The 143,563-nt window shown below is 45.8% G+C and overlaps 2 protein-coding genes across 6 annotated transcripts; both read left to right on the top strand.

The window, feature by feature from the left end:
* Nucleotides 1-15,596: 15,596 nt before the first annotated feature.
* Nucleotides 15,597-47,162, top strand: SLCO4A1 (solute carrier organic anion transporter family member 4A1). Of its 5 annotated transcripts, none has more exons than XM_074888313.1 (13): nucleotides 15,597-15,847; nucleotides 24,131-24,179; nucleotides 31,776-32,739; nucleotides 33,824-33,914; nucleotides 34,744-34,865; nucleotides 35,187-35,298; nucleotides 40,220-40,374; nucleotides 41,079-41,274; nucleotides 41,874-42,039; nucleotides 42,651-42,823; nucleotides 43,208-43,272; nucleotides 43,805-43,953; nucleotides 44,759-47,162. In XM_074888313.1, exons 3-13 carry the CDS (start codon nucleotides 31,914-31,916, stop codon nucleotides 44,906-44,908), a joined length of 2,205 nt encoding a protein of 734 aa, XP_074744414.1. In that variant the 5' UTR covers nucleotides 15,597-15,847; nucleotides 24,131-24,179; nucleotides 31,776-31,913; the 3' UTR covers nucleotides 44,909-47,162. The 5 variants fall into 5 exon arrangements, with proteins under 5 accessions (XP_074744414.1, XP_074744415.1, XP_074744413.1 ...); XM_074888315.1 differs by lacking the exon at nucleotides 15,597-15,847 and adding an exon at nucleotides 23,892-23,958; XM_074888314.1 differs by lacking the exon at nucleotides 24,131-24,179 and having other exon boundaries at nucleotides 15,618-15,847.
* Nucleotides 47,163-76,817: 29,655 nt separating this feature from the next.
* NTSR1 (neurotensin receptor 1) lies at nucleotides 76,818-136,523 on the top strand. The gene is made up of 4 exons (XM_074888335.1): nucleotides 76,818-77,550; nucleotides 121,976-122,177; nucleotides 133,788-133,878; nucleotides 136,274-136,523. Exons 1-4 carry the CDS (start codon nucleotides 76,882-76,884, stop codon nucleotides 136,521-136,523), a joined length of 1,212 nt encoding a protein of 403 aa, XP_074744436.1. The 5' UTR covers nucleotides 76,818-76,881.
* Nucleotides 136,524-143,563: the final 7,040 nt, after the last annotated feature.

Genomic DNA, 143,563 nt, shown 5'->3' with positions numbered 1-143,563 from the left:
AGCTCACCAGGACTCGTTAACCACGTAGAGTTTGCCTTTGCAGTACCGCTTTGTCGTAGGGGCTTTTGGAGACGGCAGAATATTTATTACATACAATTTTTCAGCAAGGCTACTTACGTCAAGAGGCTATAAATACATTACTCTTCCTAGTTTACTTAAGGGATAAAAAGTGAGTAGCTAAGTTTACAGATCAGGCTCAAGCTCTATTAATGTGTGGTCTGTTCATTTTCGTATCTATCTCAATTGTTTGAAATTATTTTCCAAATTAATCCCATGAGTGATTCTTGACTCACTGATCATTTCTGAGCGCTGCTGGTCGAGTTGTGCGGCAGTCCTGTTCAGGTTATTGCATGTATTATGCAAGAAAGATTAATTTAAAGTCGTGATGCTTTTGGTAATAAAGCTGTGAATATCTATGTTGGTCATAGTTTTCAACTGAGAGCTGTGAGCCAAGAGCTTCTTATACCAAGGTTCAACCATTTAAATGTGTGCTAACTGGGGGTGCAAAAATCCCAGCAACTCACTTCTGACAACACTGGCAGGTGGCTGAGAGACTTAGTGGTCAGCAGAAAGTCAGCAAACTCCTCCAGATTATTTTTTTCCCTTAAGTTCATCAGTGTTTACGTCAGTCTGGATGCACAAGGTGCCTGGATAATTCACAGGCCATGGTGCCACGTAGCTGTTAGTACATAACCAAAGCTGTGCATGGCGGTGAATGCTGAGTGCGGTGCAAGTTTCTGCAGAGTCAGGGAAGAAAAGAGACCTAGATCCATCGTGGCAAGATGAGAAAAAGCATTGACTCGGGAGGGATCCAGTTTTGGGTTCAGCCAGGCCTTTTTGCAGGTGCGCTACAGAGATGAGGCTGCAAACCAGAGCCAAGCCAGGCAGGAATTTCATGTGAATTATTTTCGCACTCCCGTTCAACGTCCCATTCTGGTCTTCACGGGTGACATTTAGGCAGTGCCTTTCCCCATATTTTCAAGTCAATAAACACAGTAAAATGTTAATATATAGCGTTTATTGCCAGCAGGATTCTCAAAGAGGACATTCTGCAGTCCCCCTCTCCTCTCAAACCCAGGGAAAGCCAGGCAGCGTAGGAGAGGCTGCTGTAATTACAGGCCCCCTTGTGCAAGGCTGCTTTGAAATTCCCAATATTTCTCCAAACCACCAGCAAGTTGGTTTTCAGAGCTGGCTGACAGAGGATTTATTTATTAGGGTTTTGGCTGTTTGCAGCAGCGGCTGGGCAGCAGCAGTTCCGCAGAGTTATCAAAAATCTATTTCCTCAGAGTCACAAGTAAAATACCAAACCCCCTCTGAAAAGCCGAGTGCAACATTTACATTTTAATCTCACAAAACACTTTAGTTTCTGACAAACTGGGTTTTTTGGTCTGTGTATTACAGAGACGAAAGGCAGCAGGGTTACAGGAGAAAGCTTTATAGCCCTGGGAGTGAGCGCAGGCCGTTTCGTATACGCGACACGGCCAGAGTGGCACCGTGACCTCCCCATCCGCAGAGACAGCAAAGATTGTCACCCTCCAGCACTGATGGAGCCAGGTGAAAAAGAAAAGCAACCTGGCCCCAAAAGCTAACGGTGCATGGGCATCTAGCACCGGGTTTGGTTAGCAATGGCATTTGCATGTGTAAACAGGTCGGGGTTGGAGGAATAAGCAGCCCTGTACTGCTGGCTGCTGTGCATAGTCACTCCTGGCTACAAACAGAGCCAAGAGAGGGGTTTGGAGGTGGGCTCGTGGGGGGTTTGCAGTGCCATCTTCAGCCTCGGCTGCCAGCCACCCAAGAGCAAAGGTCCGCCCGGATGCACAGCTCTGAGCCACGCAGAGGTTTTTGTTGCACCCCTCAGCAGGCTGTACACGCGCTGGCAGCTCGTCCTTCCCCAAACCCAGCCGCAGCACTTATTTCACTGTCTATTCGCATCTTTGCCTAGAGGGCAATTGGAATAAAGTGGAGGTGCTGGCTGGACCCACGCTCTACAGTTTGCTGTCTGGCGACAAAAAGCATCTCTCTTCCTCGCTATCACCGGTGCTGAGGTCCTGTACTGCCTCCGTAGAATCGCTGCGGCAAGATATGAATTATGGATGAAATGAAAAATCCCAGCCCGGTGCACAGAGGGAATATGCAAAGTGCAGAGCAATCACCTCCGTGCGTGAGCCTTGCTGTGTGCTGCCTTCAGGTGCACGATGCCCGAAAAACTCTGCTCAGCCTCAGCCTGCGACTCCCTCACCCCCCAAATCTCAGGATTCCCTCCTCCCAAGGGCTTTAGGTTTTGAAATGATGACATTCATTAATCTGAAAATCATCCCCTTATGCTTTGTGGGATCTTCATGTTGAGGTATGAAGGGTGCTGTAGGGATAAATGTTCTTTTGAATTTACACACAGAGCATCTCCAGCAGTGCAGGCACCAGGCAGGATGGGTGTCCGCTCCCAGCGTGGGAAGGGCTTGCCCTGGGGCAGTCTGGCATGGTGCAGATCCCCCCACTCCAGATTTGCTCCTGAACACATGAATGCATGTTTGCAAATGAGGTGATGCAGGGAGCGGTGGGCAGGAGCCCCCAGCCGAGGCTGCTCTGCAGGGGGGAGCCCGGCACAGCCTCCCCGGGAGCAGAGGGGCTCCCGTGGGGATCTGCAGAGACGATGGCCGGCTCCTGCCAGAGCTCCCTTCTGCGGAAACGGAGGAGCGAAGGGTTGGAAAAGTGCTTCAAGGTAGTCACAGACTCTGGCTTTAAGGGTCTGTGATTTGGGGAAGCTCAGTCTCTACTCATAACTCCTCTATCAGAGAATAAAATGCCTTTCAGAAGGCATCTTTAAATGTCTTTTAATTTTTAAATGCTTTAATTTCTCCCTTGCAAGCACAGCTTTTTGCTTTCGTTCACCATCTAATAGCACACTGCAAATGTGTTTTCACGCAGCCATTTCTGAGTGTGCAATATCAACATCTGTGCTAAAACCAAGCAGAAATTTTTCCCCGAAGCAATATTTTGCTCGGTATTATTGTTACTTTTTCTTTTTAATAGTTTGCTTGTCACGGGGGCTCTTCAGCCTCTTACTTTCAGGAAGTGAAGGCTCCCTGCTTGTCCCTCCTTTTCAAAGCCAGCCCCAGCAGGCAAGAGCAATGTCACCCTTGTACCTTCTACTAAAAATGTTTTACTTAGCACTCACTAAAATTATGCTGCACCGAAGCACCTTGTTGAACTGGGGCTTGGTCACCCTCTTCATCATCACACAGAGCCCAGGAGAAGGACCACGCACTGCAGCCAGACCAGACATCCTTCTTCAGAGCTCAGCTTTGCAGCAGACAAAGACTCCTGGTTGGAGATTGAAGAGATGCAAAATAACTAAGTAGATTGCTGCTATAAAAAAAAACTCCACAGGAGCCAATGCTTACCTTCCTGCAGTAGCTGAGATGCTGCAGCTGCTGCTCAAGGTCTGGTTTAGTTAATCCCCATGCAGTGCCGTTATCCTGTCCTCACCATGAGCAAGCAGGACAGTCAAAGCTTGTCCTGTTCCAAAAACCAGCACTGGATAACTGTGGGTAAAGAGGGACTCGCTGAAGGTATCAGCAGCACCTGTGCTGAAGGTGCTGATGAAGGTCACAAACAGCTGAGCAAAGTGCTGATTTCTGCCTGGGGAACAGCATTTAAGTGCTGTTATTTTACCAGGGTTCCCTTGTAGAAGCTTCAGTAGTCTTCTGTGTTTGCTCTGGCTTGTTACCTCCACCCTTTCCCTTGGGAACTGTTTTTTCCAGGCCAGTTCATTGTCCCTGGTGCCACAGCCCTCCCCATGCCCCCCAGAACACCCTCCTCCAGCAAAGACCATGATTTGCACAGGCTGTAGGATGCTGTGCAGGTGAAGTTCACTTTCCTGAGAAAGGGCTAATGTGCGGGATTGGCCTGGGATGGGGAAAAGGAGGGAGAATCGCTGGTTATGTGCATCTGTAGGATCTCCAGTGGGAAAGGGCATGATCAATTTTCAGCTCTCAGAAGCTGCACTAGGCCTGATGTATGAGAGTCCACTTTTGGTTTCTTTCTCATTTGTGTTCCTGTTGCCTTGCAAAGGGTTTGGGAGGATTTTTTTGTGATGGTGGTGGTGCAGGCAACAATGTCTTACAGGGACTTCCAGAGTGGCTGCAGTTGAGGGAAAAGGGAAGCTCTGGGATCGCACTTGGAAGTGGAAGCAAAGCGAAGAGCTCATGTCTGGGCAGGGCTCAAGTGGACGGGCAGCGCTGCCTGCAAGTGGTGACTCCAGCTTGGCCTTCTCTGCTGGCAGTTTGCAGGTCTCTGGGCAATTGTTTCCTCACCCATCACCCTTCCCCTGCCCGATAAACAGCTGGCTGGAAGGATTACCTGACCTGTGTTTGAATTTCTCCTGTTAAGTAGGTGTTAAATATTATTATTAATATTATTATTATTATGGTTTTTCCATCATAACTGCGGTGGCAAACATTCCCCTGTGCATGTATTTAAGCTATCCAATGTGGGACACTTTGTTCTTAATTTTGATTATTTTAAGAAGTCCTTTAGCACATCAAATAGTCTCTGTGGATGAGGATTTATAGGAAGGTCTTGAGAGCTGTCAGAGTAATGTTTTTCCAGCAGCAAAAACTTAACCTCCTCTTAGATCTTTATTTCTGCTTTGTCCCGAGTTTGACGAAGAGATGGTGTAGCTGTGACAAGTGCTCAGTAATGGCTATCAGGATGAAGGAGATGGGTTGTCAGTTGTCTTATTTTTGATCCCATTTGAATGTGTCAGTCAACTGCCTCGAATCAAAGAAAGTGAGAAGGAGCCTTTAATAGTTGTGATTTAGAAACTGCAAACTTACTTTTTTTTTTTTTTTTTTTAGAGAGACTAAGTAAATGGTTGGCGGGCTCTTGTAAATCATAACATTTCTAAATATATCAGAGAGGCTCTCTGCCAAGCTGCTGGCGAAGATGGTGTCTATTTCTATTGACTTCTTTTCCCCCTTCAGATTACTTTTGCGTTGAATAATTCCAAATCATAATGCAAAAAATCAGGGACTCTTAATGAGACTAGCTAATGCTGTGATTAATGAAAGTGTAATGCGAGCTACTGTACAGCCATTAGAAACCAGTTAGCTAATTAGTGTAATCACAGAGGTGGAACTAATTAAAAGACCATAAAATAGAGGTAGCCCAATAACAACATTTTCTTTCGACCCAGAACTGGTGAGAAGAGGATTGGTTTGCTGGGTTAGGAACAGAGAGGAGCAGAGACTGAAGGGTCTGGGAGTAATCACAGTCAATGAGGTCTCGGGGCTGGATCAGACAAGTGGAAATAGAGCAGAATTTACAGCAACATAATCCAGATTGCAGCAGAGTCCTCTGGCAATGGCACTTCACGTTATGGCACCCATCTTTATCCATTGCCACAAGTTTAGTGGCAAACTAATCAAGACAGGCACTTGTGGTGAGGCAGCATCCAGCTGACTCCCTTTCTTTCTTATTTTTTTGTTCCCTTTCTTCTTTCCCAGGTTATCAGCCTGAGCCTTCCAGGTTTGGTTTCAGGAAAGGGAGAAATCGGTGTCTTAAGGTGCTTAAGAAGAAAATCCTGTTAGAGGATTCCCTATATTTATATAGCTTATAGTGTATTTAAGTATGTTATTCACTGTAAGTTTCACAGGACTCTAACAGCTAGTTGAAAAATCTCTTGCTAAGAGGGAAAAGGCTTTCTGGGCAGAGGAGGGAGGTGCAGTGACTGGTGAGGGTGGCAGTGGTTGCCAGAGCCACGCCCAGGACCTGGGTGCCAAGCAGAGCTGCCACCCTGTTCAATCCTCCCCCTCAGCCTTTGTACCCAGGTTGGTGCAGACAGCCCCAAGTTCCTTTGGGCAATGCCAGCATGTTAGTGGGGTGGTAAATCCTAAACAACCCCCAAAATGCATGCCCAGTGCTTCTCTGAGGGGTGTCCCGGGAAGGAGTGCTCAGATTTATCTCTTGTTAACGAGACATGGGATGGTGTGATGAGCTGGATCTCACCTTGGTGATTAGAAGTGACCTACCTCTTGTTGCTAGATGAAATAGCTCCATATAACAGGCTATAAAAAAATCCTAACAGGTAGTTTTCCAGTTGGGATGGGTCACCACTCTGGCCATCTCCATCGTCTCTTATCATTTCTGCCACGGTTTTGTGTGTGTTTCATTTGACCTGGGTATAATGAGCAAAGAAGAATGAAGTAGCTGCAGACACACAATCAACGATCATCTGCTGAAGCTGATGAATATGCCAAGCCTGCTAAGTGGGTCTTCATTAGCTATTCACATGCTAAGAGCCGTCCTTATTTATTCTTCTTTCCTAGGTGAATCTATTTTTGAATATCTTTTGTATTGATCTTGTCTGGGGGGTGGGAGGTTGGATGGAGGGTACCACCACTGCCAGGTAACTGGATTATTTTCATGAAAAAATAGAGCGTGACACCAAGTTGGCAACAAGCTGAAAAGAAGAAACAATGTGATGCCATTTACAGAAGGAAGGAATAATTTTCCCTGGTGACACCTCTAGTGGGAGGCAGAACTTTATCTCCTCTTCGCAGCTCAAATGAAGCATCACAGCAGTAGCATTAACTGTGCTTCTACGCTTCCAGCATGTCTTTTCATTAACCTTTTTTATTGCTGTAGCAGTGAACACACTTTCCAGGGAGGGTTTGCGGGGCCATTGCTGGAGATGCAAGCCCGGGATGTCCCACTTGGGTCCCCAGGCTGTGGCACGTGTGAGGCCATAGTGGCCAAACAGATGAGCCTGGGGGTCTGTGCTGCATGTAGATGAGCTTGCAGTGAAGAAGGGAAACCTGATGTAAAACTACAAGTTTGATGAAGAGGGGCTCTTCAAGCAGCAGGTCACGGCCAGCCTTGCTCCAGGGGCCTTTTCACCCTGCCAGCTCGGCCATGTGAATCTCACCTCAGGACATCCTTGAGGATGCAGACGGGAAAGTGCTTAACCCCTGGCAACAACAGTGTCTTCATGAGAGAAAGGTGCCTTTTTCACCTGCACAACCCCCTTTTCCACACTGGGCATTACTTAAAGTTTCTCCTTTCAGCTTTTCTTAAAAGCCACAGCTCCTGCTGTGCTGGGATGGGTGGTTGCAGATGCCTCTCGCCCTCCTGGCCACATCCATCTGCGGCAAAGGCTGCCCTCTCCCGACACGCTGAGTGTCAGAGGGATGTGGTGGCTGAGCTGCACCCCAGCAATGTGGGGGGCCCAGCACCCTTAGCCAGCACCCACCCTGGTCCCAGCTGCACCCTGCACAGCCCAACAACATCCCATCCCAGCAAGTACAGACCAACATGGCCCCATGCATCCCCTGAGGTGGTCCAGCCTCATCACCAGCTCCTGTCCATGCTGGGTCCAACCTGCATCCCCTGTCCTTCAGTGTGTGGGTGCTGCTTGAGAAACCACTCAGAGCACTGCATTCCTTCTGGCAGAAGTTTGCCATCTCACCTGACCGACTCCTGCCCTCCCAAACCTGCCCAGAACTTTTTGTTTTTATAATCGAACAGTGTGGGAGTGAGTACCATACTCTTAAGTTATCTTTTTCTAGCTGAGGCTGTTCACGCTGCAGACTATGTGGGTGACACCCTGGGAAAGCAAGTTTAGCAGTGTGATGCTCCAGGAAAGCATTTTTGTATGAACAGCAATGCGAGCCAAGCACTTGCACCTCTGGGGTTTGTAAACAGCTGATCTATGAGAGATTACTGAGCTGATCTATGAGAGATTCTTTTTTTTCCCCTTGTGCTTTTGACCTTATTTGCTGAAAATGAAACATCATCTATCCTTCTAGGAAATACCACAATCCTTCGATCTGACAAGAGAACATAAATCTTCTGTAACAGTGCATCCATTCTGCATCTCTGCTGGAACAGAGTTCTGGATGCCAGAGTTGGAATTGCAGCATCCTGAATGTGGGACAGCAAGATCTGAGCCCTGCACCTCTCCAGCCCGGGGAGTGACATCCCCATGGGGCTAGTCACTGACTGAGCTGGTTCTGCACTGGTTCCTCATGGAACAACTGGGATTTCTTGGGCCTGAATCACCTTGAGCAACTTAAAGTTTTGTGGGAGAAATGAAACCTTTCCCATCCAGCTCTGGCTGAAATAAAACACAGCTTTACAGCTCAGAGTAACCCACCTTGCCCTGCTTCAGCCTCCCTTGGCTGTTGCATTGCTGAAGTGTGGGCCCTGCACGCTGTGAGCACAGCCCCGAGCTCGTGTTTCTGACAGCGCGTTTCCTGAGCACGGTGCCTGCGGGTACCTAATCTTGTCCGTACGATCAGCCTTTGTGGGTTATGCCTCTCCCTGCTATTTCAGGGGACCACAGAGGCCTTTCCGGGAAGGCGGTGGGGGGCTGGGGGCAGCTGCAAAGCTGTGTCCATGTCGGGGTGTGAGCAGCAGACAGGGTTATTTGAAGGTAAGACGTTATTTGTGGGAAGCCGCAGCTCTCTCGCTGCTCTACAGCTTTTTGCCTCCCACCCATCATGAGCAGTTTAGAAGACATTATTTTGCTCAAGAAGTGCACGTTTTTAGATCCAGACTGTTTTATCCGGGGTGTATTCATCAGTGCACAGACCTCTCTCCTTTGTGGCTTATTCCTGGAGCAGGGGCCCCCCAAACCCCGCCGGACTCGGGGAAGGGCTCAGAAGCACCTTTGCATTTTGCTGTTTCCCTCTGTGTCAGGTTGGTGACCTTCCCAATCCCCAGCGTGCTGGGGAAGATGGGTTTAACTGAACCCACAATGATACCCCCTCCAAAAGCCCCAGAAAGATAAAATTTCTTTCTTTCTGCCTGGACCACCTTTCCTTGTTTTACCACTAGATGGGAGAGTGAGACTGGGCTAACTCCACTATTCCCGGCCTCATCCCAGTAGGAAACCCGAGGGGAGATGAGGACTGAGAAATGCCCGCGGGTCATCCCGCAAATCCTCCCACCTCGGGAAGGTCGTGGGTAACCCCCAAAATGCCTCGTTTCTGCCTGACCCCACAAGTGCATGGCTGGGGGGGCTCATGCTTGCCTGGTGCTTTCCCTTGATACCAGTATCCCAGCAGTAGCTTCTCTGCCCTCATGCAAGGGGAATTCATTTACACAAAGACTAGGTATATTCTCGGGGTGAAATACTTCTTTTTTTTTTTTTTTTTCATATCCACCTGTCCTTGAGCAGAGGGAGGTGGGGAAAGCACTTGCAATTTACTCCTCTCATCCACACCCCAAATCCTGCTTCCCAGGGAGCTGGGTGACTCCAATAATTGCTTTGGGCAGTGAAGAATAAAGCAGCATTTTCTCCTCCTTTCCTTCCACACCTTTCTCCTATAGGATTCTTGTGTAGCAATACTCCCAGCAATACCATTTTCCTGCAAAGAGTAAAAATAGGCTGGTGCAATGATCGCATGTGCAGGAGGAGAATTCGTGCCCTGGTCTGATGCCGCTCGCCTCAGGAGCTGCCGTGGGCGAGGAAGGGGAGGGCACCCGGTTCATTAATGTCTTATTAAATTTACTTTTACTGCAGCACTTCCCATCTCCTGAGACGCTTCCCAAGGTTTTGCTGGCACTGGGTATGTTTGGGAATTGCATAGTTGCAGAAGCACTTTCTCAACAAAATCAAATTGCCCAGTTTGACTATTTTTATTCTCATAAGGTTTGGGGCTTTTAAAAACAAACATCTCTTCTTCCTTCCTGAGATTTCACAGGTTCTGGAAGACATCTCATAGTAGCCAAATTCTCTGACTGCCTGTATGAATAGCCTGTAACTTGTAAAGTATCTTTTGGGGGGTTTTTGGTGTCTGCCCAACCTTCCTAATTTGCAAGCTTTTTAGAGAAGTGACTCAACTGATTTGTTTAATGCCTGGCACAGCTGGGCAATGAGATGAAATAATTCTAATAACCTCCCTAACTGCAGTGCCCTTGTTGCCTCTGTTGCGGGCTCATGGCTTTGCCTTCACAGAAAATATCTGTCATTATCCCATTAGAGAGAAATAACAGCTTATTTAGAAGAGGAAGTCTATGTTTTTTTACTGGACGTAACTAGTCCTATTTTCCATAAGCAACAGCCACTCCACTCTGTGTGTGCAATGAGGTCACTGAATCACCAGCACAAAGCACCAACTGGCTCGTGCATCTCACTGAGGGGGACCCAAAATCCCTGAAGAAGAAGCGAGGAGACATCTTTCTTCAGTTGATAATTACAGATGAAAAAATGTAGCCTGGAAGCAATAAAAAAAAAAAAAATAGACATTCCAGACCTGTCAGGTCCAGGGCACGTTTGTTTGTGCAAACGCAGCTTCTAGCTGCTGGGGAGAGCCTGGGGTGACAGCAGCAAAGAGGACGGCGAGGGTGGGAGCATCCCCTGCTGCAGTGGGGGCCAGGGCTGGGGTTCACCCCACTCTGTCTGTGGGTGGATTTGGGGCATGCAGAGATGAAGGTCAGAGCAGCCACAGGGTGTCTCTAATAGGTGGTTAATCATATATTTGCTTCTGGCCATGGACACTCGTGGGAGAAGTTACTGCCCTCGGCCAACTGCTGCTGCTCCCTGTCCTCCTCAGATGTCAAATGCTGGGTAAGCAGCGTAAGTGGAAAAAAAAAAAATCTCAAATACTCATGACCACTCCAGTAACCCTGATCTGCTATGCTATGCTCCCAGTTTTCATACCCGTCTCCTCCCTTATCTGCCCCTCACCGTCCTAGAAGAGAATTAAAAACCAGAAAAAGCACTAACTAGGGAGAGGAGCTACCACAAGACCGGTGGCACAGTGCACCCGTATGATGACACAGGACCAGAGGGATGAGGACGCCACCGAGAGTGACTTCTGGCCTCTGCCAACAGCAGGAGATGTTGCGGCTTGTTGCTGTCTAACGGCTTTCAGCACGCCAAATGCAAAGGCAGGCCTACTTCAGCAAGGAGTGGAGCTGATTAAGTTTCTCTTTAATTATAACAAGGAAATGGCACGTGCAAGTGTCACTTCAGATGAGAAACACGTGGCAGTCACCAAGTTAAAGCGGTAACCTATAAACCTTTCCAGTATGTGAGGCTGAGCCTTGAATTCCTGCTGCAGCAGAGCCAGGGGGAGGAGAAGAAAAAGGATTTGAGCACAGCCCAAGCTGTGGTCCATGGGACTTGTTTCAGGAGAGCTCAGGTATGCATGAAGCGTGAGCCCTGACGAATGGTTGGGGCAGAGTCTGGTGCAACGCGTGTGCATGCATGGCATTTACTGCACTAGTAGGCAGCTCCAGCAGTAATATAAGGAGTGTAACATTTAAATGCATAAAGCATCAATGCAGAGACCAGGATGGAGCAGCAGAGTGGCAAAACACATCCTTGCTGGGAAATGTTGTGTTGCTGCAGGTTGCAGCCAGAGCCCTTTGGTAGCTGGTTCGTAGCACCCGTGCGGAACCCTCGTGATGGTGATTAAAAGCAGCTCCATAAATTTAGAAAGGGGAAAGTGGAGTTTACTTCCTCCTCAGCAGCATTTTGAGCTCCCAGCTGAGCACAGAGGGGTGCATGTGCTGGTGATGTGCGTGGGATGTGCTCCATGAGGCTGTGACCTCTTTGGAGGGGCAAGAGGCAGTTGCATGATGGTAAGCACAGAGCACAAATTAAGCAAAAACTATTACAAGGGTGAACATCAGCCCCAGGACACCAGGGCATTCCCGGACAGAGGGCTCTGCACTGTGGGGGATGGCTGATGCTTGCTCTGATCCTGGCCCGTGTGGGCAGCTCCCGGCTGGGACACAATCCAGCCTTGCAGATGCAGACTCCGCTCTCTCCTGTACACCTTGATCCTGCAAGAGGAACTATAGGGCTGGATTTTCAAAATCAGCCAGAACTAGTGGGATCCAGGCCTTATCTGAGATGGCAACAGATTCAGCCATGTGATTTCTTTTCCATGTTTACAGGGGCAATATGTTTCCAAAGTTCAAAGTCTTTCTCTGCAGGAAGCATGTGACATGCTTTGCAGTCACACCATGGGTTTGGTGCTATGGACAATTAAAAAAATCAATTTCTGGAGCAATATTTTCTATGTTTGTAATCTCAGAACTAATTACAGGACTGGAAAATCAATAGCTATCTGGAAATCTTTCCAATACGGCTAACTAAGCATGATACATATCATGCTGGAATATATTCTTCACAAACACATGATGCTCATGACCATCTCGCAGATCATACAGGCAGATGATATCACCATCAATAAGAGTCTGTACGTCATTACACTGCAATGGCAACATTTACCAAAATCTGCAAGGGGGATTGGGCAGAGCAAACAGCACAATATGTGAGATCTGGAGCAACATTCCTGCCAGCATTTTAAGCCAACAACAAAAAGAGTTGAAAGACTCGCTTAGTTCAACAGGACTCTTCAAAAAGATTATGAAATAAAGCCATTAAAAGTTCATGCCTCAGTTACAATGCTGCTTTTTCATCGGGCTTTATTAAAAAAAACCCACCTAAAACCTTAGGTCACTGAAAATTACCTCTTTCTCTAGTCTCCTAGCAAGAGAGAAGCAGTGTTAAATAGGTAGTTCAATGGTGATTACACTTCAAAAAGACACATAAAGAGGAAGGGTGTTGCTCTGATGAACATGATCTCCTCTTGCTGTACAAACATGCTGTGTTGACCATGGCAACTGGATTGGAACCAAGGCCCAAACCCTTGTGCTGATGCTCGGCACCACTTCCCGTGCACCCCAGGCGTTGCTGGGATCTTACTGGAGATGCTGCCGCCTCACTCGTGCCCTGCGAGAGCTCAGCAGTGCTCTTCCTTCCTACAGTGGAGTTTGTGCTGCTGCTAAATGAAGAGTAAATATTCCCATCAGACACGGTGCCAAAAGCACCGCAAGTGGATAAGAAGCAAAAACCACAGTACAGGTGATTTTCCCCATGCTCCCATTTGCACCACTGCGTAATACAACAGAGCGATGAATTCTGAGCTGTCACAACACTGCAAAATATTTGCTCTCATTTGATATGTTTTTCTCTGATTATTCTTCATAGTTTTTTTCCCCCCAGTGAATCGAGCAGAGGAAAAGTGGGATTGGGGTACATCTCTGTCCTCGCTCCCTCTCAAAGCAGGGGGATTCCCGCAGCTGCACCCACACCCGCAGCTCTCCGAGGTGGTGATCCTCATCCCTGAGCGGAGCTTCGGGTCTAGCAACCCACGAAGGTAAGGTGCAGAGTGTGCCTTGTTCCAGCCCTCAGCTCAGGAGACAGCCCACGAATTATTCTCCCTCCTAAATGAGAACTTAGCAGGTTAGTTATGCGCAAAGAATTCAAATTTTGGAGCTGGGCATGACCCGTGTAATGATCTGGATTTTAATTATTGTTATTATTAATTAGTTTGCATTTCTGTAGGACTCCCAGGTCCAGCTCAGGAGCTCCTGTGCACAGTACAGCACATGGGCACAGAGAAAGGAGCCCCTCAAGCTGCTGCCAGCCGGACCCGAGCGCGAGCAGGGATATTTACGGTAACAGGACTGTCCCGCCTGTACCCAGAGGACACACTCCCACAGTGTGGTTTAGCTAATCTGGGCTGCTTTCTGCCAAAAAGCAACAGTTACAAAAATATTGTGCTTATCATCATCCCAGTCAAAATTTCCCTTTTAATTCCTAAGGCTGAAACGACCTTGATGCTGAAATGACCTTGATGCTAACTCAGAGCTGCCAGGTGCCACGTACTGTTCAGACTCTGGGAACATACCTACGGCTGCTGCGCTCTGCTTCAGCTTGTCTTCTCTTTGGATGATGCCGTCTTTGGACTTTTCCATGATTCTTCCCAGTGTAATGTCATTTTTCATTCAAATAAAAGCTGATTGGAGTGCAAGAAATCACTTCTATTTCTATCTTAGGAAAGAGAGGCTGCGGTGTCTGTGCATCACCTAATGGAAGAGAGCTGAGGAAAAAGCTCAGACCCTCCAGAAATCTTTCAAAGAGAAGATACAACTCTCCCTGATCTCTTTTAAAATTAACACATCGCACTTTGTACATGCTCAGCAGCAAAGTTCCTAATATTGTTTCCCGATAACCCAGAGGTACAGTATTGCAGTGCTGTTGCTGGCCAGGTAAAGGTGGCGAGAGCAGGACAAGCAGCGAAGGATCGCTGCCTCCTGCGATGCTTCCCTGGCCGCCGACAATCAGCACCTCGGGGACATCCCAAACTAGAGGTTTGCACGGAAATTACTGGGTTTAACAGCCGCCAGAGCATGTCACCCACGAATTTGTCTAATCCTTCCTCCAACACAGTTACACTTTCAGCTCTGCAATGCCCTCCAGCAAGGGTTGCCACTGTTTAATCAGGAGCTGTGCAACAGTTTGCTTTAAGGCTCATACCTCATCCTTTCATTTACAGGATCCTTTGCTCTCATAATAATAAATGCAGCTCGCAGTGCTGAGCAGGATGGATTCTGATGCTCCAGTTTGCAAAACCAACAGGGTCTTACAGAGGTAGGATAACACAAAGTCTGGTAAAAATCCCAGGAGGGCTTTTCAGAAGTGCATTATCCACTGCAAGCCAGCAGTAGCCACCACTCTTGAAAAATACTATCTTTATTCCTCATTTATTATATGTTTCCTATGAATGAATTTCTGCCTCAAATTAGAGTTATAATGAAACTCTAAAGAAAAAAATCTTCTTTAGGAAAAAAATCCAGTTCTGTACTTCCTTCCCAGAGGTTTGGTACTTGTTCTGCAACAGGAGAGGTGAAGCATGGAAGCATTTATAACAGTGATATTAGGAAATGATCATTCAGGCACCAGAAATCTGTGTTAAATAAATTGTTTATCACTTTGTTAACCTAATCTTGTAAATACATGCACACTTAACTATATTAAAAATGTAAATGTTCCCACAACTGGACTTTACATGATGAATATACAACAACTCCCTTTCTTTCCTAGTCAGCTCTGTGAATATTGGAAAAATGAGGAGAGTTTCATTTGATGGGCATTAATAAGGTTTATGTCTGCACAGATTTAGCCCAAAGATTGTCATGATCATCTCAGGTCCCACGTGGCTTACAGGACTGAACTTGAAGAAACATCTTTCAACAGCCGCCGGTGACGGAGCAATTCCAGCTCTGGGACCGCCTCCAGCCAACTGAATTCCCTTCTGTGGCACTAAATTTGCATTCATTAAAACCAGAGTTTTAATGATTTATGGAGATTTATAAAAAACGGCAGCCCAGAGCTCCTGACACTCCCAAAGCTTCTGACAGAGGTACAACACATCATAAATCCACGCTGGTGTGAAATATTGAATGAAAATCATTGCAGGTATATCTGCAAGTGTTAACATGACCCATAAAAATCAGGGTTTCAGTCAAACTAAAATGATCAGAGCCTCCCAAACCCGAGGAGATAGTAACCCATAGAATAACAATCATATAATGATTATAACGTTAGTAGTAATACTACTAATACGATTAACAGTCTCCTTGTCATTGTTCATTACCGTCACTGCCCTGATAATTCTCAGCTCTAATGACGAACGGGGGCAGAGATGGCCCCTTCCTTTCAGAAACAACCTTTGTGCCCACCACCAAGCCCCAGTCAAGCAAAAACCTTCTCCCCTTCAAATTTAAAAGACAAGCCACCAGCAGCGTCAGCCACTAGCAGAGCTCGGTAGCCAGTCTGGCTGAGCTTGACAGGCGAGGGAGCAAAAGGAGATGGTCCTGAGATGAGACACTAGCAGAGGTGAGGAAGATTTAGGCCAGATGCTGTCAAGCAAAGCTGACGCACGTCCCCGACAGCACAGGGACAGGTCTGCGCCTCCCCATCACCCTTCCCACCTCCCTTGGTGGAGGTGTCTGTGGCTCGCAGCAGGACAAGGACTACACTCTGGTGAGTACTTTCCAAATTCTTCTGCAATTCATCTTTCCTCTTGCTCCCGTGGCATCCTTCCCCTTCACAGGTTTGCAGAGCCAGGAGAGAAACTGAGTGAGGCATGACCTGAGTTCATGCCAAGCCCTCAGAACCCTTGTGCTCGGGTCCCTGCCACCCTGCCTGTGCTCCTCTGTGCTCATCTGGCTCTGCCCAAACCTTGTCCATCCTTTCCACCCCTTGCCTGCCCCAGCTTTTGTTGCATCACACCCACTTCATGCCTTTCTATAGCTTTGGTAAATTAATTCCAGCTTCTCCCATCCCCCAAACCAGCTACAGAGATCTTTTTGGATGAGGACAGTCCTGGGAAGACACTGGGCTTTGGAGGATCCTTTTGCTACTCACTCAGCAATGTGTGCACTGGCTCACCCTGAACCCTGCAGGCTTTAAATGGAGTTTAAAACAAACTTGCCCCTGGGACAGACTCCTTTTCATTTACAAGTGAATCAGCAGAGGTAGCAAGACTGATTTGCCACACCACTGCCCAGGATCTTTTAAAGATTTTTGTAGGAGACATTTCTTCCAGACCTCTGTCCTTCTTTGCCACACCTTCTCCCTTGGACACGTTGTTGTAGTTACTATTAGCTCATGTAAATCCATAGGACAAGCCCCATATCTTTACATCTCCCTCACCCAAGAGGTAACACATTTTGAGATGTTGTATGAAAAATCACCAGAAATTAAGTAAAATAATTATTCTGCACCTCTGAGGACAACCTCACCAAAGGCAGGATGGACCAACACATACATGGAGAAGTGAGCAGAGCTGAGGAGCAGGGACGCATCACCCTGAAGCTGGAGCCAGTGACGAATGCTGTGGTTGAACAGGAAACGTGGGGGGGGTTCCCCAGGTTGGATGCTTTTGACGCACTGCTTCACCTTTGACACCTGTTGTCCTTTCCACCCTGTTTATTTAAAATATAAACAGTTTGAAACAGGTCCTTACTCATCAGTGATTGTACAGTACCAGCCAAAACTAACTTCAGTGCACAGGAAACAATTCATATATAATAAACCAACATGAGTGTGTGTCCATGGAGCAAAAGCTTCCTGGCTTTCCTGACCACAGCATGTCACAAACAGCAGGCTCTCCCACATTTAATTTTGCTTTAAAAGTTTATTCGACAGCTCCCAATCTAGCCCAATTAGTGAAAGCAAAACCTACAAGAAGCTCATCCACCTCCAACTCCATGGGGCTGCGCAGGGATGGGACAAAGAGGCAACACTTTCCAGCTCCATCCTGGAGCCACTGCTTCAGAGGATGAGGAGGATGAGGAGGAGGAAGCGATGCAAACGGCGCATGGCCGCAGCCTGGGATAAGCCTTGGCAAGCTGTAGGCTCTGCTTCTGCCTTGGCTCCTGCCCTGGCTCCCAGTTACCTGTGGGTCCCCGAGCTCCAGCAGCAGCCGTGGAAAGGTCCAGCACAGTTGCCTCTGCACGGGTGCCGCAGGGCTCAGCGTGGCGGCTGGACGTCAGACCTCTTTGCCCTCCTCACCGCCTTGTGCAGCATTAGCTGGGGTTTTCCATTACCCAGGTTATCCCGCGCATGCTGGATAATGGAGGACTGATTGCACTTTAAAGAGCTAAACATACAGTGCCTGAATTATTTATCTCTGAACATGCAGAAACAGGCCAAATTCCCAAGTGATGTGAAACAGCTCTTGTAAGAAATGCAAAGGGGGCTGCAAAAGCAGCACTGGCAAGCATGCAAGAGCTGCATGGTTAGACCCTCACACATGCACATGTCACATCTGCCCAGATTCAACCTGCCCAGGTGATTTATGTCCTGGAGGGTGTGGAGTGCTCAGGTGCAGGTGCTGAGCCAGGGACTCATCTGTGTAACCGCACAAGGGCCCCCTCTGTGCCTATAAACCAACCACCATGACAGCAAGTCCCCAAGCAGCGGGGCAAAAAGGCCCAGACAAATGAATTAATGCAAATCAAAAGGGTTCGGTGCGTTCCCACAGCTTTTCTGCACAGCTCCTTCAGCTCTGGAGACGAGTTGTGTGGCCTCTGCAATCATTAACCCAGCCGTGCCCAGCCAGATAGTGCCCGGCGCTATATTGCACCCATAAAGATAACGCTGCGATAGCTGTGTTTATGCCCCAGATAAAATAATACCCATGGATCTGCTCTTGTACTTTTTCTTCCTTTTACGCGGGGTCAGCTCGTTGCAATAGCTGGAAGGAAAGATTAAATTCCGGCCGTTGCTGTCTCTGCCACCACAGCCATGGATGCGGCTCCTTCCAGCACCCTTTCCCCTCCGTCTGGTGCACGGATGTATCCCCTGAGCAGCCCGGGGGTGCGGGGTGGCTGGTGTACCCCGGGCAGGGTGGGGGGCAGGCCGAACCCTGCCTGGGAGGCTGCGAGGCCCCAGGTGCGCAGCGGGATGGGAAATTGGGCGTTTTTCATAAGCTGCACCTGCCCCCCTCCTGCCCTCTCCTTACCCCGTTTCTCCCTTCTCCCCCCATCCCTCTCCCCATCCTCTTTCCCCCCTTCCCTGTCCCCATCCTCTTTCCCCCCATCCCTCTCCCCATCCTCTTTCCCTCCCCATCCTCTTTCCCCCCCATCCCTCTCCCCATCCTCTTTCCCCCCCATCCCTCTCCCCATCCTCTTTCCCCCCCATCCCTCTCCCCATCCTCTTTCCCCCCTTCCCTCTCCCCATCCTCTTTCCCCCCTTCCCTCTCCCCATCCTCTTTCCCTCCCCATCCTCTTTCCCTCCCCATCCCTCTTCCCCCCCCATCCCTCTTCCCCCCCATCCGTCTCCCCATCCCTCTTCCCCCCCATCCCTCTCCCCATCCCTTTCCCCCCCACTTTCGCTTTAGCCTCAGTTTCCCCGCCATTGGCCGGGTCGCCGCCGGTAGCCGTCACCGATTGGAGGAAGCGCCCGTCCGTCAGGACAGGGTGCCCGCCCCCGCGGTGGGGGCCCGGGAGCGCGGGGGCGGCGGCGAGAGGGCAGCGGCGGCAGCGCCCGGCGGCAGGTACCGGGGATGGAGGGGGGATGGAGGGGTGCAGGGAGGGGGCTGCCCGGGCGAGCACCCCCACACAGGGTGGGACCTACCGCACGTGTCTGCGGGAGCGGCGCGGGGGAGCCCCGAGGAGGCGGGGATGGGCGCGGAGCGGAGCATCCGCCGCTCCCCGCGGCGGGGGTGAAAAGCCCCGAAAGGGGGCTGGTGGTGGTCCCTGGGGGGGGTGTGGGGGGAGCTCGGGGTGAGCGGTTGGGTGGCAGCCCCGGCTGTGCGGGGTTTTGTGGGGGATCGGTGGTTTGATGGCAAGAGCTCATGGTCCGCGTCGGGAAAAGCCCGTTTTATGTGAAGGGAGGGGAAAAAGTCACCAAAATAGCCCAACTCATTGAGATTTTTCCATTTGCAAGCGATCTCCGGTGATGCTTCAAACCCGGTATTACTACCTTGTAAATGAAATTCGTTAGAACTGATTCATTGTGGTTTCTTTTATCAAAACCTTGCCTTTCCTCCGGAAATTAAAAAGATGCAGAGAAAAGGCGGAAAATAAGAAAAGCTAATAAAGTGGCACGGCAAAATGATCCTTACAACAATTAAGAAGTATGTTAATGATAAAATGATCCCTGTTTCAAGAGGGTAGTAACTGAAGTTAGAGAAGGAAGTAGCAGGCAGCACGCTGAGGAGAAATCGGAGCACTTTCAGCACCTGACCTATATTACTTTTACTAACCTATTTGTTCAGATGATACAAATCAAAAGCATTGTTATAATAAAAACATGCTTTCCAATTCTGAGACCTCAAAAGGCACAAGTGGGCATTAATCACATCAGTTTGTTCCGTTAACATTTTATTACCATTTTATAGACTGTTTGGTTTTACCAGGCAACGTGCTACAGACATGAAGTTATCCCGGTCTGGCACCTCCTTTTTTTGATTTCTGGGCTCCTACTTTCTGTAGTGCCACTTGGTTGTAAACACATGTGTTAAAACAGCATTTAAGGGGGATTGAACACAAAAGAGATCTTTAGAGACGTATGTTTTGAGCTGTTGTAAATGTGAGAAAAAAGATGAAATGTGGGGAGAGAGGGTTAGTCAAATAATGAAAAGGGAAAAAAAAAATTAGCTATTTATATGCAAAGAGGTCTAGCCTGCAGGCTACCAAAAATGATCTGAAACTGAAGCAGCAACCCTCTGGGCTACGAGGGACAGACCACAGCCACCTGCCCTGCCCTGCCACGACTCGGCCGAAACCGTGCCTGCGTGCGACGAGCGTGTCCAGGCGTGACAGGGTCATCTGAAGCCCTGTGAAATAGCCACTCCACTGATACTGCCTTAATTTGCCCCTCACGTGGGGCAAACCCACAAAGTGACAGTGGCAAAAACATTAAGCGTGACCCTGGGATGATGACAAATGAGATGGGAAGCAGCAATTCCTGCGAGGGTTGGATACTCTTGGCCAGCTGAACCAGGAACTACCTGAGCAAGTGCTTAATAGAACTCTACACAGATTAGAGGTTTGCAGGCAAGGGGGAAGATGGGATCAGCCACTAACAAAAGAAATATCCACTGGCTTAGGGAGATCAGCATCCAGCTGCTCAGTGCCTCATGATTTCCGACTGCAAACTCCTCGAGGCAGCTTTAATCTTTTTTTTGTGTGTGTCTTTACAGCATGGAGCATGCTGGGGAGGATTGGGCGCTCCAATTTGAGGCTTTACGCCCTGCAGTAGCACAAAAAGTGAATCATGGCTCTACTTATTTTGTTCAGTCCACCCCAAAAAGCATCACTGAGCGCTTGTTTTTGCTTTCCTATATTTTAATTGAGCATACCAAGCTCAGAAACCTGCCTTTGCCTATGGGCTTGGTCACAACTCACAACTTTCTTGTCTTCCTCACCCGATTCCTTGAGCTGCTGTCCCTAAGTTAATTATTCAGAGCTGGGGGTATTTGCACCTTGCAGAATCCCATTAATGCAATGGTGAATGATGGAAAAGCTTTGCAAGACTCTGCACCCACTCAGCACAGCTGATGTCTTGTTGCTAGTGGGTTAGTGAGAAGAGAATGATGATTAGAAGGGAAAGGCTCCTCCTTTGGATTTTTATGATTAATAAACTGAGGTCACTGTGTTAAAGCAGTGTGTGGGAGTTGTTAGCCACGCGCAGGCTGTTTCGGGGGCTGCCCTGAAATGCATTGATGTTCTAGTCTTGATTTCAATGGCCACCCTAAAGCGTGTTGTGTTTCCCTAGTACATTTAAAAAATGCCTTATCTTGGCCCAGTAAGGGGTTGATCCTTGTGCAGAGAAGCAGAATTTGGGAGCAGTAATAGCCCAGGCCGCACCATGGGCAGGGTCAGGGGCTTTGCCCACAGGGTTGATGGCATCACAGCTCTCCCTGTGCTGTGTTTCAGCGGGTTCCCCAGCTATCCCAGCCCTATCTAGCTGTGGGATCTCTAGATGTAAGAGCTGCTCCTATCCTGGAGCCACTCTACTTTCCCTTTTCAAAACTGATTTATTGCTAGACTTCCCTATGATATAATTAGTGTTGTTGCATCTTGGCTTGAGTGACCTCCCAGTGTACGAGTGGTGATGCTGAACTGGAGGATTTGAGAACAAAGAGTTTCTGCAAACACTTTCTGGGAAAAATGCTCTGAGAGGGGTCAAGGACTTCATCTGGTTTATGAATCCCAGACAAAAGCATCCATCCTACTTCAGTAGCTGTGATGAGTGATTGTAGACAAGTACTCAGAGAGGGCCACTAACTTTAATAGATTTTGCATCAGGCCTCTTGTTAGTACAGTGGAGAGCATGACACGAGGCAGTGAAGTGTTTAATATTAACAGAACAATGTTATTCTAACCTTAAATCTCTCTTCAAGCAAAAGTACCCCTAAATCTGGGGTACTAGTATGTTGCTGCTGTCAAAAATAATGTCATTCCACTTCTAAATTGTAAATGAGCTTGAGCAATGGGATATGTTAGTGGTGGGAAGCAGTCTGTTTATTCTTGTTCACCTCATTCAGCAAAGTGCTGAGCCTTTCCAGCAGTTTTTGCAATTCCTGGAGCAGTGAAGACACTAGTCTCCTTTCTTCACTTGTGCTATTCCACTGACATACATATAGTTACACTAAAACTGAATTTGATTGCTTTTGTTAATGGATAAAGTATATTGCTGTATGGTATCAATAATCTTCAGTCATCTGAATTCTCAGAGCTTGGCTTGGTTGCTTCAAGAAAAAAACTGAAATGCTGACAAGCTTAATCATCGTCCGTTTTGAAGGAGTTAGGGAGTCATTTTCATGTTGAGAAAGCAAGGCCAAATACTTTTTTTCCCCCAAGATACTTTGACTTTGCAATATTCTGGCTGAAGAGGCCAGGTTAGACGGGGCTTTAAGCAACCTGATCTAGTGGAAGGTGTCCCTGACCATGGCAGGGGGGTTGGAACTAGGTGATCTTTAAGGTCTCTTCCAACCCAAACCTATGATTCTATGAAAAAAAGAGCCAAGAAAAAGTATTTTTTGGCATTTTGATAGCTATGGCTTCATATTTGTGAATTCCAGTGCTTTGGGTATGCTATGAAATAGAAGTTTATTTTTCTATATGGCATTAAAAGATAAAAAAAATACGTTTAGATTCTAGAGTTCTGATAAATGATACCATCCCATGACACAGAAGTAAAAAGTCCTTAAAACATCTGAAGAACATAAGATCTTTTAGATTTTCTGTTTCCTTGTAACCTCCCCTTGGAAAACTGCATCAATCTTTTTAGCTTACCACACTCCAAATAAATCAGATTTGAAAATTTAGTTCAAGATTTCTTTTGCTTTAAAAGCCCTATAGAAAACAGAAGTTAAACCCTTGTCCCGGCAGCAAGTCAGAGCAGCAGCAAGGCTGCTCTAGCTTGCCTTAGCTGGAGGGGCTTGCTAACGCCGTCACTCAATGGCTGATCTGATCCTGCACCACTTCAGCATAATTGAGGACAGGGCAGATGCCATGGAGCTTTATGTTAGCATAAGAATTCCCCCCAAAAAAGGGATTTCCTCTCAGTGCTTTCAAAGCAACTTTACGGTCGTCTTTGTGTTGCTGGAACAGACTTGGTCTCATGGAGGATTTAGATCCTTTGAGCGAGATGTGGGTCTTGGTTACAACACAATCAGCCTTTTCTGGAGGCCCCCTATAACCTCAATCAACCTGTGATCCCTTTAGTGTTGTGTATTTTCCTCTTATTTGGTGGAAAACCTTGAAAAGAGTATTTTAAGATGCTGAAGAAGATGATTAAAAGGAGTGAAAAGTAGATATCCAGCCTGTGGTACACTGATTATCTGTCTCCAATATTCGTGTTTTAAAATAATTTAAAATTTTAAATATTGCCTTTTTTCCAGAGGCAATAAAAAAACCTTCCTTGCCTACCACCACAAAGCTGCCAATTTTTATTCCCTTGAACTACCTCTTACTTTCTGTGAGTGACCTCAGGGACCCTGCTTGAATGCCTTGTTTGAACAAACCCTGTTCATGGGTAAGTGGCAATGGCAGGATCAGGCCCATCATTTCTTAGGGAACACTGATCAAAAATCCGCCCTCAGTTCAAGCTGATAACCAAGAACAAGATATTCCTGCTGTGTCTGTTTCTCGTAGCACCTTGGTGGGGGCTGTAGGATGCGAGCAGGTCCTTACTAAGGAAAATTAAAAAGTTCCTGAGCCAGAAATGGAAACCCCACAACGCTGCTGTGTGGAAGCAGGAATCCCTCGAAGGTGGTTTTCAGATTTCCGAGTAAATCTATCCTCCAACAGCTGCTGTCTAACGCGGCGATTCCTCATGTGTGAGAAAAGGGAGGGTGCAAAGTAGAAGCTGACTCCACATTGTGCATGGACAGCAAACCCCTCTGAATTCCAGCAGATGTTCTGGGTTGACAATGGGAACATTATAAGCCTGTTTATTCCTTTATCTCAGGAAGAAACACCATTTGGCAGCAGTTTGCTCCCTGGCAGTAAGAATGAATTACTGACCTGATGGTCAGATGAAAGACGTGCCAGCCTGCAAGAGGGGCAGCTTGTAAACCGCCTGGTGCCTGCGGAGAGCGTGCGCTCACCTGTGTACACACCTTTCTCTATGCATTAGTATGTATATTGACTTATGTGTGTATGGGATTGCTGTTTCCTATCGAGCTGGGTTTCTTAGAGAGGCCTGTTAATGGAGAATGGTATTGCTCAGCTTTTTTCCCCCAGCATCTCTCAGAGGAATCAGCGGAGTCTCGCCTCTTCCGATCAGCAGTGGTTTTTATTTATTTAGATGCAGCCAGCCGTGGAAGAAGCAGACAGCCGAGGACAGCACAGCCAAGGTATACCTGCCCGTTTGCGACCTGTTGTTGTGATTTGTGGCTATCCTTCAGATTTTCAGTGCTTTCTACATTAGACATTTGCTGGAGCCACTGTAAGAACCTGCAGCACAAGGACTCACCGTTGAGATGGAACTGAGGTTTCTCAGGAAGGTGTCAGTTCAGGTTGGCTTCTTCTGCCCACCCTTGGTGGCAGTGGTCAGCAGCTCTGCATGCTGCCAGTGTTCTGATCTCGTGGTCTGTCCCATTCCCCTTTGGGTCATCTTGTGGTTGTAGCTGTAGTTTGCGGTTATGGTACTCGTTTGGGATTTTGAGCCGGAGAATGAAGAGAAGTCATTTGAAAGTGGTCATCATTTCCTCTCAGTTACACAATAGGGATGTGGCCTCTTCAAAGAAATCCTAAAATAGACCACAGTGTGTCATGATCTAGGGTGTTGCATGATCAAATGCAAATTAACTGCAAGCTGACATTATGTTTATTCTAAGTGGATGAAATATGATGCTTTCATTTAGCTCCTCTTTGGAGGGCGGGTAGGGAGTACTTGGTGTCAGGAAACTTAGAGGCTGCAAACACCAAGTCAGAAGTCCTACAGCTACCTGAGCCTGTGCACTGAACTCATCCAAGCGCCCTTGTGCCACGTCAGGTTTGTGCTGAAAGGGTTAATTTTGCACCATCTGGCTTTGTGCTAGATCAAATATTGTTTGTGTTGAGGTAGCCAACATGAGGCCAGAATAAGCTCGGGGTAATATGCTTGGCTAATCCAACAGAAATATGATTATGTGCCTGTTCCTGCTCCAGATCATATCTGCAGTAATGAGTGATTTAGTAACACAAAACAGTGATTGTGGAGACATGGCTTGAGGCATGTAGGTAACCTGGATGTGATGATCTCCTTGCAGTGGGCGACAGAGAGACAATAGGGATGTCTAACTCAAATTATATACGTTAAATAAGTAATGAAGAGAGAGAAATCCCAGTCTTAATGCAGAATGACTTCCTAGGGAGTCACCTGAGAAATCGGGGCTATTTAACTTTGCATTTTGCATGCCGTAGTGACTTCCTAGGTGCTAATCTGAGGTTAACCAAAAATGAACAGCTGGAGTTCTACCATATTTTGCAAAAAGGCCCATTTCGAGCAGTGAGTTCATTTAAGTGCTGTCTGGGAGGCTGTGCTGTTCCCGTGCTTGGCAGGAATCTCAAGACTAATACCTAAGAGGATTAGAGAGCATCACTGAATGTTAAACAAGATCCAGGCTAAGCGGTGTGCACCAGTGAGTTTGTGCTCCAGGGGCTGTTTGGGGAAGCTATTACTTGCTGATCTGGAAAAAAAAGTGGGCTTGTGTGGGAAATACTCTTCCTTCAGCTGAATCCTTCCTGTAGTTTCTGTCTCTCTCCTGCTCCCACTTGATGTAGTGTTTCCACCCTCTGCCCATCTCATGGCCTCATGTGCTCTTGTGCTCGCTGAGGATGGTGACTGTTGCAGTGGATGCTGGTGATCAGCAAGTTTCTTTCTGTGATGCATTTCTCTCTTCTAATGTGCTCCATCTAGCTCTGTGTGGTCTGGTTTGAGAGAGGAATGGGTGGACATCCAGCCCACCAACATGGGGTTCAGCTGGAGAACTTGTCATAGAAAGTTCAAGCTAAAGATCTCGTGGTGCATGATTTTCCCTAGAAAGTCCCCCTACTGTGGAGAAGAGGGATTGGAAGACAATCTTGTCTCGGGAGAAGGTGAAGTACTAGGTAATTTGGATGTTGACCTCCAACCCTCTTTGTTCACAGCATGTAAAAGAGACAGCATGGAGGCTGTGCCTTTACAGCACTGTGGAATGCCTCAGGATTTCACATAGATTTCTTCCCACGCTGCAGCAGAAATCAGGGATTTAAGATTTGTATTTCAGCTTCAAATTTTGAACTATTTTATCCATTTGAAAGGAAAAAGGCATTAAGACCTCATGAAGGAATGGTTCTTCAACAGCGAGGGCGTGTGTGAAACCCACTTCTAACAGCTCCTCACTCCCAGTCAGCACTAGCACAGGCATGGCAGGTGTTCTAAGAGAAAAAACAGTTGTGGAAATATGCAAATTTCTCTAGGTTTTTTGAATGGTTGACAGCAGAAAGGAGGGTAGTGGTCCAGGTTAGGGTATAAATAGTTCTGGCTCCAAGCACGATTGTGTTTCTGCTGCTACTCTTAACGATCAAGCCAAAAATAGATTCCCGATACCCTGGAAGAGCAGTGCAGCTTGGTATAATACATGAATTGGTCATTCAATGAAAAGAAAAAAAAAAAAAGCCAGATGAAGGAGATATCTCAATGAAAAGGCTGTTACCCAGCTGCAATGTAAGAGAAAAGCCTGTGGAAAGGCTCTGCTACTCCAGCAATGACTGTTTCCTTCTGTTTATGAGGCTGCAGTAATTCTGTATAATACTAACACACCACCTACAACAGAAGTGCCTCATATTATTTGTGCCAAATCCATCTTTCTGTGATACGGCTTTCACAAAGTTTCGTGGTATCATTTCCTCTGGTTTTCCCTTTTTGTTTTTACCCTCACACTGATCGAACCAGGATGATGAAAAAGAGTAAGTTCCTGTAAGCCATGGTAGATGTCAGCATTATTGCATTATATTTATCCTGTACTCAGCATCCTTGCATAACACAGGATGTTGCATTTTTTGGGGTTTTATTGGTTCTCTCTTTAGAAGCAGCAAAGAATCATGTCTCGCATTCTTCATTTGGGTTTTGCTCATTTTGTTTCATTTCTTATATCATAAAGGATTTGCCTGAATGTGCATCTTCTGCGTGGAAACCAAGGAGGGATAGCTATAGGAACTAACTGGTAATCATTGGGAAAAGCTGACTTACAGCTCATGCAGAAACATTATCCTGAATGTTGAACATCCTTAAATGGGTTGTAAGAATCCAAATGATGGGAAATAATGCCATGCTGTGGGCAGGGCTGGATATTGGGAAAATGCTGGTGGTGTAGCTGCGTTGGAAGAGCCACGGAGACACTGCGCTCCATGGACCGTAACGGGGGCTGGAGAGCACAGTACTGTGCCAGCATGAAAACCTTCTCACCATTGATGAAACTTATGGGTAGGAAAAAGATATTAAAGCAAGAGTGACATTAGGGAGCAGGAGTTAGGTATTATAGCATAAAAGAACCTTTTGTCTGGCTAATCTTTGCTATGGCAGAATGTAGTGGCCTGGTTAAATCTGCTTTGTGCATTGGCACTGTAAGTTTTTTAAGATGGTCTAAGGCAGCTGCAGCCAATTGTATTTGCACAGATAAGCTGGAACAAATAAGTAAGCTCAGAAAATCTGGCTAGATTTATCTTCAAAGCATTTTCAAGCAGCTAATTGAAAATTACCCAAGTCACCTTCCTGATTTCTTGCATATTATTGCATTAATTTGCCAGCGAATGGAAAGTGCTTGGAAAACATATAAAGGATTTGTGAGTGCTAAGCTTTACTATTTGGAATTTATTTAATTATAAATGTGTCCTTGCTCATGTGATAATTTAAAGCCAGTTTCTACTGCTCTCTTGCATGCTTCAGGCTCTGCTGGGACTAATCAGGTGAAAACATGTCTCTGACATGAAGGGTGGGCCAGGGTATTCCTATCACCCTCTGCTTCTAGATGCCTCCTGCCCTGCCCTTCAGCTGTCCCTGCAGCACTGATGGTGAGCACAGCATTGGATAAATGGTCAGCTGGCTGCTCTTTAGGTTTCTCATTCCTGAAACGTTTCCGTCTGTGCAGGACCATGCTGTTCCTGTAGGAATTGATTATGAAAGGCTCCAGGCTGGTCCTGGTGCTGCTCCCAGCAATAGCAGCATCCTCTGTATTGCTGAACCAAAGGGATGCTTTTTAAAAGCGTGCTAAAAAATGCAAGGTTCACACTTTATGTGAGCTGGGTAAAGTTCCGCAGCTGCCAGGAAAACGTTGCATGTTGCAATGTTGCATGTGAACAACCCAATCACCCCGTGCTTTCTTTATCTCTCTTTAAATGAACCAGCGCCCTGAGGACAAGCCCAGTTCACAGGACTGGGATGTGGATTTATTTCACTTCTGGGAGGCTTCCCCGTTCCTAAACCAGCGAGTGGATCACGCTTGATCCATATGGTGTTTATCAGCCATGACAGAAGTAATGCTGATGATCCTCTGAAGCCAAACTACCGGAGAAAAATTCAGTATGTGTTACCAAGAGAAATTAAATGTACAAACCCCTGTGCATTTGTCCCTTTCTGGAGTAACATGAGCTCGGTACTTGGGTGTGGACTTTCCCAAATGCAAAGTATCTGTTTAGTAAGGTCAGGTTCACTCACACCTCAGGGAGAATAACTGAGACCACCCAGGGCAGCCACCAAGCATCACCTGGGGCTGTGTCTCCCTGGTTTACAATACATTTTCTGATCATTTTTAATCCCCCATTCCTGTTCCTTAGCAAATATCTGCATGTATATCATAGAATTGAAAAAATGATTAAGCCTGCTCATAAACCTTAAACTGTGCTCAGCTATGGAAAGCAGAGGTTATGAATAGATGTTATTTGCCACAATAATACCCTATAAAAGTCAAAAACCATAGAGTGAAAGGGAAGATTAACTATTATTGGGCATGCTTCAGCAAATGGGATTATTTTGCATGTCAGTTATGAGTTAATTTGTAACATTAATCTAATCGCAGTCCTCGGCAGAGACACAAAATGTTTTTAATTGGTCCTGTGACTTTTTAAATGATCACCTGATGAAAAAGCTTGTAAGTTTTACTGTTGATTTAATGCTAAATATTAGGGGAGGGAGTCTTTACAGATTTCATCATGAAATACAAATCATATGCTTTCATCGCCTTGCTACTTTTGTTGTGTTGACTTGGTAATGTTGGCAGTCTGGAACCAGCTGTACAGCTGAAAAAAATTGAGTTAAAATCTTGCAGCAAAATGAGTAAATCTATAGCTGTGAGATAATAGCATTGGGACTGATTCAATGTAAGCAAGAAATCACCAGCTGAGTCATTAAAAAGAGAGATGAATGGGAAGCAATAAATGGATGGCTTAGATGAATAAGAATGATTAGGAAGTGCATGAAGTTGGGTTTTTTTCCCCTAAAGATTATATTTTGTCCTCTAAAGTGGCATATGGCTCCTATGAAAGCTAATATTCCCAGTGAATGTGTCACTGCCAGTTTATAAATACTTCAAGAGATAAAGAGCAGCTCGGTGGACAGCAGGAGCAGGAACAGGCTTCCTGACTGCAGCACCTGGGTACAAGTCGTTAGCCCAGGTCTGTCGGGAGAGGGCCAGGACATGGGCTTTGGGGGCAGAGAAGGCTTCTGTGTCTAGGGAAGCATCTGCTTCTTGGAGGAAAGACTGGTTGGTGGCTTTCTTGGAAATGTTTCACCTGCTGTTTATGTAAGTAGGACTAAGGGTAACCAGAGTTGAAGGGGAGGATGATGTGGTCACCTGGGTCTGGTGGCCCAGACTCCTGCTACTTCAGGGAAAGGAAAACATTAATGAAAAGCTGTAATATCTTTCCTGACCCATGAAATATCAAAATATCAATATATATTCATGAAGTATCAAAGGAGATATCCCAGTATATATCAAAGGAGGTATCCCAGTAAAGAGACAGTAGGAGTGTTTCCTCCAGGGTGAAGGTGTGCCAGTTTGGGAGGTCTTGGCTCCTGGTCGCATCAGCTAACAGAGATGGGCTTTTTCCATCTACTGAAATCAATGATAGCAAAATCGGTCCCCAGCCAAGCAACCTTCTTTACAAGTGCAGTGAAATGTAACATCAGACTTACATTTGATATGGGAAGCATGCAGCTGAAGTCAGGCGGCTGCTGTGCAGGAGGCATGTTTGATTTACAGCAGGGTAACATGAACAGTTCTGCCCCTTAGAGCCTCATCCAGCACCTAATAATCACTTCTGACTTCAATAAAATTAGAGTGCTAAAGCACTCTTATTTATTGTTTCCAATATTACATCCAAAGATGAGAAAACAGATTTAGAGCTGTAAGAGTCATAAGAACATTGGAGGGATGAAAAAGTGAAAAAATAGAGCCTCGCATCCAAGGCATTATCTTTTTGTGCCAGCACATTACAACAGTTTCTCTCTGCAGCAAAATTTCAATGCCTGCAGTTAGTTTTTGCATTTACATGTTACACATCAAAGTTACCCTGCACTGTACTCAGCCAACTAAAGTAGAAATTACCCAGAGGAGTCTAGTGTGGATGTGAAAACTGGTGCCCTTCTGGCTGCCAAGCTCTCCCTGCCCTGCACTATCATCAAATTCCTGCCAAAATCTGATCCTGAAATATTCTATGCGCTCTGCTCCCCAGACAAGGTAATTAAGATGGAATTATTTGCCAACGAAAGGTAGAGCTCATTTGTTTAACTTACCTTAAGGACCAGACCTGTTGTAGCACTACTGACCTGGATATTTAAAATTTGTTTGCATATGTGGCCTATGCTCTGCCCTTCTGGGGTGGGAGCAGGACCTTGGTGCTGCTCTAAGCATCACGTTCTGCCAAGTCCTCCTGCCCCAGGGCCTGCAAGAACTGCTGGTACGGGGAAGCACGTTGGTGCTCGTGCACGCCATTATCTACCAAGCAAATGTCGATAAGTTTTTCTAGCAACACAGAGATGAGTATTAATTTCTTCACCAAAGGCTTCAAGATTCCCAGGTTGCAGCAATCTGACCATGGTTCGTTTTACTGGGGAAACAAATGCCCTTTTTTCTCCCCATTCCTTGCTGATGAGGCTGATTGCCATCTCAAGAGGAACATTTTTAAAGGAACCTCTCAAACAGATATTGGCAAAAAATATTGGGAAATACAGGATGCTTTGAAGATACTCTCTAATAAAGCAGTTCTCGCCTAGCATTTATTGCATATTTAAGACCAGTATTCAAGGGAGAACCTTATTGTTTTCATCACTCGTAGTTCAGCCAAGGCATTTAAGAAAAAATACTCTTGGTTGCTGGCATGATCAGGTGCTGCGATGCACAGGAATGGGTTGAAAGAAGGCAGTCTGCATCAGTAATCAGGTTAGAGTCAGCTGCCTCTGCCCTCCAGCTCGCTCTGAAATGGCATGTAGTCTAATTAGTTATAGAAAGGATTTTACTGAATGGTTGTAAACAGATCTGAGGGCTTGAAATAAAATCGGTCTGACTGTGGAAACTTTTCAGGATAATTATAAACTGTTATTGGCAGAGTGTGAAAGAGAGACCAAAGGACTTTTAACAGTGGGAAACCTGTAGCTGTGCACACCGTTCTCTGCCAGGGGAAAGAGGTTGTGAGGGTCCGGTGTCTAATCAGGGTCTTTTTCAGAGAAGGGATAAGGGGCTTCAGCTGGAAGGAAGACTGCCTTTAGAGGTGATTTTTTTAATGCTCTTGAATGTTTTGTTCTTTTCTGTAATGTTAATGGTGCCCCGATAACTGAGGTACCAACACACCCGCGGTGGAGGGCACACATCCAACTGAACTGCGCAGTGAAATGCTAATAGTTATTTAAAAAAAAAAAAAAAAGGAATAATATTTGAGGGTTTTGAGCGTGGTTTTATATAAAGGCATGCATAAAACTTCTCTCTTTGCAGATCGGGTCTTGGCTCAGACCTTCACCATCTCCTTACTGATGTAAACGCTGAAAATTGCATCTCCTGGATAGGCTGGTCCCCGCTGCCCCGCGAAGCCACCCCGGCCACCAGCCCCACCTCGACCCTACATTCCTGTTCATGGCAATGCCCCAGAATTCGACTGGAGAAAATGGCTTTTGTTTTGCTCAGACCCTTGACCTCTCCCGCCCGTCTCCTCCTCCCGGTGAGCCCGGCCAGACCTTCCACGTCCTGAGCGGTCAGGAGGCCTGTGGCACCCCGCTGAGCAATGGTACGGTGTCCTCCGGTGCGCCCAGTCCCTCCGACTCGTGTGCTGAGCGCCTCTGCTCCACCACCCCGGGAGAGGAGGAGACCCGGTTCGGCAAAGGGATTAAATACGTGTCGGCTGAAGGGGAGGACCTGGCCTGTGGCTGGGGGGGGTTCACCCCGGGGTGCTTACAGCCCTTTAACACATCCAAGGGCGTCTTGTTCTTCCTCTGTGTCGCCTCCTTCCTGCAAGGCATGACGGTGAATGGCTTCATCAACACGGTCATCACCTCCATTGAGCGGCGCTTTGACCTCCGCAGCTACCAGAGCGGGCTGATCGCCAGCTCCTACGACATCGCGGCGTGCATCTGCTTGACCGCTGTCAGCTATTTTGGGGGGAACGGCCACAAACCGCGATGGCTGGGTTGGGGCGTGCTGGTCATGGGCTTGGGCTCCCTGGTCTTCGCCTTGCCCCACTTCACCACGGGACGGTACGAGGCGCGTTCGGCAGCAGAGGTGGGTGTCTGCGGAGGGAATCAGAGCCTGCCCTGCACCCAGGCTGCCTCCAGCCTCTCTGGCTACAGATTCATCTTCATGCTGGGGCAGTTCCTGCATGGGATGGGAGCCACGCCGCTCTACACGCTCGGCGTCACCTACTTAGATGAAAACGTCAAGACTAACTACTCTCCCGTGTACATTGGTGAGTCGAGCCAGAGGGGCAGCTGGAACCCGTGAGCTGGGCGGTGGGAGGGAGAGCCGGTCCATCTGCCTTGGCACCAAACAGGCCACACTGAGGAGTTTCATGAGAGGTGCTCCCAGTCTTCTGTTCCCGCTAATGGGTGAGGTGGCAATCAGAGGGAAGTGGCAGCTGTTGGGGAGGTTTTGATTCTTTATGGGCAGGAAAGTGGAAGTGCAGCTGGGTATTTTCACTCCTGCAGCGCACGTCCAGCAGATCAGGAGGTGCCTCCTGCTCCCAGTGTGGAGCCAGCTGGTGAGAGCCCTCCAGCATGTGCATGGCATTAGGATCTCTGGCAAACAACCATGAGGCCATACCCTGTCCATGCAAGGGTACATCACCCCTTTAGTGTTATAGCACAGCAGGGATGGTCGCTGGGCTGCTCAGATACTGCTGGTGCAAAGCACAGCCAAGAGAAGAGGCTCAGCTCGCTCCTCTGTTCTGTATCGCTGATCACTTAGCAATTGCCAGATACTTATAGTCCTATTTGATGAATTGCTAAAAGGGGTGACCTCTCAGCAGTTTCAAAATTTAGCAGTCTGCCCATACTGTTGTATCAGAAGGCTGTGCAAGGAGAGAAGATCACAAGGAGATCATCAGTAAGTGGATGGTCTTTCCAGGGCAGCAAACCAAAATAAGTGCCAGTGGTGCCGTCTTCAGCGTATACATTGCATATTGTCAGTGGGGAAGCAACGCTGCTGCTCATCACACCGGCAGTCGGGATGTGGCAGCAGGGTCAGCTACATCCCTTCTAAATAGGGTTTTCCCCTGAACAAATTTTGCCTGCTCTGTGCTATAAAAATTCCCAGGTTGGATGCAAAAGTTTCCCTGGGACACAAGTGAGATGAAAACTTGTTAGAACTGTCTGGCTTCATTTCACAGTGGCTTAGGGAGAGGGGTGCAAGGTGGCAGGAGGCTGAGCATCCCAGATCCAGGAGGGAGTTGGGCCACTGCAGTGGGGCAGGGGATGCTGGACACCGGCAGCGCTCCACAGCATCCCTGGCTGAAATGCTGCTGTTTCTCTAACACGGCTTGTTTTCCCTTTCAGCTGTTTTCTACACTGCTGCAATCCTTGGGCCTGCAGCGGGTTATCTGGTAGGAGGAATGTTTCTAAATATTTATACTGAAATTGGCAGAGAGTAAGTCACTAAAAAATAATCTTGTTCCTTTTCCTTTATGCTATATGTTTCCTTTGGGGTAAAAAAATAACAGTAATAATCTGGAGAAATGACCTGGTGGCTGGGTGGAAACGTGCCCATGGTGTTCAGCAGGGTTTCTGGGGGGGGGGGGGGGCGAGGCTGGAAGGGTGGTTTGCATTAGTGCTGTTGCTGGAAGAAAATTGCTGACAAACCTGTCAGCTTAAATCCTTCCTCATGCTGCACTGCCTGTGCTAATGAGGCTACGAGCAGCAGGTGAGTTTTTTGAATGAGTTCCCTGATGAGGCAACACTACCAGCAAGTGCTGCTCGTCCTCCCGGTCATCCAGCCGGGATGCTTAGTCCCTTCTTCCTAGTGTTTGTAATTTATTCTTATCTCCTTACAGGCTCTTTGGCAGATTAATAGGTTAAAAAGGCGGAGTGGGTTTCCAGGGGACAGAATGGGTTATTTCCACCAGTTTTCTTGTGAAGGGCCTCTCGGGGGTGGAACAAGGATCATAGCAACCTCCGAAGCGCAAATGAAATGGGGAGAGGTGAATGTGCAAGCCAGAGATTAAAAGAGAATTAAATGATGTCGTTTCTGGGGCTTGTTAAATGCTGTGCTCTCTGGTAAGGCAGTGCTCTGGCGTGGCAGGACAGATGGTGAACACGGCATCCCCAGCAGATCGCCATGGGAGAGGCCAGAGCTCAGTTTCCTTTGATGTCCCCACCGTGTCCCTCCCCGGTCCCTGCCAGCTTCAACGACGGGCACGGAGCTGTCCTGCTCCGTTTCAAACCTCTCCCTTGTGTCCTTTTGGCTTCGTTTCTTACAGGATTGACATCACCCCAGAGAACACGCTGTGGGTGGGGGCGTGGTGGATCGGCTTCCTCGGGGCTGGAGCAGCCTCCCTCCTCATCTCCATCCCCATCCTGGGGTACCCCCAGCGCCTCCCAGGTACGCAGCTCCACCACGGCTCGAGGGAACTGGGGCTGGGACTGCATGGCACTCATGCTTGCCTTGGGGCTTGCATCCTTATGCACGCACATAGCTGGGGACACGGGGATAGAGGAAGAGCTTCCAGTGTTTAAATTGTAATTTCTGCCTGGATTTCACCCCCATGGCTTTGCAGCTGCTTGTTTCCCTGCTCCTCCCTTGTAGCCATTGGTGGAGGGAGGACGTCACGTTGCATTTTCCCCCCTGAAAATCCACCACTTTGGTAGCATCCGCATCCTGTGTCTCACATGCTGCTTGTTCCCTTTTGCCTCGTGTTTTCAGGATCCCAGCGGTATATCGTTATGAGGGTGTCAGAGGCTCATCAGCTAAAGGATGGGAGCCACAAAAAAGCATCGGATCCAGACTTTGGGAAAACAGTAAAAGATCTGCCTCGGTGAGAAAACCACCCAACGCGTGAGGTTCGGAGATCCCTCCCCAGGAGTGAGGGCGATGGGCCCAAACTGAGCTTGCTTTCTACAATGCTGGCTGAAAGGGTTTGCCCATCTTCAAGCACAGCGGTGACTCTTTCTCACAGAGGAGGTTGCAAAGCGCCTGGTCCCGTCAGCAGCCGGGGGCTCTCGGCAAATGGGCTGAACTAGAAATTGTGCTGGGGGTTGCGTGGCAGAGCAGGGACAAGGTGCTGGTCCTGTCTGTGGTTTTCAGAAGCTCACGTCCACGAGTGAAGATCCACCTGCAGTCAAATGCAGCAGGCTGAGCTTCACCGAGAGTGGCTTGGTGCCAGCCTTTAGGTGATGGGAGATGCACAGGCGTTGCCATCTCGTTCCCTCTCCCCAGCGGCATTATTTCTTCCTGTCTGCTTGTGTCTGGCCTCACCTGGCCCAACTGGGTGTTGCCCAACGTCTCCTCTTCTCCATTCCCTCGGGGCTTTTCTTCTTTTCCTCTGTTTTAGCTTGTGTTAGATCCCTGTTTTGTCCTTCTAATGAGAAGAAAGGAAACAAAACCCCCAACTCCTACGTCTCCATTCCAAATCCAGGGAACAAGATATCCTGCACTGTAGCTTTCAGTTCCCTTTCTTTTTTTATTCTTAGTTTCCTTTTTTTTTTTTTTCCTTTTGCCTTTGCATCTTCCAGACACCTTTTATGTGTTACTACTTCTTATCTCTCCTGCAAAGCAGTGACACAGCAGCATGCTTAATCACAGGGCTGCTGCTGGAGGAGGTTTGGTAGGAGATGGTTTAAAGGGATACTGGGTGGGAACAAGTGAGTGCCCAAAGTAAAACGTGGTCTTTTCATCTGGAAACATTTGCTATGGATCTTTGAAATCTTTTATGATTGCCCCCCACCCCGTGTTGAGCTGTATTTAAATGGAGGGCAGGGGGAGAGGTGCTGCTCTATTCACAGCTTGGATTTAGCTGGTGTGCAAGCTCTGCGTGTTGCAGAGATATCTGGGTATCAATTCCTTTTGGAGCTTGCAGTCAATAAGGGGATTTTTCCTTTTCCTATTTCTCCCAGGACTGTTCTTGGGGAGGAGTTTGCATCCATGTGTGACGGCTGCCCCGTACAAAAGCAAACATTCAATGTTGCCAAACCTCGTGCCACTGCAAGCAATTACTTCAGAACTTTAGTTGTGGTATTTGCCTTTGTGCTGGCAGAGGAGGATTGAAGCAGGTGCTCAGTATGGAAACTTTCAACAGCAGTTGATCTGTCTTGTGTCAACGCAACTACTCACATAGGTCTGAAATTCTTGGAGACTTCATAGGAAGTTTACCAGGGGTTAAGGCAGTTTTGTGAAGAATATTACATTGAACAGATTTCAATACTGTTATTAAATGGCATTCTTGACTGGGTGCCATTTTCCGAGGTCATGGCTTATTCTCCGCACGGAAATTAAATTCAAAACCTGCATTTAAATAATGATAAGGTTATGACTAAAACCAACACAAACAGGGTAGCAGAGAGGGAGAAATTCAGCGGTTGATGCTTTTCTTGCTTATCTGGAACAAAGCTCCCGCTGTTTCTTGGTGAAGGCTGTCTGACAGCGGGTACGGAGGCAGCCCTCCTCCGGGAGCATCTTCTTTCACCCCTCGTTCCTGAAGAACAAATACCCATGGGTGGGCAGCTCATATCAAACAATGCAGATCAGTCTAGGTCTCAGTGTGGCTTTCGTTTGAAAGCAAAAACCCAACAGACTTTTGTGTTCCCTGCTTTTGATTAATAAAAGGGAAGTGCCTTAAAGGCTTGCTATTCTGGAAACTTGCATTAAAGAGGAGATCACATCTGTGCGTGCAGCTCTTGGACACGTGGACCAGGCTGGAGAGTGAGGCCGAAGGACACTGTTGCTTTTGTTTTAGTAAGGGATTGGATGCTACATATTTTCTCACAGTACGGACAGTAAGTGTCTCACAAAGATAAGCAGAAATACTGATGAAATAAAATACTATTCCATGCCATCGTGTCCTTTCTACGCAAGCTTAATGAATTGCTGTATTCACAGTGCTGCCGAAGAGCAGGAGCTTACAGGAATGCAGCCCATACAGCTTAATCCTCTGCCCTGAAGAGACTTCTGTCTTAATTCTTGGGTTGAAAAGGCCTGATAAAATGGCATTTTCCTTCCTCTGGTTCCATATGATTGCTCTCATGAAATAACTCATGCTGTCAGTGCAGAGGGATTTAAACAGGAGACATGTAGAGCCGTGCCAGGAGAGGAGGCTTTGTGCTAGCGAGCTACAGGAAGGAGTTTGTGAGGATGATTCACTGGTCTGCCAAGGGCTGATCTTCAACACGAGAAGCTACGGTCAATGTTTTGCTCATACCTCTTGGATGAGGTGGCAGGGTGGGGCTTCAGTTTGTCTCAGGGCTTTGCTACAGCTTCCATGCATTGTAAAGGGAGATAGTTTATATTCCCGTGGAACATATGTGCTGCCCTCTGTTCCCTTGGTGGTGATGACAGTAGGTGTCATTTTGTGCTGGAAAAGTCCCCATTCACATGCTCTTAAGATTGCATAAATGCTTGTCTATTGTTAATGACTCATTAACTTGTAGCTGTACTCTGGTACGGTCTGGGGTGTCCTGGGCATGCAGGTGTTCCTCAGAGTAGCAGGCTCTGATTGTACAGGTGGTCCCAACCTACTCAGCAGGACCTTTCATGAGGAAAGAGTACCTATATGTGCCCATATCAGTAAAGACTTGCAGGATCAGGCTTTTATAGATGGTGGGATTCGTTTCTTGGCGGTGCTGAGCTTCCTGAAATCCCTTTGGCTGCCAGAGCTGAGGACATTCAAGGCTACTGAAGAATTAGGTGGTTTCTGTGTGTGATTAAAATCCTACTGATAGCAATGAAAAGGTCTGTGTTGACTTTGATAAGGTTTTATGTGCCATAGCTCCTCAGAACTACATCTTCTGTCTACAAATGGATTAAATAAGTAAATCCTTACTCTTAGCGCTGGAAGGAGTTCCTCTGCATTTTCTACCTGCAAGTCTAACCTGTAACCTTTGGCCGACAGGCACAAAGTCACACTAGTGACAGAGAACAACTCCTCTCTTTTCTCTTGAACTGTAAAAGGTAAAGGCATTGTACAATTTCTACATCAGCCACAAGGTCCACAAGAAGTGTTTTCTCGCTGAGTGATTAGGCTTTGTGCTTCCAAATAAAGCACAATCGAAAAGATCATTCCTGGAAAATAGTAAATTAAACTAATCCCAACAGCTAGACAATGGTTGGTATAAAGGCCCCTGTAATCCAGGTGTAGGAAAGTGTGGTATTTGTCTTTCTGCTTCTTTGTTCTCTTGGTATAATGAAATTCTCCTTTTATGTGCATGAAGTTGCACAAATCTGATGCTGAACCTCGGCACATCTCTCAGTTGCACTACAGTAGGTTTCCTCTGATTTCACGTTTTCTCCAAAGCAGTAGGTGGTAAGTGACTGCCTTTTAATTTAGCGAGGATCCCTCGGCATCCCCATCGCTGCAGAATGACAGGGTTGTGCCTGTCTTGGAAATGAGATGGTCTGTGGTACTGGTCCGGGCTAGGCTTGGGGGAAGTCACGTGGCAGAATTTCAAGTGTGTTACAAAACGCTCTCTGCAAAGCAGTGTCAACCCTTAGTCCAATATCCGAGATAGTGAGAGATAATTGAGACCATCCCATGTGCCTGAGGGTATTTCTGTGTCTCTGAGATGGAATCGTTGCTGGATCATCTTTCTGCATATAAATGACACATGGCAATTTTTCAGGCATATCTGTGGCTCTCTACTAAATCCCAGTGGGTCGAAAAGAAAATGTATTTGCTCAACTTACACATTAAGCTTAAAGTAAAACTGTGCTTAGACTGTGGGAGAAAGATCGCTTTCTGTTTTCCAGTGGGATATAAGGTGTCTTGGAGGTTCTTCCTCCATATAGAAAGGCTTGCTTGGTATTTCCCCTGAGTTTCAAAACATCTATGGTTATCAGAGACTGTTATTCTCATGAGGAAGTGGGTGCACATGAGTAGCATGTGCGTTTGTGAGGATATAACACAACTTTGCTCCCTGTCTTAGTTGTTTGAGTTGGGAGTCCCAAGATAACTGCCGTCAGGGACTAATCAAACCTTGAAATGATTGAGATTTGGTGAGGAGTGGTGTCCTTTCAGTATTGCCCCATTTAGAAGTGGAAGATACTCAGCCTGGCCCTAAATGTTGGAAAATTACCACTGAAATGATCCATATACAAGTTGTGGGCACCTGGAGTGTGAATTACATCACACACACACTGCTGGTATCCAGTCCCCATTTTGAACCTGCTCATGAGATAAATAGACCCATCTGGTGCCCTCATGAGGTCCACAGGGGAGAGTCCCAGATTATTGGCTCCTATTTTAGGTGTTTGGTTGACATTCCTCAGATTTCCTGGGCGGTTGGCTATAGCCAACGGGGCTATAAAAGGTGGCCAGGGTAAGCACATCTGTTAGGTGCCTGAAGATAGTCAGGACAATGCTCAACAGGAACAAGAGCCAGAGCAAGTTAGTGCATGAGAGATGTTATATAGAAAGGCGGATTTTAAGGACAAACTGTTGATCCTCACCTTCATTGAAGACTGTCTCCCCCAGAGCACCAACATCTACTCTGTGCAGGTACACAGGGAGAAGTGAGGGTCTCCTCAGCATCCTTCCTTGGCTGGTAGGGGTCAATAAGCATAAGCGGGGAAACTCTCTGCTCTTTCAAATTCCAATTAGCTCCCTTTTGTTTTTTTCTTTCAAGAGTTGCAGCATGGTGGGATGCTGCCTCGTCTTACATGTGGTGCTTCTGACTTGAAGATAGGGGACAGACCTGAGATCAAAATGTGACACAGTGATTCAATTCCAGTATATTTGTCCTTCCCAGATCAGTACTGCTGCTTCTGAAGAACCCCACTTTCATCTTCCTCTGCTTAGCAGGAGCAACCGAAGCCACCCTCATTGCTGGGATGTCCACGTTTGGACCCAAGTTCTTGGAGTCTCAGTTTAGTTTAAGTGCCTCTGAAGCTGCTACCTTTTTTGGTAAGAAAACAAGGTTTTTGCAATGTTTTCCCATTTTGCTTACAAATATAAGGGCACTGTAGCTCACTTAGAATGGAGACAAACGCTTTTCGCAGTTCATTTACAGAGCGGGTATTGTCTTCAGCTATTAGATAGGATCGTTTCCCGTCAGCACATCTGTACCAAGTGCATTTTCAGAGCTGTATCTACTGACATCAGGAAGAAACGTGTCCTTCTGTAGCCATCTGTTACCCTCTAGAGGAAGGCAAAATAACTGTAGTCTGTTCCTACTAGTGCATTACCAGAAAATATTAACTAAATGTTTCCTCTAACGAGGCACGTCTGAACTGGAGGACTTACTTTTGTCAGCATCCTGAAACTTGGAAGATTCTCACTTAGCTGCCATATCACAGATTGAGGAAGTAATGTCCAACAAGCATCAGTACTTATGATGTGCTCCTTGGAGAGTCTGTTTTATGATCTCTGGATAGGAAAAGCTGCCTTACCAGGCTCGTGCCACATTACCTGAGCTGCTACAGAGGACCACCTACTGTAGCAAAGTCCACTGAACTCCCACCAAGAAGCCACACAGCCACCAAGGAGTTATTCTCAAGCAGACACACTAGTTAATATATTCAAACATGAAAATTCCTTGCTGACATTTATAAACTTGCCTCTGTGTTTTGTTTTGGTGGTTTTTTTATTTTTTATTTTTTTTTTTTCAGGTTATCTGGTTGTGCCAGCTGGAGGGGGAGGCACATTCCTGGGAGGATTCCTTGTGAATAAATTCAAACTCCGCTGTTCAGGAATCATCAAATTGTGTTTACTTTGCACAGTGTCGAGTCTGCTGTCTATATTCATTTTTTTTATTCACTGCCCTAACATGCCGATGGCAGGAGTAACCCAGATGTACGAGGGAAGGTAATAACAATCACCCCATCTGTCTTGTGCTGCATCGCCCTGGTCAGAATAGAAGGATAATGCCAAATATGTGGTGCTGGTGGTAGTCATGTATGGATGTGTTGGTGATGGAAGATGATGTCCAGTCAGTCTTACAGGCAGATACTGAGGGTGAGACCCAGAATATAGATGTCCTAATTTTTGCTTCTAGTTGGAGCTTGTGGAAGAGGCTCCCTCTTTAGTGAGGGAGGAGAGATCAGCAGTGCCAGAGTGTAAAATACTCAACTCTTCAGTTGCCTTCACAGCAACTGAAACAGTCCCCCATCTCTATCCAGTGGGATAAACTGGACTAAAAATGCGAATCTCCTCTTCAAATGGAGGTGTCTCCCTGTGAGCTGGTCACTTAAACTCCCGTGGTAGCTGTGGGAAAGAGACAGCTCCAGGGCACGATTCCTCTTCATGGTTAAAATTGGGTGAGATGAAAGCCTTCCCAAGCCTGGCTTATGCTACTTGGGGATCTACCACGTCTTCTACCGTCCCTCCTTCTCTTGCTCTACCAATTTCCTCCTGGAAAATGCTGTTCAATGTCTCCCCGCTGACTGCTTCTGTGTTTCCTTTAGTGCTTTGCCTGGTGGCCACCTAAACCTGACAGCATCCTGCAACGCTGAGTGTGGCTGTCTACGGGAGACCTACAGCCCTGTCTGTGGGAGCGATGATGTTATGTATTACTCTCCCTGCCATGCTGGGTGCAGAAAAGTGTCTGAAAACCTCAGGAATGGCAAGAAGGTATGTTCAAAACCACTGTGTGTTAACAAGGTGGTGGCACATTTTCTTTGGAGTGTTTTGGCTGGGTCTGCAAAAGTCTCCATAGCTTGGAGCTTTGCTGAAAATCAGTGTAAAAGCCCAGTGCAGGGTGGATGCTCTCAGGCACCACCTAGGGTGAAAGCAGAAGGTACCCTGAGGTCACCCTGCTTTGCTTCTCTCAATCTGTCTAACCGGTTTTGACTCCCTCTGGGTCAAACTGATATCCGTGGTAAATCACGCAGGCAGGGAGCTTGGTAGGCACCTAATTTCTGCCCTAGTGCTTATTTTGGATCTTCAGTGAACATGATGCATCTCCTCATCCTTCCAGCATGTCACTCACAGAGACAGGCAAAGGCTTAAGAACGGTAGTGATGACATTCAGCATTCAAGGGCTGTCTGGCAAGGTTAATTTCTTTTATTTAATAACCTGTTTTGAAAGAGAGGTGTGTTGAGAATGCAACTTGATTTCTGCTTCGCTCTGCCCTGGGAGCAAAACTGGCTGGTTTCTACCATCCGTGACTTTCTTCCTTTTCAAAGCTTTGACTACCTCCATGCTCTCCCTGGCAAACCACCCACTGACCTTTCTTTCCCAGGTCTATTACGAGTGTAGTTGCATTGAGAAAACCCTCCTGCCCGGCCCCGGTGACGCAGAGGCAGGGAAATGCACCTCCTCTTGTGAGAAAAGGCCCTTGCTCCTGTTCTTCATGTTCGTGGTGATCCTCTTCACCTTCCTGAGCAGTATTCCTGCCCTGACTGCCACTCTGCGGTAAGCACGGGATCACCCCACCCTCTGCCAGCACTGCAAGAGGCCCCGATATCCACCTCTCCACTTTATCCTGCTGGCTCAAGCCGTGGGGAACATGTGATGGGAACCACCTTGTTACTGGCAGCCTGGAGACATCAGGACTCCCTTCCCTGTCTAGCTGGAAAAGCAAATCTTAGCACTGGCAGCTCTATCCTCATGACATGGGACACCCGCATGTGTGTCCCAGTTCACAGCAGTGGTGGGGGACATTGCACTGGGGTGAACCTTGATCTCCAGAGGGGATGGAGCTCCCAAGCGTGCTCAACCCAAGTGCATGGCGTTGCAGGGCGGGGAGGTGTCATGCAGCCTGGCAGCATTTTTAAACAATCCCCTTTTTTTCCCCAGGTGTGTCTCCGACAGACAAAGGTCATTCGCACTCGGGATCCAGTGGATTGTAGTACGAACACTAGGTATGGAACAGCATGAATTTGGGCACCAGTGTGGTCTCTTGGCTTTGTGGAGGACGTGCCAAGCTGTTAACCTAAAAAGAAAACGTGTTGGGCTGGAGAAGAAGGGGGTAGGACATGTGCTGTTGAAAGGAGGATGCTTTCTCTTGTTTGCTGTCATTCAGAAAAACCTAATTGCCTTTGCATATGATTTGGGAACTGAATGAAGGATTTTGTAACTCGTCACAGGTGGGGTAGAGGAGCAATGTCCTGGCAACGTGTCCTTATTTTAAGAAAAAAGGAGCAGAGGTGTTGAACCTCCTGTATGTCTTTTGGCTCTTGTGCAACATGTAGGTCAGGATGGTCTAAAGACCTGCTGCACTCTGATGTCTTGAAATTCAGTGTATTTTGGATAACTCGGGGCTCTAGATGGCAGGATGAGTTTGCTTAATCATGGTAGCAGCAAAGCCTGATGCTTTTCTGCAAGCACCTTGTGTCTTGTAAGGCTGGTGTGTAGGTGCTGCCTAAACTGAAGGTCCCCGCTCTCTTCCCACAGGAGGCATCCCTGGCCCCATCGCCTTTGGGTCCATGATTGATAAATCCTGCCTGCTCTGGCAGGACCAGTGCGGCGAGCAGGGTTCTTGCTACGTATACCAGAACTTAGCCATGAGCCGATACACCCTCATCGCTGGACTGGTCTACAAGGTGATGCTGCCTGTTAACTTCCCTGTCTGATAAAGTGAGCAGGTCGTTAGGAGATAGCGTTTTGCTCTGGGAGAGAATTTTACGAAATTGGCTTGTCCTGATCTGCCCTCCCCCAACCCAGATTATACCTTCACACAAGAAATGTTCTCAGGGAAGGCAAAAGATCCATTTGCTTCTCGCCAGGTAATAGTGCTCCAGGCACCATCATTCTCTTAAATTCCCATTACTTTCTAGGCTTACAGCTTCTGTTGCACCATATGAAATATCTCCTCCCAACAGTTACCGAAGTGATTTTTTTGATAGAAACGGAGTAAAATATATAACTGCAGTGTGTTAGTGAGAGTGAAGGATGGCATTGTGGGCAGGCTGTAAATAACCATTCTCGATCACTGCTAGAAAATAAAGAGAGCTTAGCTCTGTATTTCTTATTTATTAGCTGAAAACCATCACTTTAACTGCTCCCAAACAAGCTCTTGCCCTAGGTAGTAGTGTTTAGCGGTTGCTGTGACAAAGAGCCTTTCAAAAACCTTCCAGCAAATGGCTCAGGTGGTGTCAGTCCTTACAGCACTGTTCTCTGGGTGCCCGTGTGGGGCTGAACAGCTTTCCAAATTCTCACTGTCCCATTGCCAGGGGGCTGGCTAAATTCAGACTTTTGCCCTTTCCAGCTCTGTGCATTGGTCTGCTGCCCAGGCTGGCCTTCAGCATCATCTCCTCCCCAAAGCTTGGTCATTAAATCTCATCCCAGATGAGGGCTAGGCACCTGGTTTTGGGGGGAGCAGAGTAACGGATGTCTTTGTGGTTGCAGGTGCTTGGGACAACCTTCTTTATAGTTGCCTGTTTACTCTACAAACCCCCATCACCAGAGTCAGCTCCGGGCAGCTCGGATACATCTGAAAACGGCAACTGTGACCTCCAGGAACACAAACCTTCACTGCCGGCAGAAGGGGATATATAGCGTTGTAAACGTGCAAGTGACTTTCTCAGTCTCAAAAATACAATGAGAAGACGTTAGGCAGTCTCTAGGGGCTTTTTTAATTACTAGTAATATTATCACTTTTTTTAGTCCAAGATAAATAATTTAATTAACCACTGGTGTGCTTGCTATTTTCTTAACAGCGCACATTTAACATTGTGAGCTGATGCCATATGTAGTTACTTAATTCTCTTTAAAGAAAGGGCTACCGTAGCTTTATTCTATGTCTGTGACAAGCAAGGACCACATTCTCCACTTGTGGAAATAAGCACTGGTAACTCCAATGGAGCATGTGGGGTTTAAACCACCAGAGGATCTGGGCCCTGATATCTCAGTTGTAAAGCCAACTGTAGCAAAACTTCTGTTGAGACTTCCTAAGGCTGAAAAGAGCCCTGCTGTCCTGCAGTCTGCATTGCAAGGAGGACGACTGGCCATTAAACTACTGTATGCCAAGCAGACGCCCCGGCAGCGTCCTCCTCCTTCCTGTGACACACAGCATCGCTCCTTTTGTTCAGGAGCGGGTTATCTAATTATGCAAATTCATATTACTGTGCGATGGGAGATAGGTTTGAGAGGAGATTTGTCTAACAAATTCATCAGTACACTACAGGCAGCCATCCCTGAGAGCTGCCGAGCGCTGTATGTTCACTGCCTCGTTTCATTGCAGGGTTTACACCGTGGTGGACACTTCATTATTTTTCTTGCGTTGTTTAAAGGCGATGCCTTTTGTAATGTACTGCACAAAACTTGAACTTACTTCTTGCTGTTTGTTGGGTGCGGGAAGACGTGAGATACAGATCTATGCAATGCTTCTCTTTGGTTGCTCTGTAGACATAGATAAGAAAAGTCAGAATTAATTTAATTTGTCTCTTAGACCGCTAGCTTAAGGGATAGCTTGCCCTAAGGACAGACTGCCTTGTGGAAAGGGGGTGCTGACTTGTAACTGGGTGCTTGCAAGTAGAGAGGGCAGCATTCCCAATATGACGTTTGAATGTGCACTTGCAATATTGTCCAGGACCTGTCTGAGGGGGGAAAAAGTGGTATTTAGGCAGGCGTATGTCTGGCTTCCCTCTCAACCCAGATCAGGCGAGGTTAGTGCTTAGTCTGCCTGTATTTGCACAGCCACACAATCCAGGTACAGCTCCAGGGGAGGGCTGTGGCCAACCCCTGGAGTCCTACACTGTATAAACCACGTTCACGGGGACAGGACCCACATTACTGAGCTGCAAAACTGGCACTTCTTTTGTGCCAGCTGCTACTTAGAATTACTTTGTAGATGTTTTTGTATATTTTGTGTATTTATGCTTTCATAAATGGACACAGGATGGGCATTTGTTTCCTTCGTTAGCAAAGGACTGACTCTCAGAGCAGAGGCAAAGCCGTTCCCGTTGCAGACAGGGATGGTGGCGCTGGGAGCGTGGTCAATCTTCAGGTCAAGGGCAGTCAAGAAAGCAGCTTCTTCCATTCACAGATCCCCTTCCACCAAAGCCAGGCAGTGACCTTCCTGCTTCCAAAGCCCTTGTTTCCCAGCCTCTGTCAAGTGCTAGGAGAGACTTGAGCATCTCCAGTAACTGCTGGGAAATCTAGAAGTCCTAAGGGTGAGATGGAGGGTGACTTTTGGCTGCTTGAACACGGGCAGCTGGTGCAGCTTTGCTGGAGCACAGAGTGCAGGAGAGCCCTGTTTTTCCAGAGAGGCAGGATTAGACTCACTGATGCAGGAGTTAACCCCAGCACCACCCAAACACCAAAGGCTTCTTCACAACCTGCACCTGAGTTGGGAGCCACCTGCAAACACGAGCCTGGCTCTAGGCATTGCCCAGCAATTGCCCTTCCCAGCTTACAGACACTTTGGGTACAAGCAGGGATCTTCAATGGGGAAAATGCATGAATGTATTTTGGGAACATTTTATGTATGATGTATTTATGAAAGGTAGAAGTTTTTCTTAATATATATATGTGTATTGCAATGCAATTCTAGTGTTTATAAAATGAGCTTTATCTGAGTGTGGTGTTTCCAGAGCAAAAGAAAAGCTCGTGGGATTCTGGGCATTTATTATGTTGCTGTGGGACTGGTAAGTCATGGATTTAAGTAAGCAGCAACAAGGCATTCCTGTTCCATAAACAGGTTATGTAGGTGTACAGGTAACTTAAAATATTTGAAAATATGTTTCTCAGTCTCATATGAAGTATTATATTGCTATAAAAGCATAGAAATATAATCAGTATTTCACAGGTACTTGTGTGCGTGTTTTTCATCAGTTGTCACCCTTTCCCAGCTGCTGTTCTCGGCAGGGGTGGGCTGGATCCTGCTGCCTGGGAACCCCGAGCCACAGAGCCTCCTGCAAATGGGGACAGGGACACCCCATAGGGGTCCAGGCTTCACTGAAGGTCATCGTGATGTCTCCAAGGAGAGTTTGGATTTAGGTTTGTGATTAAATTGTAGTGTTAATAAAGCCCCTCGTGGATACAGGAGCTGCAGGCAGCATCATCTGACTGGTGGGACAGCAGGTGACATTGCAACCCTGTGGGTTGGGGTCTCCTACTGATTTACCCTCTCCCAAGACAGGATAATTGCTTTTGAAGGCAAAATGAGGTTTTTTCGTTGCTGGAGAAGAAGAATGAAGAGGGCAGGGCAATACTCTGCCCTCCTTCATCCACAGACCAACCCCGTTAAAGCCGTGGAGTTTCTCCCAGACCTACGCTACGTCAATGAGGTTAAAGTCCTGTGTCACCTGTGGTTTGCTTAAGGGGTGATTCATGCTGTTAAACGCAGGCAAACAGTGGTTGGTATTGAGGAAAAGCCACAGGGAACTAAAACAAATGAGCACCCAGAAGGGAGTCCAAGCAGGAAGAACTGAATGTTATTTATTGTAGACACAGACCCAGGCGGTCAATGAGCCGTTTTTCTCTAGGGAGGAGTTTGTTTGGAAGCTTCCTGGAGTTCCTAAAATGACAGCAAATAAAAGCTTTGAATGTGATACACGGATGGTTTTACAGAGCTGCCTCCCCGTTTCCTGCTAACGTGGCCTCTCCTCTTCACCTGTGTGTGCAGAAGAGCCTTAAATGCCTCTGCACCCCCCTCGCTTTCCTGGGCTCCCTTGTTCTACAAAGCCCTGGCTTAGTTCTTGCCATAGATGGGAATGGGAGTAAATACTGATAATTCATTTTTTATACTTGGATATATATCTAATTCAGGAAGGGAAAAAAAACCCCAAAACCCAACAGATTGGTATATTTTGATTGCATCAAAAGAAAGACACCCCCTTTTTTTTTTTTTCAGGGAGGCCCAGACCCTTTTCCCGGCCGCTGGGTGCGGGTTTTGCGCGGGGCGCGGGTGGGGACCGCGGCCGCGGTGCCACTAGATGGAGACGGTGGCTCGTCCCGGCGGCTCCGGGCGCTGCCGGGGGGGCGAGTTCTTGTTGCTTTATAGAAGGAAACGGGGCAGACCGGTGCACTGGATTCTAGATTTGCACCAGCAAAACCGCAAATGTGTTTTTATAAGCTCCAGATAAGGTCCAAGGTAAAACTTTTAGCATCTCCAAACAGATCTTTCCGGGAAAAATAGATATCATTTGTCATCAGAAAGTTATGCAGCAGGTGAGGGTCTGAACAGATCAGCTGTGTTATTTTTACAGAAGTTGATAAATTCTTATTTGAAGCCTCCCCAAGAAGGGACGCAGAGCTCAGCTCTCAATCAAAAGGCAGTTTCTCTCTTTATATTTTCCCTTCTTGATTTTCTTCTTCCCCCAAATGTGATCACTGAGATTGCTATCAGCCTGAGCCTTTCACCTCCCTCTGAGGTGAAGATAAAACCCCCAACTCCACTTCCCAAAACAGCACCGTCCCTTCTCTGCAGTGCCATCCAGACTCACCTTTCCTTTAACCTCTGTTTGGTGGGTAACCCGTGCTGATCCCCCTTTACCTTCGTGCATGTTGTTGCTGTATTGTCACTAAGCTGGAAATCAAAAGCAAGCATAGTTTTGGGGGTGCAGGGCTAGCTATGGGGATGCCACACTGGCGTATGCCCTGGGTCAGAGGCTGGAGCTGTGCAACTCCTTCCCCTTCACTGGTGAAGCTCTGAGCAGCGGAGCTGCTGGGCTTTTTGGAAAATACACCTTGCAGAGAGCTAATAACTGACCATGATTTGGAGTAAAGGCTGTGACAGTGAAGCTGTCTCTGCCTTGCCACAAGCTGGCAGAGGGGTGTGTGGCAGCACCAGAGCAATCTGGGCAATGTAAAGAGGGATCCACAGGTAATTTCCTAGCTGCTTCGCCCCATAGCAAATTTTTTCCTTGTCTAGCCAAGACCACATGCTGTTACTCTGCCCGTGCAGTATCAGACTTCTCAGGTCTGACTCCTCTTGCTTAAGACAGAAATTGATTTGTCTGAAGTCAACTAAGCGACACAGAGTGAGGAACGGAAGTGGAAAAATAATTAAACTACAGGAGGATGAAATCTTTACATCCCTGCGGGAGAGCCTTGTTTGGTTTTGTTGTGCACAAAAGCCTACCTGCATTTTCCTGCAGTTATGAAGGATGCTTGTTTTGGAGCACAGCGATAACCCCTGGTGCTCTGGTCCAGCAGAACTCAGTGGTAAACCTTTTACTAAGCCCAGTGAGTTCTGAATCAGGCTCATAATTAATAACTTCTCTGGCTTGCTTTAAAACCAAACAGCAATAAAGAAGAGTGGCAGATTAAAGGAAACGTGTGTTTAACCAGCACGGGCAGACCCAACCCAGCAAACATGGTGGTGGCCAGGAGGTGTGTGGGGTGGCTGTGGCTCTGCTGTGGGAACGGCACTGGATTTCTGTCGAACTGTTGAGGGCATTTGAGGGAGCAGAATGTGCTGGCATTTTCTGTGACCAAAATAATTTCCTCTGGAACAGAATAAATGCCAAAATTTTCTTGTCTTCCCTCAAGTTTTCATCTTGACCTGCAAGATGACCTTTCAAGGAGATGAAAATGAGACCATTCTGCGCCTTCTGATGAGATGCTGCATTTCTCCTCCAGTCAGGGACCCTCCGTCCAATTTCCAAGAGACACATAGAAGACTAAATCTCACATTAAATTCAAATTTTCAGTTGTGTTACATCTTGCCTGCTTCATCACCAAGTAGCACTCTGTTGGTTAATAGAGGGTCCTAGAAACCTTCTAAAAGTATATACAATGGGATGAGTCCATCAGAAACCCTCGTTACAAACTTACTCTTCCAGTAAGGGGGAAGCAGAGCTACTATAAAATTAATATTGTGGTAGTTCAGTGAAACACTAATGCACTAGTAACTATAGAAACTGTAGCTCTAGACATGAATGTTCAACATACTATTATGCCCTGGTTCAAACTAATAAGAAATATGTGATCTCTTTCTACACTAGCTACCTGGTTTAAAAATACAGTCTGTTCCAAGTGGGGCAATGCTTTGAAAGTTGCTGGAATCACAGATAAAGCCTTCCACCTCAGCAGAGGTAAGAATTAAAAATCATGAGCTATCCAAGGCTCTATGGCATTACAGATAAAATCTGCCCCGTAGTTGTAGGGAGGATGCGTTGGTGGTGGATTTGCCTTGGGAGATGCAGACACTAATTTATTTTTTTTTACTTTGGGAAGAAAAAAGCAATAGAGTCGAGCTCGATGCGCCAAAAAAGGGGCATTATTAACTTAACTAGGGTGGGCAATTAACTTCCTTCACTGAGTAGTAAGTCTGTAGCAGCTCAAGTGCAGGTCGTGGCACTCACTGTGCTGAAGGCAGTCGAATGAGACAGGTTAAATCATGCCCCTTCGGCATCGCTAGCGGAGAGCTGGCACGGCATGGAAATGCCATGAATTACACTGAAACATTTAGACTCGGAGCAAAAGGTTGTTGGGCACTGTTACGTTTGTGCTTTTTTACATTAGTCAGGGTCAATAAGGTGTTGTCCATCTCACTTTTTAAAGACTTGCTGCTCCCTGTGCAGAAGAGCAGCTTCTCCTGAGAAACAGCCCAAGTTGCCAAAGAAACCCAGTGTGGGACATTCTCACGCACAGTTAATTTTTCTTTAACAACATGTTAAAACTTAGTTCTTCCTCTTTTTTTTTTTTTTCATGAGATAATCGACAATTCCTAACCAGTGAGGTGGGAAGATTATTTGGTTTTGTGCAATCCTTTCAACACTTCACTTGGATCTGCTCTAAGAATATTCTCTTGCTAAAACACTGCAGGGTGTTTCTTTCATTTTGTCTCTGCTCTGAGGAGCTGGGCACTAAGCAGTTTGTTACCTGCACCTGCATAAATCAGATAACCAGGAAGAAAACTGATGAAGCCTTGGGACAGTTTATCAGGGTTTTTCAGGGATCCCACACTTTGTAGATCAGTATTATTCTGAACTTGTAAGTGTTTCTGGTATCTTATCTGCTTCTTGTCTTGCCCTGAATCAAATGGTGCTCCTTTTTTCTTAGAGATAAGCCTCATCTCACTTTTTCATAGCCCTGTTGTTACCGTTGGGATCTCAGTAGCTCTGTGTGGGATGGCTCATGGGAACACCCAGTTGGGTTTTACATTCCTTGTGAATCCCGCAAACGCTCAAGAAGCAGGAGAGCATCTGGTCCTCCCTGAGATCCACTGAACCAATGTGCTCCAGCTCTGTGGGTGCTGGGGCTGGGAGGAGTCCCTGCTGCAGCCCAGAGCACACTGACGAGCTGCTAAACCTCTGCCTTCAGCCTCAAAAAATGAACTCTAGGGAGAGCTAGAAATCTTCCCACATCGCTCCCGCAATGCTCTCCTGTCCATCTCCAGGGTGGGCACAGGGGGCTACGATCCAGCTGCTCTGAGCCCCGGGGGGTGCCTGGGGAAATACCTCCCTCCAGAGCACCCCGGAGCCAGATGGGTGCTGCTGTTTGGGAGGCACAAGCTGGAGAGCTGGAAGGAAAAAAAAAAAAACAACAAAAAAACCAAACAAACAAAAAACTGTACTCATGTTTTGCTAATCTAATTAGGCAAAAGAAACATCATTAATGCTCTGTATGTCTAATTGATTAACATTCCCACTAAGCACAAGGTTGCTCTCATTAGCAGAGCTTCGTAGCTGAGAATGCCTCTTTGCCTGAAGTTGCAAATATGTTGTGTCTCTAGAAGGCGCATCTCATTTCTGTCTTTGCAAAATACTCAGCATTTTTATATGATTATTAGTGATGAGGTAGGAGGTAGGAGAAAAGCCCTAAGTACAGAATATGCAGAGAGAGGATCTTGGAATGTGAGGGTTTGTTATTTTTTGTGCCTCATTAGCAGTATAAGGGAACAAGAAATTTTTTTTTTCTCCTATCCCATAGCAATTGTAATGATTTTCCATTCTGCATGGGAAAAAATATTAATCTTTGGAGCTTCAGGGAGCTGAAAACCTGGAACTGCACAACTTATCTTCATCAAAATGAATCAGATTTCTACATTTTCATTTTGCATTTCTTTTTTTTTTTTCCAGTTTCATAAATATCTAAATTAAAATTTATTTTGCGCCTAGACCAGGAATTTGCAGTTCATAAAAGGATAAATGTGAGAAGATTTATGTCTCTTGCTGAAGCCTAAGACAGGTGCCTGCAGCACCAGCCTGCCCTCCTCCGTGCTGGCAGAGCAGGGGGTATTCCTGGGGCATGACTCATCTTGGGCAAAGCCCGGCATCAAAATTCATTTCTGCTATAGGATGAGATGACCAGCGTCCTAGGAATGCCCTTTTCTTTTTTCACTGATTATGGAGATAATTGGTTCACATGCAAATTTCTACATTGCAGAAGTCTAATTTTGATGTGAAAAAACCCCAACCATTTCAGTGGCATTGGGTGCCTTTTCTACCTTGGAATGGAGAGCACTGATGTCATCCCATCCCATCCCATCCCATCCCGTCGTTTATTTGGAGTGTGTGCCAGCAGACAGCAGAAGCAGCAGCCACAGCATCCCTGTTTTGCACATCTCCTTGTCCTCGACCACAGCTGAGCCCCTCTAGCTGGGCAGACTGTTACTGGACAGCAGATTAATCAGACTGATACCACTGCTCTCTGATAATAACCCCAGGTTTTCTTCCTTGATGTCTTTTTCACCATCATTTTCATGGATGCCAAGCGCACAGGCAATGGGGGAATTTGCAGTAGGTTTCCTGAAATCTCCTCGCTGCCGTCGGTGTTGCCTGTCCCAGGGCTGCGTTATCCTGTGAAGCCTTTGCCGCAGCCCAGGTGCCCCTTGCAGGGCCCGACACACACCTGCCAGAGCAGTTTCACAGGCTTCAGCAGCTGCTCTTAGTGCAGCAATATAATAAAATTTAGATCGTTACATTATTTTATTATATATATTAAATTTTGCAAACATTTATTTAATATATATATATTAAAATTTGCAAGCAACAAAATGCAAATTGTGGTCGCATTTTCCCTTTTCCTAGTCCTACCAGCAGGATGAAAGGGGTTATAAAAATATTAAGAGCTCCAGACTTTCTCAGGGAACTTGCCTACAGATAATTTTAATATGAGATGGGTCTACACTTGCAGGTGGGCAGCGTGAGAGGCTGTTTTGTCTGACTGCTTTGCCCTGTTACCCAGAGGACTGGAGCTCTATCTACCTGGCCCAGTTTTCCCCAGCAGCAAAAAGCAGTCGACAAGTTACACATAGCTCATCTGAGCCCACTCAGGGCAAATAAAAGCCCAGGGCAAGGCCAGCAGTATGAAAAGCTCCGTAACTGTGGCACAGGCATTGCCTTCCCTGGTCATGTTTGGTCTCATCCTTGGGAACGGTGACAAATCCCGTGTGAATCTGGGTCATGCAGGGACAGTGAAAAATGAGCAGCACAGACTGTGTGTGCTTCAGCTTTTGCTCACAGCGAGTCCCTCTCCCGGTTGTGAAAATGCTTTTATTCTTCAGGGATGTACATTAAAAAAATTACAAAACAGATTAATGCAACCAATTGAGTTTTATGCTCACTTCCTATGTAATTGTTGAAATTTGTTTCTGTTTCTTTGAGGGGGAAAAAAATTTCCTTCCAAGAAGCACTGGCAAATAATTGTATTTACAGGATTATTTTTGCATTCATGGGCACTCTGGGGAAGCAGTGGGAAAGGCACCAGAACTGGGCACGTTGTGATCTGACTCACAGATAAATTGCTCAATGGATCCACTTCCCAGACTGCTGCTATTTTAGTTTGGCATTTGTTTATTTTTTTTTTTCCTTTCCTTTTGCACATTTCCTCTTCCTGGCATTGCCCCTGCTTTTCATTTCAGCGGGAAAGAGAAAGCAAAGGCTCAACTTGTTAAAGAAAGATCCCGCGTTGCAAACACTGCCCTGTGCCAGGAGGCAGCTGCGTGTTACTGAAGTTTATTCTTTGTTTTTTCTGGCTCCAGAGTGATGGAGCTCACTGCAGTGAAACCCAGAGCTGGGAAAATGTTTTTCCTACCTGTGTAAGGAATGCAGTTAGTGCATTAGGAGATAGGGACAGATGGGGCTCAAGCAGCAGCTTTGGGAGGTGTTTTATTTATCCTCCTCTTCCAAGTAGCTGCCCTGGGGGGCTCTCCCACCCCTGTCCCCTCTCCATACCATAAGGCTCAGCCCGTGACAGAGGAAACCCCGGTGCCGTATTAAAAAAGACAAATTCCCTTCATGTCTCTGCAACTCAAGAAAAAGCATAACATCGCAGACCTGAAGGCTCAGTTCTTTTAAAACACATTTTTTTGGGGTGTTTTCAGCCCAAAACAGAGCTGTTGTGGTTTTGGGGGTTCCTGCCTGCATCTATGCCAGCCTTGATTTTTAAAAAAACACCATCTTAGTTTATCCCACCCAGGATCACTGCAAATCCTTTACCTCTTCAGAGCTTTAGTTACCAGCTTTCGTGGAATTCCTACACAAATCCTGTCAGTAGATTAAAACCCTGTCTGAGCAGCTTATACCCCCCAGGGCCATGGGGCCAGCACCCCTGGTGCCTGGATACAGAGCATCCCCTGAGTAGCCTGAGGTGGGGGACAACCCTCCCTCAGCATCTGCCCCTCTCACACTGCAAAGGAGGCCACTAGCTCTTGCCTTCACCTTCCCAAAATCCCTGAAAGACATGAGACAGACAGAAGGTTTTCATCATCCCCTGGATTTGCTCAACATCAGGAATAATTGCCATGACAACGTGATTTTCTGTGTGCTCTATTAAGCCAACCTTGGGGGCCACAGTCCCCACGAGGACTTAGGTGTCCCAAAGGTTTTCTGTCACGTCTTCCAGCCCTTCTGGGGATGTCTCTGATACCATGGGAGGTCCAAAGCAGCACACATTGTACGTTCAGGCATCTGAATCCTTCCTCAAATGTCAGCCTCTTTTGGAAATTTCACGCTGCAAAAATCCACCTCGCTTTCCCTCTGGCATTAGGTTTTTGTTTTGTATTGTGTATTACAAGAACCGTGACCAGGAATATGCATACACACGTATAGAGGAAGAAAGAATCACTTTAAATGAAAGATCAAGTTATGAATTAAAGATAAAGGAAACGTAATTACTGTAGAAACCAACTGAGAGCATGCAAACGCTGCAATGGATGAAGGAGGAAGTGCTCACTAAGCATTGACACATTTGCTTCCGTAATATCCTGTTTGTAGAGATGAACCTAAGCACAATATGTAGTTTCAAAAAAGCAACATTTAACCTCCCTCATGCCAAGTGTTTTGATTTAGGCTTCTCTTAATATGTCAGATGTAATTAAAACTGCTAAACAGCTGTTAGAAGCGGTGAGAATCCATCCTTTCCCACCTGCAGCTGATCGAAGGGTATAATTGAAAGCAGGCAATTACTAACACACCAGAGAAAGATCATTCATGTTAACCTTTTCTCTGTGCACTGTGCTGACAACAGTAACATTACAGGGTTTCCTTGCCTTTCCCTGCTCTGCAGCATTCCCCATCTCACTGCCTGAAGCTTGTTTCCTTTACACACATAAAGGCATGAAGCTCAGGGTGCGCTCACTGGTATCTGTGGGCAAATGCATTTGGTGCAGCCTCATCTTAGCAGAGCCACTGACAATATGAAGAGCTTAAAACTGCATCCTCTTGCTGTCCCACTGGCTAACTAGGTATTAAAAACCTGGGTAATGACATTAAATGGAAGATCAAAGTGAGAGCAAACTTAAATTTTGACTCAATATGACATGAAGACCGGGTAGATTAAATTAAAACTCTGTATCAGACCCAAATGCTGCCAAACCTCAACAGGTTCAGTTCTGCATTTAGATTAGATAATACAAACATTTGTGCATTTTCTTAATTCCAGGAACATTAGGACTGCATTAAAACATGAGGAAGGGTAGATCTTATACCCATTGCTCAGTGCCTGCCTGAGTTCAATCCTGCCCATGCATATGGGCTCTGCGGGGTCTGAGTCTCAGTGCTCAGGTTCATCTCTGACCCCCTCCTGAACTGCAGTGTCTGCACAAATCTCCTGGGAACTGAAAAGTTTTCCTTGCTTTTTAAAAAGTTAACACGAGAGAGACAGAGTTAACAGAAGTCATTCCTCTAGGCCAACAACATGTATTTGGAAAATGAGCTTCATTTTACTAACCTGGATTTTTTAAGCATTATTCCTGCTGAAGAAGATGCCAGAAACCAGAAAACACATGGTGAAACCAGCTGTTGAGAGAGAAATGCTCTTGTCTCACTCTTATTCATTCACACCCTTAAGTTCTTATTAATCCAATGTTCATCAGCTGCTTTTCTCCTAATTAATCCCCTTTGGTGAGTAAACCTTTCTGCCACTATCTTCCCTGTGCATGGGCTCTTCAGAGGTGCTCTGAATTCTAAGATGCAGTTAGATTATGGTCCACAAAGAATAAAGAAACTAAGAATAACGTATTTTGGGGATCCCGCATCTTCAGGGAACAGAGGAGATTCCCCAGATCCCATGTGTTTTGTCCTCCTGGCTGTGACAGCACCTTACCGGTTCTTGGCGGCACTTCTCTCGCTGCCATCACACCTGATCCTGCAAAGGTTTTCCCCTGTGTTTGCCTGCGGTGCTGTGAGCTTGTTCTCAGCTGCTAATATAATCACCGTAATTAGAAGGGGAAAAAAAAACACAGAAAGAAAAGAAGTCCTGGGGTGTGCAGGGAAAATTATGAGGCTTGTTTATGATTTCTCATTGCTTTCTTGATCTGATCAGTGGTTGCAGTAAATAAACACACATGTACATAAATTCGCATAATCTAGCTTTTTCCAAAGCATAGTCCTCACAGACAGAATATAAAACCATCATCGTTTGATACTATAAGTGGCATAAAACTACTTGACATTTTTCATTGTGAATATCAAGACTGTTTTTGTGCCACTGCAAATCCCTGAGGATACATTATGCCTGGTTATCTCCGTTCAACACATTTCACAGGGGGACATGTTATAAGAGAGGCAAGATTGACAAAAATAAAAATTCACTTGAATGTAGAAGGCAAATCTATTTCTTGTTTGGCAGGCTCTGGCAACTGATACTTAAACAGCTCTTCATGCATATTGGATACACACACAGCGCTTCAACTGAGAAAATAGCTGCCTTCCAGTCTGGAGGAGAAACAGGCACTTTGCATTACCCGTCTGATCGTGGATCATCAGAGCTAAAGTTGCACAAAAGCTGCTTAAGTGCATTTCAGTCTGGGGAATTCGGAGCTGCCTTTGTGAACTGGCTACACAGTTTGTATCAAAGTGAATCGGTGTAAGCATCCCACACTCGCTGGGCTCAAACATGCCCCTGCCCCGGGGTGTAAGGGGAGCGAGGCGTGGTAGAGTTCCCACTGGGTCAGCCAGGCAAAGCGAATGTACATTTTTGCACCATTTCTGGGCAGATTTGATGTCTTCCTCCAACAAGCATGGGAGCTGGAAGAGCTAAACCCTGCTGTGGGACTCTAAATATTTCAAATTATCTTGCCCATTTCAAATTATCTTGCTTCATTCTGATGGAGACTTGCCTTAAGAAGAAAAGGAAAACCTAATAAAATCTGGGTAAGAGGAAAGAGCTGGTAGGACAGGCTGAATGCTTCCAGGGTGGCTGGTGGCTTTCATTTTTATATTCTCCTTGGGGACTTCATTGGTCACCTCATCTCCTGAGCTGGCTGCGATGCTCAGCGATGGTTGGGATCCCCGCACCCACGGCCCCAGGTAGCTCAAAGCCAGCTAAATGGCTCTAGAGTGGCAGCTACAGACACTCACCAACCAGTATCTGAATTTATGGAAAATGGGCAGCGGACCTGGCTGACTCCCCCGGGTCTGGTGGGCAATAATCCCAATGCTTTGCACCGAGTGAATCACAGGAACAGAGCGTGCTTCATTAGAAGACCTCCTCATAAGTTATTAATTATTATTTAGACTCAATACCAGACAGCAAAATTTAATCAGCCGGCATTGTGAAATAGCAGTGAGGGAAAAACCTAGCAAGCAGCAACAAATTACCAGAGGCATTATGAAATTGTCCCTGTGGCTTTAACTTCTCATTTTGCCATATTCGTTAACAGTCCTGCCCTGCCTGTTTTATTTCCGCTAAGGAGAGGCTGTCAGCATCACTCTTCTCCATCATCCCCCCGTTGCAGCAGGAGGGACTCCTTGCTGACCTGCTGTGCCTCTGGCCAGGAGTTCATGGATGAGATCTCATGGTTGGTGGCACATGGGGAGGAGAAGAGTAACCGAGACTTTTTGATGAAGCATGTATGGACTACATTGTGTTCACCTGCAGAGCCAGCTCACCTGGTCCTTGAACATTTAAAGAGAGTGGCTTTCATAGTGACCTGCCCAAAGAACACCATTACATGGATTATAATGTAAGAATATTCCCGGTCCTTCCTCCTTTTCATCAAGCCAGTTCAAATTGGCAATAGAACCCAACTGCCATGAAGAAGATGTAGCTTTTCTCTTTTTCCATTTTTTTCCTATTTGTGTTTCAAGCCTGTTAACTTGTTCTCAAGGCTTCATTGACTTGACAATAACATTGCTGTATTAGGGTCGTCATTCACAGTTCCTCAGGTTTTTTTTCTGTTTCCTCACTGCTGCTGTCATGGGTGAACGAGAGTGTCCTTTAAAGTGAAATGGTGATTAATGACCATCGCTGCTGAGAGATGCTGAATTTCCCAGTCATGACTTCTTGGCTAACTTGTTTTGTGAGAACAGGAGAAAGGACCAGCAGGCTCCTCTCACTTGCATTTGGAAGGTGAGCTTTTAATGAAAGTTAAAGGCACCAAAAGAGGATTACCCCATCTGAGATGCCAGCTCTGAAGGGTGAGCGCAGCAGATGTACAGGCAGGGGGATAAACAGAAGATTGCTGCTAAGCTGGTGGCAGAGAGCACCGAGGGGTCTGCAGGGAGGGAGACACCCAACCTGCCCAGCAAAGGAAAGCTTTGCAGGCAGACATTGCTTGCTGCAATCCTTACTTGAGCAAAACTAGGAGAAATCATGGGATAAAAGCTTCTGGATCTCCTGTGGACCTCATGGGGGTTGCAATTGCTTAGGAAAAAGTTGTTCTTTCTGACGTGTTCAGCAAAAGTGAAGCTCTGAGAACTGTGTTTGAACTTTCTGTGCTATTAATGCAAATGGAAGTCATCACTGGTACTGCTGGGACTCATCTGAATCCCCACCAAGAAGGAAAGAGAAAATGTTCTAATAACTGCTTTTACTGGCTTGTGGCTATACGCAGCACTCTCTGAGGCAACATGCGGTGTCTGAGAGCTTTGTGATCCTTTATCTGAGTCCTCTCTCCGGTTAAAATTGGAGATATTCCTTTCTCATTTGGCTGATCTCCTGGGCAGATAAGCAAAGCCATATACTTTTAAATACCTGTTGGTAATCTTGATAACAGAAATTCCAAGCCCCCCAGAAGTCTGTTATTTTCATAACGGAGAGACACATTAATTACTCCCAAGACTCAGGAGAAGCTTCCTGCACACAGTCTCAGGGCTGGTTCTCAATATCTGTGTCAAGCCACATTGCATCTCTGTGATATAAGGAAAAAGAGGGTAGTAAATCCCCCCAAGCCTGAAAAGCTAATGCGTTAGCTTATTGCCTCCCCTATCCTCACTAAAACCATAATCTGATGGGATTAGGAGAGATGGTCCAAAAACCAGGAGAGTGGAATTTTTTTCCTCCAGAGCCATAGGTACCCATGAACTGCTACTGCACATCTCCATCTTTGCTGAGGATCTTGTGTGAGAACTGATGCTACCGTGTCTGAGCAGATGTATAGGAGCAGAGCCATATGTTTTAATGGGTTATGGTTCCCGGGGGGGTTACTGCAATCGCTGTCCTATGGACAGCAGCCCTTGTTAGGAGAGATAATATAGAGACTGAGGCAAAGCATGTGTCTTGACAGAAGATGGTTTCACAGTTGTAAGAAAAGAGTGTTTAAGATCTCTGTGACTGCCTGGAAGAGGTGCCAGGGTTTTCTCACCGGCTTGGCTCCTCTTCCTTTCTCCTATCAGCACTTGGAGGGGCTCCATCCCGCAGCTTCATCTGCTTGGCTTCCTTCAGTGAGAGCTGCACTGCGCTACCGCTTGCTCACAGACAGACTTCTGCTCTGCTTGTGCTAATTAAGTAATACAGCTTCTTTGCCAGCCACCTGGTGCCTTTGTTAAAAGAGGAATAAACCTCAAACTGTTCTCATTTCATTTGTAAGGATGAAAATTGACAACTTTTCTCATGTGTAGAATCATGAATATGTAGGAAATTCAGAGACCTCATCAGATGACTGATCCTAACTTAAACCTGATCCTCAAAGAAAGACACATCTGCTCAGGAATCACTTGTCCTGGACCTTAACCATTGTGCAGTCCATGCCCTCTCCTGTGATATTTACTGTGAACTTAAGTTCTCTCTCAAGTTCTCTCTGAATGAATGAAATCATACCTGTTAATGCAAGCTGGGTGGGGCACCCTATACCAAATGGGGGAGAGATTTTGTGAATATTTCATCACATCCTGGCTGAGGTCCATCAGAAGAGTAAGAAAAATCACAAAGTATATACTATTTCAAGCAGGAGGTGATGGAAAGCAGGCGTGAGAGGCTCTGCTGGTGGCTGGACTTGTGTTGTGGCAAGGGAGTGCTGCAGCTCTGGGTACCACGATGGGCCATCTGCGATGCAACAGTCCAGACGGGAAAGAAGAAGTGGTGGAGAACAGAGCTGAATCACCCCATCCATCAGGACACAGAGGCGGTTTATACGTACCACGAGTCTCGTGAATGCTCGTGTTTGTATCCCACACATTTTGTGTTATACGTGGCTTGAAGCTGCAGCTATCTGGCTGAGGAAAAAGTCTGTGGATGGATCCTGATTTGGTTCCCACCCTATGGATAGCGGTGTTGCTCTGTTGTCCTCACCTGAGTAAAAGAGATCTGAATGTGGCCACTGTGTTTTGCACGCTGGAACGACAATACGTATGCTTATGGAGACTCAAAGGACACATAGTGATGGAATTGGGAAATCAGGTGGGTGCTGGAGAACCGTTAGATGATACCATGTCTCCAGGGCCACAGGGCTCTTAAAGCACTACCCCAAGCCATGACAGTACTGATTGTGCTTTGTGATTCATTGGCTTTTGGGGAAAATATTATGTTTAAAAACCTGCAGGACCTCTGGAACCACAAGAACTTTCATTAACATATGAAGGGGTTCCAGTATTGTCATAGCCTCCCTTCTTACCTTCAAGAGCTTCTTCAGAGTCTAAGATGATATTTGTAGGTCTAGTTGGAACCTGGAAAATAATGATTAGAGAAGAGGAAACCAAGAGGAAAGTAGTTATTAACTGCATTACATACACACACATCCCCAGGCTAAGCCCTTTCTGCAAGCCATGTGGAGAAAGCTGATGTGTACAGATTAATTAGAGTTGATCTTCTGGTTGCCAAAGAAATGTAAATTTGCCATGCCATAAATTTGCCACGCTTTCTTTCTTTTTTTCTCCTGCTTTTTATTTTCATCTGCCTTTAACAGAGTTTTAAATACTGATTCCAGTGTAATATGCTTCCTAAGTAGCATTAGTGCTGAGTCTAAACCAAACATTATCTGATTAAATCTTGACCCAAATGAGTTTGTCTACTTTCTGTGCTTCTAAATACATATTTACCATATGTTGCCTCATATGCTGCTTTTCTTTTTTACTGATACTTTGATCCAAATGTTGTAATGATCATATGTTGCTTTTAGTCATGAGTCAAACAAAGTTTCAAGTTTGTAACCGCTTTTACAAGTCTGAAAATTAAATAGCGTCAACATCTTGGTCAATCCTGATGTTGTCACATCTTTCTGTCTCCAGAAACAGTGAACAAAACCTCGGTGGACACGTGTCTTTGTGCTGTGTCTGCCCGAGCACACAGCACCGAGCAGCCACCCCAGGACACCTTTTATGCTGCAATGTCATGGATGGGTTAAATGCATCTAATTCTCAAATAAAAAGCGGTTCATGGCTCCAAACAGTCCTTGCTGCCCCACACCGGGTCTAGCTGATCCGCTCATCCTTTGCGGAGGTGGACCAGGTCCCTGAGCCAGGTGACAGCACTGCCACCACGGCCTGGGGACAGCCAGCGGTGGGGAGCCACAGTCACTGAAATCAGAGCACAAACACACCTCTGTTTGCTTGGAGTTACTGTACACATCTGCCCCATGCTGGGGATGGTACCTGCTCCTGCCCTGCCTGTCTCCTCCTGCGGCTTCATCTCCTTTCAGCCATGGGAAGGGCAGGGAGAAAGCCAAGCAGCTCCTGGGGGCTGCAGCCTACGGGTCAAGAGACCCCCATGGGCTCTCAACACCCCCCAGCTCAGCAGTCACAACATCACAAGCCTTTTAGCAGCTGCTGCACCGCCAGCCCCAGGTCACACTTGAATTCTCACACAGAAATCACAGAAACAACACAGAAACATGTCAGATTGGAGAGAGGGCTTTGGTTAAAGAGAAACAGCCTGGCTGGTCCTGGGCTCCTCTTCTCCAGACTCCTGCAAGGAAAATGTGCCTCATCTGCTGGGGAAGGCTGTGTTCTCCCACCTCTGCTTCACCAAAGCACATATTCCCATGTAGCTTCTCATCATCATGCAGCAAACTCAGCCTCTGCTTCAGAAACTGCCTGTTTTCCTCCTGCCCTTCTCTACGTGCAGGAGGCAATGCCCAGTAGCGAGGGGCAGCTGGAATGGCAGTGGAGAGCTGGGAAAGCCTGGCCAGATCCTGGAACAGAGCTGGAGAGGCCCCAAACACAAAGCTGCAGTAGCAGCACTTCCACCAGTGTCCAACAGCACCGTTCCCAGCCCTCTGGGCTCCCGTGCAGATGGGCTGAAGCATCTCAAGAGGCTCCATCAACCACTGGGATCTGTAGAAGCAAAAACATAACCCAGTGCCATTTTCCTGGGTGCTGGGTCCGGCTCTGGCTGCGTGTCAGGTCCTGACCAGGGTAGGAACGAGCATGGAGAGGTGTTTCGCAGGTATTCATCAAGCTGACCCTTTCGCTTGATCAGCCATTCTCTCTGTACTCATCTTCAAGGCTGATTATAAAATCTTCATGTTGACTTCAAATAAGTGTCAGTCAGCAGACACAGCAGCAAAGAAGGAGATTTTGTGAGCCTGGGGGTATTTTTATTCATTTACGAATGGCAAGCAGAGGGACACCATCTGTTATGCAGATTTTTTTTTTTTTTTCCTTCCTACCAATTGTTTCTGTGCTAGCAGCATGGACAGTCCAAAAGGTCTGTCTTGCTATTGTCCATCAATTTTATAAAAAGTCCTAAAAACATTAGAAGCATTTAAGCAGGGGCCCTCACTGCATTTGCATCTTCCTGAGCTGTTAACCGTAAGTTTCTGTGATCTGTGGATCTGGACACAGCATGTTCTTCCCAACTTTGTGGTTATGTATCCGAGATGTACAAAAGGAGAGTTGATTTCAATGGTTCAGATGTTACTGGGGGGGCAACAAGGGTAAATCAACAGCCACAAACACGCAGAGAAACGGTGATGTTAGAGGTTATGGTTCCAGGTTAAAAAAAATACTTCGGGTTTCCTCCTCTGTTTTAATTTACACCAGATCTGTACATCAGTGGCTGAGGCTGTATCTCCTCATTGTAAGTCTATTCTGCTCCTGTCTGAAGATTTTCAGGCTGCTTTTATTCCCAAAGCAAAGCCCCTATCCCACAAGCAAATTCCTCACATGGACATGGAGTTGTTCCAGCCATCAGCTCCTTCCCTGGTCAGATGTGTCAGGTCAAATCCTTCCTGAGGTTCCTGGGGAACATCTTTTTTGTTAAAATTTCCAGAACAAACATGAGAAGATTGTATGGGTCCCATTTCTAGTCTGCTGCTTAAAAAAGTCCTGCTTTTTAGGTTGGACACAAGGCTTACTAAGATGCATATGTATACATAATATTCAAACTTCTTCATTGACTTCAATCAAATTTGGCCGTGCCTACAAAACCTTTGAGTATCTACAAAATCTAAATCTTTTTTAATATGCTTAAGTATTTGCAGTGTCAAAGTGAAAGTGGTCATAAATGCAAGTTTAATATTTATTCCAGTTTGTTCACAGATTTTATTTTCAGGATTCTCCCTTCTGTGAGGGTAACATAAATATAAGTTATTGGTGATAAATATTCACACTTAATTCCTCTCTCCCAATCGTCTTCATGCTCAAACTAGTTGCTCTTGCTTGAGGTCTTCCATTTTTCCCCGTTTCCTAGCAAATTGTAGTTATAGGTGAAGTATTTTCTAGTTCAAGCCAATTTCTAGAATTATTCAAGCATTTAATTTAAAAAGAAGCATGTAATTATAGCAAAGTACTTCAGAAAATTTTAATCCCTGTACTATGAAGCTGCCTTGGAGTTTCTGGGAAGGGATATACATCACCTCACCACAGGCTGAACCCCAAAACAAAACCCGTGAGCTAACACGCTTCAGCTTCAGCTCCATGGTCATGCCGAAGCAGACTCAGCGTTGCTTTTGGCTGCTGCAAAGATGGTCCCACTAAATACACCTACGAAAGAGCATCTCAAGGGAGTGGGTTTCTGTCTGAATAGCAGAAGCTACTGTGTTTAATTTAAACATTTAACATTTAACATCCTCTCACCCCACGCTCAGAACTGATTATAATTGTAGGGATTTATGTCGTCTTTCTGCGGAAGAAAATCTTCAGTGGGCAGAAGTGAGAAAGGGAAGTAAAGGCAACTGTTCCTCTCACGGACCCATATTCACACGTGCTGGCCAAACCATATTATGTATAGTATTTACATATATTATGCATACCATCCGTAATTATATGCCTTATTGCACTGCTGGTGCTGAGCCTGACACTGGTAACGGCGGCTCTGAGCAGTAATAGCAGGTTACCTGCAGGTTTATTGCAAACTGAGCTGCTAGCTCTCTCCTTCCTTTATTCCAAAGCAAGAGAATTTCTTTGCATATCATCACACAAAATTTACTTCACTCATCTGTGCCAGGGTAGAAATTGCAGTTCAGAATGGGGGTAGCTGTTGGAGCCACGACAAAGCCATCATAAAATCACTTAACACCATTTAAGCCATATAGGACCAAACATCACTGCCGTGATGTCAGCAAAACCAAGGGCTGCGGGAACCAGACTCTTGCACGGGAGGTTATGTCTGAGGTATTCGCTCAAAGCCAAAACCAAGCATGAGGATTCGCTGCTATTTTCTAGGTTGGCAAAAAACACATAAACACAAGCTGTAATAATTAGCTCAAGATAGTAAGATACATGTACACTGAGTTAGAGGAAGGGGATGGATTTTGGCCCTGCTATTTCTCCACTTGTTTTGGTTTAGATTGTGGCATGGGAAGGTTGAAACGCATCAGTGGTGGTATCCAGTCTGTTAGTTAGCTCCCGGAGTCAGCTGGGAGGTGGCAAAACTCAGAAATTCCTGATTTCTGGAGCAAGTCTGGGCAGACAGGGAGGCAGCATGGGGCTCACCTGTGGAGCCTGGCCACTGATCCCGGATCCAGCGGAGACAAGCCACTTGATGAGGCTGTCTCCATCCCCTCCCCATGAAGTGACAATATTTGAACCTAATATGCCTTGTAATGAGTTTCATGTAATGTCTTTCAAGAACAACAGCAAAACTTGTGATTTCCCACAGAGAAAATCAAAGATGCTTACAGGGGGTTCCTGTTATTATTGGTGCATTCTGGGGCTCTGTCTGCATGATCAAATATGATAATGAGAATGATGATTGTTGTCAGCATTAGCAGTTCCTCTCCAGCACCATCGAATGATGATCAATACCAGTGTTTCTGGATAACTGTGCTCCTGGTGAGTCCAGGCCAGCCCATCCACTGGGACAGAAGGACGGGGCACTGCAGCAGGTCTGGATCTGCTCCTCCTTTCTCCTCCTGACGAGACACAATAAGGGTGAAATACTGTACATTGCTGTGCATTGATTTTGGCAGAGAGCAGAGGATAGGAGTGTTGTATTCACCAGGCACTGGAGGGAAGTCCTGGTTTTGGAGGAATGCCTCCCTGATCCAGCTGAACATACACACCCCCCCAGGGGACACTTCTGCTCATGGGGAAAACTTCATAACCCAGAACCACCACCTCAGATCCCCCTGCATGTCCTGGAGAGTGGATCTCCAGGAATGTGGGAGTACATTTCTTTGTTTCCAGTTTTATCAACTCCTTGGAACCAGCAGGACCATTCCCCATGGCTCTCTGATGTGGGAGTGGTTGAAGTCCCATCCGTGAGGATACCCTGGCTGCACCAAGGTCTGTAATGGACATGTCCATAAGCAGCTGCTGTTTGCCATGGAGCTGAGCAGAGCAGCTGCCTACCAGGTAGGAGAGAAAGAAAAGGATTATCTCTGTAAAATGAGTGGTCCCTGGAGGAGTTATAATAGTAGGCTATCACATGTTGAGGCTGGTGGGAAGGTGGGCAGAGGCTTGTCAGTGAAGAGTGATTCACTGGATAACTGTTTTACAGGAGAACTCGCAGCACTAATCACAACTTCTCAGTTGCTAATGGCTTAGAAGAGTTAAATGAAGAGTGAAAATAGCTTCTTGCCTTCTGAATCCTCCATAAGCATCACATTTGTGAGGAAGTCAGCAATTAGGCAAATTAAGAATGTATAGAGAAATCTTCCTTCAACTTCTCTAGTTGACTTTTAACACTAGAAGAAGAAACTCAACCCATCAGGAACTGAACATGAGGCTATTGCACCTCTCCTGGATTAGGAATACCACTTTCTCCCAGATACTCTGTGATTAAATTCAGAAGCCAGAACAGGATTAGAATGCATCCCTCAAGCAAAAGTACCCACTTTGGCTCCCCATCGTCAGCTCTCTTCTTCTATTGTTCTTTGAGGTTGGACAAAGCCAAGACAAAGCTGTGAGGTGCCATTGTAGGAGCTAAAGCAGAGTTATGTGCTAAATGTCCTGGGTCAGTTCTCACCATGGGCAGCAGAAAGGAAGGGACCAGCTGTGACAGGACACTGCAGTTGGGTTTTGTGGTGGGTTGCCTGGTTGGTGAGGATGAGATGTGCACACCTGCTGTCTCTATCTGCTGTCCAAAATCTGCTCTCAACCAGTTTTGCTTAAATATGCAAAAGTGCCTTTTAACATAATCCCTTTTAAATCTTGAAGTAAGCATACATTTGATCAAAATGTCTCTTTTTATACTACTCAGAGCTCAACCTGAGACATGTCATGCAGCTAACTCAATACCTACAAATGCCCTTTTATTCCAATAAAAGATGAACAGATGATGTGGTCTCATATTGTGACAGAATGTGTATTTTATTTCTCATAAGTCTGCCCTTTTTCAAGCATATTCTCAAATTTCTTTATACGGCAAACTATCCATTTCTTATTCTATCTGGTATATTAGACTTGTAGTAAAATGTGTTTGCATTCTCATCAAGGAAAGCAGACAGCCTAGCAGAGGGCAGGGGCATACTTCTAAGCTCCTTGGAGGGGCTTCTGGAAAGCAAAATTCTCCATTAAGGTATAGATACCAGCAAGTGGGAACTACATAGCTTCCTAATGCATCCGAGTGTAAGCCCTCACAAAGATGCATTTAGGACTTTAAACTCCAACAGGGGAGGTTCAGACTGGACATTAGGAAAAAATTTTTCCCAGAAAGAGTGGTCAGACAGTGGAATAGGCTGCCCAAGGTGGTGGTGGAGTCCCCATCCCTGGATGTGTTTAAGGGTCATTTGGATGAGATGTTGGGGGATGTGGGGTAGGGGAGAACTTTGTAGAGTCGGGCTGAGGGTTGGACTTGATGATCCCGAGGGGCTTTTCCAACCTGAATGATTCTGTGATTCTGTGACTTGCTGCTTGCTCAACTCATTTGCCACTTGCTGCAGAGTTTCACCAAATGCTGTTAGTTTGTTATTCTCCCAGTTGAAATCTCTCAGGTGCCTCTATTTCTCTAGCAAGACACCCAAACGAGACAGCCCTCAAGACAAGCTGTTTGGAGACAACAGACAAAGGACTCCTAAAAATCTTTTAAAATAGTTCCTGACATTTATGGTCAACCCCCCCACATTTTTTTATATGCCCCATATTATTATATGCCCCAGCATTGGAGAAGCATTTCCAAGCATTGGCCGTGGTTTACCAATTAAACTGTAGAGGTGGAAAAAAGTGCTGCATGTGTACTTCTGCCCTCTAAAATTATAACTTGTGCAACCAAAATGGTGACTGATTCTGTCACTCTTGAGTTCATCTTGGCTTTTGGATTTTAATTCTTGAATTTCATAGGTTCTGTTTCTCCTTGTTCCTCACTGGCAGAGGAACATTTATCCTTGCGCTGAGGTCAAGCTGCTCATCTTGTTGGCAGAGCTCCAGGAAAGGCAAAGACTTTAAGAGTCTCACTGCACCATCGCTTTATACAATATCTGTGCCAAGCTGACCGGTGGCTACAAAATCTGCTGAAGGATTGGCTGACAAATCAGAGCAAATTCTAGCAAACGAAATCTTTTTGTTAATTGAACTCTGTTCAGCTGTATGCCAGTTCATCTCACAGCTGCTTTTGTGGCAGTTATTGTCATTATTACTTCTGTATTTACCACGTAGTGAAATATGACTTTCTTTGATGAAATGATCATTACTGAGAAAGGACTCCATCTGATTTTTCTAACCTATTTCACATCCTTGTCATCAGTGTGGCTTTGCTGATGTTTAGCAATTTCTTATATGAATGCACCCTTCTACCCAAACAATTTTCTAGACTTTTTCCTCCAGCATTCAGCCATGGAATCAAGGTTGGGTGGGCAGCTTTTTCTGTTTTGCTGCAAAGTCATGTACTGCACTAAAAGAGAACCAATTTTGGTTTCAACATCCATACATGGGCTTTGTGAGCAAAAGAGAAAAACTGCAGCCTGTGTTCTTGCATCGATACATAAGCTGGGAATATGCCTTGCATGTCCATCAGTTGGGTGTCTCGCTGTAATACGCACTCAAGGTTTCCCCAGTTATAACCCTACTGCTCTGCTGTGCCCCCCTTTAAAATCTCTCCCAATATGCATGAGATCTCCATATTTCCATGTGTTTGGAGAAATATAAACACAGTAATTAATTACTGTTACAGAATACATTTGGGGATGCAGGACATTCATGCATTTTCCCTCCCTTCATCCCCAAGTAAGCCTGTGTGCTGAGTTAAACCTAATCCATCACTGTGGCTTTTCAGTGGTATTAGACTATGCGAGACCACAGGTTGGATAAGGCTCTTCGTGAAGACTCTTTACATGCTGCGAAGTCTGAGCTAAAAACAAGCAGCTATTTTAAATGGCCTTTGCACCAGTGAAGGACTCTTCATTTCAAGACAAGAGGTGGATTGTCTTCTTTAGAAGGTATTCTAGAAGAACCTAAGAAAAAGCTAGTACCATATTTTCTTTGCACCATCTGCTACTGTCTTCCACAAGAGAAGCTTTCCCTCGTCTCACAGCTACAGCAGCATGCCATGAGGAGCAAATTATCAATTCTAGCAAAGATACCATTGAATCACCCCTTTGCTTTGACATGAAGTTTTGAAAAGGTATTCACAGTTTAGACAGGACAAGAAGCGGAGGGGGCAAGTCTGTAGAAGCGAAAAAGAGAACATGCTGCAAGGGCAGACATTGTTCTCTGTAAGATGCAAAAAATCCTTTATTTTTTAACAATGAAACAGTTGGAAATATTTGTCCTTGGAGTCAGAACAGTTTGTGATTTATGAGAAAGTTTAGAAAGATAGCTATTGTCCAGAGAGTTCCCCTTCTTGGTAAACATCTTTCCACTAAATCAACCAAAGATTTATTCCACATAAGCTGGGCTTTTTTTCCCCCCAATTTCTTTAGTACCTGCAGTTCCCCGAACAGCTCTGATCAGATTTACAAAAATCTCAGGCACTGAATGCAACTACAATCAAGCTCCAGTATCACACTGAAAGGCACTGAATGAGGTCCCTCTCCAATGCAGGCTGAACCGAATTTGCCCTCCTGACCATTTTTTGTAGAGTTTTTTTTCTTTTTTCATCTCCTGCTTCTTTTGGTTGTTTTCTTATAATTTAATTTAGAGCAGTCCCAGGGCTGCTCTATGTTACAGCCTGGAGCAGGGGATGTTACCTAAGCGGGGGAGCCCTTTCCCTTGGGGTGGCTGCAACAACCACTGAGTCATAACAGAAGAAGGAAAATAAAATTCTTCTCCAGGGACTCTCTACCTACTCTAACAGGGTTAAAACTCTATTTGTCATCTCTGGGCCAAGATGCTCTAACTGAGAAATCATCCAGGTAAGTCTGGCCAAGAGGAGGAAGAAAATCAGCAAAGCTTGAGGTGTGAGACTGTGGTTCGGGGATGATAGACTGCGCCAGTGTGCACAGGGCTGTGAGCCACGCCAGGCTCTGTGGGACAGCTCGTGCCTTAGGAAAGAAATGTCCCCAGATGAGCCCACAGAGAAGTGTTCCCGACAGCTCCCTGGCCACAGGGGTGTGAATAAACCCTTCCTTTTGGGCTCACATTCGCCATTGGAGCAGCAGGTCCTGCAGCAACGGTACAGATGGAGCAGCAGGACAGAAATGGGGCTTTTCTGTGCTGAGGTCAGGCTGTGCCCAGGCGGCTGTGCCATGCCCTGGCCTGTGATGGCAGGGATGGAGCTCAGGAGCCTCTGCAGCCTCTCGTTCCTCCTCCTGGGAACAATCCAGAGGAACCTTCTCGTCACTTACAGAGGCTGCAGACCAGTGGTAGCATCCTCTGCTTGCACAGCAAGGAGCAAAGGAGGAGCCCGGGCTCAAGCAAATCCAGGGTGCTGGTGCTGTGAAAAATGGGAGGATGTGGGCTCTTAAAGGGAAGAATAGCAGGAACGAGCCAATTTGCAGAGTACAAAGAATATGTATTTACAGCAGGTCATGGTGTGCTTTGGAAGACACAAAGTGCCAAATTTTCAAGTCTGCTGAAGAAGCACAGAGTGACTTGAAGCCAGTGGAGGGTGTCCCAGGAAAATTTCCACTGGGAACCTCTCTGGGGCTGATCCTGCTACCTCCTGCAGCCCTGGGCTCCCCGGTGTAAGGAAAGGGCCTTTCTGGGTGTAAGGAACCAAGACAGAGAGGGGTGTCTGAACAAATGTCATATTGTTTGGTGACACAGGGCCAAGGAGAAAGCCCTACCAGCCCTGGTATTTCCAGCATTTAATAAAAAGACTTACAATAGGAAAGAACACAAAGCATGCCCGGTGCTTTGTGTGTTTCCTGAAATCTGAGGTGTTTAATAAGAATTTGGGAGCATTTCAAATGTATGGGAAGGTCACTGGGAAAAGGCAGTAAAGAGTGTTTGGCTGTCAGGGATTTTTACTCTGCTGCTTTTTCATTTGCATTTCCAAATCGCCAGGCATGCTGAAATTTTTTAAAACAACAGGAATTTGTTGGGGGTGGGTGGTGAGAAAAGGAGGTTAATCTGTGCCTCCTGAGGTTTCCTGAAAAATGTTGGCGCTGTGTGCGGGGACGAGAGATGGTGCTGAGCTGGGAGCTGGAGCTGGAGTATTCCCCAGCAGCGAGGGCTGTGCTCCGAGCCGGCACCGCTGCGCGGAGCTGTTGGAAGCGCCACTGGCAGAGCCACTGCGGCTCCGGAGAGCCAGGGCTGCAAAAGCAGGTTAAATCCTTTAGAAATAATAGAGTAACTGCCCATCTGCATGTTCACTGAGGGTGCTGGCACTATGCTTGGGGCTGTGGTGAAGGGTCCCAGCTGCACCAAGTACAGATGCTGCCTTTGGACTCCTCTGTCCCTTCTCTTTATATTTGTTCCTGGAATAAGAGGATTTCCGAAGGGAAACCCTGTGTGCAGTGTGTGAGCACAGCTGCCCGTGTGTTGAACAGTTATATTGCATATATGAAGATAAAGTGCTTTTATTGCCATGAGAAATCGGATTTGGACTTGTTGCAGTAACAACTCAGGGGACCCAAAAACTACTTTATCTCTAAACTAAAGCAGTTGATATCTCCTGTGGGTGTCCAGTTAATGCATCAGTCTCTGTCTGAGGCAAATATTACAGGGTCTATCAGCCAGTACATGCGTTAACTTTAAAGGAGTTTTGCCAAAGGAAAAGACTGAATTTGACATGCAGCACACAGGAGACAGGACCTGTAAAAGGTGTCTGGACACCTCATTTCCCAGCTGTCCCATCCCAGAGATCAATCCTCCTTCAGGGCACTTCTCTTACCAGTATCTTCACACACATCCCAGTCTGTTCTGCTTTTTGCGTTGGCCTTTTGTTTTTTTAAACCTGCCCAGGGACACAAACACTGGGGTGTGTGATCATTGCTCTGCTCTGGGTATGGTCTGTCCGCTTTGCCAACCCACACACCAACGTGCTCACACTGCGGAGTCTCAGCAGGTTCCTCTGCTATGAAAATCAGAAGCAATAAATATCCCATGTATCAACTGTTTTGATTTAAAGTACTCTCCTGAAATCAGTTCAGCCAAAGGCAGTAAATAACATCTAGCCGTTGGGAATCTTTTATTACTCATCCAAACTAGCAGTAGTTTATTTTGCAATATGCTGAGCATAGGAAGAGATGCATTTCCATGCCTGTAAGTAATGATACACTCAATATTGTCATCAACAAAGCTGATATATGTCCTATTTTCTGTCACCCCTTTCTCCCTCACTTCCTTGTTTTTCAAGCACAGCATCCTTGAAAAAGCCCTGTACACCTCAGGATTTTGCCTTCCTAACCCACCTTAGAACTCCTGACTTTTAGGAAGAGCCTGTCTATAGTGAGTCTGCTGGGAACTGATTTTAAAGGCTTGAAGCAATCCAGCGTTACCTGACTTGGGAACCTGCTCTAACATGTCTTTGGGGCTGGGTGCTCAGACTTCAATGGGAAAAAGGTTGATGCTGTCTCTTAGCACCTGCCTCTTGCAGAGCTCTCTCTGCTGCTTTCCGTTGCCCTTCAGAAATATCCCACCCAGTGAAATCAGACAGGAATAGGATTAATATGAAAAATTCCTAGTGGTCCCCAATTGCAGCTGGAAAAAGCTAAGATGAAAAACACTTGGGTCAACATAAAAGGGAGTGAGGCAACCTATGGGCCTCACATCTTGGTCACTGTGGGACCCTCAGCTCAAAGTCCAGGCAGTTTTAATAGATGAGGTCTTTGGGTGACATTTTCCTGCAAGATTTTAAGTAAATGCCTTGCTGTAACATTTGAGATCAGGCGGCTCTTGGCTTCCATGATTCTTCTCCTTTTTAAGCCACAGACACACACATACAAAATATATTAAAACGAGCCCAGCTTAGCTGAAAGGTCGACTAGTTCAGAAACAAACAGCGGGGATTTAGGTTGGAGGCTTTGGTGCACAAGAAGAGAGCGGTGCATCCCCAGCTCTGCTTTTGCTTGAAGGGAAATATGGATTAAAACCTTGCAGGGAGCAGAAGTGAAGGCAAGAAGAGATACTTTTGCCATTCGTTACATTATCCCACACCAGGAAAGGAACTTCACACATCCTTCAGGCCACGCACTAGCAGTAGGGAGGGCAAAGGTGTGATGGATAGATAGATAGCAAGAGAGGAATGGGGCCAATGTTTTCCTTTGGCAGGGATAAACCTCTGCCTGCTCCAAGGCCAGGGTTTGCAGGGGGTCAGGCATGGACCAGCAGTCGGTGTCCAGCTCTGTAAAAGTGATGTGAGGACAGAAGGTAGAACTTGCCTGGACAAAAAACTTTCTAAAAAAAGAGAGGAGAGGTTGGCCCCTTTCCTTACGGAGAGAGACAAGACTTTCTTTTACTTTCTCCTTTACAAGAAGTGACCTGCACTCCTGCATGGGGAATGGCAAGGCTGCATCCCAGAAGATAAGCTCTTTGCTCAAACCCAGGTCTATGAGAAACAGAACAGAGCAGAGCTATCTGCCTGTGACAGTGAGTGTGCTTCACATGTGGCTGAGACAGACTTGCCAAGAAATTAATGGAATTTATTAAATTAATTAGCTCATAGGAATATACTGCTGAGGCATTTACGGATGGGAGCACCCAGCCCATTTTTTGGGTGGCTGGTACCCTTCTAAGGCACTTTTATGGAAGAAGAGATTTGGCTGGTACAAATTGCACCAGCCTGTTAAAGTGTTGATTGTAAATCAACAGCCACATTGATTCCAGGTAGCTGATATTTCAGTGCGTAATTAAAATTTTTTTTAACTTTATCTCTTGATATTCCCTGCCAGTACTTGGCATGGAGGGAAAGTGGAGGAGGCAGCACATGGAGCACTCAGGAAAAGCAGCACATGGAGCGCTCTGCTGGGACAGAGCAGAGAGATGCAATACTCTACTTGCTAGCAGCGTGCTTGTGCATCGCCTGGGTGCAGAAACATGAGGAAACAGAATCCAAACCAGAGCATTTCTAGAGACAGTTATTGATATAAACATGCACATCCACGCTGTAAAATTAGACCAGCAGATAGGTATCTTGCTTGTGGGGATAGCAATTGCTTTACACAAGGCCAAGATGAAGTTACAGGACCAGGAAGGGACAATAACTTCATTATAGACAAAGATCCCAAAGGAATTCACTTGCTGCCTCTGTGGGGGAAGTGCTTTAGTCCAGGAGCATGGGTCTGTGCTTGGACCACGGGGCCATAAGCTCCCCCCAACTTGGGGGTTGAGCAATAGGGACAGCAGGCACCCAGGAGAAGGCCTGCATCCGAGCTGCTGCTCTCCTTCAGACACCAGTACAACCCACCACTTATTTCACGTTCCGCTTTCCTTCTTTGGGATAAATATCCTTGATCCATCCCAAGAACCCATCCAAGGCCCTGGAACAATGGGTGAGACCAGCTGGGAAGACCAACCCTGACAACCTCCTCTCGGCTAACAGAAATTTCATAACAGAAGCTTTCAAATGAAAGGAACATTGGTGTTAAAGAGATTATTAGTCATTCTTTAAATTAGTGTGGGATGAGTGCCACAAAACATTTTTCTCCAAATTTGTATGAATAATATGACTAAATAAATCTGATTCTGGTTAGGCTTCTGTGATGACCCTATCGGATGGATTTAGGAGGAAATTTGGGGTGAGTATTGACTCTTAGCGGATGGCTGTAGAAAGTTCACTAATTGCACGCAGAGATGATTTGATTGACTGCAGGATTAGACATCTTCTTGCATCAAATAGATAAGCAGTCTGCAGCACCTCGGTGAACACAGAGACCACTGGCTGTTGGGAACCAGGTACCCAACATCTGCTAATGAATAGGACAAATTATGGCTGTCTTTGGATAAATCAGTGATTCCCTGAATGGGATTTTCCTAAATCTCCTCTACGCATTTGTAAAAATTTTATCATGAAGACAACTGAGTGGACAAACAGCTTACTGGAGTTTTACAGGGCGGCTGGCTGGCTCCATGCCCTGGAGGGTAACCCCACCACAGACCACGCATCCTTGGGGGGCCCTTTCATCTGGGGGATCCCCTTGTCACTCTCAGCATCACTGTGGCAAAGCCGCAGCCCCTGCCACAGGGCAGCTCAGAGAGGATTCCACATCCCCAAATCTGAGGATACAGGGATCAGGGAAAAGTCACTGATGGGGACCAAAGCAAAGCAACTCACTGCTGTTGCTGCTGTGCCATGGCACTGAGGGTGTCCCAGGCAGATCAGGGCACAGGTAGATATTTTTAGGTGTTTCTTCCTCTCCTTCAGATGCATTTCTTCTAGCAGCAGCGGCAGGTGAGTGGGTATTTGGGGACCAGCGGGACATATGGATGTCCAGGGGTGATGAAGCAGCATCCCTGGTGCCTCTCCTCTCCCCGGGGAAGGGAGGTGTGTGAGGGCAGTGCTCGGACCCCCCTACCAGCCCCTTACCCAGTTTGCAGCCGTGTCCCTGTGTCCCACTTTGCGAGGGATGGGGGGGTGGGGGGGGGTGGGGGTGGTAAGGTGTCCCCCAATGGGGAGGGGCTCTGCAGCCCAGCCCAGGACACGCTTCCTCCTTCCCTCCCTCCCTCCCTCCCTCCCTCCCCTCCCCGGGTCCCAGTTTGGGGACCGAGCTGGCGTTACAAACCCCACCTGGGCGGTGGGGAGTGGGGAGGGGGCCGAGCCGAGGGGCCGCCCCCCGGGGCTGGGGGAAGGCAGGGCCAGCGCCGGCGGGGGCTGCGCGGTCGCAAGCGGAGCGGCGGCTCCCGGCGAGGCTGTGCGAGGCGGGCGGGGGTGCGGGGGGTGTGTGTGTGTGTGTATGCGGGTGTCGGGGGGGGGTGGGTGCGGGTGTGTGCAGGGAGGCTCCTGCCCTGCCAGGGCACATCTGGGCGCCGGGGAGCTGCAGGGAGGAGAGAGCCGGAGCTGCGGGCTGCTCCCAGCCGAGGCTGCTCCGGGCGGAGGTGGGAGGGGGGTGGGGGGGGTGTGTATGTGTGTGTGTGTCTCACACACGCACACGCACACGCACGGCAGCCCGGGAGCGGCAGGCGCCTCCTCCCCGCTGCATTAAAACGAGCCAAGTTTCCACGCCGGGGGCAGCGGCACGTCGGGGCGCGGCGGCGGCGGGTCCGAGCCCGGGGGTCCCGGGGATGCACCTGAACGCCACGGCCCCGGCCGTGCCGGGGGGCCCCCTCCATCTGCACCCCGGCGGCTATGCCAACGCCTCCAACCGCTCCGACCTGCTCCCCAAAGGGCCCGACGAGGAGGACCTGGACGTCAACACCGACATCTACTCCAAAGTGATGGTGACCGTCATCTACTTGGCTCTTTTCTTGGTGGGCACCGTGGGCAACTCCATCACGGCGTACACGCTGGTGCGCAAGAAGTCGCTGCAGAACCTGCAGAGCACCGTGCACTACCACCTGGCCAGCCTCGCCTTCTCCGACCTCCTCATCTTCCTCCTCTGCATGCCCATCGAGCTCTACAACTTCATCTGGGTCCACCACCCCTGGGCTTTCGGGGGGGCCGTCTGCAAGGGCTACTACTTCCTCCGGGACGCCTGCACCTACGCCACGGCGCTCAACATCGCCAGCCTCAGCGTGGAGCGCTACATGGCCATCTGCCACCCCTTCAAAGCCAAGAGCATCATGTCCCGCAGCCGCACCAAGAAGTTCATCAGCTGCATCTGGATCGCCTCCTTCCTCCTCGCCATCCCCATGATCTTCACCATGGGGGAGATCTACGGCAAGGACCAGGATCCCGACTCCCTCATCTGCACCACCATCGTGGACGCCTCCACGCTGAAGACGGTCATCCAGGTGAGGATCCCGGTGGCCGGGACTCCCCGGGCAGCCGCCTCCTTCCCCGGCCTCCGGTGGCCAAACTTTGCGGAGACGGGCGGGGCAGGAGCGGGGGGACCGGCTCGGGATGGGGGGGTGTCCCGGCCAGCCCTGACGGGGCGGACCGGCCCGGGGTGCGGGTAGGCGGGATTGGGGGGGGTGTCTCGTCTCCGGTTGCTGTGCCCCACCGCGCCCCCCCCTCCCCGGCCCCACAGCGCCGGGCTGAGACCCTGCACCAGGGTAAATCCTGCACCGAGGTTAATCTGGGCCGGTGTAAACCAACCCCCCCCACACCCCCCCCCCCCCGAAGCTCGTCTCCCGGCGCGACCCGTGTCCGGAGCCCCGTCCAGCCCGGACCGGGAGCCCCGTGTGCCGCAGACCCCCGGACTTTGCCGTGCCGCCGCCGTCTCGGACCGGGGATGCTCGGGTCCTCCCGAATGTGGCAGTTCATGGCCAGAAATCCCACAAATCTCCACCTTTTCTCTGCATCTTCTGCATCTGCTTTCCTTCTGCTGGAAAGCGGCCAGCAAGATCGAGGGAAATAAAACCATCTCTCCCTGTCTCACAGTTTCTTGGGTTGATCCGGAGCCCATTTCCTCCGTGTAGCGACAAATCCTAATTTCATAAAGTTTTGGGAACAAGGTGTAGCATAGACATCCAAAAAGGAACTGCATCTTCAAAGCCAGAGGAGGGTATTTTTGCTGGTTTGGGGAAATCCATAGCTGGCTTAACTAGCAGATCCCTCCTGACTTCAGAAAGGCTTGGCTGGTCTCCACACGCTGCTTAATCTAACACGCCCATGCGTGGAAAGGATTTCAGCATCAACACTTGCAGCGCTCCAGTGCTCTGAGGAGTTGAGGCATTTGTTTACTGGAGCATTAGGCTTGAAAAATGTAAGAGACATGGAAGGAAAGACAGAAAGAGCAAGACACCGATCTCCATCATCCCTTTGCTGCCAGGTTCGCGTGTGGTAGCTTCTCAATCTTTTATTTTGAACATGAATTTCAGTGGGTTTAATCAGCGACCAATTAGAATTTAAAACTGCATGTGTACTAAAGCCTTTGAAGTGTTCCCACAGTTAGAGGGAGGGAACTTAAATGGAAACAAATCAGAACCATTTCTCCCACTAAGAGCAGGCGAGGGTACATGCAGTTAGATTTAAGCCCAGAGTTTGGAGATGTTTAGACATGTCTCTCCAAGTTTCCCCCTGTACTGCTCCAGTAAACCAAAATCCAGCCCCCACAGAAGCCCTGGGTTCCCTTTGAGTTTTGTCTTGATACCTAACTTTCCTCTTGAGATGGAGGGGGCTGTATTTCTCCTGTAGGTGCTTTGTAGATTTTGTCAGTGGCAGCCCAGTGTACTTAACCCAAATTCTCTACTCTCTAAGGAGATGTGAGCCATCTGATTTGAGAACAATGTGGCTGAAATGCATTATTTCCAGTCATCTTCCTTTTAGGATTAAATTGATGCTCACTGTTACCATGATAGGTCTAAAACCAGAGGATTATTTCCTATCCATGTCTTTGGAAATTACAGTTTAAACAATTTTCAACATATTTTACAGTCTTGCTATTATTCAGGCTAGTCCTTATCCTGTTAGCCAAGCAAGAAGTAGACAGACATGAATGAACAGTATGGGAAGTTCACCTGTGGGCTTTTCCTCATGTGGTGGTTTTTTTTTTTTTCTATTTCAGTTGCTAATTAATTTAAAAGTAAAAAGAAAGAGGCAGCTGTTGGGGGGAAAAAAAAAAAAAACAACCCTGTTCCTTCTCAGGGGATCTGGCTACAAAAGTAGATTTGCTAAGATAGGAAGGTTGTTTAATGGCTTCGCTCCATTCCTCGGAGCACAGGGAAGCAGCACACAACGTGATGCAGGGCCCTGCACCGGGGAAGGCTCCAGAGTGAATAAGCAAAGCAGCTGCAAGTCAGGTTTTATGTGCGTTAATGGAAACCATTGCACAGCATGTGAGTGGGCATTCTCATGTTGTAAGCTGTGCAGAGGTTTAAAAAAAGACAAATAATGGAAGACCTGTGAAAGAAAGGGCAGTGGTAATGCGGTGAGTGACGCGCAGAGGTCTTGCCGGTCGGAAATCTGGAGCCCTGGTCTTTCACAGGGGATTCAAGCTGCTTTAGAGCAGGTCTTTGCATCTCTTTGCATTCATTTTCTGTCTTTAAATTAAGCAGAGCAATGATGCACTTGCTCGAGCTGGCAAATCACTTGTAATAAATCACTCAACATATTTCACTCCTCTTCCTGTTTGGCAAACTGTCTAAAGCAAATCGGGATTTTTTTTTTTTTTTTTTGGAAGCCATTAGTTCTCCAAGAGGTTTTATTTGTTGACTGATTGAAAGCCAGTCCCAGAACAGAGCAATTGTAACCATTTATAGACTGGGAGCCCAGTGTGAGCTACGGTTCTGCTGGGATCATTGCAGGAGAACGCTCCTCCCTGGGCAGGAACAAGCTTCCTGGGTTGAATATTTAAGCGTATTAATTTAACATCTTTCTCTGTGCCAAAGTGCCTCACTATTTGCTTTGAATATTTAAGTTTTAATGGACATTTCCAAGTGAAACTAGACTCTGTGTGAACAGTCAGGTTTTCTTATAAGAAGAAAATGAGTAACTACTCAAACAACACTCGGCGTATTTGATTCTTGCTCATATTACTTAACTTGTACCACTTAAGCTCCACAACAACTGTAAGATGTAATTATTAGTATTATTCTAGTAATTAGAGCTTGCTCAGCGCAGCACACAATGATAAGCAGGACAAGCAATAACTGAGATGTTTTGCAGGGTGTCACTGTGTGTCACCACAATCACGATGGCCGGACACCACAAGTCTCGCTCCGTGCCATGAAGATGTAAGATTCTGATACGTAATTCTTTGAACAGTACTATTTCCCAGCTTTATCACTATCCTTGCAGCCGCTTAAATCAGACTGTGAATCTAGTTCATCACATATTCTTCATTGCCAAGCTCTGCCTGTTACTTCTGTCAGTCAGGGACGTCTGGTTTGAATATTGGCATCAGCATGGGATCTGGTAGCAGGAATAAGTCCATTATAGCCACATTATTTAGGTCTAGTTAACACTTTAACTGGCAGACATCCTCTAAAACACACCGCTGCCTATTTTAAGGTTTTCTTCCACATAAATTAAACAGCTCTTAAAGCCATCCTCATACAAGTAAATTCATGTTTTCATGCCCCTTCAGCTGGAGGAGGTTTTAAAAGCCACTCATTGTGGCAGCAACAGGTGAGAGAGCACCAAAGCAGAATGAGATGTTTCCCCTGTTCGCTTGTGGGTCAGTACCTGTGGGTTTGGCTACTTCACACCTTGCTGTTGGCTCTGGGGCCAGCTCCCCCGAAACAGCAGCCGGCTGAGTGCCCCATCCCACTGTGTGCAGCCCTGCGTGCCCTTAGCATCATACACTCTCAGCCCTGTTTTCCAAAGAGCTCTGAATTTTAATGGCCAGAGGGCTGTGCAAATCGATTTTTCTTTATTGCTTCTTACTTTCTTACCTTCCTACCATTTTATGGAGAGGTCCTTAGTAGACCTGGGGAAAGAGGGAAAGTTGAAAGAAATACCTACAGTCCTGGTGCACCATCAGTCCCAGCACACAGAGTCAGGCAACTCCTTGACCTAAAATCCCAGGATTTTAACTGAGCCTGGGTTGGGCACACGTGTGAGCGGAGCCTGGGTGTGGGCAGCTCTCTGGCACCCCTTAATTTACGGGAGAGAAAGAAATGTGTTTTCCTGCTGGCATGGCACAGTCTGGCTTGGATGGCTCTGCTGAAAAATGTCCCCTAAGTTATGGCAAGTGCCTGGGTAGATAGTGTCTGACACATGCTAATGTTTTATTTGCACGGACAGCTGGTGTGAACCCATTTATTAAAACACATGGCAGCAGGCCCTGCGCCTCCATAAACTGTCACAGCTCCATCAGCTCCGAGTTGCTCATTTGATAGGGCAACTTCTTGGGAAGCACATTGGGATCTTCTCTGGCCCTCCTCACAGGGTCGGGTGGACAGCTCTTCTCTGCGGTCCTGCTCTGCATCAGCCCACCCTTGCGTGGCTGCAGCTCGCCCAGCCCTCCAGATCCCTTGTTTATTATGTTTTATGAAGTCTGCTCATAGTTTAGATGATTTGTAGAGTAAATAACTCTGCACATGAAACAACCGCTTGCCCAAGGAGGTCCTCTGCTTTATTTCTTCCAACATTTCTTCTTGCGAGGCCTTTGAAGGAAGGTGCCAAAGAGCCTTAGGTCTGAAGGGGATGGGAAGGAAGGACCAGGCACTGGAGCTGGGAGACTCACGGTGCAGCCTGGCCTCTCAGCATCCATACCATGCTCTCTACACACTTTCCCAAGGACATCTGTTCAATTCCCATTTGTCTGAGAAGCCCACAAAGTTATTAATTCCATGCACGATGTTGCAAACACTCCCTTACGCTTTCCTTCAGTGAGGAGCACCTCGGCAGGGCGGTGCGATGAGCTTTCTGCCGCGATGGCACACGGTCGGTGCTGTGGATGGCAGGGCTCTGCCCACCGGCAGATTGGTGCTGCCGTGTCAATAAACATGACAAGCATCTCTCCGTAGTACGTGAAAATAGCAACCCATAAAACCAAATGGCTGAATTCTCTCCAGGTTTGCTGGCAAATCATATCCAGGATTAGTCAATGGCTTCAGTTCAGGAATCCTGCATTTATAGTGATGTGGACTAAAGGAATTGAAGTTGGTTTCTTTTCCTTAGGGCACAGCCAAATTCCTACTCTGGCTTTTAATAACAGCACTGTTTTAAATCACTCACTACAGCTCCATGCAGTGATAATCCCATCCATTGGGCCTGGCTGATAAAGCTATCTTGGCTACACACACAGGATCTCTGACCGTCAGAGAATCCCATGCCTGGGGGCCGCTAACCCCTCCAGCAGCACAACAAATCGGCACCTCTGTGGCAGGACTTGCCCCATGAAAGGTGTTCTGGGAGGTCACGGTGCTGCCAGCCCCACAGGTAGACAAGAAAATGAAGATGTTCGTGTTTAAATGTGCCTGGATCTGTCCCCACAGTGATGGAGAGGGACACCCGCCCCAGTGGCAATGCCCATCTCTGGTGGCGTGAGCATCCCTAAAAAGCTGCTTTTTTTCCACGGACTATGCAGGGAACCCCGGGCTTTAATTCAGCATATGCACAACAGCCCAGCCTGCCTGATCCCAGCCCATTTACACTGTGGTCCGTCTTGCAGCTAGATCTAAATTAAATAAGCTCTTCTGTTCATTGCTTTACATAACCACTTGGCCTGCTGTGTTTTGCCAGTTCTTACATAATTTCTTTCTTTTTTTTTTCCCAATTGATTTTAATTCACTTGATTTCTTTTTCCCTCCCCCATCTTGAGATGTCAGCTGGAGGGATAATAAAAGAACGAGGAAATGTGGCCGATCAATGTAGCTCTTCAGTTTTCCTCTTATCAGTTTGTAAAGGCAGAAGAGACGAAGGTAATCTAGTGGTTCCTCTTCCCAGAGAAAAAAACAAGAAAACCTTCAGCTGCCTTTAATCTTCTTCCAGATCATTTAAAACAGCTATTTGATTGTCATCTCCCTATTTCCCCCCTCCTTTCCCTTAAAGGGTTTTGCTATTGTCTCTGTACAGCATCTGCATGAGACTCACAGATGGCACTTTTGCTTCCTGATGTTTAGAAACACTTCTGAGTCCTGCCCGAGGCACGCGTGATGGGCAGCATCCCACTGTGGGACACGTGGGTGCCTGGGCAGGGGACAGAGTGGCCTTTGGGCTTTGATGGTGTCACCATCGTGTTTTCCCTACTGTGAAATTACCCCTTGCTGAGGGTCACGGGACAGCGGGTGGGCAAAGGTATCTGGGGAGCGTGGTGGGGTCCAGGGCTGACAAGGTGGGAAAGTCTGAGCGTTGTGGCCATCTAGTCCTAAAGCAGATAACATTAGATGCCTAAACCAACAGTCCCAGTGCTGACACCCCTCCTTTCTCTCGCATTAAGCAGATGAAGCTGAGTTATCACATTCCCAATCTGTCTGGTTGCTCGCCGGTATAAGCCACTTGCTCCACGTGAGGCTGGAGATGCTTCCAATACCCATCTTCCCCATAGCTCCATACCCCACGTCCCTCTCACAGGTGTCAGCACCTTCAATCTGGCATGGTAGAGAAAAGTGGATTATAAATTCTGAGCTTTCCTGGCCTCTTCCCTAAGTTCTGTACACATATGAGCACCCTGCAGTCGCTTGTCTGGTGTGACCATCTGAGACCAGCCCAGTCTCGGCTGCTGGCCCCCATCACCCTCTGTAAGGACACATCTGAGCAGGGCACCTGGCCAAGCCCATCTCCTGGTTTCATAAAGAGCTGCTTTTCTCCGAGTGATAAATTTTGCTGCCTTTGTTATGGCATTTGAGTTGATATTTTTAAAATTCCCTTACAAATTGTTAAGTGTCCTCGCTAGCCCCAGACCTCTTTGAACTGCAAGCCAAGAGCACTTTACATCATTGTTAATGCTGGTCTAGCATCACAATAGCTGGTGGTCCAGCAGTTCCCTTCCCATGCAAGGGAGAGTGGAGCTCCTCGAGCACGGCTGGGCATCGCTTCCATCTCGCTTCCCGGCGTGCAGATGGCACCAAGCACAGGAGCTGCTCTTTGGCAGTGAATTAAGAGTGAATCCTGCAAGGTTGCAGCCTAGAGGGTGGCAGGATGTGCCTTGGAGGATGAGGGACAGAACAACCGCGCTCGCATGAGCCCTGCCATGGGAAGGGACCTGAGCAAGACACAGACACGGGGCCACATGCTGCTCCTCTGCCTGGCACTGGGCACCAAGCACCTGTGCTATCCCCCACTAAGGCTGGGCTGAAAAGCCCATTCTGTAATTTTGTGTGAGGGTGTGATCTCTTGGAAAGGTTTGGATTTTCTTCCCCTTAAATGAAACTCTCAGGAGAGAGGGCCAGCTCCAATAACATCAGCCCCCACATTTTGCCTCCCATGGATGCCATTTCTTCTATCCAATTTCAAAGCGTCTTAGGTGTGGGATTAAAACAAAAAGCTGATGATAAGTCAGTTGAGCTGATGAGTTACTCAGGAAACAAGTGGTTGGGCCTGGTTTAGAAAAGGTGGTGGTGATGGAGTACTAACCCTGACTGGGTAGCAGAAATTTCTGAGCTGCCAGTTCATTCCCAGTATTTTCCTGCATTCAAAGTATCAGTTGTTAAGTTTTCCGTGGATGTGAGGGAAATAGTAGGGAGACAATTTTATATCCCTATACCCAAGTGACTTCCTGGTGCGTCTGTGCATGGGGGTCCATCCTCTTCCTCCCTCCCTGGGGTACCAGAAACCTGTCATCACCCCTGCTCCTGCCAGGACAGAGGATGCTGTGGGACAGGGCAGTACCTTGCTGGGGAATGCTGCTCTCATCCTCGGCCTTTGGAGAAGATGCATCTGGCAGGCTGGAGGAGCCAGTCACCCGCAGGTGGTTCGAACATGTGAGATTTGCTTCTTGTTTGCTGTGGCTTTTTCACATCAATAATTCTCAGTGCAGAGTGCACTGTCAGGCACGGCTTCATGGGGGCTTTTTTTACCAAAGAAAAAAAATCATAGAATGAACAAGGTCTTTTTAACTGAACTTTTTTTTTTTTTTGAGAGAAAGTTCAGTGAGACTTCTTTGGAGCTTTTAAGTTCTCAGGGACTAGAGACAATTGTCAGTTGAAGACATAAATCAAAGAGATGAGATTTGCCTAGTGGAAATGGGGAAAAAACAAAAAAGGAAAAAATCTAAACTTTCACGAAGTCTTCAGTATCTGAAGGGGGTGAAAAAGCATCTGCTTTATGCAAAGTACTCATGAAAAAGCTGGGAGTGCCTCTAAACTATAAAGCCACGCACAGAGTGAAAAACATATTCGGTATCAGTAAATCAGAGAGGCATCAGTGTGACAGTTAAGCCAGAGGACGTGCTCTGGGTTTGGTGGCATTGCTCCTGGCTGTGTCGCCATCCTCATGGGCAGCCTCCTGGCCCACCAGCTCCCTCCATGATTTACACCCATCCTGTGGATATACATCACCCCGGATGTTGAATCCTGTTCAGTAAATCTCCCTTTATAAAACCTTCCAGGTGTCTCTTTGTCAAGTGAATTCCTAAATATTTAAAAGAAGAATAGGCAGCCTAAACAAGACTGGGTATGTAGCCTGATTTCAGCAACGTTTCCCCTTCTCTTTGCAAATACCCTCTGGTACTTTTCTGCCAATTATTCCTCCCTCTAAATAATAAAGAATAAATTTTGGACCACTGCTCTTAGAGCCAACTTGCACTCTTGAAGCGAATGGTTTACCTTGCTTCAAGAGATCTGTTCCTCCTCCAGAGGAAATGAAGGAGATTAGCAAACATTCCCTTAGCACGTGGTATGCCCATCAAGAGACTCCTGGGATCCTGGAAGCTGTCTGAGGACCTGCAGTTCAGGGACTCAGGGTGGATCTGGTTTAATCTTCCCATGCCTTCCCACTTGCTGAGAGATCACACTTCAGTACAACACTTCAGATGCGCCAACAAGGCCTCCCTTCTGCCAACACCAGCTGTGTTTGGAACTGTCCTATGTTGAAATAACATAAGTTGTCCAGGTACTGTTTCTTTGGGGCCAATGAAAACCTGCTGTCCCCTTGCCTGGAGCACTTGCATGACTTTTGGAGCCTGAAGGATGATTTCCGTTGCAAGAGAAAGGTCTAATAGAAAGTTGTCTTCTCTGACAGACACTGGCTTACGAAACCAATGCACAGACCTCTCTTTTCTGAGCAGGGCTCCAGGAGAAAGTGACGGTCCATTTGCTCAGGTTTCTGCCATGAAATAGATGTGCTGGTTGCCTTCTCTTCCTGGGCAACTCAGGTCTGCTGATGGCTTCTCTCCTGCCATTCCTTGCAGGCTCAGCCTGATGGAAGTTCACCCACTGCCTCAGCAATGCTGCTCAAGGCTTTGAGTGATGTCTAGCAGCAGGAGGAGCAATCTTATGCCTTAACCATCATCTCATTTTCTTCCTCCTTTAACCTTGAAGAAAGGGGTCTACCAACTCAGCAGCTTCACCCAGACCTGCAGAGCAAAGACCTGCTGCGCATCAGCCATGAACACTTTGATGCAGGATGGCATTTAGCTCAACAGACCCTTATTTTTGATCAGAACTCCAAGGAGCTAATTAATACAGTCATTGCAATGCCACATCCTATTAATTGTAACATAATCAAGAACAATGCAGGTCTGCAGTGCTGAACCGAATAAATGTGGTCTCAGTACTTGGTAGGACTGTCGTATCATCTTGTTCCCTCGGAGAACTTGTTTAATAAGTCCATAACTATTTGAGTATCTTCAATATCAAATTAACCTGCTTTTCCCTTTTATTCTATATTTTTTTCCAAACCATCTTATAAAAATGCAACTCACACAGCCACTGGGAAAGTTTAGCTCATTGCTCACGTCACTATTGATTCCTCCTGCAAAGACCTTACATTTTATACTCACAGAGACAATTCATACATTTTAATATACTGGTTTTATTCAAAAGAGAAACTCACAGGAATGAGTTTCCCTTCCCAAAGCCCACTTTCCTTTTTTTTTTATCACTGTCAGTCATGGGCTTACAACACTGTCATACTTACTTGTTCCTTAACTCCAGGTGTGTCAAGTGTGATAAAGCACTGTAGGAGGAAGGGGAAATACAGATTCAGACTAATAACTAGATATTTGCCCTGAAGGTACAGTGATGGGGTGGTGTGTATGCCCCAAACACTTAATAGACTGCAGTCACCAACCCAAGGGACAAATTCTACCCCAGGCTTTGTCTCCTTCACACCGCTTTGGCAGCTCACAGGTGCTTCCTGACCAGCGCAGGAGCTGCAGGATGGAAAATCCCTTGAAAGGGAAAAAAAATGTGCAAGAATTTGGTCAGAAAACATAACACAGTGCAGCAGCCCAGTGGAGCAGGGCACACGGCCAGCCTTGGCAGTCCTGGTCCAGCCCAGAGACCAAGCCATGCCAGGAAACAAATCCTGTAACACCTGAGACTCCAAGAGACAGAGAGGAGCTGTGGTGGAGAAAGACACTGAGGAAAAGCAGCAATAAAGTAACTGATAAGTTCACTACCCCTTTGGGATATGCTTTTTTTTTCTCCCCTGAAAGTCTAATTGAATTTTCTTTGCCCCCATCCTCAGCAGTACAAGAGGAGGTACGGGCACAGCCTCGTGCCTGCACAGTCATGGTGAAGAAAATCCATAAATAGAGTGTGGGGAGAGGGAGAGGAAAGCAAGGGGATGAGGGTTTTTGGTTTTGTAGCAGGTTGGTTAAAAATAAACTAGCAGGGTCTGAAAGCTGCTCAGGGGGCTAGAGATGGATCAGTGGGCTGGGCAGCACCAGGCAGTCAGGAGGGCAGAGAAATGTGGTGTGATGTTGCATTGTTCGTGTACCTTCCTCCAAATATTTGCGGTCTAATTTGTGTCCTGGGGTGGAGGGATGTTTCACGTCCCTGCTGCCATGCTGTTCTCTGCCACAGGTACTGTGGCTATTCCCAGGGGCTATTCCCAAGTCTGAAGCAAACCAGAACAACCCCAAACCCTTCTCACCTGTGCTCAGCTCAAAATGGTCACTCCCACCTTGCCCTCCTCCAGCTCAGGGTCCAAATCAGGTGACACCCTCCTGGGCCACAGAGCGAGGGGGCCAGCACAACTCCCATTTCTTAATAGTTTTCAAACTGTCTGACTGTATAAAAATCACAGTGCTGGCAGCTGTGCTGCTGTGGCAAAGTTTGCAGGGAGCACAATATTTCTCAGGGTGATGGATATGTGTTTCCCAGGACAAAAGCCACGGCTCACATTGCCCAAAATCCCCTGAATTTGGGCCTCTGACTGCCGAGGGGTCAGGTGGAAAGCAGGTGTAGTTTGTGTTGCACCCATGCCACTGGCCGTGCTCGTGCCCTCGCTGCTCCTCTGAGCTCAGTCACAGGCAGAACATGCCAGGGAGAGGGAGAAGAGCTCAACCGCTGAGATCCTCCCCAAAGGGCTTGTGCCGCAGGAGTCACGGTCCTGCTGCTGGAACACCCTGTGTTTACTCCAAGGATTTTAATTTTCATCATCAAAAGCTTCAGTTCTTTGAGTTTTATGCAGTTGAACCCATCTATCACTTGGTATACTCTGGGGCCAGGAGCAGTTTTCTTCAGTTATTTGTCTAAAATTCGTCATGAATTCATCTCAGTGCAGTTTACCACAAACTTTTTTCCTTATAGCTAGAAGAGCAAGGCAGACTATGTTGCTATAATTAAGATGTTTATTTATCAAATAGAAAGACCAATGCACTTGGGATTTTTTGCTGAACATCAGCTCCAGCAAACCTATACACTATTCTGCCCGAGCCAAAGTGTCCACAGTACAGCCAGCACTACTAGAGTTTGAGCTGACACTACAAACCCCACTAAGGGAGTTAATTGCCCCCCCCAAATGAGTTTCTCAGGGCACCAGCAATGGAACTTGCCACTACTGTTTCCTCCAGCAAGTCAGGCAGCCAACCAAATCTGTACGGTCCACTGTTAACAGCTCTGACATTCTGCAGTCAACAGTGGGACAGTGTTTGACTTAAATATGGCCTTTAATTTATTTATAACTGCATATCCAGCACTCAGTATCATATTTAATGCACATAACATTCAAGTGAAATCCCCACTGAGAGGCACATTATGAAGATTAACAGCTTGGCTTTTCTATTACTCCAGTCTATACGGTGCTGATTTGTGCTTGATGCTTTATAGGCAAGTGTTAAGAATATTTGAATCAAGAAATCTGTATCTAAGACTGCCATTTTGCAAAAATCCGTGCCTGAAAGACTGCTTGTGGCTCCATGGCTAAAGGAAAAGGCTGGAGGAATAAAAACCTTGGGGAAATGCTGACATCCAGGTAGGCGAGAACCTCGAAAGGTAATCTCTGCTGGTCACGCAATAGACCATCTGTGAGGGTTTTATTTCTTTTAATTATATAGCCCACTTTCCTTTTAAACAAGCTGTCAGGAAAATTAATCTCACCGAGTTTAAGATGACACTAAACATATTCTCATGCTCTGCAATTATCTGGAGCTGTTTTATTCCTTTGTGTCTTCATGCGATGAATTTGTCAGGTGTAATGCCATGGGCTGAGCACCTCATTATGGACTTTATTAATAGGTTTGTGTCTGATCTTCTGTCTGAGTCCTTCTCTGTCCCTCCCACCCTCTAAAGAACTGAACGCCTTGCCCAAGCCACTGCCCAAATTCACTTTTCATGGAGGAGAAATGTGACCAACGTCATGTTGTGAAATGTGGCCAAACCCTGTTGCCAGGACAGGAATCCGTTTTGTTTTGCTTTTCACCACGGATCAGGCTCAGACTCCAGCTCTGCAGAGAAGCTGCTTCGCGCTCCACCACACTGAATAACGCAAAGGGCCATTTGCAAGACGTTGGCGCTGCAACTTGTGCCGAGAGTTGTTTTGGCTTCTGCTCTGCAGGTTGCCATCAAGGTGAGGTTCTGAGATGCGTAAAGGAAAGACACAAAACTCAGGATCTAACCTGCTCCTTGGCTATTGCAACTAAACAGCCATGGCCATGTATACTGGGAACTGAGCCCCCAGCCCCTGTACACTCAGTCTTGCACAAACAACATTAAAGGGTGATGCATGGAGGTATTTGAAAGACGTGTAGATGTGGCGCTTGGGGACATGGTTTAGTGGTGGATTTGGCAGTGCTGGGTTAGTGGTTGGACTCGATGATCTTAAGGGTCTTTTCCAACCTAAATGATTCTATCATTCAATGTGCCAAAGAGCTTTACAGTCTAAATAATCACCAGAGTGATGCCACTCATTCCCTGTGGCATTGTACAGATTGTTCTGTCACTAGTGTACCTGTTGCTCACTAAGAGATTGCCTCTTGTAGCAAAGGGGAAGGGAAACCTCTCCCCCCTTTTCTCTAAGAGGGAGTCATGCAGTGGTGAGACCTCCTAAGGGCAGCTATTGCTTGAGCACAGCGTTGGGGGCATCAGAAGGGAATAACCAGCCCAGCTTTAACTGGAGACAGGTCAATGCAGTGGCAGCATGGCCAGAAACACTGCCTGATCTGCTGGTTGTTTTCCAGGAGCATCCTGGAGCCAAGCAAATATCATTTATTCTTTAGTGTCTAGTGAGAAAGGGGTTTCATTTGAAGATAGAGCACTAGCAGCTACAATAGCCATTTTTCTGAGAGTCAAAGAAAATGGCAGAAGCCTATTAGACCTTCTAGCTCACTGCTAGGCGTGCTCTGGTTGGGAGCAGCAAAAAGCTCAGAGAATTTCCAACAAGAGCTCCATTATGGATGCATTTTCCTTTGGTTCGTCACCAAGCCAGACTATGAGGGTCTCACTGACAACATATCTCAGGGCAGCGCTTCCAGTGAAAACAAAACCACTGTTATCCGAATAAATGGACTTTTAAAAGGGGCCAGGGCAGAGAGGTGGTAATAATAACAAAACACAAAGAGGCCGTGGCTCCCAGCACCCAGCTGCCCAAGCTCAGCTCCCAACCACAAACCCACCCCATCTGCCTGCACCCTCCCTGCTCCTCCCAAATCCCATTGGGTCCTGTCTGTGCTTCTCACAGTCTTGCCCCCTTTCACCAGGGTTCCAGTTTGGTGCAATCCCTTAACAAGCTGCTCTTTAAACTCCCCCTCTCTAAGGTGGCTCCCCAGTGTATTAGGGGAAGGCTGGGGCTAAAGAAGGTGCTGGAAGCAAGAGGAGTATTTCAGGTTACAAGCACTGATAGGGCTTTAGGATAGAGTAGCAGAGCTGTATCAGAAAGCGCTACTCTGCTCCTTTATAAGAAAGAACAGACATCTAGTTCACTAGTGATATTAATGCTACGGGTCCTCTAGGAAAAGAGAAGGAAGATGAAGCATGGCAGGAGCTATTTATTTCAAGAACGAGATGCCAGGTGCATTACTGCTTGCCAGCTCTGTCTCTTCTAGCAAATGAGGTCTCCCATCCCTGTCACTCCCTGCCTAGCCTGAGTTCCTCTAAAAAGGGTTAGAGAGATGTGATCTGCAGGGAATGGCTGTATCACAGGGAGATGGTGCAGGTCTTCCACTTTCATGAATACTTCTCTTTTCCCTCTTCCCTCCCCCCCTTATCAATGGAGACAGTTCAGGAAAGACTACCACATATATAGTGATGTTACAGCCAGAAATAAAGCTGGTTTGTGTCTGTGTAAAATAAGCATGTTTGGGAAAGGGAAAATTGCAGGGCATACTCTAGAGGTTTTCTCCTATTGTGTAGTGCTGTGCTAAATTCCATCCCTTAAATATTGTCCAGGAAAAAAAATGACTTTTAAGGGCTCTCAGGGGCTTCCTCCCTCGTTGTGAGGTTATGTCTCCTTGCTCTTGCACAAAACAAGTTCAAATGTTTGTTTTCTGCTCTGAAGGTTGCTGGTTTCTTCCCTGTGAAATAATAGAAAACTTTGTTAAACTCATCAACTATTTAGGGAAAAATGAAATTTACTCAGTTTCAATTAAAACAAAAAAACCTAAAGCAATAAAAAACCCACTGGCAGCCTGTAAAAAGTGGAAGCAAAGAGACAAGGGCAGAAACAGGGCAAGAAATGACAGTTTTATATACCTCCTGCTGAGCAGTGATAGAAGAGGCCTTTGTGCCTGCAAAACAAAACTGGTTTTCTGTTAAAGCAACTATTGACTCAAACTCTACAACTGCAGCTGTGGCTTTGCACAGAAGCCATATGCCTACGAACAGACCAACTTCCTCGCATCTGCTCACCCCCACTCAGCCGGTGCCCCTGCCTCCGAGCTGAATTCAGCTCTTTGCAGAAGAGACAGGGACCGCTCTCCCTTGGTGCTGTAAATCAGAGCTGTGCCTCCAAATTCAGAAAAAAAAAAATAAATAAATAAATTTCAGGTGATTTTTCAGGAGAAGGAGTTGGGAGTTGGTTTGGGTGATTTCCCTGACTTTTCCTATTTCCCAGTTTTATGGGGGTGGCCCAGTGTGCTGTGACGGGTGGCTTTTGCTGGGGCTGTGTCTGGCAGGGTGCAATCCCTGATTTTCCATGCGGATTTGCACTAATGCCTTTCCTGAGCCACTCTCATGACAACAGAGAGCAGCTTGTTTTTAAGGCCATGCGTATCGATCTGACTGTAGAGATTATTTTGACTTGTGGCCTGTAGGTACTGTTGATACAAAATTAAAACGCAGCTGAAAATCCTCTGGGCATTAATTCTTTTTCAGCAATGGGCTTCTTTCCTCTCTGGGAGGCTGGTCCACACCCCAGCGCCTTACACTAAAGGAAAACGTTAATAGTTAGCAGATTTCCCTCTATTTCTGTCCTACAAATCTCACACGAGCACGTTTGCAAAACCTGCGTGTGCCACGTGAAGCCATTGCATCGATGGACTGGCTACTCCTCTTCAGACCCAGCATCCCCTTGGGAGTGGTGCTGCTCTTCTGCCAAGAGCTAGCCCGTGTCTGGGGCCTTTCAGGTCAGCATTTCGGCAGCAGGGAAACCACTCAGGTGGAGAATGGGTCTTTCTGCCTGGCTGCTTTTATTTATAAACAGACACTGGTCCCAAATGCAGGGTTGGTGTCGCAGCGGGGCAAAGCTAGTCTCCTTCCTTGAAGCTGGGTGAGCCCGATGCTTTCAGCATCAACCCTCTATCAGCTTGCTGAGGCTGCTTTTATTGTGCATGTGTGTTACACCAACATATCTATTGGCATAAATCATGGACCTGTGGTGAATCAACAGGGAGATTCCTGGGAATCCCCTAGGAATGGGGTTGACAATCAAAGACCCCTTCACTGGTGGTGAAAGGCTGTGCCCAGTGTCCCAGGAGGCTGATGGGAGAAAATCCCCCACCCTTTCTGGGAATGAACCTGATGAAAATTATTACCAGCAAACATCAAGGGAGAAGCCATGAAAAATTACTTTCCAAGGTGGGGCAGTGGTTATTTTGACAGTTTTCATACCCTAATTCAATATTCCGTTGAAGCTTTGCTGGAGATAGATAAGCATTCTCATAGAAAACGGGGCTTTTCTGTCCAGTCACAAAGAATGAATTGCAAAGATTGCTGAGGAAAGCAGAGTTATTATCCAAGGAGACAAGAAATTCAGCTGAATTGTGGCTGCCCCCTCCCTGGAAGCGTTCAAGGCCAGATTGGACGGGGCTTTGAGCAACCTGATCTAGTGGAAGGTGTCCCTGCCCATGGCAGGGGGGTTGGAACTAGATGATCTTCAAGGTCCCTTCCAACCCAAACCATTCTACGATTCTATGGTTCTATGAAAATAAGCATGACTTTTTCATTTATCATTCTAGCTGCAACTTGTCAGAAATCTGGCACCAGCCAAACTGATTGGGCTGGAAATGGGGCAAATCAGCAATGAAATATGCATTGGTCACCCCTAAGAAACTATCTGGTTCCAAGACTTACTCACAAAACACTTCCAGCTTCTCCTTCTGCTCACAACATAGCATTCAACAAAAATGGGATGGTTTTTAGGAACACATGGTTAAGGCAGTAATGTAGATATGAAACGAGGCTGCTGCCCACCAGCTTCTCCAGCTGTTGGGTACAGTTTTATGATTAAATTGTTTTAAGGTGAATGAGACAAGCTTGCCTGGAGCACCAGCATCAATCCATAGCAAAAATGGACTGATTAAATAAACAGAGATTTCCCTGGTTTTAGTGCTGTTTAGATAACTTTGAAATGCTTATTATTCAAAGTAAATGAATTACATAACCTTTTTCCCTATTTTTGGCTCAAGAAGGAGTCAGTGAATTTCCTTTTTCAGAGCAGAACATTTGTGCTTTTTACCATGATTCAGGGAGCAGTTTTGTACTTTGAAACCGGTGCACGGATGATTCACGGTGACACATTTTGTGTTGGCAACGGGCCTCGTCTCGAAAGCCTCGGTACGAAGTGGGGTCCAGGCTCTGCCTCTCCAAAATTTGGGCTTGCAGCTGCAGTGACCCTGGGGGAACCAGCTACAAAGGGATTGATCCCAGGACCACACCAGAGTGCAAATTAGCATCAGAACTGACTAGGGCACTCTTTCGTGAGCTTTTGTAGTTAGAGTATGTCCTTCTATTTGTGAAAAGTATCATGGGTCTCTTCCAGTTTTTTCTTTTTTCTTTTTTTTTCTTTTTTTGCCTGCTTCATACGTGCAATAACTTCATTGCTTAGCCTTGGGCAGTGATGAGGGTGACCATCTCCGAGCCATGGGTGCCTGCTGCAGCTCTCTCTCTTCCTCCCCATTTCCTGGCCAGCAACACGAGCTACACCAGCAATATGACCCAGTTCCTCTTTCCATCACCGTGGCTCCATGTCAGGCCATGTTCCTATCCACCCAGATCTGCATCATGGTTTACATGCTGTCCCCCTTGTTTAATGATTTATAGGCATCCTCTGGTTTGGAGCTGTGGGGCTTTTTTTTCTTCTTTTTTAATGCAAGACAGGTAACGTGGCAGGAAGGGTTGGAGTGTGGGCTGCGTCGCTCCCCAGGAGGCTGTCCTTGCTGCACTGGAAGTCATTTCCCACTCTAGCTGTCCCTGGTTTCTATCACTGTAAGTGAGAAGAGACGGAGTCGTGCAAAAAGCGTTGTGGAAACTGTGCTGTTTAACTCTCCCTTTAGTGTGTTATCTATCAAAGTAATTACATGTGGCTCAGGAACCTCAGACTGCTGCAACAATATCATTCTCCTGTAGCTTTTCTATTTCCATCTAATTAAAAAGTTATTGTTTCATTCATGTTAGTTTGCATTTTAAATAAGGAGATAGGGACAGAGTGGCTGATTGGTAACTTATTCTCTGCGTGGGTAAAGATAAGCATTAATCACCCTGTCATACTCATGCTTTCTCTTTCCTTATGCATCTCAGACATCAAATTGCAAATAAAGGGGAGAAAGAGCTTGGATCTCAATGACACTTGATTTGCTTTCTCTGTTGCATCCCAGGGAGGGACAGGGACATGCCCTTGCTGGCTGCACATGAGCTGCATTTTGAGGAATGAGGGAACATTCATCCCAAAACAAAGCTCTGCTTTGGAATTTAATGGGCTTCCATCTCCTGTTGTCTTTAATTTTCATTACATGTTTTATCACTGCCACGTGCCTGTCTCTTCAGTAGGCAGGAAAGGGAGAAGAGTGAGACTGGGCGTGTATGCAAAGATCCCTATTAGAAATGGAATTGGAAATAATCTTCATAAATAATGTGGCGTGGCTCAGAGGCCCCTCAGAGCCATGGTTTGCTCCCAGAACGGCCGTCGTGCAGCAAGGACATCTCCACACCACCTTGGGAGACTCAGCAGCCTCAGGCTCCACCAGCCTCCCCCGCTCCCTGGACACAAGGCACATCAGCCACGGCGGAGATGAGAGATGGAGAACCGGGCACGTTAAACGGGCGCAGAGGTGAAATACTCAACACTGCTGAGTTTTGAGGTGGGGAACTGCAGTCTGATCATTTAAAATCTCCCTTGCTCCAAGTGTTTCTGTAGCCCTGAAGCACGTGTGGTTTTGTAGGGTATTTTTAGCAAACTTCAGTTTACCGAAGTTCACAGAGAAGTAGAGCATCAGCATCTGGAAGAGCTGTCATTCTGCTTCCAGTCTAGCAGGAGTAACACATTGACTTATTTATGAGAGCAGTCAGCTCCCTTCTCTCCATGTGTAACAATTCGCTTTACCTCTCCCAGCACAGAGAAATAATTTTATTGTCAACAATTGTGTCCTTAATAAAACCTTAAAGCAAGTTAAGCAAGATCTGAGAGAAATGGAAATGTTCCCGGATGATTTTTTTTTTCATTCTTTCCAAAATGTCCCACTCGTTCACTGTCTAAACTAATGAACAGCAATCACTGCTCTGGCCAAAAGGAGGGGGAGGAAATTATTTTTCAAAGCTTGAAGACTGCTGGATGAACCCTTAGCCCCAGCAATTCCCAGTAGCTGTGCAAGCCTTTGGGTGTTAATGCCATGCTCATATTTGTTGATTTTCTCCTGTTTTGGATCTAGCTCCATCTTCCACCTTCGGAGAGGGACTGGCAGCATCTCACCAACACCAGGAATTCACACTTAGCTTTTGTTCCATCTCTTCTGAGCTGCATCAACAGCCCTTCCTTGCAGGAGTAAAGGAGCCTGAGTGCACAGCAAACTTCAAGCAATTCATTAAATCTTGCAAGACAACATTCAAATACTTTGTGCCCAGTAGGAGAAGCTTAATCTGTTAGCTGGAAAATGCCCGTGTCAAGAATGACTAATCTGAGCCCAGATGATACCTGGAAAATGAAGATATTTGATGCTGCCTGTGGAGAAAGATCCATCAAAATGGCAAGAGTTGCTCAATAAGCATGAAGAGGGAGAGTGCAAGCCGTGCCAGGACTATCTGGCTTATTTATGTCATTATGTGTTGATGCTACTGGGACACATCTGGGAGGGGACACGAGGAGAAGTGTCCCTGGCCAGGCTGCCCTGGGCGCATCACAAGCTCCCACCTGCATCCTCCAACCCTGCAGGACCTTCCCTGGAGCTGTGATTGTAGCAGCTCCAAATATTCGATTTCAGGCCCAAAACAGAGCTTGTGTGGCCAGGATGGAAAATCAGAAGCAATAGGGAGGGGAGACTGAACAAGAAGCTAAGGAGAGCAGAAATGAGGGCTGCCCGTGCTGTGCCTACCTGTCCCTGCGTAGGCATGCGCTGCTATTGCAGACTGCAACCACTGGGACTGGGTGATTCCTGCCTGGTGCTGAGCTCTACCCTGAACAGATCCTAAGCCTGACTAGACCTCAGTGTGCCCTTGCATAGCCAGGGAATGAGGATTCCCCAGGATCTCTTGGAGTCCCACACATCCTCCTAATTTTTACCCTTTTCTCCTGGCCATCCTTGATGAGTTTTGGCTATCAGAGGTTTTTTTCAAGACAAGACCAATATCCTTCCAATATTCTTCAGACCAATATCCTCACATCTTCAGCAGCCAGAAGGGTTGGTTCGTGCATGATGCAAATCAGAGACTCTGTGCCATGGCTGTTGTGAGCCTTGCCTTCCCCCAAAGGGAGGAGACCCTAATCTCTGCAGGACAGTGAGGTCATAAAACGATAAGCATCAGAGGTGCTAATGACCAAGCCTTCACAAACTTTTTCTAATAACCTTATTCATTTCCTGAGAAGTCTTCCCTGAGCTGGGTGGCAAGTGGCTGTGGCTGGAGAGATGCTAAGAAAGGAGGACTGCAGCAAAAGGTTGGGTTGGTGCCTCTTCCCATCTCTAAGCATTAGAAGTGTGTTGAAATTTTAGGCACTGTGGTCTGGTCCCAGTCCTGCATGTGGCTGGTACAGTGTTTAACATACTCAAGGCTCACTGCAAGATGGATTATCAGCCTGGAAAAAATAGTATTGCTCTGCTGAGGTCAGTTCATATGCCTGTGGTGCTGCGCAGTTTGTACATGTTGGGGATCTATTCAAAACGCTTCTCAGCTCAGAAATAATGAATCCTTCAGGCACATATCACATCCTTCCCTGCCTTACAGGCACGGAACTGGTCCAGATAGTTGGAGGCATTTGCTTGAGGCTGTGCCTTGCTCATGGCAGAGCAAGCCCAGACCAGCCCACCCTTTCCATGTACCACAGGCTTGTGACTTGTCTTGTGGCTTTCCTTGTGACAGCTTTTCTGTTCATCAGCTGCGTTTTGAATACACTGAGGCTATTTTCTGAACTCTGGAAGTCAAGCAGTTGTCTGCCAGAGGTAACTGGTGCATTTCCAGCAGCTGGATAGAAAGAAATCCCATTTGCACACCAATCTTCCAGGAGCCTTTATTTTCTTTGGTCTGCTAGTGAGTATCAGTAACTCAAGAAAGAATAAAAATACTTGAGTGAAGCTCTGTTGCTGCTTCCTGACATGAAGATGAGACATAATCACCTCTGGTTTGATGAACTTACTGTGTCCTCACTTAAATAGGTCTGTCTGCTCTTTCATGATCTGCTTCACTTAGAAATTGAGGGTTCTCTGTGCTTCTATCATTCATTGACTGACAGAGTCTGCAAACAGAACAGCCTGGTTTTGCCATTAATTACAATTTATGAAGACTTTGTGTTAGATGAAGGGACTAAGTGGAAAGGGCAGTGAATGAGTATGTTCGGAGCTACAGGGACTGCCCATCCAGCTACAGCACAGACCAGTCCCAAAAGCTGGTTTGAACCTAGTTGGGTGTAGGTGTCCCACTCTCACCCACTCATTTCTCATGTGCACCAAGTTAGGTGAAATGCCCCAATAAATTATAATGTGGAAAATGCTTTGTAATGAACTGTTAATAAATCACCATAAAATGCTAAAGTAACATGACATGAAATGTTCTAAAGTAGCACACAAATTATGTGGCAGCATAATGATCCTCAGTTTTATTCTGTATAAACTATGAGGCTAAAATACAGTCCAGGCTCTTCAGGGCCCCTCACTAAGAAAGACCGTTTCCTCCTCTTCTGTTTCAGTCCAGGTGAACTTTCTTCCTTCCAATACTAGATTTTTATTCTTTTTTCGGTGGCCAAAATATTCTGAAGGCGCTGTTGGTTCATATTTGAAAACAAGGTTGTTTTCTTGTCACAACCTGTGCTGAGCCTCATAAAAGCACTGATGGTTTGGGAGAAATCTTGACCTTCTGTATGATGTTAGGAGCCTGGAGAGATGTTGGATAAGCAGGCTTCAGAATGAGATCAGAGCAGTGGATGACCCTCAATGGCATGTTGCATAGAAAGAAGGCCATGAAGACCTGTGACATTCACCCTCAATGTCCAATGGAGTTCTGAGCTCTGATGGTGGGTTTCCTGCCTGAAGTGGGCACTGGATTTGTGTTTATGGGGACGCCAGCCTGATTTCATTGATTAGATTTTGATGGTACATCAGACAATGCTTGCCATGAGTATGAACGGTCCAGAGCAGGTTAGTCAGAGTACGGTAGTTTGGACTGTCAACCATCAAGACAGACTTGGCTAAAAAACTGGAGACTCTAAGCTAAAATGTCCTTGTGCTTCATCAATATAATAATTTTCATGAAAAATGCCAGTTCTTATTAAACAATTGCCTGTCATAATTGTCTCTAAAGCTGTCATTACCAAGGAGTCAGCTGTCACTTGCATAGATGTGCTTCTGGAGATGTTTCTGCCTAATTCTAAAGAAATTGCCCAGCAAAGCTTTGCTACAGAATGCAGAGATAGCCCTGGGGCGCAGAGGAGGGTGATACATCTCTGCCCTGGCTTTCCCCAGATGCTGATGTGGTCTCTCCAGGCTGCAGCGGCAGAAGAAACTGATCCTCCCTACTGTTCTTACTCATTCCTTGGTGCTTGTCACAGGAAAACTGGGGTCGAAGATCGCGGAGATGCATCTGCCCTTGGCAAGAGCCGCGTTCCTGCTTCCAGCACTCATGGGCTGGAGACACTATTTCTCCTTCATCCTCTCCACTGGAGACGTTCCTCCTGCATTTGGGAGGACAATGGGGTTTGTGGTTTCATAGTGAAATAATTCATTTTCAAAGGAAAAAATATGTTTGGGTCAAACCAAGAAGAATGAATTGAGAAATGTATCAGGGATGAGATAAACAAAGCAATTAATTTGGGTTTGGCCTACAGCACTGTGCAAATAAAACATCTAGTTTGAACTGAGGTGAATCACCTTGCTTCCTATTTGGCTTATAACCCATCTTTTTCTTTTTTCTTTTTTGAAATAAAACAGAAGTTCAGCGTGGCTTTTTATTTAATATTTTGAAATGAAATGTGTTAGTGTTTTCAGAGAGAAAACAAGTGTTTATTTGAAAATACTGAAATAGTCCAACAATTCCCCCCTTTTTTTCTGTCAATACTTTTTATTGAATTATAACATGAATCCTCAAGTAACTTTTGGTTTCCTTCCAAAAATTCATTTTTCATCAAACTCACCATGCTCAGAAGATTAGTTGCCTATAACTGCTATATACTTAAGCAAGGGCAGAATCCTGTACCTGCAGGCTTGTAACCCCCCCATCCCTTTGTGGCAGCCTTCACCTGGGTGACCTGCGTGAGTTGCTGAAGCTTGAACCAGTGACCTCCGGCAGTAAGAACACAGCGTGTTACCACTTGCTTTAGAGGCTTCATTCTGTAGGAAGGGGTCCTAAAAGTCAGCTTTTGCAGCAAGGGTGCGTATAGCAGCTACTCACAGGTGACAACACAGGTATAACAGGCTTCAAGGGGCACAGGATTTGCTCTTTCACTTAATCATGTCAGTTAGGACTGCTTCAATTACTAGAAACTCCTTACAGGACAAAGACATTTTTCAGTTGTTTTTATAACTTGCATTCTTGCATCTACTCAGTCCCTGTGCTTTTCCTTACCTTACAACAGCATGTAATATATCCTCAAACGAACATAGCTTTTCAATTCACCAAACAGATCTTTCTGTTTTTTGGGGGTTTTTTTGTACAGCTTTCACTGTCTCACTGCGATGAGTCAAAGCATGTCTGATTTGGCTTCATCAAGCCCTGAGCCAGGTTCCACTTCTTTTAAGCATTTTAATTAATGCATAAATTGCCCCCTAAAAGTTAGGCACAATCCTCTTGGCATTCTCTCTTGATTCATTTTGTTTAAATTATCTGTCTTCCAGTGTGTCTTTTTTTTTACTTTGCTCTTGCTCCTTCACCACTAAAGATCAAATGTTTTTCCTTCTCTGTGCCAGGTATATGCCAGGGAGATCCTGGAGGAAGAGTGTTTAATAAGGTCTCTAATAGGCTCTAAATATAATAATCCAAATAGCACTCAAATGGCTGATGCCTCTCCCTCTTTATGTTTGGTTCAGGCTTTTTATTTTTGTTCTCAGGTTATGAGACTGACTGTATCATTAAAGATCACACAAATCTATTCTTTTCATCTATATGATCTCTGCTTTACCAACAGCTGTGCAGCAGAGCAGAACTTCTGAATGCCTTTTTGACAAGCCCCAGACAGGTCCTCACCCGGGAAACATTTTGATGCACTCGAATTAGGTTTGAACTCTAGCTTTAGAATTAAAGCTGGTCCTGATATCACATGCACACATTTATACAAAAAGCCATTTCTTCATGCAAAAGGAGAAAAGATCAGAGAAGGTGGTTTCACAGTTACCCTGCAAGAGCTTTCACAGAGCCAGCAGCCTTGGTGCTTGTAGCAACCGCAGCTACAGAGACCTGGATTTACTGCCCACAGGTTTGGGGTGGGTGAGGAGTGACCTACACTTCTTAGCTCCCTCATATAAGCTGTGGACCTGATAAAGTGGTCAAAGTTGGCATAGCCCTGTCTTTGTAGCTATGCTTTTCCAAATTAAGCGGTGCAGGAAATAAAAGGTAAAATGGATAAGAGCTGTAAGTAATGGAGAAGAGAGGTATTTTCAAAAACAGGCTGGATACCCTCAGAGGGGGATTGCAGTGTGATTTGGACTGGGGTTGGAAAGTTGCTATACGAACAAATAAAATATCAAATAGAGCTGGATCTGATGAGAGAGAAGTGAAGGTCACCAGCAGCAAACCCTATAAGATTCAGGTGGTCAAGGAAGATAATGAGAGAAGGCAGGAGAAATGTGCTCTGGTGTGGAGATGTCTGGATCTGGGCAACCCAGCTGCAGCGCCTTGTCTGTGTAAGCAAGGAGAAACAGCATGTCTAAAACATCCCCAAAGGAAAATGTTTGCAGCAGTGACAAAGCGACGCACAGCAAATCCTCTGGGCTGGCTGAGATCTGGCTTTGGCGATTGTCCTCTTCTCTGTCACTCACATGTTGGTTGTAAACAACAGCCCAGCAGGGAGCTGAAGCTTGAGAACATTTAATTTCTAGCTTAAACAAAATCAAGTGATGCCTCCCTGAGCTGGTAATTCAATACAAGCTAAATGGAGGGAATGACTCACATTGGTGCTTCCCATTCCCACCAACTTTACCTTTACCAGCTCCATTTAACTCCATCAGACACGAAGGAAGCAGCATTTGCGTCCTTGCTTACACCTATTTTTGAAACCACTTAAAAAATAGGAGACAATCAGAAGGAAAACGTGCTACCGCTCATTTTGCTTTGCCCAGGATTTCACCCTTGCTGTGCCTCGCTTGCCCGACACATTGCTTCACAAGAGAGATCAGAGTTCGGTGTCAAACAGGCACTCACTTTAGTTCTTGCACAACCTGCTTTGATATCCCTACTCCTCTTTCAGCACTTTGAGTACCAGTGGAATAATTGAGGACATGGATATTTTAATTTCCATGATTTGGTTTCAGAGTTAGCAACATGCGGCAGTTAGAAGATTCACTTCTCCAAGGTACCACAAATTCCTTTAAACAACCATGAATGTTGTTAGTGGGCCAAATTCTGGCTGCATTGGTGAAAAGGCATGCTTGTTTCCTGAAATCTCAATTTTGCTTTATTCATTTATAATATCTGTGTACTCAGTCTGCCAGCCTGACATTTCAGCTCCCCTGTGGATGTTTTTATTGCCTGCAGTATTACACAGGAGTTAGATTGAGGTATGAAAGTCAGACTTCCCGGGGTCACGTGAATGCTTCATTTAAAAACAAACCTTGCTAGAAAACAGAGAAAGTCATGGTGAAAATGCTTGTGAAGAGGAGGTTTAGATCGGATCTAGTTATTTTCTTCCTCCATTTATTTACCTGAAAAGCAGGAATAATAAAAACTTTCTTGTAACCAGAAGAGAATGGACAATTTTGCTTAATGAATCACTTAATGTCTTTGTCCATGAAACACTGAATAAATTAAATGTACTTCCTCCATTTCAGCACATGTATGCTATTGTCTCTCCACAAAAATTCATTGCACTACCTGAATACTGAGCGCTAATGAGAATTCTCTGCACTTAAAGGGCTGAAATTAAAATATCGCAATTACCGAAGTATCTTCCATTAGATGGAATTATTTATGAGAACTTGTCACTTAAAAGACTCTCAGTTTTTACTGAATCAGAAATCAAGATGTTTCAGGCTGTTGTCATAAATTTTTTTCTACCAGAGTGACACAGGAACATCTTTTGCTACATTGTGATGAGTTATTTGGGAGAACAGAGTCCAAGATTTCTTACATGTCTTCTCTAAACACTGTGGTTCAAGTGGAGTTTCTCAAAACAACTCAGAGCTGAAGAGCTTAATCTTCACCAGTTTTGATGCTTGTCCTTCTCATGACTGGTCCTTCATGGAAAGTGAATCTGGAAGGACTTTAGTTCATTGTCCTGGCATTCAATTTAGTCCTAGGTGTTGACCATAGGGAACATCACCCCACTAAATAATTACATATTTCAGTATTTTTGGCAGGGAGAGACCTTAACTTGGCATCTCAGATCCTTTATGCCCCTCCTCACGTCTTCAAGATTTGGAGCACTCATTTTCTAAGGCCACAGTCAGATCCCAACTGAATAGGTCACCCCTCTAATACTTTGGGGCTTCACTGCGAGCAGTTTCATTTCAACTGCAAGAGGTAAATAATATTAGAAGTGCGTCTGTCATCCATTGTGAGGCATGATTTTGTAGGCAGAGAAAATATCTTTTATTAAAACTGAACTGAACTGAACTGAACTGAACTGAACTGAACTGAACTGAAAAACAAGCAAGCAAACAAAAGATCTTGGTGAGTTCCTGGGCAAGCAGGTCCTTCTTTGATCTCAGGTGGGAGCAGACACCTCAGTTACGTATCAGAAAATCAGAGTGTAACTTGCCTGTTAACAGGCCAGCAAATGGGAGTCAGTTTGGTCCCTGTTGTGCTAAGGTGCTGACACAAGAAGATAAGGACACTAACACCCGTGGGTGCCTGGCAGCAGGAGAGGTACATATAGTCCCCGGGGTGGGGGTGAGCTGGGGGGTGTCCTAGTGTGCCATAAAAGCAGAATGTGTCATGTTCCATCTTGTGTTAGTTAAAGCACTAGCAGTGACTTGTCTCAGAAGTAGGTGCTTATGCTTAAAATTAATTCCTTGGTTTAAGGGCGGGAGGGGTCACTGTGAATCTTGGGTTTTATTAGCCTTTTGCAAATAGAAATGTTTTTGAGAAATGAATAGTAACAGTGCTGGTTCTCCGTCCCTGCCTTATTGTTGAAGGAACAAAAAAGACTAGAGAAATTAATTGCATTTGAAAGGTATCAGATATAAAAAAATTGAAGAAGTCATCAGTCACTGAGTTGAGGAGAATGCTTCATTAGGAAGTCAATTTGCCCTTTATTGAGACTGACATGTGCAGGTACTTGCCTGGCAGTACCTGTCAGCTTTCGGCTGTGAGGCTCTGAGCAGAGCCAGCCCTCTCCTCGACGTATGGGCTGATCCTGTCCCTCTTCCCATCCCACACTGACTCATGTTCTCAGGAAATCCTGGAGAAAAATTGAGTATCTCTGCAACATTTTGAGACAGAAATTGGCCACCAGAAAGACCCGCACCGGCAACAGCAGGGACTGGAGCATCTCACCTCTCCTGTTTCTCACCTGGGTTTCTGCCAGTGGCTGAACCTCTGCACAGGGAAGATGAATGGGGTTTGGCACATCACCCTTGAGAGGCTGCCAGTCCCCACATGAAGCAACGCAGCTTTCTCCTTTGTCACTGAAATGGTGCCAAAGAGACTGAATGAATGGGGTGGCTGGAGAAGAGCAGCAAGCGCACACCTTGCTGTGACTGCCAGAGGGCACGGGGATCCATCCTTCCTTCACCCAGAGCCTGCTGGGTTTAACTGGGATATTTGTGGGCAGCATGCTTAGGCTGACACACTGTCACCCTGGGCGCAAGCTTGGAGCCAGGGAAGGCTCAGTACATACAAGTGAACTCACAGGGTAAAAGCCAGAAGTACCAAAAAGTTGCTTTTTCACAAATCCTGGGGCATCTCTTTTTAGCAGGCATCTCGCCCGTGCCAAGCTGGGGTCTGTGCTCACAGGGACGGCATTCAGGGGGAGTCAAGCATCTTCTGTTTGTATAACTGTGAAAGCCTAAATGCTCTGCCTGCCCGAGAGGAGAGACCAGACACAGCGATGCCGGCTATGGCACACGGCAGCGGTTTGTGCCGGCAGCTGCCAGCTGCCTGGAGAGCTGCTTTCGTGGTTTGTGCTGGCCTTCCCTCATTTTATGCAGCGATGGACACATACTGAAACAATGGCAGTGCTGTCCAATAACTTCTACATAAAAGTACCTTTTTGCACATAGATGTAAGGAAAAGAATCAAAGGACGATTTCGACGTCAAATTTTGATCAACGGCAGCACCAAACAGAAACGTAATGTGTCAGTTCCCTGTTGGGGTAGCAAAGCCAGATGCTCTCTGTGCTCCAAATAAAAGGTGCTTAATTTCTCTGTGCTTGTTCTGGAACCAGTTTTTAGAAGTGAACTAAAAATTAAAAAAAATTAAAGACTAAATACTCAATTCTTGGCTATGAATATTTATGACAATATTGGACTTGCAAATCTAAGGTAATTTAAATGTCAAAACTGGTGTAAAGTCTTTCCTTTGGAGGATAAGTCAGAGAAAATTAATCTTGATTACAAGTCATAACATTGGGAATTAGCATCTTAGGGCATCAGTGATAAACATTTCTGCACATCCCCTTTTTAAGTCATGTATTTTACAAAGATGAGAATTAATTTTAATAAAAAAAATAGCCCCTTAATTAACCAGTTAGGTAATTAACAGGGAAATCCTGGTTGCATTCATGACACTGTGATTATTTAATCTTGCTAAATCACCTCCTCTTCTGTAAGGACTCTGCCTCCATAACTGTTTGGGAAGAATGGTTTTTACCTGCGACTGAGTCTTTTGTCTGGGAAGCCTGCCTTAGGGATAAAAGCAGCAATTTTTGCACTGAAATTCTTGTGCTTAAAGAAGAAAATTATTTTAGTTAATAGCGTAGCAAAGGCCAGTGTGAGCAAGCGCCAGCAACATCAGCTGCAATGTCTCTGTGAGCAGAGGGTGATGTTACCAGCAGCCCCACTCAGGTCCTTGAAGAGGACCATGAATGACTGGGTACCTGCAGAGATTAGCTCCTGATTCTTGCGTCGCAGAAGTCAGGGCATTGAAAGGTGGTTTCTGCTCCAGCTTCTAGGTCCAAGTTTTCAGCCATTCCTCCATGGACGCTTGTGGTTTTGAGAAAGGTAAATCTGAAAAACAACCCTACTGTTAACAGGCTGCAAATTGCTATGCAGGAGTTTGAACTGCCATGGGGAAATAGAGATTTTCTAAACCTGCAATCAGAATCTTAATTTAAGGAATAGCAATTTATATCTTTGCAGGCAGCCACGGCTCCATACAGAATCCAGGGAGTTAATTAACCCAGCACCTCAGACTTGCCTCATCCATCAGACTTTTAGCCAATCTCAAATGCTGGCTACGGCTAGATGCTTTGGGGTGAGGTCCAAAGAAATTTATAACAGAAAAGAAGCCACCCCACAGACAAAACATCTTCCTCATGCCAGTCATCTGGTAGCTGGATTATGCCTTAAAGCAAAGTAGGTTACATAAAGATTGTATTCTGTAATGTCTCCTCAGCAGCTACACCAGAAACAATTTGGCCTGACATTTGGCCTATTAGTCTCATTTGCAGTCTTATCCGGTAGCGTTTGGTCCCACATGTTCACTTTGCACTTTAGTTTTAAAAAAAAAAAGAAAATCAATTTTGAGAAATGGAAATGCGATCACGACTTGCCTTTGCTATGGTTTGCAGTAGAGAGCCATGACCTTCTTGATATGTTTTGCCTTATGATCATTTTCTGAAAGACTGTGCGGATTTGGGTTTATAGTGGCTTTCCAGCTGTCCAGTTAGGCTTCGGCCCTGCAGCTCACTGAGACCTGACCTCTTCAGTGCAGTGGGTTTTAATTAGCCAACAGAGATATTGTCCCCAGGGAAGGATGGCTCTCATAGCTGCTTCCCTCTCTATCTATACTAGATTTGGGACTTCTCTCTCTGCTGTCACCTTCCCTTGCTCATCACTTCAGACAACGTGTACTTTCATACTGTCCCTACTATATGTGTATTTACATGCTGATTTACCTTTATGGTTTTGTGAGGCAGCAGGTCAGCAGCCTGAAACCAGTATATCCTCTGAGCTCCTTGGAGATGCCAGATCTCTCCGCAGCCCCTCCGTTGGTCTCATCTCCCTGGCAAAATGGCTTTTCTCCAAAAACATGCCCTCCCTCCTCATGTTGACACCTGTAATTCTACAGTAAGAGCAGCAGAGTGCATAGTATTACTGTAAAAATATTAAATAGGCCCTTTTAAGTAGTCTGGAAGTCTGTGCATGAATAATCACCCCAGTTTCTCTTAGGGAGCTCATGGTTTCCCATCCAATGTTTTGAGACTGTGGGTGATGTCTGCACAGCAGCCCTGAGTGCCTGTTGCAGCAGAGGTAGACCCATCTCAGCCAGCTTTAATACCCCTACTTGTGGAAGGTGGTATTGGCTGTGGATGGAGATGTCCAGAATGACTGTGTCCACATCAGAACCTCTTGCAGCAGCTGCTCTTTTCCCTGAAAGCCCCACAACTGCAGTGCCAAGCTAGCCAAGCCAATGCTCGTTGCGGGTCTTATGCCCCCTGTGGCTCCAGCTCCTGGCTGGTTCAACCCTTGCATCCATCTTGCATGGAGAGTGACCTGTCTCAGAGCTTCAGGCGTGGAAATTGCTCACTCAAATATAAATGCACAATTGCATCCAGTTCTCGAGGCTTCTTTGAAAAAAGTAGCTCCAAGCATCTCCAGCTATCACGCTTTCATTTTTGTCCCTTTCTGCATTTATCTGAGCCATTTGTATTTCATCCTTACAACACAGAAAAGAAAAAAAAAAAAAAGTGATACACACATCGACTGAGAGTGAATGGGCTTTTTTTTCCACCCTCTGGACAGATTTCTTCCCTTTCCTTCTTGCTGTAAATATCCTTAGCAATGCATGGTCTCTGCATATGTACTGAGGAACAGACAGTGCTGCCGAGAAGCCCACAGCTACACTCAGATTGCACAGCCTGGGCTGAGAAAACACCTAAAAACTATGCAGACTGTTAAAGGTCCCTCCCAGAATGAGAAGCTGACCAAGATCTCCTTTGCAGCAGAGGATGCTGGGGCAGGGAGGAGGACCAAGAAGCAGCCGCCTTCCTGAGCAGGAGGTCTGGGAGGTGAAGAGGACACAGCTTCCTCCTGACCTCCCTGATTTCTCCCAGGACCAGCCCCTGGATTTGAACACGGTGACTATGATGTGCACAAACAAATTTTCTGCTGGTCTATTTATTCAGTAACAGCCACTGCAAGTACTCTACAGGAAAAAGACCTTATTTCAGCTGCTCCCAAAGTCAGCGGGTACAGACCTGAAAAAATAGACTGTAGTATAACGATATAGTGACACATCTGGTAATTAAAGCTACCCCAGAAGGGTAGATGTACCAATGTACTCCCATTCACACTGGGAATGTGAGAGGACCAAGGCGCTCCCAATTCACACTGTATTCCTATTTTTGTCCCGCTGGCATTCAGCTTATGAACTGGGCAATGAAATTTAATTAATGGGGGACACACGGTTGGCGTGTGATAAAGGAAGAAAGACAAATCTGGTTTTGCATTCGATTTATGTCTTGCCCACAGCAAGAGTGAAAAAACAAAAGGATTTGGCCAGCATGAAAGAGGTGCTCTGTGAAATACAAATGCGCTTTCCTCCTTCAAAAATAGAAAACTGCAGGGAAGTGACTGAAATTTTCTCAGGTTTAGTACAATCATAAAGAACCTGAGACCTTCATGAATAGTCCCATGATGATAAATCAGTAAAACAAGTCTATAAACAAAAATACGCTTCTTGATTTGCCTTGGTCCCACTGCTCAAGCACAGCACAGTGAGATAATTTTAGTCTTCCTTAAGACACTACCTAGTCAACATGTTTTCTTGGTAGCTCATCCAATCACCCTGATTAAGAGATGTGTCGTCAGGTCTCTTAGAGCAGCAGGAGAGAGATTCAGGAGAGATGAGCACACACTCAGTGCTACTTGACCTTGCTTGTTTTCAAGGGGTCAGCTACATTTCCGAAGCAGAACATCTTGAAGAAGAGATGGAGATCTCTCCAGCCCACTTCAAAGCCTGATGAGAAGAGGGACAGGTACTGCCTCCTGGGCAGGACTGCCGTGGAAATAGGGACTTCAAGAGGGTCTTACAGCATTAACTAACTTGAGAGAAAGCTAAAACCTCACACTACTAAATATCACTGCTGTACCAAGGTTTTTATGTCGGTCAAATGTTAGACTAGGATAGGTGCTGGGTGCTGCCCCTGGCTGTGGGGCACTACTTTAGGCTGCAATTAATTTGTGTAAAGGGAAAAAAAAATAAAGACAGAAGATCTGCGCTGCAGCTGCTTAATAATGCAACTTGGGGAGGAACTGTAGCATTTTCTCCGTAAATTAAGGAATGTTCCAAACTTCAGCTTTAAAGTTCAGACCCCCAGAGAGATTGTTAGATTTTAATTGCTACCTTAATCAACATTTATTAGTGCTAACCAAAGCTCCTCATAGATTTAAAATTCAATCCATTTGTCAACTACTAATTATTTTAAGCAGACAAGCTGTTATTTTACCAGCTGTATTAATATGACTTTTCAGCATATGTGAGATATTACAAATAGCTTCAGAAAATCTGATTGTGAAACATAATTCAACGGATAAATCATTCTTTGCATGATCTCACGTGTCTCTCGGACACCTATAGCACCTCTTCCCCTCATTTACCTCCACTTCACCCACCAGAACGTGCAAAACTAGAATCAGGTCCAATGTGGTTTTCAACAGGAGAATGATTTGTTCTTTCCATTTGTTGGGTTTTTTTTTTAAATTAACTCTCCTTTGAATCCTTCTGTAGTGTGCATGCCTCATGCATCAGGCTGAAGGCTTTAGGAGCTGGCTTGGTTTATAGCAAAGTCTTTATCTTAAATCTTCAGTATTGTCCTGGGGGATGCAGCTGATTTATTAATTACCCTGCACTCTCACTCTAATGAGTGTGGGCTCGTCTGTCATCCAGCTGCTGGTTGCATCCCCATTTTTTACTCACGAGGAGCAGGAGAGGGAGGGCCCTGCAGCTTTGCACAGCCACGCTCTGGCCCCAGCGTGGGAGTCCCCCTGCCCAGACCCAGCCGGGACGCCGGCAGCAAGAGGGGAGCCCAGCACCCCGCTCCTGCACAGCCGGGCTTGGCTGCGGTGTGGCCACGTGCCCAGTGTAGAACTGAAGTTTGATAGTCACCACGTGAGCAGAGCAGACCCACATTTTTCTCTGTCATGATCCATCTACCAAGAGAGTGTGGGAAGAAAGAAAGCAAGCACCGCTTGATTTAACTGTTTACTGTTCTTTACAGTTAGAAATCTTTGCTTATTATACTCTCATGTTTGTGCTTTTTGTTTTATTTTACTGCTAAGACACTGACTAGAAATCCTCACGCTGGTGTGCTCCCTGCAAGTGACTTCATACCCAGGTAGGCAAAAGCCATCCATTTCGATTATCAGGGATGAAACGATTCAATATCACCAGAACAAGAAAAGTTGGGGGATAATCGACTGTCACCATGGTTTGATTCTTTTTTTTGACATCGTATGTGAGAGAATATCCAAGTATAACAGTCTCATTCGTGACAACTATCCCAAGCATGAACCAGCCAAGTATGGAATAGCAAGCAGATGTTAGAGAAGCAAGGATCTGGGTACTGGCTCACAAAATCAGCTGCTGTGATTTATTTGCCTGGCGATACACCCCTAAAACACACACGTAGTCTATGCTCTCATTAAGGCTGTGGTGGCTGCCACTCCTGCACCCGTTCCAGGCTGCAAAACCCACATAGCGAGAGCAGGAGCATGGGATATGCTGAGTGCTTGCAGTCGTGGATAACAGCATAGGAAAGAGGATGATTTTCTTGGTTTTGACAAGGACATCATTAGCGATCCTCAGCAGAGAGCATCAGGCCGCGCCAGGGAAAGCACCAAGCCATAAAGGCACTTTCCTTGGATGAATGTCCACCACGTGAGGGCCCACAGCTTGTGCAATGCCCAGTGGAAGAGAAGATAGGCGAGAGGAGAGACACAAAATAACTGCAAAATCTGGATTAGGATTATTCAGATGTCAGGAGCATTAGGCACTGTATGAACATTTATTAAATTATTTAGAGGGCTGACAAGCAGCAGAACTGGAGAAAACTAAATATATTGTGATAGGCAACGGGCAATATCCCTTTGGCAAAAACACGTAGGAACCAAAATACTGGTAGATAGTGAGAACTATCTCCACTGGTAAATTATTTAACGCATATTTCCAACCTGTCATTTGAAGCTGAAGTATTATTTCCCCTTCAGTAGAATATAGCTGCTGGGGAGGGTGAGGGGGAGATAGTAGCAAAGACCTACACGTTCAAAGGGAAGATCAAGAACATTATTCACTGAGTTCTTGTTCAACCAAAAATATTGCCCTAAATAGTGCTATGATAACTAGATCTGAGGAGCAAAGCTGAGGCCAGTGAAGTGTCAGCATACAAATTTACTTTATTCTTGTTTGCAAGCAAAATTGGGTAAATTTAATTAATTTACCTTGTATCTCAGTGTACCCAGTTGCAGGAAACTAAGATAGAAGATTTCCTAAAGGAGGAAGGGGGTAAGATTTGATGCTTTTGGCTTAATGATGACATGATGGAGGATCAGCAATGTTGCTCTGTCACTTCTTCCTTCCTCCCTCACCAGCTACAGGGAGGCAACAACCATCCTGGGCCAAAACCCTTCCATTTTAGCTTCCACATATCCCTCTTAAATCGGTAGCAGGAGTCTCTAGATTAAGTGAAGTGAGATGTACAAGACCCCCAAATCCATCATCTTCATCAAGCATAATCCTCATGAGGATTTGGGGATTTTTTTGTTTGGAGTTAGGGGTTTTTTGGTAACTGGTTTACTCTTTCATTTTTCTAAATAAACATTCTTTTATCCTTCAGTTTTATTGAGTGATAAAGCTGAATATCCATGATGTACAAGGCATTGTACATCACAGCTTAAGGTGGCAAACCTTAAAATATTCCCATTTGCCCATTCTTCAGTCCATTATTTCCAGGATTTCCTGAATTTCACAGCTTTTCTCTCTCTTTGGGATCTGGAATCAGGTGAACCATTCAGGTTTGAGACCGGTGTCCAAAGATCAGAAAAGGAGGAAATTTTCTCTTATGAATATTTATAATGAAGAAGGTTTTCTGGCATTTAGCAGGGTAATGAAGAGCTCTGAGGTCCCCAGGGAGTTTGATACATAGGTATTACCCTATGTACAGTTAGGAATAATAAGCTTTATATCAAACTCTTATGTATGAATCACACCTTTTTGCTATTACTTATGATAAATCTGAAAATACTTCAGACCACAGGGTTGTAATTATGCATAGAAATGAGGTTAAATGATCTCTTCAGGTATCCAGTCAAGCCACCATTATTCAGTGCTCTGACATCTTTGCCAACCCATCATGAGCAAGAGACCCATTTAAGTTGTTCTGCATCAGATTTTGTTTTTTATGAACAAATGTTTTCTCCGTGGAGGGAGATTTATGAATGGGAAAGCTGGTGGAATGTTTTTGTTATAGAGATATGATGGATTTTTTTGTCAGTATGCAATTTATTTCCATCTGTTCTGTATCTGATTAAGTCCTGCAGAGTATGTGATTAACTTAACTTCTCAAGATCATTAGCAGCTCTGCATTATAGTTCATCAATGTGGGACCACACACAGGCTTGAAAATGTTACGCATTGGTTATTCTTAATACGTTAATCCACACTGACCAGTCATTCTCTCATGATGGTCACGGATCTAAAGAGAAAAAGGCACGTTACCAGGAAAACATCACTGCTTTGGAGCAAACACAAAATGCTAATGAAAACAGAGTTTAAGCAGATCTTTCTTCTGATCTCAGTGCTAGAGCTAAATTAAGCCTTTTGGAAGAGTTCATGTCTGGTGTTAGCCAGTTGGAAGCAACATCAGAGGCACCCAGCCAGCACGGAGAGAGGGGAGGACCACTAGTCCGTGAGTGGTCCCCGTGCATTACCAGGCTGTACTGAACAAGTCCTGTTTTGCAGTAGGTTGCAGGTGCTTGCACCTTGCAGAACTCGAAGCACAGCGCAGACTGCAAACAGTGCACACTGTCACCATAGGCCTTGTAGTAACATGCATTTTCTTCTGATAGAAATATCTACTAATACCAAACCTGAAACACTGTGATGGCAGCAAGCAGCCAGAGCTCGTGAACAAGTCTTTTTAATTGTCCTCTGAGTTGCCTTTTGAGGGGTTTTCCTTCAGTGAATAAGGCCAGTAAATGGATGTGTCAGTAACAGATGCTCACATGCCATGCAATTAATTGAGTACCAGTCTCATTGGCATTAATGGCTGCAGGGCAGAAGCATCATGGGGACAGGACCTAGTCTGGCCACTTCGGAACATTCATCATCTCCGCCTGATAGTTTATCTTCAGACTTGTGTGCTATCTTTCTTCACCTAAGCAACAATACCTGCAGTCCCCTATTCCCAGACCCTGTCCAAAACAAGAAAACTAGGACCCCTGCAGAGGTCTAAAATACACAGATTTGGCCAGTTCAAGCTCCTGTGACTAATGCCAGCTGAGATCAGCAAAACCTGCTGAGTTATTTAATCAGAGATGGATTGGGCAGGATGCGCCTGCGTCTGAGGCTTTTCTTTGTTTTCTTTTCCCCTGAATGACACACAATTGCTGTCCTGCTTGTCTCCGTGTTTAGATCAGTCTCACACCCGCATCACTGCCGTGACTCCCAGAGGTTTAGGTGCTGTGACTGCCGTCCGTCCTCCTGCCCCATGCAGCTGTGTCCTAGCTTCATGGTTTGCCTCTGTAATTCGTAACTGATTGCCACATTTTGACATCAGATACCTGTGCCTGTGAGCAATGTTTCTCATCACTGTAACCTTTATTTGAAATGTCTGGGTTTGATATTTAAGACTGAAAAGGCCTCGCTGGGCAGAGTGAAGGGGCTTCTCAGTCTCTCTGGTCTACCCTTACAGCTCCTAGAGGGGAACGGGGAGGCTGTTTGGGAGAGAGCAATTCCCACCATCACACTCTGTTAACTTGGATAAGATGTATGGAATCCATACTCACCTGTAGCTGGATAGAAGAGGTACAGGGCTTATAGTGTGATAACAGCCAGAGGCTTTTGTGGTTATTTCTCAGCATATTTTAAAGCAAAAAACACTAGTTGGGTTTTGGTATCTTTTCTCTGGTTATTCATCTAGTTAATGATGAGATATAATGTCCCATCGCCTGGTTCTCCATCAGATATTTACATACTGTTCCTGGTTATGAGGCAAGGCGAGGGTCGTTTCACCCAGCTGATGAAGTCCCAAGGCAGCATGTTTTGTGTCGTGCTGTGTGGTGGTGCAAGGGGACCCTGCGGGGATGCAGGATCCGACCATACCCGCATGCAGCCGCACAGTGAGCCTGCAGAGGACACCTAGTGCTGCCCATCCACGTCAGCAGACAGCCTCCGTCCGAGGGTGACGGCTGTGTCACGCTGTCAGGGCTGCCTAAGATAGCAGCCACCAGAAATAAAACATAACAGGCAAACCTGCCTGAGTTAAAACTGGCAATGTGTAAAGTTTGAGCTCCGGCTCAAGTACACTGTTACAGCTCCAAATTCACACACAGGCTTACTCACTTGGCCCTATTCCTGTTTATCCAGGATTTGTGTTCCCACACCAGGATGCGCTTATCTGAAAAAAGAACCGGTGTCCGTATCCTGCAGAACAGGTCCCCACTAGTGCTGGATACCCACGCGAGCATTTCAGATTCCTTAGTTTATTCTCTCATTTCCATACACTTTTAAGTTTCCTCCTGCACATTTAATCTAGATATTTATTAAATGAATCTGAGGGAGGAAAGATTGGAAAGTTTTTCTATTAAAATCTAATGCCAACACACTCTGAAATTAATAAAATTCCTCAAAAATATCCAGAAGACCTGAATTCCTTTCCTAGGCTTCAGTTTTTCAGCTCCCGTGTTCCTCACTGTACCAGGTACTGGCTAACAAAAGCAGTTGTTGCTTTCTTCCATCACTCACAACCACAGACCTCTCCTGCCCTGTTGTATCTAAGGAATGGCATTTAGCTGATAACCACTGGATACTGAGCACGGAAATTTGGAAAGCTATGCAGAACGGGGTTTAATTAGATGCTAATTTATTTACTGGGGGGAAAAAAACCTTTGGATTTTCATCAGATACATCCTGTGAACATCAAACATGAGTGCCATTGCCAAGTGCTCCTTTTGGCATGCCGCTGACATGTGCCTTTCCCTGTCCTGCTTTGTCTTCCACAGGTTGCCATATCCAGGAATGCAGCGTCATGCTTATTAAAGGCTGAAATTATCCACTGGGTGGTTAAAAAAATGCTAATTCCAGCTACTGAGTGAGATAACTGGTAATTTTGTAAAGTACATTTAGTCAAATAAGATTTTTTGGCAGCCGAATGTTGATGTAGCAGAATGTGCTTTTCTGATTGACATATGCTAACAATACTGCCTCCACAGTCAGGGGGAGGATAATTTACTTTTCATTTCCATTGGAAATGAGGTGAACCAGAATGTGGTAGATTGTTAAATCCCAGCTATGTGGTTTAATTGATTTGCTCAAAACCACAAATCAAACGATACCCTGCATCCTCAGTCCCCTCCGTCATCACTTCCAGGAAACCAGCAAAGACTAATCTCCTCCTGAGATAGTTTTCAGGTCCTTTTGAGTCTCTCAACCATTTCCCCAGGCATGTCCTCAAGGGGTGGCTGGACCCGAGGAGAGTCTCTGCGCTGAGAATCCTCTGCAGCAGAAAACAAAAAGGCTGACAGCCATTTCATAGCATTTCCCAGCCCGCAGGCAGGCCTGCCACAGAGAAATGAAGTATGAGAGAAGCTTAGTCAGTCCAGGTGAGGTTTTGCCAGCTCACCATCATCCACACTTCTCTCTGTTTTAATCATCCTTTTCACATTCCTGAAGAGGAAGGTGGAAAAATTACTCTGAGCATCCCAGCTCACTGCTGGAAGGGGCTGTGTCTCTGGAGACCTGGCACTGACAGAGACCAAGAGTTGGACTCTGCTGTCACCTCATTTATCAGGGAACATCTCCACAATATGTCATAACCCAGGGTTAAAATTATCCCTAAATCTTAGCTGCTCCCCACACCCACTCTGAGGGTCTTGTTCCTGCTGCCAGGGGATTCCAGCTGCCACTTTGTGGGACACGCTGGTGTGGTGCAGCGACCGGCATTTCATGCTTCATTTGCTTTGTGGGACTTCTTCTACTTATTTAGGAAAAAGGCCTAAGGAAAAACACAGTCAGCAAGTTCTGGAATCTTTTACGATCGCAGTAAAGGAACATTTTCTCATCAAAACTCTTTCAATGAAAATATTATGAGTAGTTCTGGTTCTTGGCTTTTTTTATTATAAATACTTCCAGTGGAGGTGTTTAACTTTCTACTATATCTCCAGGAAGAGCCTTTAGCCTAATTTTTTTACTTTTAACCAATTGAGTGCTTCAAGACCTCGTAAAGCAACCTCAAACACTCAATAACAGCTCTGTACCTCTTCAAAGCACTGACCATGGGAACAGTCGCTGTAGGTGTCTCAGACGACTGAGTTTTGCTGGCAGCAAAGGTGACCTGTGAATGCCTGTAACAGATGCAGTATTTCCCCTCCTCCCCTTCAGATACATATAAGATAAAAGTCTGGGCTTGTAGGAGGGATTGAAAAACCATCTTCTTCCAAAGTGCCCTTTGAGTCTGTTCCTCCAGAAGTCACCTTGGAGCACAAAAAAATAAACCTTCGCAAACTTCTGATTTACAGGACACATTTAAGCCCTCTGGGGAGACCGTAGGTGAAGTTCTATCCTCATCTTCTCCATCACCGTTGCGAGCGAGCTGATGTCTGCTTTTAGTGGTAACCCAGGGAAACCACAGCAGCCCAATAATTGGAGGCACGAACTGGCAAAAGCAAATCACATCAGCATGAAGCTCAGCAGAGCCAGGGGAGCAGTTTTCCATACAAAAGATTTAGGAAGCGTTGCAAACCCAAGAACTGGCTTCTGCTTTTGTGTCACTTGATTTTTCTGGTCCCTTCCCCCATGTCTCTCCCACGCTCCTGTTTGGAAGGAAGAAGAAAACTCACATCATGCTGCATTCTCTAGTCTCACGCAAAGTCTGATTTTTGTTGAGCTGACTTAGAGAGGCTGATAGCTGCTTTTTTTCCCTTCCAGAAGTGTGACTTAATTTACATAAATTTCCATTTGTCTCTCATGAGCTTAGGAAGCCCCATCCCTGCATTTGCTGTGTCTTCTGTGTCCTGCAAAACTCTGTATAATTTTAATGCTTCATGTTCTGGCTGGAATTAAAATCACCTTTGGCAATAGAGGGCTAAGAGAAAGCTGGGATGAAAAGTGTGTCATTGTTAGCGAGCCGGGGAGGCTCAGGGCCTGAGCAGGGCAGGTCCCCCATGGCCACCAAGACGGGGCTGGGAAGGTCAGTGTCACCCCCTTGGGGCGCTGTGAAGGTGTGGTACCTCTGAGGACTGGGTGAGTCACAGCGGGTGTCTCTGCCACATCTTCACATCCATCAGGTGACAGATATCTCAGGCATGCCCTCATGGCGATGGGATCCAGGCAGAGATTTCTGCTGGGACCTCACCCTCAGACAGCACCCACGTTGTCACCGTCCTGCACAGCGCAGCCAGCGAAGAGTGATTCAGGTCTCTGAGCGTTACTGCTCAGGCAGTGCTGGAAGGGAAGCTTGTTGTTCTGTACAAGACAAAAGATGATTTGGTCCTGAGGACTAATCCCATCCCACAGATGCTGCCAGTCTGGTGCTCGAATGGCTTTTAGGGCAGCACTGATTACAGGAGCGACAGCAGCATGGAAGTGGGTTAGTGTTTCATTCTCTCCTGCCAGTGGCAAACATTGTAGTATTGGATTTTCTTTTTTTTTTTTTTTTTTCATGAGGATTTAACACACAGTCGCAGGGTCTATGGTGTTGGGGTTTTTTTACACTAGAGAGCAGCCAGTGCTAAGCCTTTCCATGCACAGCTTTGTGCTTCTGCACTCTGCTCATGTTGCACGTCACTGTCCATCGTGGTGTGGAGCAGAAACCTCAGATCTGGTGTGTTTACACTGATAAAAACACATCAGTTTTAACAGAGAGGAGGCTCACACTGAACCATGCTTGGTGACAGCAGAGATGAGGCCAGACCACTTTGCTTGTGTATCCAAACAACCCTGAATTAGTTTAGATCCAGTATCACACAAGCTGTCCTTTCCACTCTAAGCCAACATAAAGCCCAAGACTTTCATGTCAAAAATTAACCTGGACACTGTCTAAATCCTCCTTCCCAGGGACAGAGTGATCTGTAAAGATATATAAGGACCTAAATGCTCCCATAGGTGTTCACTGACAGTCGTAGCCACTTTAGACCCACTGATATTAGGAGTTTCAGTGCTGTAAAAAATCCCATTAAACACCTCTACCAGTCTTCCTGCTCCCTAAGACCTTTGAACATATAGTCCTGGGAGCCCAGACCAGCTCGTCTTGAAGCAGATGAGAAACTTTCCACTGGCTTTGAAGAGGTGTTTGTGGCATCAGCTCCAGCAGTGTGCAAAGTCACCTGTAAATGAAGTGCTGCTGCACTGACGTGCACAGTGTGCTGGGGTCTGGACTCGCACAACCCAGCAAGCAGCTGGCCAGAAAGAACACTGAATACAGAGGGTTTGCAGGAGGGGGATTAGCTTTTCTAGCCTTGATGGTCCTCGAGAGTTTGTGTTTGCAAATAATTCTTTCCAAAAATTAAAACCTTCTGCTTCTGGGGAAAATATTTACTTTATTTTTTTTTAACTATATGAGAATTCTGGGATAAATCAAGACACAGAAAAAATCTTTAAATATAGCCTTTCATAGAAAGCATGCAATTTTCACACTTTTACCATAACAATTCATAAAAGGGAAAGTCAGTGCTATTCTAGACAATTTCCCAAGTTCTTTAAAGACTTTACAATACAATTATGGAATGAATCAAGGCTTTAAAAGAAAGCTCAGAAAAGACTTTTTGAGTTCTGCGTAATTATATTAGGCAAGGCTAATTTACAGCTAGAGTGAAGTTTTTGAATGAAAGCCAATAAACTCTGAAGCTCAGGTGACAGAGTGAAGCAGTTCCAGAGTCAAGTGTTTCCTTTTGCTGATGTGCAAACATTGTTCAGCAGTAGGCAACAAGGGCATTCGGCACCTAAAGCCATAGAAATGAGAGTGGGGGAACAACAGGGCTCAGTTCTTAATCTGACCCGGGTAAATCTGAGCAGGTCATTTCACCCCTGTATGTGCCAGCTCAGCCCAGCTGCATCATGAAGGTTAAATAAATGAAGTAGGTTCTTTACAAGCACAAATTACTCTCTCAGTGAAACTGTGTTGTTCTGCACCAGCTGAGGACTTGGACCCTACTGCTTAATGATCTTTCTTAGCATCTCAAGGCAACTCCAAAAGATAACTCTTCTTTATATGCAGTAGCTTGTGAGATCTTTTAGAAGCTTAGAAAACTGCTATATATTTAACAAAAGAGGCCATTAACAGCTTGTAATGGTGGGGTATATCTAGGAATTCTTTCAGTCCGCAGAGGAGCTCTATTATTATTACCAGCATAAACGAGAGATGTTCTCACCATGTGGGTTGCGAGAGACGAAACCCAGCTGGTACTTTTGCTAAACACATTGAGCTCTGGAGCGCAAAGCTGTACAGAGACTTGATCCATCTAAAGAAAACTTTGGCAACAACAACACTGCCTGTCTTCACCAAAAGAGGAGTTGCATCTTTCTCAGATTTATGAACAAAGAAACTTAAGTGCTTCTGATTGCCAGTGCACCTGTTCCCCATATGCTTTATGAGCTTCTTATTTCTTTCTTTTATGGATCCCCTGTAGCATCTTGTGGGTGTGGTTGGATTCTGTCTCCATCTTTCCATTCATCTCTGGCAATTCTGAATCCCTCCAGAGCAAAGAGGCCACACATCTGCACTAGATACTGGGTGTACAGCAAATGCTTGTACACTGAGGTGATGGTCCTGGGTGGGTGGGTGGGTGGGTGGAGAGGGGAGGTCTCCATCCCAGCAGACGGAGCTCCTGTTTGTAGACGAGGCTTCCCTGGTTTTGCAGTCTGCAGAGGGATGCGGGGTTGGACCGGATTGCTGGGTTGCTTCTGTGTTTTAGGGCGCTGAGGTGTAAGATATGTGGCTATCTGAGGACAGTCAGCATGTCTTGTAACTCTGCCACAGGGCAAAGTTCCCTACTGGTTTTAGTAGTGTTATCTTTTTGTTGTTTTAGCGCTTTTAATAAAAATGCTTCCACGGTGATTTGCAGCACACGATTTAATTCTTGTTAAAATTTTGAAATTTTAAAAATTTAAGGGGCTTCTGATTTGTCCCAATTTCATCTCAGCGATGTGCTGACCCTCCTCCTGAGCCGTACAGTGGAGAGGACAAGCCCCATGGGCACCCAGGGCCTCCATGCTGCAGGGAGGGCTAGCACGGCAGCTTGCCACCGACCACGGCAGCTTGCCATCCCACCATGGCAGCCTTGCCACAGACATGCAAGCAAATCCTACACATGCCTCTATTTCCCTGGGCTGCCATTTGGTAAGCTCAGCTCCAGTGGGGTTTCTAGACAGCCCGCAAGGCCCTCACAAAGCCTTCCTGCATTTATTTGACACAAACAGTGACTTCCACTTGATTCAATCACTGCTTAATTTGATCCTCCATTTAATTTTATCAAAACTGTAGTAATCAAATCATTTGTACTAAAACCATTACAACTTCCACTTGTTTATTCTGATCAATTTTAATCCTTTAAGGCACAAGGTTTATTGGATAATTTGGTTATGAGATAACAAAATGCTGTCATTAAATCTACAAGGAAAGGGCAGAACACAAAAAATAAAGTTAAAAAGATCTCAAGGAGTGCTCATAATAAAGAAAAAATACAATAACATACTGCTATTTAGAAGTCACGCTACGCACAATGAAAGGTAAGAAGCATCCTGCTGTTCACAAGATGAAAAGATCAATGGTATGTTTCGGTCAAGACATTTCTGGCAATGAACTGCACTGAAAAGGGGAAGACAACATAATTGGATGCGAATGGATTTGCCTTTTTTGAGTGTTGACCCATATGAATGAATGTATGTCAGTGGTGGTTGAGTTTTCCCTCTGTGCAATAAGCCTTCAAAACCCAAAGCCAGCAGTGTAAAAGGAGGGAAAAGATTTCCACTGCAGGCTGTTTCTCTGTTGCTTTGAGAAATAAACCACAGTCTCCTGCTCCACCGATCCATCTCATCCCTTGACCGTGCCACATCTCTCCCCCACAGGTCAACACTTTCATCTCCTTCGTGTTCCCCATGGTCGTCATTTCTGTGCTCAACACCATCATCGCCAACCAGCTCATGGTCATGTTCAGGCAGGCTGCCCAAGAAAACCAGGTCTGCACCATTGGCGGGCAGCAGACGATGCTCAGCATGTCCATGGAGCCCAGCCGCGTGCAAGCCTTGAAGCACGGCGTGAGGGTCCTACGTAAGTATTCCCATGTTTTGGCATGGAACTGGCTAGAGGTGTCTAAGTAAATAGAATCTGAAGAGTAATAGGTTGAAACTGGTAAACGTTTTCACTCGAAACATATTTTAAATTAAAATTAGCTCTTTTTGGAAATGCAAATTGCCCCCAAACACTTTGACATTTGCCAAAAGTGTCCAGTTCTTGTCTCAAAGCCCCAGACTTTGGAAAATAAATTTGTTTGTTCTCTTTGTCTCTCTTCTTCTTGATCTATTTCTTGCTGAGTCACTAACAGTTTTGTAGGAAATTTTATCCTCTATTTTCCACCATCATCTTTTTCTCCCAGAGTCACTTTTCTGAGTCCTAAGCTTCCCTTAAGGGATTTTTTAAAAAAAAATATTATAGAGAAAGGAAGCTAGAGAGAGATTTAAGTATTATTTAATTAATTGTGCACAATGGGGGAGAAGTTGAGGAAAAAAAAATCACATTTAAATATATTTCCTATTCAGCAAAACAGAAACAACTCGATAACATCAAGCTTCCCTGTTTCTTTTTCTAGTCCTGGCCAGCTCCAGCCTGAACACCCCTCTTTCAGGTGGTGCTGGTTTTAGGCTTTGAGTGTGACCAGGGGACTGATGTAGTTTTAAACCCAAACTTATTTCATGGGATTGGGTTTGACGAGCTCAGCTAGAGTGGACACATAGCACAGGGTATGCAGCCCCCCTGGCATTGCCCATGGTAAATCAGATGTGCAAATTCCTCTCAGCTGTTACAATCAGAGGCTTTGAAAATCTGGTGTTGATGATTTCCTTCCCCTGCTCCCAAGGTAGAAGCAGGAGCTGCTCTGAAGGTGCTCTCTGCTTCATTAGAGGTGTGTGTAAGATCAGTTTTGCCCTGACAATACACACACAGGAGAAAAGTTTCTCACAATCGATCACAGCTTTAATTCAGATTTCAATTTTCCTCTCTCTTAGGAAGAAAGAAATAGACAAGTTACTCAGATTTTCTAAAAGATATTCTTGATTAATTCAGACTCTTCCTAATGTTTCTCCTCTTCAAAACTCTAATAATAGCAAAACTGATTTGATGGCAAAACATTCCTCACATAATCCCATACACCTGATGTTTTATAATATCCCAGAAATAACTCCAGTGCACACTTGAAAACCTGGAGCAAGAGAGTGGCAGGGGCAATCGCTGTGTGGTCTACATTGAGAGAATTCCCCTGTTCCCCTCTTGCACAAATATCCCCTCAAGTCAAGTGCTCAGCACTGGGGTAAGGTGACTCCGATTTATTGCCTTTCCTGGGGGTCAAATGTCTCACTATAAACTCAGTAGAGTTCCCAAGGACATGTGAGCACCCTTCTGTGAGTGGCACTTTACCTTCTCCCACCAGATGTTGCACCCAATGTTTTGCAGCCTCTGACCCAGCTAATCACAATATTCAAAAAAAGACATTTTTTGCCCCAAGACAACTTAGTATGTAGCAGAAATTTTTAAAAAATTTTAAACTAAATTTTGCAGCCCTCTGGGGGCTGGCTATCTAAGCATATTTCAGACAAATTCCCAAGCCTTGTTCTGGAAAATGTCTATATTTCACACTCAATAAAGGGTTTACGTTTGCATGTCTCAACACTGATAGCTGGGAGGACAAGTGGCTATTTATGAACTGCTCAGGGAGGTATTCATACCTTCATGGAGAAACTAGACAGAACTGTGATCTCCATGGATGAAGACAGAAAGAGATTCAATTCATTTTTTATTCTTCCAAGCTATCACATTTAGGGTAATTGCAAATAATCCTTTTCTTTTGCCTTTGCTTGTTGATATGTAAAGCTAGAGAACAGACCTGCTCACACACAGAGACTCTCTGAAAAAGCAAAACTAGCCCAGCATTTTAATGATTTAGTCAACAACAACTTAAGCCTTGCGTATATTGCTTTATTCCTTTTCTTTTTCTGCAGAGCTTTGGTTCAGACAAAGGTTAAATAAAAGATACTGCACCCAGGAACTGAGCTGTACTGCAAAATACTGGATGGCTTAATTAAATAAACTGAGGAAAAGACTAAAGAATCTGGTAGCTTAAACTGAGAGATGATAAAGCAAAAGCTGTTCAAAAATAGTACCTAAAAAAATCTAACAAAGTATGGCGATACTGGTTTTAAACTGTGAGAGTCTTCCTGCACATTAGATAGTGAGAGTTTGTTAGCAGCAAGCTTTCTGACGGCTGCTTTCCAGGGCAAAGCTCTTGGGAGCTGAAGCGCTTTGGCCAAGGCCCCATTTTCAACAAGGAAATAAAGCCCTAGAGGAGGCACCAAGAACCTCCATGAGATTTTTCCAGCTGTGTTTCGCCAGGGCTGTGTCCCATGCCCATGCCATAGGCAAGCCACCACGTGCATCCCAGCTTCAAACACCACGCTGGGAAATCCCTACTGAGAAAAGGAGAGAAAAACCTGGAAGACATTAAATTCCCCATAATTACCTTGTTGGGCTGTGTTTATTTACTGTCTCTGCACCATCCACAAGCAGTGAGCCTTGCTTCAGCACTGAGCCTGCAAGGATGGGGCCATGCAAGTCCCTTGGTTCCCTGCTATCTTTTTCTGTTTCTTAACGCTTCTGCCTACTGCCATTAAGTGAGAAGCTGCCTTTTCTCACTTGCACTACAACATCTCACACCTCTCTCTCTTCTTTTAGTATTGTATACTCTTTAGTAACATCAAGAAGAGAGAGTTCTTCATGAATAATAAGAGAGAGACCTAAATTTACACTTGCCATTCCCGGGCATTGCTTGGTGGTGGTGGAAGAGCACCCCTCACCGACAGGTCCGCATTTGCTCGGAGGCACTGAAAAACAGCCCTTCTTTCTCTGAACAATAAGCTTAATTTTATTCTTCTACAGGCAATTTTTTTGCTTTTGTGATGCACTGCGAAAGCTGAGAAAAGTTAGCAAAAGTGAGGGTTTCTATCCGGAGCCTGAAATGGTGCAAAAGTGGCTCAGAAATGGCACGGTGGGCAGCAACGCACAGATACCACGTGTGTCTCTGCAGTACCACCCCAGCAGCAGGACTGAGCTCCTTTCCCTGCTGGGAAGGCAATGAGAGAGCAGCCACTTGCTCCTTTTCTGGACTGAGGAAGATCCAGCAGATAAGAAATCCATCATCAGTTTTGTCTGTGATTCACCACATCGTGCAGAAAGGCTTTTTTATCTAGCAAGTCTGAGTGAAATCCTGCTTCATTTCATTTTGCAGATGCACTTGATTACTGGAGGTGCTTGATTCACATTTACTTTTGTCACCTGTTCCTCACAACTTCTTTCTTTTTTTTTTTTTTTTTAATAAACCAGGCCTCTGAGCTGTCTGAAAAGTAGCAAAAAATAAGCAAGGATGCACATGATTTTTCCTGGGATCCATGGCAGCCAAAACCATGTACACAGTCTAGGCTGGTTTATGGAAGAGGATGGGAAAACAAAAATGACACTTGTCCACACTAATAAAATTGTTGGCAAAAAATCAGAGCTTCAGGGGGGTCAAAGTATTTTCCATTTCCAAAAGTGAACTTTGGCCTGAAGTACAGAAAGCTTGATTTTGTTTTAAGGGTGAAATGTCTCAGAACTTGTAAAACCAATGCTCAGAAAATAAATTTTTGCAGTTCATGGTGTGCAGAGCTGTTGGATGAGATCAGAGCAGCCGACACCTCCCTTCCTTCCTGCAGATCTACTGAGCTTATGTATTTATTTACACTGAAATAGGAGCTAAAAGTGGTCAGGCTAACAGCTTCATTCAAAAAATCCACATCATTTTCCTCCTCTTTGGTAACATTTATGTATTTTCTTGGCTCTGTCTGACTTTGGTCATGTACAAAATAATTAGGGAGATCAGGATCAAGGAATGTGTCAGCCCTGCTGCCTGGGAGTCACCTTATTAATTCATTAAGCATGTGATTTCTGATTGTAATTCCCTCTCTGCTGTCAGCGTTCACCAGGTGTGAGGATCCAAATTCAGAGTGCTCGAGGCACTGGCATCTTCCCAGCTTTTTTGCGAGGATAACAGGGCAACGTCTGCATCAGTGCTGCTGTTAAAAATACCTCCTGCCAAGAGATTTCATACCCTCCTTCATCCATCCAATATTCCTTCCATTTCCCCAGTTAAAAACCACCTCATTTTTTTTGTTATGATTCTTTGGCTATATTGTAGTGCTGGGAAGCTGAGTCTCTTGGGCGCTGTGTGATGCTTCACAGAAGGGTGAAGCTTCTCCAATTGCATAGCCTGATATGCCAATCATTTGATAACATCCTAAATAGATCTTCAACACACACATGCACACACCCCCCCTTCAGAATAAGCAGCCTTCAGCAGGTAAAACCTCACATACACCACCCAGACCGTTACATACTGTATCCAGACATGGGCAGTACAAATCTCCCCCACCTCAGTCTCACATTTCTAAACAGCTGCTCAAAATTCAGGGCATATTTGAGCTTGGCTCAGGCTGAAAGCACTGTTTGGCCAAAATGTCTTCTAGAAAGGGGACAGTTTTGTGACACCAGCCCTCTGAGCAGCCCTCAACATGTCCCCGACTGCCTGTCAGGATGAGTTCCCACCATGGATGGGAGTAAGGAGTTACTGAGCTCTGATAACAATGTTGAGACAAATTGATGGACATCAAGGGGAGGCCTTTCATGTCCCTGGGTGGACATTGGCTAAGCCTATTAAAACATAATCAGTTCCGGGTAGCATTTGCTCCATTACAGAAGCTTCTTAGTGAAAGCAATTATAAAACACTTAGAGAGGTTTAACCAATTAAAAGAATATCCTCCAGTGTCCCACAGCTGGCTGGATGATGCCTTGATAAGATGCTCTTTAGGAGATGAAGTCTCCTATGTTTTTTACTGAACATCTAAGAATTTTTAAATTATTATTTTGGGGTCTCTGCATTTCTTCAAGTAATACTAGACAAAGGCCAAGTATTAATGAAGTACCCACGTGGCCTGCATTTCATTAATTTGTGCATTAATAACTTTTGAAGAGTTCATTCATTCTCCTCATCAGTGTTCCAAGTCTGAGCTTTCTGTTTCAGGAGGAGAATATTTCTATGAGGTTTAGTGTAACCCCCCCACAAACAGGAATAACAAATAGCTAATAAGCTAATACTTTGCAGCCACAATACACAGTAGATCACCAGGCTGAAAATCTGCTCCTTAAGCAGTTGTATTTCATAATTCCTATATTTTAAGGAAATCAAGATTTGTCCATGAATCATTTCTTTTGCAAGAAAGGAACTAAATCCATGGCAGTTTGTATTCCTAATAAAAAGTCTGAGCAACTCCAAGTGGAGTTCAGCAAAACCCCCATGACATTAAGTGTGAGTGGAAGCAGAGTTTAACAGCTGAAGTGTCACACTGAAATTCAGGAGGATAAATTAGCTATATAACAGTTGTATATATTTCCCAGAGTTGTTTGTACATGTGGGTTTACTTTACAGCCTGCCAAGTGACATAAAGAGAGCAGTATCAGTGCGCTCTATAAACACCCTCAGAGGAGCAGAAAGGGATGATGGCTGCACCTCTTGAGACAGGGAGACTCTTTTTTCTTGTCTCTCAAGACGTGTCCCTTTGCTGTCACTGCAGCTCAGGCTGGCAAGGCATTTCTGCTGGGATTCCAGCTCATGACTGCATCTCTGAAGACAGCTCTAGGGCTGGTCATGCCCAGCAAGCAGATTTTCCAGGTGTTAAACCCTGCCAGTGTGAGTGTTTAAAAAAGCTAACTGATGGGTTTTCAAACATAAAGTCTGGCCAGGGATTTAGTCACTGCAGAAGCATGTGGTAAATGCAGGCCCAGGCGAGCAGAAACTGTTCTGGGAGGAACAAAGGACACGTGAAACTCAAAACTGGAGGGGAAAGAAAGGGGCTGCAGAGGATGCCAGTTTGGGTTATACCTGATCTTGCCAAATAGAAAGAGCCTTGAACCTGGTGACGAGAAGATGGGAGCCCTTATTTATCCTTCAAAGGGAAAATTTTCTTTCTTTCTTCTTCCTTCTCCTCCAAACACCTGGACTCCCTAGAGGGAATGGCACGAATGAAGTTTAAATGGAATCAAGCAACTTTTTCTTTAATTTTCAAAAAAATAATTACCTTAGAAGGAAACTGGGGAAGAAACCCCCATTTGCACTGAGTCAGCAGTGATGTGCTGCTTGTTGGAGCCTGTTCATGGGCTAGCTTTAACCTTCATTTTCTGCCTTGCTCCTTATGGATGAAACCAGTGCCAGTGGATGATTTAATCACCAGCATGAGCAGGGGCAGGAAATCACATCCATTTTCAAATCTGTCAGCTGAAGCCATCGAAAATCAGAACTGGACAATATAGTCTGAATAAAATACGTTGGTTTTGCATGCCAAAAGGTTTTTCTATTCACTTTACTGTCTCACTGCCATTAACAAAGTATTTAGGGGAACATGGCTCCTTTCAAGCAAGATATCATCTCCTACCCCTTAATCCAAAAAAAAAAAAAAAAAAGAGACAATCCTCCCACAGTAGTAAAAAAAGAAGGAAAATTATACAGAAAGATAAAAAGCAGATCTCTGGCTGCTGGGAATGGAAATTAAGGAATCAAATCTAATGTTTACACTGCTCAGTAATATGTGCAAGAGCACATGAGGATTGTATCCAGCAAATGCTGTGTGTTTTCAGTGGTGTCTAAAGGAGCTCAGGGCTCCCTAGGTCCATTGCTATTCCCAGTTTCTCCTCCTTTGCTCTCCTGAGTACTACTGGTGCATACTGATAGTCCCCAATCTCCACTGGCTCTTATTGACTTTTATGGAAATCCTGCAGCCTTGTGACCCAAATACCAGCATAAGCAGTTTTAATTTTACTAGGCTCATACTCACCCTTGCAGCTCCTGTAAACCCTAGTTTGGGGCCTGCTGGTATAAATATTGCCTACAACCTGTCAGGTAGTGCATTGTGTTAATATAAACAGAGCCTCGAGGTTTAATGAGTGCCAGCTACAGCTGCACTTGGCCCAGCTTTTACCATCTCTCATATCAAATGGCATGGTGACACTTGCTCCCCTTTGTGAGAGATTCTCTTGTAATGGCATCGACCAAATAAGTATGTAAAACCCAGGAGCTTTGAATACACAAAAACTGTTTCTCCAGTAATCAGCATTAATGCAAATCCCTGACATAAGCCCCATAACACTGTCATACATGTTATTAGTAGCAGCTGGAGGGTGCATTCCTTGGGCAGCATTGGAGACACCTGGCTGCTGATGAGCTGAAACAGAAAAGGCTGAGAGATGTTGTTCAGATGGGTCAGTACATACCCAAACAGCTCCTGCCTTTGCTCAGAAATTACAACACGTTGTTCCCTAGCTTTCCAGCTTCCCTTGAAATGCAGAGAAAAAGAAATAAATTGGCCAAAATAATCTGAACAAAGCTGTCAAGGAAGGATGGATCTGAGCTTCTCTGGAAGTGTGAGCAGCAGCGGAGGTGGTTAGAAGAGGGAGCAGCATCTCTTTTCTCCCTCTCCTGGAGAGAAAGGAGAGGATGGAGGGATACCCTTGCCAAAGGCCACCCCAGAGCCACAGGACTGTGACTTAGCGTGAGCCCAGAGGGGATAGAAAAGCTAAAATGAGGAGGAAAATGCTTGTACTGTAGCAGATCCCTGGGGCCCCCCCTGAGTTGGCAGCAGTGGCACATCACCCATCGCTGTCCCAGTGCCCCGAGTCACTCCGAGCCTCAGAAGAGGGACAGGGGGGCTAAAAATCCCTCCCGAGCATGGCTCTTGTGCTCAGTGAAACCAGCCACTGAGCACTCGCTGTGGTCTTTTTACACACGATATACTGCTCCATGCTCATGCTAAACCAATGTGAGTTTTTCGAGACATTGGCCCTGGAGAAGGGCTGTCTCCCAGCCTCAGCCACAGGATACACACAAGGTAAAATAAAATACTCAGTGAGATCTAATATAATTTAACTTCCAGGATTGCTTCCACATCCAGTTTAGTCTGAAAATCAAGACTGGCACAGTTTAAATCTTCTTTTGCACAATGAAAAAGATGTCACTCAAAATTTATGTTTCCCTCTGCAGGACTTCCTGCGCAATAAACAAACAAGTGCTCGTCCTCTGCCGCTCCTCCTTCCTCTCTCCCCTTCTTCCTTGGGATGCAGTTCAAACAGGCAGAGAATACAGCCATTATAAGACAAAATAGAAAGGCACAGGATGCGATAATTCAGGTTTTAATACATGTTTAAATTAAGAGTTTGAGTTAGAAGGGAAATGAAGACACAGCTTCATAGAAGGCTCATTCCCCGGCATCCCTGGCACACCGGGGTTGGCTTGCTCGGGTCCCCTCTCCTCTCCCCAGCCCTGGGCTGATCTGCAGGTTTGGCACCTCATCTGTTCAAATGTGGGAAATATCAGAAATTCATGGAGCAGCCCCACTCCTATTAAAACTGCATTGAATTAATTAGAAGTGAGGGATGGGTCGGTCTGGTTTATTTTTAGTTCAACAAATAGAGGCATGAAATCTCCAACCTCACAAACACCATCCTGGACAGTCACCCCCATCACGTGTTGGGTCAAATCCTTCCCCTGCAGTGCTCAGCTCCAGGCTGACCTGCTCCATCTTACTGCCCCAAAGAAACCCCTGTGTGAAGCCTTTGATGATGGAGAACATGTCCTAGATGCTGATAATAATAATAAAAAATAATTTTGTCAGCCATTTTGACCAGCATTTATTTTATAACTTATCCGTTTTGCTAAGCATGTGCTCACGGAGGCACAAGACAGCAGCAAAAGGCACCAGGTATCTGGGAGAAAAGAACACTTTTATTCTGAATTAGACAAAATTTAACATATTCCCGCATTTCATATTCATCCCTGGGGAGGGGACCCAATGGGACAGGATTGCCACCCTAAATCTGCTTGATCTCTTGTATGATAAAATTGAAACATATGGATTAAGGGTGACAAATACAGGTCAGGGTCTCCTAATCTGCGGGGCAGAGGCTGGCAGCACAGAGCTGCACAGCGTGCTACCCAGCTGGGATTTCCAAATCAGACCATAAGTGTCTCCAATGCACTTAGCTATGTGTTTAATAGAGTTTTAATTGCAGAGTGATTGCATGTGATATTACAGAATTACCACAGATTACTTAATTGACTATTTGTTTGCTGAGGTTAAGCACATATTTCTCTCAATATGAGTTTTTGCTGCTATAGATCCTTGCCTCCATATTATTTGACACAGCACTGTCTGAGCAACAGAAGCAGATATCCTTTACCAGGAGAAAACCACTTTCATTTAACCTGTTGCTAAATTTAACAGCCATATGTGTGAGACTCTTAAAATTGGCTGTAAAAATAATCCAGATCCTGCCATTCTTAAAGAGCTGCATGCAGGGGGAAGCAGCTGGGAAGTGCCAGTGCATGAAGGTTTCTGCAAAAATTATGATGTTCACAAATGAACTTGTGTTGGGAGCCATTTGGGAAGCTGCTTTCACAGCCTGAAAATCCAGCTAATCCTGTACAGGCACTGGGGAAGCAGATGGACTGGAGCTGTGATGTTGGCTCGTTCCTGTTGGCCCGATGCTGATGGATGGAGGGGGAGAGGCTGGAGAGTATCGCTTCTCCTGTGGCCACTGGGAGGGATCTCCTGGGGAATCATGGGTGGGTGGCTTCATCCAGGGCAAACCAAAGGTCCATCCAACCGAAATTAATTTCTGGAGGTGGCCAAAAGCTGGTGCTCAGAAATGTGAAAGAGCAAGGCAGGCATCCAGCACTTCCTCCGAGCTTCCTGGGGGACCTCCCCACTTCTCCTGTGCCATGTGTCACTTAGGGGCTGTCCCCATCAAAGTCCCATAAAGCTCCTCGGAGCAGGGTCAGTCACAGGTCAAATTCATTCACTTGGTGGTGTCTGAAGAGCTGCGGGCCATCTAGTGATGAATTACATCTGTGATCACAATGACCATATAGCAGCCAAAAATATTCAGATTGAAATAATGAATTCACTTGGACAAGAGAATAAAAACAGACTCTCTAGCCTTCTTTCCAAAAACATGTCCCTTCAGTTGCCTGAAACTTTATTGAATAAATGTTTTTTTTCAGCATTCCTGGAAGATGCTCTCATACACCATGCAGCCTGATGCTAAAAGAATATAACCATCTCCATTGTTAGTTATGTGTTTAATAAAAAGATAGCACATGGAGTTGGAGTAAGGCTGTGAGTACAGAACTGGGCACCACGAATTATTTAATTTCTGTACAAATTAGGCAGTGACTCTGCTAGGGATGACATCCACAAAAACAGGGCACAGACACTTCCCTCCCCATGATGTTACTGAAGTCTCCCCTGTGCCTCTTGGCTGAGTAACGGTGATGGGGAGATGCAACCGCAGCCAGACTTGCTCCTCCTGGACCACATTTTTCAAGGGAAACACGTCTTCTGCATATCTCCTCTATGAGCTATGGCATGGTCCCTGTGGGATGACGGCATCTGGGTTTGGGACATATCCACATAAATATTTTCAGTCCCAAGGAGAAGGAAAAGCAGCCTTTGCCTCCACGTGCCAAATCTGCATTGCACGGGTGGTGCGTAGCTCTGTGAGAGAGCTTTGCTGCTTCCTAGCCCTTTACAGGTCACATAGAGGACAAGAGTGATGCGGCCCTTATTCTCTGTAGAGCAAATTTGGGATAAAAAATTAACATAATTATTTTATTTAGCCTTGATTTTCTTCTTGTCTTTTATTGTGTTATGTTTTAACTGAGATTTCTTTATTTCCTGCTAGGATTCTGCCAGAATCCTGTCATTTCATACAGAGGTTGAAATGCATATTACAAAAGGAAACAAATCTTTCCCTTGATTGCCTGATATATCTACTTTTTAATCTAGATTGACAAACCCACTGTACCAACGGCACTTTTATCCTTCAGAGTTGTTGCATTTTATTTTCCATTGTTTGATGTCCCTCAGTAGGAATCTGGAAAGAAAAAAACATATTGTCTTTCTCTGCTTACCCTTTAATTAATCATTTTTATTATGCTAATATCCAGACCCAAACGTCTTGTAATCGCTGTCTCAGGTATTGCACAAACGTAGAGCAAAAGGACGAGCCCTGCCACCAGAAAGCAGCTCCTGAGGCTGTTTAATGATCCCCAGCACCACGGGGACTGCGGCCAGTGGCTCCACGTAACAAACGGATGGGATTATAGTGTCCCTGGTTCCCTGTCTACCTGGATGAAAAACATACATTAGCTGTCTCTGTGAATACTTTGGACAACATACCCAGTGCCACAAGGGCACGAAACACAAGGACGGATGCAAATACAGTTTCATTTAAGCCAGTGTCTGAACTAGGCATCAGCAGTCCTTTATCTGTATCACACCTTCTTTTGTTCATGTCACTGCCCCCATGCTATTTTCTGTTATTTCTGTTATGCTTGTTTTTACCGGCATTTGCAGGCCAGTTGTCCCTCAGGGTTATTAATTCTTTGCACGACAGCAATAGAAGAACAAAGTGGGGACCAGTTCACAGGAAAACAGTTTACAGTGATAAACACCACACAGGCAGATCTCTTTTTCACCCCCAGTGAAGAATCGCTCACAAAAGTAATGGGCTTTTTTCATACCTTGCAGGTGCTGTGGTGATTGCTTTCGTGGTCTGTTGGCTCCCTTATCACATACGGCGTCTCATGTTTTGCTATGTCCCCTCCAGTCACTGGACAGAGTGAGTCACGACACAGGGGACAAGCTCTCCCCCATGCCAGGACGGGGTGTGGGGTCAGGGCTGGAGCTGGGGCTGCCGGGGCACCAGCACACGGGGGGATGGAGGTGGGGATCTGGGAGAAAAGGCATTCTCCACGCAGGGAGTTAAAGCCTCAACCTCCTACTTGTTGTTTTTTTTTCTTTTGGATTTCTTACTGAGTTTGCCAGCCAAATTAAGAGTCCTAGTTTTATCATCTAAATCCCCCGGGCGTGGGTGAAGGAAGCATTAGCTTGAACCAAAATGCATCATCATGCCCTTCCTCCTTCTGTGGCTGTGACCACAGAATCGCCCCCGTTAACAACAGCAATGGATATCCACCTCTGACAGCCCTTGACGAAATGACATTTGGACAGGGGGGTTTTATACATCCGAAGAGGATTGCTGTCTCTGTGGCAGAGATATCGATCACCCGCTCTAAGATGGAGCAGCTCCTGTTAACACACCATTTAGCTCCATGACGGCACGTTCCCTTAATGACAGGAGAGATTGCACAGGTAGGGAAATAACTGCGCTGCTCATTGAGTCTGGGGCAGGGTAATTACTGGGTTTTAGAGGGAGTGGATCAAAATTAAATACTAGCATTTGCCGCTGATTAGAAAATGTCCAGATTCTCAGAGAAATTAGGGATAATTGTACCCCTACACTGAATGCTTCTGCATGGTTCACGGATTGCAAGGGCACACAGACAGCTCCATGCAGCCTTTCTGTCATGTCAGGCCAGGTTCCTCAGCAAAGCAGCCACAGAACCGATCCTCCATTTTAAATACGCAATTAAGCATTAATGCCATCTCAGGATACACACCCAGGTAGCCTGAGACACCACGAGATGTGCTCAGGGAAAATGTGTCTTTTCTCCCACAGTGTTACGTCCCTCTTCTCTCTGGGACCAGGTCTGTTTCCTGCAATGAACAGGAAAAGAAAAAAAAAAAAAATAAAATCTACAATACCAAAAAGCAGAGCAACTATGAGACATTAAAATTTCATTTGCAAGCACAAAAAATTGTAATTTACAATATAGCAGTCTACTGAATGGAACTGTACATCCATCCATAGTAAAAACCGAAACCTATCTTCAGTCATAAAAACAGAGCTGTAGGCACACACTGGGACAAACTGTTGTTTCTTGTTTGCTTTCCTATATGAAAAGCACTTAAAGCAGCAATCAATTATGTAACGACTGCATTTGCTTTGAGCAAGAGGGGTAGAGAAGTCTGTCTGCAGTTAGTGTGAATTTATGCACTGTGGTTGCATTCACATATTTCTTCTTCTTTTAAAAGCCATGAGTGATTTTAGGAAAACATTGAATTTACAGGCATGTTATGAATGGTGAACTATCAGTATGGTAGCTAATCAAGAGCTTGCAGCAGCTTGATGTGTTCATTTATTAATGCATGTGCCTGCCCCTGAAGAAGAGAAATTTTTTTGCTATATTAATTCTTCACAACTATATAGAGAAATTCTGGTTACAAGAGCTGGATGGGCCATGCAGTACTTGGCAGTGCTGAGGGGGTGTGGAGGGACTGGTGATGTACTCCAGCACACATCTATTTATCTTTTGTTAGACAGTGCTCAGACTAACAAAAAGGTCTGCAATTTCCACTGAAATAAATGATCCTGAGGAACATCTTCCTGAAAATGTGACCTACATTGTTTATAAACCCTTTACCAGACCAGAGCTGTTGATCTCAGTTGTCCAAAGGAAAGATATTTCCAAAAGAAAAAAAAATAACAACCTAAGCATTTTCAACCAATTCTAGTTGAAAACATTATATTGTGATGGTCAGGATATGTTTCAAAAGCTTGCTATCATCAACTTGCCCCCGGAATAGAGACTGCTATCCCAGATTACAGACAAATCCCAACCCAGGGACACATTGAACGAGCTGATGCAGCTCTCACTGCCGGGGGGAGGAGAGAGCTGCATCTGTTACTGGATCTTGGCTCTTTTGCAGGCTCTGTAGACCAGAACTGCAGCCAGAAAGCCAAGCTAATGTATATGCATGACACAGAAACAAATTTCCATCTGGCTTCTTGGTTTCACGCATGTCTATTTTTGAAGACGAAATGAATGCACATGGTAAATATCACATCCAGACCTGGGGCATACATACATTTCTAACTGCTAGTCATTGGGGCAAGACCTTTGCAGAGGCATTTGACCTACGTTTGGCCAGTCCCAGTTGAAAACATAGATGTTTTCCTGGTGGCTCATGCACTGACTCCCAATAGTAAGCTCACATCCCCAGCCAAGAAAGGTTAGCTGAAAAAACAGCTCATATTTTCTCACCCGTGTGACTTTGAAATATATCAGTTCTCCACACTCTACTTAATTTTTTTCTTTCATCTGTTCTTCCAGTTTCCTTTTCAACTTCTACCACTACTTCTACATGTTGACAAACGTCCTCTTCTACGTCAGTTCAGCAATCAACCCCATCCTCTACAACCTGGTGTCTGCAAACTTCCGACAGATCTTCCTCTCTACACTCACACTCCTGTGCCTGCCCTGGAGGAAGAAGAAGAAACGACTGGCCTTCACCAGGAAATCCAACAGCATCTCCAGCAACCACACGTTTTCCAGCCAGGTCACAAGGGAAACTACATACTGAAGCCAAAGGAGGAAGGGAAATGCATTTCATCGTGGAGTCAAACCTTGAGAGAGGCCTCTGTGACTTTCATGCATGGTCTCCAAATTCACGTAACACAAATGTGTTTAGCGAAGTCATTTTTGTTGGAAAAATAGGCTTCATTCTGCCGGTAACTTTGAGGTTATTTTAAAGCATTGGCTTTGCCTCTTGTGAGTAATGTCTACACGTTTTGTAACTTCAGTCTGGCGTAAATCCAGGTGCAGTGTTAATTGGGAAGCCAAAAGATGTTAAACTTAGGCAAAATCATACTGCATTTCATCCTTTACTCAATGCAGAGATGCCACGTCCACATCCAAGGGTTTGAGATCACGTCTCTCAGTAGCACCAAGCAGAGAGTCTGATGAAGAGAAAGCAGTTTTGAACAGAAAGGGATGTTTTTGGAGACTGGACATGCTCATCTATGGGATGTTCAATGAACGAAGAGTGAAAACTCAGGGAGCCAGGTGGTTATCTTAGAAATATATCTAAATTACGATTAATATGACCTAGGTGCTCAAGAGAGCCACTCTGGCTTCTTGAAATTAAATGATAGATGATGCCTTACCTAGATTGGGGTGGCTGTGGCCGGGGGGGATTGGGGCCATCTTTCACTTTAGGGCATATATAGTGCCTGGCACAGTGAACCCCCTCTCTTGCTGGTATCAGTACTGCCACACCAATAGATAACAAAATCTCTGGCAAAGTCAAAAATACAGAAACTGTGCCCAGCTGGAATGCTGAAAGCAAACATAAGTGGAAGACCTTACTGTTGCCATACAGCCAAATCCTATTTTTTACCAAGGAGAACAGTTATCTGGCCTGCATTAAAAGGTGAGAAAACTCCAGGCTCATGAGGGCTCCAGGCTGCTGAGATAAGAGCAACCTGCCCCAATTCTGTGAGACCTTCAGATTTTCCCAATTCTTATTCCAGTTTTACTTCTTCCTCACCATTTTCGCAAGGCTGACATCTCATAGGTTATATCAGTTGTATGCAGCAGGGCCTCTAGCTCTACATTTTCTTTTATTTCTTTTTGCTACCAGACCTGTTGGCACACTGATCTGCACACACAAATCTTCAGACAGTGCAAATGAAGAACACAAGAAGCTCTAAACTGGGGACTCTTAGCTCTAAAACATCTTTCTTTTAACAAGCCAGAGGAACAGAAACAAGACCTGAAAACTCTCTTTGAAATTTCTCAGCTGGCCATGATAGGTAGCGTGAGCTTTTCCCCCATGTGGTTCCACCTCTAACAGCCCACTATGTGATGCAGCAAATTGCTTCAGAGCCTTTAGCACCAGAAATCACAGGCCTCTGGGACAATCTAAAGGGCTTTCCCTGCTGTCACATCGCCAGATGGTGACCTGCATGAACCTGGAACCAACCAAGCATCCTGTGCAACCTCTGCTGTGATTTTGGTGGTGGTGACCTTGCGTCCCTTTTCACACCACACTTCATTAACAGAGCAGGACTTGCCTGTTTATGATGACAAACTAGAAGACTCACTTGTCTCAATTCAGCTTTCTGGGCTTTGCCCATACCCTGTCACTCTTTAACTAACGAGCACCCTTGGTATGTAACAGAAGTCTCAATGCTGGAGATGTGGATCTGGCCCCAGTGAACTGCCACACAGTGATGGAGACCAGTTACTGATCCACTGGGTACCAGTGACTTCTCCTGCTACAGATGTGGCATCCCATGCATTAGGTCCTGTTGGGCTCAGGACACGGAGAAAACACCTGTGGGGCATTTCCTGTGAGTTGTGGGTGATGGCTATCTACTTCCAAGGCGTTTGTAACCTGGCGGTTGTATAGAGCTAACTACCACGGTAGACCTGGCTACCATCAGCCATGACCTCCAACCACACCTACCAGGGATTATTTTAATGTGTAATACAGAACCACTCCAAAAGAAAGGGCTCAAAATAGAAATCAGTGGGGCTTTAGTTTCTCCCGATCCAGACAAACTGCAGGTTTTGTTCTGATACACCTCTTAATTTCTTGCCCTGGTTGTACCAGAGGGCAGAGATATATTTGACAAAGCACTTCCGTTGTTCATGCACAGTTGATTCCCCTTTGGCAAGCAGAACAGGTAATGGCACACACATACACACACACACACACACACACACAAAAGATAAGAGAGACTGGTCTCTTTGGAAGGAAAGTGGTGAGAAACCAGCAAATGTTATCTCTGTGCATGTTAGAAATGGCTTGGGCATGTTGGAAGAAGAAGCTCTAGAAGACTTGTACGTACTGCCTTGTAGGAAAGTCCAGGTACGATGAGCAGAGGAAGAGGAGTCTTAATGTCACACACTTAACATTGGCCTTCCAGGAAAGACACTTTAAATGTTTCTGGAGAGGATCTAAATTTTTTAACTTCACCTCTAAATAGAGTCAACAGCTGGGAGGTGGTTTCTCCCACGGAAGCTGTAATTGTGTCATGCTTTGACTTTCATTAGGATTTAACATCCTGCGTGTCTCAGTTGCTTTTGAAATGTTAAACATTATTAATACACTTGTTCAACACCAACCTGCTGAAAGGTGTTTGATTACCTTAGAAACACTGTACAAAAAAAATGTTGTTTCACATAAAATGCTTGGCTTAGATTCTCGTTACTGAGATACACTGGCAGTTTACAGAATATTTGATCACAGCTCAGAGAACCTGGTAGGTTTATTTTTGGTTTGACATGAAAATGGGAACAAGCTGGAGTAAAAATGAACTTATCATAAACTCTTTCTGCAATGTTTGTTGGGCCACTCGAGTCCTGAAGATCTGGCTATTTGGGAGGATTTATCCAAGTGGTTTGCTGGCTTCTACAGCTCTGTTCCTGCAGTTTAACATGGGAGACGACCTGAGTCTATGGCCTTAATCTGAGATTGCAGCTCAAAGCTACCTCTTCCACCGGCCCAATCTGACTATCTTGAGCTGAGAAGTGTAAATGACAGCTGATTTCATCCTCTCTCCCCTCCTCACCTAGTTTTGCTGTATTTGACCTAAAGGTTTAGTTTCCTTGAGCTCAAAGAAGTGAGGATAACTCATTGCAAGACCCCACGGTTTTATAAAGGAAAGCATGATACCGTAGAGAAGAAAAAGGTACAAACTTCCCAGTATATACCAGAAAAATGGTTCTTTCCATACCTTTTAATAACAGTTGAACTACTAACCCAGCAAGGTTTAACTTTAAACCTAATCGAGTATAAGTAGCTTTTGCCATTAGACAAAATGCATAGTCCCATCCTCGGTATTCCTGTCTTGTCTGAACTCTCTGCTGAGGCAGAGAGGTGAGCGTTGGTGCAGCATGCTGTTAATCTATGCAAATTTCCTACAAGTGTTTTGAATGGTTTGTTTCGACTGAAAAAAAATCTGTTGAACCCACAGATGTGAAGTGCTGCCAGATGGATTCTGAGAAATTCCCATCTGAAGAAAGTCTATCAAGTGACCTCTTCAAATACTATTTTGAGGTTTCGTTCCTCTTCACAGTGTTCTTGACAGGGCCATCCATTTGGCAGCGTGTGAAATCAAATTTACAAAGTCATTACGCTATTTGGAAATTTCCCCCAGACAGGACTTTCTCACCAAAGGCCCAGTACACATCAGTGTTTGAACACTCTGCTGAGCTTGTCTTTTTATAAAGTGTATGAGAACTCGTTTCAGCGTCCGTAAAGGAGAAAACTAAATGGGAAAGTCTATGACGAGGGTTAGCAGGACACGTGCTCTAAACATGACAATAACACGACCTTTGCATTTACAGCATCAAACATTTATTGAAATAAAAAACAAGGTGTGCAGTTGCTGCCGACGGCTCATGTTGCACGTTTGAACCCATCATCTGTGCAGCTGCCATCAGCACCTGCCCTCGGAGGGGGGACAGGCGTCCACACGGCATGAGAGCGCAGGGGCTTTCCCGCACAACGCCTTGAGTGTCAATCTGATATCTTCCCGGTTGTGTTGTCTGGTAGCTGTTTAAACAAAGCTGTATCTGCTAGAGCTCTGCCTCGTTCTTAACATTACAGCTCAACAAGTTCTTCTGTTCTCAGTCTGGAGTCGTTTAGTATGAAAACAGAAATTGCTAATCCAAAAAATTCATGATGCTGTGTCCTGGCTTTGTGATCAAGAGTCCTTCCCCAGCTGTGCCACCTGACAGTCCTGCACATATTGTATTTATGGCAAATATTTTTTAAAGTGCACCTTTGTTTTTTCTGAAATACAAAATGTTGATGTGCTTTACTTTCTGTGGCCTGTTGCGCAATGGGAAAAAAATGAATGTTAAAAGTGTGTCAACATCTCCTTTGTAATGTTTTCTGTGACAAAGGGAAGGAAGAGGGTGTGAAATCCTTTTGTGTAGCAATGGGAAGCACTCTTTCAATGTAACGTGCTATTATTGATACTGTATTTACTGATCAAACTGTAATGAAATGGTTACGTCCCGATATAGCCTTTGTACTGTACGGTATTTTATTTTATTTTATTTTGTCATTTATTGATCCTAAGAAATAAATATCCAAATTTAAGGCTTGGGCTGGTTATGCTTGAAATGGCAGCTGTGCCTTTATCATACAGCCTGCTTTCCAGCATAGGCTATGTGGCTGTGGTCTAAACCAGTGAAACGCCATCGACCTTGAACTGACCTTTGCATCTCCTCTGCGGAAGGACCCTGAGTGCTCCCTTGGATTGAATCCTTGGGCTTTGAGCATGAGTCATGCACAAGCCTGAAGTATGGAAGTGGAGATCTTCTGGGCTTCAAGAAAGACCTGTGCTTCAAGGAATACCCTTTTTCAAGAGCATCTGCTCTGTGGAGGTCCAGGTGGCACTGCAGGAGTCTGTTTTCTGAACTCCTGCCTTGCCTGTCTTGCCTGCTTGCTTTCCCCTGTTGCAGGGAAAATAGTTAAAGACATTGTATCTTGACCATTATTTCTGCAGCTCAGAAAACTGAGCAGATTGGGGCTTTATTGCACTAGGACCTGTAGGTACACAGTGAAGGAGACAGGTCTCACGCCGAAGAATTTGTTGCTGAAAAAAAAGCAGGTTTACTGTGCCTTAACGGTGAGATTTCCCTTCCTATCTTCCCCTCTTTGCATGACCCACGTCCTCCCTGGCATCCATTTTTCTAACACGTATAATTTTGTGGGAACAGAATACTTGGTATCTCCCACTATATTAAAGTGTCTTTACACTTAATGAGCAAAAATTAGTCACCACCGTTCTCCCTGCAGCTCCCAGTTAAGGTCTTGTTGTGAAATAGCTCAGCTGAGCACTAGGAAAATCCACAAAATCTTCATAGTTTTTAGCCATTCAACTGTATTGTTTTGATTTCTGGCAGAGAGAAAGGTTGCTTGGAAAGCAGCAACAAAATAAAATACAAATATTTGGAATCATTCATGCCTGGAAAATTCATCTTCCAAAACCTAGCTGAAATGCACCACCTCTGCAAAAGCATTTTGGTGCTGCTTCCAGATGAGAAGAGCAGGAGCCTCTATTGTCCCTTTATTGTCCCTGTCCATTTATTATTAATGAATCAAATCATTTATTTTATGGATCCTTTTATCTGGTATTCATCCATGCTCTATTAAAAGGTGTATTTTCAGTCTGCTGCCTAACAACCTGCCATTCGTGTCTTCAGCAGTGAAAATCCACAACACACGGCAATGTCCTTGTTTTCTGGCTGCAGGAGATTTTTTTGCAGGGCACAATGCTCCCAGTGGAACCTCCATTGCTTATGCAGCAACCCAGACCACGTTCAAGCTGGAGTGAAAAATGTTGCCCTCTGCTTGTGACTTCTCTAGCTCAAAGGCTTACTCCTTGAAAAAGCAAAACTCCCTGGAACCGGAGCTCCTCGCTCCTCCCATGCAACCCTCCCACCCAGTGTCATGCAACTGGGCATCACATCACGCCCCATCAATACGAAGGTAAACAAAAGGCTCCGAAGAATCAGTGAATTATGTTTTTTCTTTTAGAAAGGGACAAGGACTGTGCCTCAAGCAATGAGGAGTGCTTTCAATTTGGCCCGTATTTCTCATTTCAATTATAAAAGCAATTTCCATAGTTCACAAGAGGAAAATTTCAGGCGCCTTTAGAAACAAATGTTACATTTTAGTAAATGGCTTCATAAAACTTAATAAACATCCATCCAGAAGTTAATTTATTTAAAATGTCTTTAAATCCTCCTCTGCCTTATTGAATTTGTTTGAACTGTAGATCAGGTTGGAGTATATTCATGAGGGTATTTAAGCAATAAGGCAGCGCATCCTGGTTATTGTTACAGGTCTCCTGTGGGCTGTGCAGTGTGAAGCAGAGCATGACATGACTTTGGGCACTCAAGTGCAAAACCCCTCCACAAGTACCCCGAGTGCTGCGGGGTGGCTGAACCAAAGTGCTGGGGTTGGTTCCACAGCAGCCAGCCTAGTCCTGGGCTCACTCAGCCAAATGACAGCGGGGAAAGGACAAGTGACAGAAAGCTTAGGACAAGCCAACTGAGCCTACCAGGGACCGTAGCTACTAAAGAGAGAGAAAACACAGTTGTTTTATTCTTGAAGACAGACTTACTGAAAGCAAAATAAGTGGGAAGAGTCAAAAAAACTTAAATGAAACTTAAACATCTCAGGGATTGCCAGAATATCATCACCTGTGTGAGTGCAACAGCCACACACTTACCTGTGCATACACTCACTATAAATTTTTGGTCTTTCCAGTGGTGACCTCTTCCTCTTCCTTGAAAGTACTGGTGGGCTTGGCTGGTTTGTATCACCAGTGACATGACATTTAATTACACGTGGCTGTTTCTCTATGAAATCCTGAAGGAATGGGAAGCAATATCCTTCACCGTTTTAACACAAAAATGTAGAAACATCTTGTAAAGCAGGAACAGTCCACTCTGCTTTCACACTGCTGCTGCTCCGCTGTGCACTGCTGAGATGCCGCAGCTTTGTTGTAAATTGAAATTACATAAAGGAATTACTATGAATGCATAGCCTCGAAGATCTGCTTCAAGATCTGCAAAGGTACAGAGAGAAAAAAGAAC

Source organism: Strix uralensis, chromosome 18 (assembly GCF_047716275.1).
Source record: "Strix uralensis isolate ZFMK-TIS-50842 chromosome 18, bStrUra1, whole genome shotgun sequence".
NCBI lineage: Eukaryota > Metazoa > Chordata > Aves > Strigiformes > Strigidae > Strix > Strix uralensis.
Note: the sequence above shows the minus strand (reverse complement) of the source record. Positions and strands in the feature narration are given on the sequence as shown.

Excerpts from the sequence above, each read along its gene's own strand:
- SLCO4A1 (XM_074888313.1), top strand. The coding sequence starts at position 31,914 with ATGGCAATGCCCCAGAATTCGACTGGAGAAAATGGCTTTTGTTTTGCT. Across the intron at positions 40,375-41,078 it reads TGAAGCTGCTACCTTTTTTG|GTTATCTGGTTGTGCCAGCT; the intron begins GTAAGAAAACAA and ends TTTTTTTTTCAG. Across the intron at positions 42,040-42,650 it reads ACCTCAGGAATGGCAAGAAG|GTCTATTACGAGTGTAGTTG; the intron begins GTATGTTCAAAA and ends TTTCTTTCCCAG.
- NTSR1 (XM_074888335.1), top strand. The coding sequence starts at position 76,882 with ATGCACCTGAACGCCACGGCCCCGGCCGTGCCGGGGGGCCCCCTCCAT. Across the intron at positions 77,551-121,975 it reads CGCTGAAGACGGTCATCCAG|GTCAACACTTTCATCTCCTT; the intron begins GTGAGGATCCCG and ends TCTCCCCCACAG. Across the intron at positions 133,879-136,273 it reads CCCTCCAGTCACTGGACAGA|TTTCCTTTTCAACTTCTACC; the intron begins GTGAGTCACGAC and ends CTGTTCTTCCAG.